At 40.4% G+C, this 131,430-nt stretch overlaps 1 protein-coding gene and 1 pseudogene across 1 annotated transcript; both read left to right on the top strand.

The window, feature by feature from the left end:
• The first annotated feature begins 54,611 nt into the window (after positions 1-54,611).
• On the top strand, positions 54,612-117,969 carry LOC126418968 (aldo-keto reductase family 1 member B1-like). Its single transcript, XM_050086015.1, has 7 exons — positions 54,612-54,695; positions 68,980-69,147; positions 80,100-80,216; positions 83,847-84,038; positions 97,574-97,777; positions 115,051-115,199; positions 117,927-117,969. The coding sequence occupies exons 1-7, from the start codon at positions 54,621-54,623 to the stop codon at positions 117,967-117,969; spliced, it is 948 nt and encodes a 315-aa protein (XP_049941972.1). The 5' UTR covers positions 54,612-54,620.
• On the top strand, positions 59,031-59,148 carry LOC126420008 (5S ribosomal RNA; annotated as a pseudogene).
• Positions 117,970-131,430: the final 13,461 nt, after the last annotated feature.

Raw genomic sequence — 131,430 nt, 5'->3', positions numbered from 1 at the left:
CTCTCCATGGTACCTAATTAATTTTTGCTTCGTTCCACGAACAATATTATTAACTAAGAATGCTGATACAGATCATTACAGCTAATCTTGGATTCATAGTGGTAGGATTCACAACGTTAAAGATGTGGACTGGTACAATTTTTGAAAAGTATATGCATAATGTGACTGCCCAGTCAGTCTGTGCTGTGTTGTTAATTAAATGTCAAACTTCATTTCTGGGACTGGAGATTCATTGGGGCACAGAAAAAAGATTGATAAAATAATATTTTGTATTATGCCAAAGGTGGACATGTTTCACATTGGAAATTTCCCACATCCTTTGAAGTAACAGTTGTAAATGAAAGGCTGATAAGGCTTCTCACTGCTTGCAGAAAAAAGTAAAGGCTGTACCTTCCTTTATTTATAATCGAACTTGTTACAGTAAGTTAAATATCACTAGTGGACTTTTGGGTCCTTCTCCTTGTGACAAACCTTTTAAACTTTACATATAGAAGACAGTCCGCCCATGGTAGCTGAGTGGTCAGCGACGGAATGTCATACATAATGGCCTGGGTTCAATTCACGGCTGGGTCAGATATTTTCTCCGCTCAGGGACTAGGTGTTGTATTGTCCTTATCATCATCATTATTTCATCCTCATCGACTTGCAAGTCGCCGAAGTGGCATCGACTCGGAAGACTTGCACGAAGCGAACGCTCTACCCAACGGGAGGCCCTAGCCACATGGCATTTCCATTTTCATATAGAAGATAGAAAACGAAAACTAGACGTTGGGCTCTTACTAAGTGATTTGTGAGCCAGTTCGTTTGTAGACAGATTGTGTTTCCCCAGTATTCTGCCATTAAACTGAAGTCTGCCGTGTGCTTTTCTCATAACAGCCTATTTAATCACTCCATTTCATACTCCCACAGAGTATTAAACGCAAGTATTTGTATGAGTTAGCAGAGTCCAACGGTGTAGTCTTAGGGTACTACTTGGACAATCTATGCACCACTGTGAAATCTCAAAATCTGACTGAATATTTGTGCAGCTTCTGGTTACCATTAATGTCATAAAGTGCTTCCAGGAGAATTGAGTTAAAAGACAGGCAACACAGATAACTTAACTGGTTTGAATACACTTGAAAATGACACTATTGAACTGTGTAGTGGGTTGTTGTTGGCAGAGCAGATTGCAGCCTTCAAATTTTGGTATGTGTACGAAACATTGCTGCATCTCATACTGGAATGTTGCTGAATTAAATTTTACGGAACTGTACATGTTGAAGTGAGTGGTATCCACATCACGTTGGACTAAAACGGTCACCCTAAAGTTTTGTGAAAACCTTTACGTAATTGCAGGAACTGTGTTTCATAAGAAGCAACAAATCATATTCAGCTGTGTACATATTAATTTTGTGTACATCTAGAAGATAAAATGCCTTTAGCACCTTGCAATGATATGCATAAATTTTGTTTAGCTTCCATCCATGAAAAGCATCCTTTCCCAGCTACCTTGTAGTTCGTTGAATATCAGACTGGAGTGTTGTAACCCTGTATCATTCAGACCAACCGTGCACGTAAGTAGTTGTAGGTTGTATATATACTGATCACATGCTACCTCTCGGCTCCCCTCTGATCAGTGGAAGTCAGCTCCAGAATGTTTTGGTCTCTGCAAACATAAACTATGTAATAGTGTTGTCTGCTGTAACAATAACTGTTTTGAATACAGTATTACTTCATGTGAAGAGGCTTTACCTGGGATCTGATCCTTGAAGTGCCTCGCCATCAACTTTGGTGCCAATTTCTACTATGTGTTAACTTATTGCACATTCGTTTCTTTTGTAAGCCGCAGGCTGGCTCCTCTAGGAGAAGGGGCTGGGGTTCATCTCAGCAGCCAATGTGCTACAAGCTGATTGCAAGCTTCTGCTGTCAGAATTCTCCACCAAGGGGCCAAGTAAAGGTGTGCGATCAGTACCACATGCTTACGTGTCATGCTGTGCCGTCCAGGCAGCTTATGTAGTATTTTGAAGTACTTGAGATACTGAATCAGTGAAAATATTTGTACAATTAATTCATTGTAATTTTTATATGAAGCCTCAGTTTTATAAATTGGTGAAAGTTTCATTCACTTATTACCTTCAGCTGCAAATTATTACAAACTTTAGCCACAATATTTTCAGTGGAAAGTATGCCTTATGTTGTTCACAAAGCTTGCCCAAAAATCTTTTGTTGATACATCTTGAGATTAAATGATGTAACACTTGATAAACACTAAGAACATAAGACAAACACTTCCACAATCTGAATAACAGTCTACCAGTTCCCTGTTCCTTTCAGGAATTTTAAGTTCACACAGTAAGGCTTTACAGTAGGTTGCTTTGCCATGTTTCAACACGTGTGTAAAGTTTTCATTTGTGTTAAAACATTCAGATGCATCAATGTGTTCATTTTCTACTATTGAATATCAGCACTTGTTTTACAGCTTAGCAGAATTTCCTCTCAAATCATACAGATCAATAGTGAATGTAGCATCAGTAAATCACATGATACCTCTCCAAAAATACAAAATTTTGATTTTCTGATGCTCTGTTAAAATTCTACAGATCTCTGTGAAAGAGAGTATTTGTAATAAAGGAACCAAAAGTGATAGAGATCTGAATTTATTTTCAATAAATGCTTTGTTCTCAGTACTAGGAGACATGGTTAATATATACACACTTCTGAGATGTTTTTTTTTTTTAATAACTGAAAATTTCTAACTTATTGCAAATTCTGAAATTATTTTTTGAAAATATGAATAGTCGCGGGAAGTTAACTGTCTTGAGAAATGATGGAAGGACTGCTGTCAACTGTGATATTAACGAATGAAATTCTTAAACTGTCAAAATATTTGTACATAAAGATGAAAGAATCTGAAATTTTTTGGTTATTTAGAAATTTTCTCCAAAACCCCGTCCTAAATGTTCTAAAAATTTCATAGTATGTTATTGGTCATTGTAATTTTGGAATGTACAATCAGAGTGTGCAATACTTGGCTGTACAAAATGTGAGAATTTTTTAGGTAGACCTAGCTCTACTCTCAAGGTCAAAAAATCATGGACACACAAATATTTGAATCGGTTGCTGCTTTTAAGTAAATTTCATGCAAAACTGGTATTTCTGACTCAAAACAGTTACTTTACATCATTGTAAGTGAGTTAGAAAACAATTCACAATTTTGTTCGAAAGCATTTTATAGCAAAAATGAGATAGAGAATATATATATCCATTTTTATTTTTATATTATTCACAAATTATTACTGTCTTCAGTCATGATTTTGCTTCTTCATGAGTTTCTGTGCATTAAAATTGCCTACAGTGTAACAATCAACATTTCACTGTTGAAAAGAGTTCAGTAATTTTTTTCATCTGCTTCTCATTGAACATGTGTAGCTGAGCTGAATTTGCACACAGACAAGGATGATCCAACAATAACAGCACTTGGCAAATGGGAACTGCACACTGATCTTTTGATGATGGCCATTTGAAAGAATTAGCAGGACCATGCGGTGTCATGAAGAAGATGGTTATATCTTGCAGCCCATGAGAGACTTGTTATCTGTCCCAGCCAACACTGATTGTCATACACACATGAAATGAAGTGGCTCACTACAAAGTCTTCTAATGTATACTGTGGTCCCTACATTTCACACACAGTAAAAGGCTGCATTTCGTGGAGAACCATTCTTGCAATGTATGTGCCAATCCGGCATGCAACGCAGTTGTGACTTGATTGAAACCCTTCCACAAGCTTCATAGCAGGCCATTATTCTTTTTTAATTGGAATTGCCTAATGTACTTTCATTTTGAATTAAAACAGTTTCGTGTTTGTTACTAATGTTGATAAGGTGTGTACAAATCCAGTAGCATCTCTTTATAGCATCATCAGCTTCATGCTCGAGATTAAATCTTGTTACAAGATGTTCACGGATATCTTCTATCCCATCACACGCAGTTTTTTCAACTTAGCACAGTGGTTAACTTACTTCTCCTACACTGGCAGTAGCATATACATGCTATCCCAGGAGGAATGTTCAAGATTCCAGGACGATCATTTGAACCAATATTTTGCAGTAGACACTGTCTCCAAAATGCGTATCTTTAGAGCTGTGAACACTTCATCTTTGATACTGTGAAAAAAATATCTTCTGCAGGCTCTTTGGTTTCCATATTTTGGGAGGAAGTAGTAAGGACCAAACTAATTTGTGAATTTAGAGGCAAACAAATGTGATGTGGAGAAACTTGAGCCTTTCAGGAAGTGTAACTCAGACTGTGAGCCAGGAATGTTCAGTTGTTACATTATAATGATCACAACACATATTAAGTATTATCAAACTGCTTCCTTCAGTTTTAATAGCATTTTCAGTCTGGTTTTTGTGTGGTGCTGAGATGAACATAAATAGGAGGTCATGTGCCTTATACATGGAGCTCTAACACCTAATATCTCAGAGGTGCCAAATCAAGTACTGACATATAAAAAGTGGCCATTTTTATGTAGTGTTGAAAGCAACATTAATACCTTGTGGTCATTTCAGTCACTCAGTACGCCATTTAATTCATTAGTAAAATGATTGACCATTTCTAGTATGGCTGCATGATTCTTGTGCATCATGCCCACAATTGAGAAATATCTGTGGAACACATCATGTAGCCATTAAAGTCATTAGATTCACTGATTTTTCCAAAACAATAATAACCTTTAACATAGTGATTACTGTGAGTGTAGTAATTGACATTACATTGAGGGCATTTGGCGTGAGACTGGTGCGGCCACGGGGGGGGCACATGCTGTCAGGCGTGAGGCTTTGCAGTGGTTGCTGGTGGCCTTGTGGCATGCAATGTTGTTAATTGACACCCGGTATGACTGCATGTACTGTTCATAACTAGTTGTGTCCAGATTTATGGTACATGCAGGGTTTGTGAAGAAATGAAAGTGACAAAAAGTGAGAGATACAGATGCCAAATGTTTAGATAAGTGTAGCCATTTTGGCTCTGGTTTGGTGAGCCATGAGCCATTTGTGTTAGCATGGTTTACAGCAGCAGGTGATGCAGTGGAGAGGATAGAGAACGGCAATGCAAGGGTTGAGCTCCTGTGTTGAAACTTTTATTTTCAATTTTAATGTTATACTGGAAATTAACTGAAATCATTTAAAAAAAATTATTTTCAGTGTATTTTTTGTACTAATATTTTCATAAAAGGCTTGAAAAGAATAGGGAAAGGAAAATTTGGGATTGCAAATAGGTTTCCAAGAAAGGAAAAACCATCAACAATTTATTTCATATAACAGCCATGGTCTCCAACCATATCTTTGACAAAACTGCATGTACTTACAGTGTCCACGAGGACCCTGCAGATATCTTTTCAAGAAGAGGTTGGAAAACATACAGAACTTGGTATTCTGTTTGTTTCATTTTCACCTTTGAGTTGCTGTGGCAGTTGCACACAAAAGTTTATGGTGCAGGTAAAATAGGCCAATTGGGAACACCACCATGTGTAAATCATCAACTATGAAACAATAAAAGTATCTTATTGTATATATGAAGTTAGTGATACAATCACTTCCCAAAAATTTATTTGCAATCCCGAATTTTTTCTGTTACCTATCCTTTTCATGACTTTTATAAAAGTGTTAATAAAGGCAATATGTTGGGCATTGTTTCACTTTATTTGCATTGTAAGTAGTATAAAAATTGAAAATATGAAAAAAGAAAAGTTTCTACATAGGAACTAGACTCCATGATCCTTAGATTGCTGTTTTGTACTCGTCCCACTGTACTAGCACTACATAGAAACCACAAACAAAATGGCTCAGGTCTCAATCGACCAGCACCATAAATGCTAATTTTTCTTATCAATTTATTACATGGTGCTCCCACTTCTACGCATTTCATTTGTGGCCAAGCCATGCGTATACCATAACTTTTGACAAAATCAGTGATGAGTTCGTGCAGACATTTTCTGAGATGAGATGGAAATGCTTAGCCAGCCAACTAGTGGTTAAATAAATTTGCATTCCACCAGAAACGACAGTGAGTTCCAGCAGAACTGATTCTGAAAGACAAGAGGTCATATTGTAATGTAATTCTATGAAGTTCTCCGCTCTTTTTATAAAGAGATCAGTCCCACATGTTGCCATGGTTGATACGATTATGTTGCAGAAGGCGCGCTGGGAAGCTCCTACACACCTGCATACTCTCCCGCTTTATCTCCATGTGCTCTCCATATTTTTGAAGCCTTGAAGGAAGACATTTGTGCCCGTTTATTTGCTTCAGACTAAGAGGTTTTTGCAAGTGACACTGTTTGTGTCCATTTTTAAAGTACAGTTACACAGCTTTTGCAATACCACAAGGTGCAATATTTACCAATCCAATCTCAGTGCTTCATAGATCACTGACGACATCACACTTCCAGATTAAAAGACTTCTCAGTCATTGTCAATAGGCTAATGTATTTCACATTAAAGCTCACTTAAAAACTGCAAATAAGTACTCACTTAATATTCTGAAAATAATTTCACTATAACAAATGTGAGTGCACTTTTTTGTGTACTCATGTAACATACCTGGACAGGAATTTGTGGGGGGGGATATAGTCTGTCTGTAAATTGAAAAGTGAGCAGCACTCATGGTGGGAGACATTGCCTTTCGCAGAAGAAGCCTACAGCTGCCCTGCAGGATGACCAGGAATCAATTTCCCCTCCTGCATTGTAGAACAGTTTTCAGAGATTTACATAGAATCTGTCCATACACATTTCTTGAATTAGTATTATTAGTAACGTATATCTGTATTTCATGTATTGTTAACACTTTTTGTGGAAAATAAAACCCCCTCGGCAACTCTGTGCACTGCATCACCAGTAATTTATGCGCAGAGTTGTGTAATGGTCAGCATATCTTTGTGAACCACTCTGTGATTCCTTCTTGTGAAGTAGAGGAGCAGAGGGAGTGGGGATTTGCCCGCTCACTATTCAGTTTGCAGGTGTACCAAGGAGGCATGTGCATGACCACAATCCTGTGAGTCATCTTCCCTGACGTGTCTAACTTAACATACCTAACCCCAACTCCTGTCCAGTCTGTCACACCTGCAGAATGCAGTTTATCCCTTCATACGGTTCTACTGCACTTAGCTGTGGTACACAAATTGAATCTTTATTTCTTAACCCACTTCATTTAACAACTGACGTTAATTTTGTACCATTAAAACCTGTGGTTCTTCCATCCCCTGCAACATGGAAACTATTAGTCCTATAGAAAAAAAGGAATACAACCTTTCTTGTAGGAAATGCAATGTAGTTAAATTTTTTTGCTGGGAAGTATATTTGCTCGAAGCCACAATTTTTGAGTTATTTAAGAACACAAAAAGTGACTTTCGAACAATCCCCTCACCCCTGCCTCCACTCTACTGGTTGGGATAAGTTCTCTGAAGCAAGTATGTGACATCACAAGACTTGTTAAATTGTATTTCCTACTTCTGTGACTAAAGAAGGTCCACTTCTGTTACTTTAGATTCAGTGCAACCCTAAAATAAAAGTTAGCAAGAAATGTATCAAACTCTTGTAATACTAATGACAATTCTCCACATCCCAACACTACACGTCCCTGTTTCAGAGCATATTTGAATATGTTTGAGAACAGGTTTGTCAATAAACAAATGCCAAGCACTCGACGGAACATCACTTTTCGCTTTGGAGAAGGACCAGAATCTCCTGAAGCACAATTTCTGTCTATGCCTTCCAGGAGTTAGTAGGAACTACATCCCACTTGACACCTTCAGGTGCTTCAATCTCTAAACTGATAAGTTACTTAGAAAGTATCTTTTACCCGAACTGTGTTGCCTTGTAGCATGTGCATGGCTAAATTCTGTGTCATTCAGATGAAAATCACAGTCTCCTATAGCGGTAATGTGTTCATCATTGTTATCTTGCAAAATACCGACCTTAGCAGGACTACTGCGAACTATTGCAATGTAACTGTCTCTACTATCTTTTCTAATACCGTAAGGATATCGTTGCTCTTTGGATGAGGCCACATGTAGAGACAAGTAAAGTGAGTGTTTTTCATAGAACAAAGGCTCAGTTGCAATGAAAAATGTGAAGCAAAAATGTATGTTCGCAGAGACATTTTATTTTTTACCTTTTCCACTCCTGTGTGCACAGGAAATTTTTTTAGAATCTTCATTGCTGTCCTCTGATTCATCCGAGCTCCATGTACGGTAACCAGAATCAGCCGAAATGTCATCTACATATCCTCCTTTGGATTCAACTAACTCAGTATTATTTACAAAAGCTAGCATCTGTTCATCCATGTGATTGTGACAATGAGCCATGGTGCACTACTTCACAATACTCGTTCAATCTAGTTTTTTATTCTTTGGAAGATGTCACACTTACAGATTTATATCTGCATTAGAGATGTAGAGACAGTGAAGGCCCACCCTATGTAGCAATTGGCAGCACAGTGGCAATCTCTCTCATGACAATATTCCTGGAGAGATCCTTCCTATTTCTTTTTCTGTTGAGACAGCAGTTCATGGGTCTTTCCAGCACCTGTCTTCATGTCAAATTTTTCTTGTTAAGCTGTCTTCAGATCAGCCCCGAATAAAAGGCTTAGCCAAATCCTAAAGAGAGGAAGACAGAGAGAGAGAGAGAGAGAGAGTACCATGATTCACTTTTCAACTGGATATCCATCACCACTGCTAAATGACTTATGAACACCATCAATGTTATGAGATAACAGAGAAAATTTACATTGATCCTGAAGCCATAAATCTCATTCATTTCTGATCTTTTCTGTCATCTGTAACTGTTTCGAAAATTAACTTACATAAAGATTTAATGCCTTTCTCAATGGTGCAAAATTTGCACCAACGTTAATGTTTATACAACACCAGTATTCTGTATTAGCTTGTTTGACACTTCACAGCCTAAACAAATATACAGTGTGTCAGAAATAATGTGTAGGTAGAATTGTTGTTGTGAGCTCCAGTTTGGTTTTCCATGTTATAATTTGTTTCATCTGATAGTTTTTGTTTTCTTGGATATTTTTCTTATAGCGACTACATTTAAAATCTCTCCCTGCATTGTTATGATACTACTAATCATTATTAAAATGTGAATTCTCATTGTAGATCCAAAATCCACATGATCACGTGTTGCTAAGTCATTGCAGGAAAGTTCATCATGGGTAGACTGCCAAAAGTGCATCGTTCATACACTTTTCATGCCAGTGAATCCCAAAAACCAGTAGGAAAATAACTGTCCCAAGGGTCATGTAAACTAATGTTTTGACAGTTACAAACTCTTACGAAACAAAATAACAGTACAGTGCAAATTGTGCCCATACAAAAACTTATGTGCATACATTTCTTGTCTGGTGCATCACTTGTGGCATCAGTAAGAATAAATTGCACAAAGATTTAGAAAATATATCTGAATGTTGCGAAAATAACGAGAAGTGTGAGGTCATCCACATGAGTGCTAAAAGGAATTCATTAAAATTCGGTTACACGATAAATCAGTCTAATGTAAAGGCCATAAATTCGATTAAATACCTAGGTATTACAATTATGAACAACTTAAATTGGAAGGAACACATAGAAAATGTTGTTGGGAAGGCTCACCAAAGACTGCGTTTTATTGGCAGGACACTTAGAAAATGTAACAGATCTACTAAGGAGACTGCCTACACTACGCTTGTACATCCTCTTTTAGAATAATGCTGCATGGTGTGGAATACTTACCAGATAGGACTGATGGAGTACATCAAAAAAGCTCAAAGGAGGGCAGCACATTTCGTATTATCGTGAAATATGGGAGACAGTGTCACAGAAATGATACATGATTTGAGCTAGATATCATTAAAAGAAAGGCGTTTTTCATTGCGATAGAATCTTCTCACGAAATTCCAATCACCAACTTTCTCCTCTGAATGTGAAAATATTTTGTTGAGACCAACCTACATAGGGAGAAACGATCACCATGCTAAAATAAGGGAAATCAGAGCTCTTACGGAAAGATATAGGTGTTCGTTCTTTCTGCGCGCTATACGAGATTGGAATAATAGAGAATTGTGTAGGTGGTTTGTTGAACCCTCTATCAGGCATTTAAATGTGATATGCAGAGTATCCATATAGATGTAGACGCAGATGTTCAGTGACTCTCACAGATTGTCAGTTCTTGGTCGTTGCAAATCAAGTTTGTAATATACTCATGGAATTGGTTTGACAGAGGAGTAGAAAGATTAAAAGCACACATTTATTTATGGTTTTAGTCCTTCTATCCCTATGTAAACCCATTTCAACCAATACATCATCATGGTTTGTAAGTAAATACAACCAGCATTCTATGAGTATCATTGAATACTATTTTGATCTGCCAAATGATTGACCTTCAGTGTAATTTGAAATTATAGAAATATTCATTTGATTAATTAGGCACTTATTAATAATCATGCAGGGCTGGTTTGACACCATCAGAATGACACCACAAGCTACCATAATAAAAACAGCAACCGCAGCTGAATCTGGGCAGTTGTCGAGAGTTCTGGAGTCTGTTGAGTTGGTTAGGACAGTTATTCTGATGTTATTGAATCGTATGATGACAACACTGAGCATGCTACGTGGAACTGGAGGAAGATATAATTTTTATACCAAACAATGATAAACAAAATGTACTCAGATTTTGCTAGTTATTTTTAAGTTTAAAATCACATCAAGCAGATTGAAGCCATGGACCTGACGCAAATCAGTGACCACAAGATAAGTACCTACAAGGGAGCAGCAGATTTGAGAATGTAATGGGGGCCTGCTTTTTCTTCTCTCTCTCTTTTCTTCTTCCTTTTTTTTTTTTTTTTAACAGAAACTAGGTGGAGCTCAGTGTCAAGACAGCACTTGAATCCATGATGTAATAATCTTTACTTTGCATAACCACCTTAAAAGGTTAATAGTTTCATTATGGGAAGAGATGCAAAACACAGAATGAAAATTTAACTATTTATTTGTGTAAGCTGATGGTTTTGATTGCTGTGTGACTGAAAGTAAATTGGGACAGTTTTAGTGTCTCATTATAGTCATATGTTACGGATGCACATAAAACTCAGGTGCCACCACTATGTGGATACTTTAACCAGAATGTTCAGTGTTTCTTGGCAGTTCGAAATTTCTTTCATTGTATAGACCAGCAGATGGATTATTAGTATACTTTCACTCAGTACTGACCCATGGCATAATGTACTGTCCATTGGCATGGTATTACGAAGCAATGATATTGTGATTGAAGAAGGTATTTATTTTACAGATGCACACTGTTGGAATATTATGTAAAGTTGATAACTGACATAACAATATTTTCACTTACATTCCAATACATTTACTCCATAACACTACTTGTTGTTATTCAGAAGTTAGAAAACACTGTGTAATTCAAAAGCATAAAACATAGTAGAAATAGTTTCCTTAGGCCTACTCAGCCCTGTAACTGCTTGCAGGAAGACAGCAGGCAGGATGTTGAAAGTACCCTGATAATAAAAGAGAGAGAGCAGAAGCATATTACAATACACACTTCTATAATTTTTGTAAGAATGGGACAGAGATGTAAATTGTGGTTAACTCTAATGTTTGTATGGTTTAGGCTTTTCTAGTAAGCAGATAGCTGGTAGTGTTTTATGTAAAATTATGTAGTACTGGTAAATGCTTCATTGAGAATCTGATACAAACAGAAGCTGATTAGTTTAACAGAAGCTGCAGTGGCTTCTTCTGAAGTAGATGCTTCATTCATGTATCAGATTGCTTAAGCCCAGATGGTGTAACATTATTCCTGTTTAATGCTTTTTTATGTGGATTATTATACAAAACTCAACAGTATTTGTTGTATTATTTCTCTGTCACATATGTTATCAAAAAACGAGGGTCACTCCAAAAAAAATGCACACTATTTTTGGAAAAATACAGTTTTCATTTTGCATGTATGAAAGTTTTACCGTGTGTAGATATATCCTTCCCACCTGTTTTCAAACTTAGTTCAACCTGTTCCCGTGAGTGGTGCTGTCACAGCACGTCTTCGAGATGGCTGCTACACTTGACATTCGTCAGAAGCAGCGTGCTGTCATAGAATTCCTGTGCTGTGAAGACGAGACAGTGGGAAACATCCACAAGAGGTTGAAAAAGGTGTATGGAGATGATGCTGTCGATCGCAGTACAGTTGTTCGATGGGCAGCAGGTTACATGATAAAAGTGGGCACGGCAATATTGAGGATGGTCCTCTCAGCAGCAGGCCTCGTACTGCACACACTCCAGACAATGTGCAGAGAGTTAACGAATTGGTGACTGCTGACAGACACATCACAGTGAACGAATTGTCATGCTACATTGGGATAGGGGAAGGAAGTGTTTGCAGAATACTGAAAGTGTTGTCGTTAAAAAAGGTTCGCGCCAGGTGGGTTCCCAGGATGTTGACAGTGGCTCACAAAGAAACAAGAAAAACGTCATGCAGCGAACTTTTGAAACAGTACGAGAATGGTGGAAATGAATTTCTTGGGAGAATTGTGACAGGTGATGAAACATGGCTCTATCATTTTTCACCAGAGACGAAGAGGCAATCAATGGAGTGGCATCATGCAAATTCAGCCAAGGAAAAAAAAATTCAAAGCCACACATTCTGCTGGTAAAGTGATGGATATGATGTCTTTTGATTCCGAAGGACTCTTACTTGTAGACATCTTGCCAAGTGGAACCACCATAAATTCTGATGCATGTGTGACAACACTGAAGACAAGCTCGACTGAGTCGTGTTTGACCAAATTGGCAAAAACAGGATGTTTTGCTGTTGCACGACAATGCACGGCCACATGTCAGTCAAAAAAACCATGGAAGTGATCATGAAACTCAGATGGACAACACTGAAACCCCCGCCTTACAGTCCTGATCTGGCTCCATGTGACTGTCTTCTCTTTGGGAAACTGAGAGACGCTCTTCATGGAACAAAGTTTGAAGATGATGACTCCGTTGTGCATGCTGCCAAACAGTGGCTCCAACAAGTTGGTCCAGAATTTTACAGTGCTGATATACAGGCGCTGGATCCAAGATGGCGTAAGGCAGTTGAGAGGGATGGAAAGTATGTGGAAAAATGAAAGTATTGTTCCTAAAGGATGTATCTACACACTGTAAAACTTTCAAACATGTAGAATAAAAGATGGATTTAAAAAAATAGTGTGCATTTCTTTTGGAGTGACCCTCGTAGTTTTCTCTTCCTCAATCATTTTAATAAATTTTATCCAGTTATATAGACCTGCTATAAGAGTCCAAATAGACTATGGTGCTTGTCACATAAACAGGTCCAGGATTTTATTTAGTATAAAAATATATGAGACAGACACAAACCCTATTTATAGAATTTTACATAATTTTTGTTACTCATCATCAATGCTGTCATTACCATCCATGACCCATATTTTCAGCACTGTGTGTTATTGTCTCAATTGGAATTCTTCTGTGCAGATCGCAGCTTCTAACAAGTTTGTTTTCAATAGTCTGTTGCATGTATGGGTCAATAGCTGCTGTGAATTTCTTGAGGGAAATTATTTTTGTGCTTAGGTTGTTTTATTTTGAAATATTGGTAATCACTTTATTTCATGATTTAGCTGTTAGCTAATGTCACCCTTTTGGGTATTTTCAAGTGATCTGATGTTAAAAGCACTATCAAAAGCTACTGCTTCTTAAAGAAATAAAATAAAAATTATATGTATATCAAAGTTGAAACAGCTCTGCTACTTGCACCACAGTAAAACACTATAAGCATGTAGCATCACAATATTCCACACGCCATTTGTGGAGGAAACAACTGAATGTTTCTTCTCTTTTTTTCATTATTGTTATTTCCTGCTTGTCAGTCAAAATGGGGCATGAGTGGACTGTCACCTGTGCAATCAATTTGCTTTTCAGCCAAGGACGTGTAACAAACATGAAGAGAAAAAAAATTAAAAGATGAAATACTTACAAAATCTGTAAAGAAGAATTTAACGAAGGCTTTTATGAAAATAAATTTAATTTTTGTTGTCATTACTTTTAAAATAAGAATACTAAAAGGCAAAACTGAAACAGTAATTACACATTTAAAACACAATGTAGAAAACTGACTTTGAAAATGAAACATTACACTGACACTAAAAGTTGCAGGAACTGCACTGAGAAAAAAATGTCTGTTATTGGAGAGGAAAAGGATGGGTGTTTAGTAGGGTAAGAGGATGTGGATACAAGTATGGAGGATTGATGGGTAGTATTGATGAAGAATGAGTGGATCTTGGACAACCAGGAATATAGTAGTAGTTGGGGATGTTGGTTAGGCCACAATGGGGAAGGCGGAAAGGCATGAGGAAGAATGATAGAAAAATAAATGAGAGCAGATGAAATAGTGAATAAAGTGTTTAAAATGACTTGACAAAGGAATAGCAATAAAAAATTACATTTATACCAGTTAACTGAACACAAATAATGATCAAAGTCATTTCAGTAAAGACTTGAAAATAAATTTCAGAAATTTGAATACACAGCCTTTTACATGTGAGAACTGTATTTTAACTACCACACGACACTACTAGTCAGTGTTGCATTTCCTTTTTAAAGCAATAGAGCCTCATATGAAATTCCAAAATGGTTTTGTCAGTTACTTGGAAACCAGGGCCCACCAGGGTGAATGGCTGCAGTCAATCTTAACCTACATCACTGTATAGACAGTTTCAAAAAGTCTGTCCCACTGATGAGGACCACTCCTTGTAACTGTAAAGCGGTGGGAAATTCAAGAAGTTCAAGATGGGCTATTGCGCTGTTGGTGGGAAATCCAAGTTGGTAGAAGTAGTTCACTTGTGCTAAGCATAGAGACCAAAATGGCTGACCTCAGGATATTGGTGCAGCTGGCATGGTGCCAGGTCGCTTCTACTGGTATAGAGTGCATGATGGTGGGCATGTGGATATTGATGCAGTCTACATGCTTGTGTGATGTCATGAGCTAAGTTCACTGTCTGCACCTAAGCTTAAAATTGCAGGAAATGTAAAGATAATTGTTCTCTGCTCCTGTGATTTTACATTTCACTTTGTAAGACGTGTATATTTCTATTGTCTATCGTCAAACCACAATTTATGAAAGATGTTCATATTTTATTAATAGGATTAAGTAGGAATAATTAATATTTGTCATGTTGGAAATAATTGTGGTAGCAGGGAATGTCTGCACCAAAGTATTGTTGGCAAGAGAGACCGCACATTGATATAATTGTAAAACGGGCGGGAGAGACAGTGTATTGATACATTTTAAGAAAAGAGTGGGAAAGACCGCGCATTGATACATTTTGTAATTGGTAGCAGGGATTGTCTGCTCCAGAAAGCATTGTTGGCAGGAAAGACCGCGCTTTAGCGTTCGTAGGAAGCCAGTAGTAAGCGAGATGTGAAGCGAGTCGGTAGCAGGTCTGAAGTGAGAGAGCAGGTCTGAAGTGAGAGGCTGAGAGGAGCGGTGTGCCTGCCAGCCACTAGCTATGATTTACAAGAGATTATAGAAATATGTGTAGTAATAAGTAAGTTAATGATAGAATATTTCTTTCAACAAAGCACTTATATATACTGTCATAAGAATTTGTTTTCCTAAGTCTAACAAAGAGAATATTCAAAAGAGTATACATCAAAACATACAAATAATATGAGTTAGTAAGTTGGAAGTGTACATCGGGTTGTAAAAGTTATTTATATTTCTAATAGTAATAGATGGCAAAAAATTAGAACATCGTTTATGTTTCATTATAATTTTTTTTCTCTGCTAAAATTCTCATCTATTAGTACCATATTCAAGAAAGGGAAAAAAAAGGAATTGGATAGCATGGTCAAAGCACTGGCAACTGTCTGTGAATGCACTCAAAAGTCCGTTTCTTCCCCTCACATACCACACCAGGTTTCGCCATGTGATTCCGTCGTCTCTTTGATCCATAGTTTTAGTGTAACCAAACACTAAGTTAACTGTCGAATTGCCTGAGTTGCCGCAGCTACATCAGGTAGAAGTTCCAACTCCAATTGTCCATTAGTAGTGATGGTGTGTATCTTGGTACGCAAGCACCTATTGACATATATCATGACTGTGGTGTGCATCTTGGTATGCCGACACCTCATAGAAAACATAGTAGATTGAAGTAACGTGGTTCACTATTCACTTTGTTTGTGCTCCATAACCATAGGGACGCACAGGAATTGAAGGTACAGGCATAATCATTTTGTCAAAAGGTTCACGAATATGGTTGATACCGTTATTATCAAATTTCCCATCATCCCTTTCCTCTGTGCTCATAAAAATTATTTATATTACGTTTAAAATGACAAAATATGTCACCTTCTGTGGCTGTAGAAAAAGTTTATAGTTTTAAACAATTACATAAAAAACAACACATTTTCCATCTGTAGTGAATTCAGCTTACAGTACATATGACATTACGTGATAGTCAATAACATAAACAAATGTTCCTGTAAGTTGAATTTAGTAGTACTTTTAGGCATCAACATTTTAAATAAAATAGACAAGTACCTTTATATAAACTATGTGACTTTCTGTGACTTTAGCAGATACATTTCCTCTAAATAAATCATAATCTGGTGTTCATAAAAATAATTACATAAATATACTGTTATATTACTTCACAGCTTGTGAATTCACAGTTTTTGAAATATGAAAGTACATTTTGACAAATTATGTCACTTTCTGTGACTTCAGTAGCGCTGTAGTTGAACCATCTGTTGCAATGGAAAAGTTTTGTGTTGGGTCAGGATGTGATAACAAAGGTGCCCTTAGTAACACTTCTTTCAAATTCTCGAATTCAGCTTCAACGTCTTCATTCCATGACCAAATTGCGTTTTTACTTGTGAGCTGGTATAGCAAGGGTGTGTCTAATGCTTCATAATGAATGAATTTTCTAAAATAATTAATAAGGCCTAAAAAGCTCCGTAGTTCCTTCTTATTTGTTGGCAGGTCGATATCTTTCAATGCTTGCAATTTGTCGGAGTCTGGTGCAATACCTGTTTGTGAAATGAGATGACCTAGAAATTTTATTGAGGCTTTTCCAAATTCAGATTTACGGAGGTTTCTAGTTACACCGTTCTGGTCGAATGTATTCAGTAATTGTTGAAGAGTGTGGTGGTGCTGTTCCCTATTTTCTGCTGTAATTAGAATGTCATCTACATATGTAGTAATTTTGTTTGTAAGATCCTGTGGGAGAATTGTATTCATGCCTCGTGTAAAGGCTGCAGACGAAATCGTTAGTCCAAACAGAAGTTTACAAAATTGGTAGCATTCACCAAAGCAAAGGAATGCCGTATACTTTCGGCAATTTGGATGCAATTGGATTTGCCAAAATCCTGATTTGAGATCGAGGGTGGTATATATAGAGGTGCCATGAAACTTTTGCGATAACTGGCTGGCTGGCTGGTTTGGGGGAAGAGACCAAACAGCGAGGTCATCGGTCTCATCGGATTAGGGAAGGACGGAGAAGGAAGTCGGCCGTGCCCTTTCAAAGGAACCATCCCGGCATTTGCCTGGAGTGATTTAGGGAAATCACGGAAAACCTAAATCAGGATGGCCGGACGCGGGATTGAACCGTCGTCCTCCCGAATGCGAGTCCAGTGTGCTAGCCACTTCGCCACCTCGCTCGGTTGCGATAGCTCTTCTAACGTCTGTGGTCGGTCAGTTTCTGTAATGATTATTTTAACCTGACGTGAATCTAAAACTAAACGGAGTGATCCATCCTTCTTTTCAACGATGTGTAATGGATTTATATATTGGCTTGCTGCTGGTTCAATTATACTCTGATCAATCATTGCTCGTAACTCTTTCTTAACTGCTTCTGTGTGTATATGCGGGATTGGATAGTGTTTTGCTTTGTAAGTCTCGTGTGGTTTCACCTGAAATTCGTACATAAATCCTGTCATCGTTCATGGAACATTGTTAAAAACTGTTTTATGTTGCACAAGAATATTTTCTAATTCTGTGCGTTCTGTGTCGTCTTTTGTATACTGTCTCCAACCTTGCGTGTAATTGTCTCTAATACATTATTCCCCTGTTCCTCTGCCATGTCGTTATTATGTGTATTCGTGTATAGTGTGAGATAGCAATCGTTATCTTTAGAATCTGCAATAATATCGATCTTGTGCATATTTTGTTCTTCTGAGGATACTGTGTTTTGAAATCTCACTTCCACTTCACTGCCTTCCTTCTGTAATGTTAGGTATGACGATTTAAAGTCAATCTTTGCATCATATTGTACGAGCAAATTCATTCCTAATATTATACCAGTTGTTAAATGTGGAACTATCCAACAATTGCTGTGGAAAGTTTGCCCTGGAAAAACAAACGTTAATTGTGTCTGTCTTTTGACTTCAATGTTTTTTCCTGGAAATGCTCCCTTAACTTTAGTTTTGTTTAACGGGAATACTGGGTAATCATGATTGCTATTGCCTCTGGTGTCTTCGTTAATCGAGTGTATGTGATTATAATCCATCTCAAAAACCATCAACGTAAAAATTTCGCAAAATTTTATTGTTGTCAAGAAAAAGTTTAACTATGAATTACGTAACTTTAGTCAAATTAATTAAGGAATAACGTCAGCTTTGCTATTAAAGAATAACGTCAGCTTTGCTATTAAATGCAGCCACTTATTATGACAGCCTGCCAGCAGCTAATAGAATATAATAAAACAAAGTAAGTATATTCATGTCGCAGTTTGATGTAGCAGTCAGATGGCGATCCAGTAACAGCAAAAAAGGTAAGGAACAGTTTTGGGTTATTGCAGATAACGACTGAGGGCCACGACGACGACACATTCTATGTTTCGCCGAAATAATCAGAAAATCACTTTTAATAAGCAGCATTTAAATTTTGTATGTGAAGATTGAGAAAGAGAATTAATTTCAAAGGGAAGATTTCATTTGTTATTATTAAGCAAGAGATAGGAATTCTAAGGGAAGGTTTCATAGGTTATTGTAAAAGGGAAGGTTGCGTAACAAAAGAGGAGACGGTTGTTGCGTAACAGAAAAGAGATATAGAGGAGACGGGAAGGTTTCACTTGGCGACATCCAATCGCTAAGAGACCTTAGTGAATCTACTGTGAAAATGAATATACTGACTCTGACAATTGTATGAATAAGCTAGTGTTAAGTGGCGCAACGCTTATACTATAGTGTATACCTTTAATTCACAGCCCATCGGCAATTCTGTTTGCTCTATTGATTCTGTGTTGAAAAGTGTTTGTTGAGGGTTGAATCCGCTTTGAACAGTGATATATTTTGTTGCGTGTGCTAATTATAGACAATGTCCCACAGAATAATTACTCGTTCTCAAAGTGTAGAAAATACTGACGAGAAATTCTTTTCAGGAATAGACAGAAATAATACGTGTGAAAAACCCGATAGTGAAACGTTAGGTGAACAGACATTGCGTAACAAAAGAGTTATAGAGGAGACGGGAAGGTTTCAACTTGGCTAAAAGACTGCTTGACCTAAGTTTAAAAACTCTCAAAACTTGTATGTTTAAACAATTTTCTCCAGACAAATGGCATCCCACTTGTACTTTTTAAATAGTTGCCAATCTAACTTTGAAACTCAATACCTCATTGTTCCTGAGCTTAAAATAGTGGGGTATTAAGAAAAAACTACCCCTGTCTCAAGTTCAAAATTGTGGGGAACTGAAAAAATTCACTTGTCCTCCAGTGTTTAAAATGGCGAGGAATTAAAAAATTCATTCACTCTAGGGTTAAACTGGAGGAAAGCCCTCAGATGCGAACTACACGATTGTCAGAAGTAGGCTGCCTACCAATTTAAAATTGTGTAACTCACTGTTGCAACCTGCATGGTTGTTAAACAATTGCTGCTATTGTGTGTGTTTTGTGGGATAGGATAGGAAATGAATCACGTTGTGTCTGTGTACCTGAGAGGATACTTTCATCAGTGTGTGTGTGTGTGTGTGTGTGTGTGTGTGTGTGTGTGTGGACACAGAAAACGTTGTGCCGTGTCATGTAGCTTGTGATGCTATGTACACACCACAGCCAGCACTCTAGGACTCTAAGATGTAATATTTAACTCTTAAACTGGACACAGTCATATTGTGCTGCACGAACTGACATGATGTGACAACTGTTATGGGCTGCACGCTGATGGTATTTCATAGTCACACCAGAATTACACCACAGTGGTCACTAGGCTGGGCTGTGCCACTGAAAGATGCTATAACCTCCGTAGAGGAATGCCTGAAACTTCTTTTAGGCCTGAACTTTCTGTTAAGGACGACGTGCTATTTTCTAGGAACTTGTCTGTCCAGTCACGAGTATAGACTGATATTCCATGTTTTGTTCATGTGGCAACAGCTACATCCATTGCATTTTTACATTAGTTTTATGTCATGGCAATGTTGACAAACTATGTTTTGCAGTGATAGTTATATGTGGGTTTCATAATGTTTCAAAGTTATTTATGCTACTTTTGATGGTATTGTTTATGACCATACACTTTTCTAATTATTATTTTGTTGCGTCTTCTTATTATATCTGAACACAACCGTTAGTCGGTAATAAAAGAAATTGTGACCCAGACAGTGTTTGTTTATTTATTATAGCAACTGTTGTAACAGTTTGTATGACATGTCGTCAATTATGGCACTCTTTCTCTTTGCGACCATGTTAAATTTATATAGTTTATAAATGGCCTTAATCACGTGGGACTTGAGTGTCAGCGGTGGGAACAAGATGTGAGGATCCACTTTACAACTGAAGACGATGATGATGATGTTTGGTGTGTGCGGCGCTCAACTGCACTATCATCAGCGTCCGAACAAAGTCTCAATTTTTACACAGTCCAGTTTCTTTTCGCAATCCAATCTAGTCACTCTCACAAATGATGATGATGATGAAATGATGAGGATAACCACAAACACCCAGTCCCCGGGCAGAGAAAAATCCCCTACGCGGCCAGGAATGTAACCCGGGATCCTGTGATCTAGAGGCAGCAATGCTAGCTCCTAGTCCACGAGCTGCGAACTGCAACTAAGCAGCATGGGACGTAGCAGACCATATGGCGTGAGAATGCTCATGGCAACAGCAGACGTCAATATTTCCAGATTATTGCGGCGATAGGGGCTTGCTGTCAGTCGCCAGCTCTTCCGCAGCAGTGAGAATAGACCTTTACAACGCTTTGGTTTGTTGTTGTTTGTGTAGTTTGTTTTCATAATATATATAGCGCTATCATGCTTGTACGAGATAACACGAACGTAACCAGTATTCTCTAAGTAAGTCACGGCAAACACACCATGCGGCTTTGTGAATGGAATGAAGCGTGTGAGCGCAAATGGTATAATGTATGTGAGCGAAAGACAGCATTTGTCATATAGATCTGTATGATTCTAAAAATCAAATCTAATAAAATAATTAAAAACGAAAATGAAACTGGAATAGAAAATTAGCTCTCGTTGGAAATCTGTAGAGTATTATATGAAGATACATCAACAACGTCATTTCAGTGACTTTTACGTGACTTACAACACTTTCAGGGGCGTGACAATGCAAGTGGAAAGTAACAGATAACGACAGTGCGTCGCGCGTAAGCAAGAAATCAAGTTTAAAGAATGCGATTTTCACACCAAATTTAATATTGTATTGTCCAGCCAAGTACTTGAAACTTTACGGTGATTAAAGAAGCGAGGTACTGCTGCAGTATTTTAACGCATCCCACGAACACTCCTAAAGAGTGGCCACTTTCGGAATTAGGTACGACTTACAAAGTTTCCGTGGCGTTATTGCGCAATTATTCGAAATAGTGAACTTACAGAGCAGTATAAGGCAAGGACTGACATCTTGTGCAAGGATATCAAGGAAAATGCGAAGTCACAAATAATCTTATCAATCTTTGGGCGTTCCCACTACAAGGTTTCGGCTTCTAGGTACGTACAATTGCTCGATATGATTCGAGAGATTCACGTACTTTCTTTGATTCGACGCCCGCTTGGAAAACCCGTGGAAGGCCCTTGTGTACGCCTGCTTTATTCTGTGGAGGGCTTCCCACGCTTGTTATTTCTTCGCGACTCAGAAAATTATGTCAGTAATAAGGCTTCAGTGGGAACATGTATGTAGGATTTTTGTAGTCTCACTCTGCACAACAGTGATTCCCCCTATACTGGAGTTCAAACTTCCCTGTCATGATAATTACACGGAAGTTAAATAGAATCACAAGCGCCCAGATTTATGGATCCACTCTCTGTTTAGAACGAAAAGACAAAATTACGGTCGGAAAGACCTGATAAATTCAGATTATTCTTTTAGGAAGCTCTTCTCTCAATCCAGAGTCAATGCTGCGAGGGTTTACTGCTGGTAGCAACTGCGCTGCCAATGACTTAGAGCAGGCTGTTCCAGGTCGTCGGCTCCGTTGTGAGCCGCGGAGCGCTCCCTGCTCCAGGGAGCCGTGTTGCTCGCTGTGACCATTCAAATGGGCCGGCACGTGGCACGGCTGGCTGAGGCAGGCGGTAAGGCAAGCGTTCTGATGTGCCAGCTGCGTCTTACAAGATCGACATCATACTTTTGCTGCTAAGACGTGGTGACATGCTACACCAGGAAATACGATGTTCAGGAAATAAATAAAGACTGCAAGCCCAGCATGTGCGGTGCTTTCGTCAAGCGCTAGCGAAAATGCAACAAAGCTCTGCGCCTTTTTCGTGAGCTGTGTCTCTAAATCCACTGCCATGTCCAGGATTCGACGAGACATTGTTTGCTTTGACAAGCAAACCCCTTCAATTGCCTGCACCTCCCGTGGAAACAAACATTCTACAACTGCTACCATTCACGATTTTACGAGTGGTCCCACCGAAAACGGCTTGCCACTTGCCGCAATGATGTGAGCGACCCTGTAGCTTGCTTGAATTGCAGATTCAGTCGTGTTTTCTCCGCTCTCGTTCACCTGAAAATTATAAACGTATTACCGAACACGAATTATGTTGCTTGTTTTGATACCCTCCGTATTACGAAACCGTTTTTAAACTTACGTCTCCTGGTATGTCATTTTTAAGCCTGGCTACCAGTTCTCTGCGTGCAACGCCTTCTAACTGATCGTAGTGCGCTGCGTGAAGACGAGTATAATGTCGTTGTATATTGTACCTCTTCGCAGAATTAAATACTTTATGACATACAAGACACTGCAGACGACCATCCCTCACAGTGAATAGAAAGTTATTCCCCAATAGAGGTACAGGGCTCCCGCGGCTAGTCATAGCTGTCATTGAACACGGATTACTGCGTCAGTTGCGGCTGCATGCAGCCAGGGGGCAGTGAGTACGCTTTCCCCCTCCACGCCGGCTCAAGCTGCGGCAGTGAGCGCTCCGGAGCGCTCCAGCTCCATGGAGCTCGGTTGGAACAGCCTGACTTAGAGGAATAAAATAAACTCCACCCTGAACACATCTCGGAAGATCCAACAAAACCGACAGACCGTCGTGTCAACCTCTGGCGATAGGCGTCACTGTATCCGGATATGGAGAGGCATGTGATCAGCATACCGCTCTCCCGGCCGTTGTCAGCTTTTATGACCAGGACGATCACCCATCCAAGTGTTAGCGAAGCCTGACGGTGCTTTAACTTCGATCTGACAGCAACCGGTGTTATCATTGCGGCAAGGCCGTTGGCCACTTATGGCAGTAAATTACTCTAAATTCACCAGGGCACGTTTGTTACTGTAGCCTTGAGTAATTGTCAAAGCGCATTTGTTGTCATTGTCGAGAATTATGCCCTGGGATGCAGCTGTAGGTTATTGTATGTAGGGCACATTGATGTAAAATTGCCTCGGACTATGTTTCAGTTTGGACTGTGCAGTTTTGAAGTTGTATATAAATGTGAAGGGTCGGAGAGATATATTCATAAGCCACACTTTTGTCTAAATTGACATATTCACGCTATGACATTCTTAACGATGTCCTCCTCATCCTGGATTGAAGAAGTTCCGTCCTTCTCAAACAGTTGGCAGATGATGAGGTAGTGTAGTTCTACTCTCTGCCACCTGGTATCTTTTTCAGAAGATACAGTACATAGTCACAAGCCACATCAAAATGCCTGGATGCTCACCTAAATCTGAAGGTGCTTCGCATATTATAGGCATATATGGCAGTGACAGTAGTGTAAAAGAGGACTCTGATCCTGGTGTCCTTGGTGTCCATCAAACAGCAGTACTAGCTCAGAAGATGTTTCGGTAAGTATACAAAAATATAGCCCTTGGGCGGCCTGAGCGAGGCATGTCATTGGCAGTTCCTGTCTCTCTGTATCTCCTTCATGGCCGAACAACATCGCTTTGGTTCACTCCGAAACGCCCGGACACTTCCCTTGTTGAGAGCCCTTCCTGGCACAAAGTAACAATTCGGACGCGATCGAACCGTGGTATTGACCGTCTAGGCATGGTTGAACTATAGACAACACGAGCCGTGTACCTCCTTCCTGGTGGAATGACTGGAACTGACCGGCTGTCGGACCCCTCCGTTTAATAGGCGCTGCTCATGTATGGTTGTGTAGGACGAGTTCCGTTGACTATTGACATCAATTCTAAACGTGTTTCGTGGAATTCACTGTCGATAAACCAAAAGGAGAGAACATTGCACGACCTGAAAGGTGAACTTAATACTGCAATCCATGGACCACGTGAACCTGCAAGAATTCCCAACTTCCAGCATCAAACAACTAGCGTGTTGGACATCGCAGTGATTTAGAACCTACCCCCAAATCTAAAATTAAAAGCGATAAACGACTTGACTACAGGAAAATTAAAGATACCTTTGGAGAAAAGAGAACCACTTGTATGAATATCAAGAGCTCAGATGGAAACCCAGTTCTAAGCAAAGAAGGGAAAGCAGGAAGGTGGAAGGAGTATATAGAGGGTCTATACAAGGGCGATGTACTAGAGGACAATATTATGGAAATGGAAGAGGATGTACATGAAGATGAATTGGGAGATACGATACTGCGTGAAGAGTTTGACAGAGCACTGAAAGACCTGAATCGAAACAAGGGCCCGGGAGTAGACAACATTCCATTAGAACTACTCACAGCCTTGGGAGAGCCAGTCCTGACAAAATTCTACCATCTGGTGAGCAAGATGTATGAGACAGGCGAAATACCCTCAGACTTCAAGAAGAATATAATAATTCCAATCCCAAAGAAAGCAGGTGTTGACAGATGTGAAAATTACCGAACTATCAGTTTAATAAGTCACGGTTGCAAAATACTAACGCGAATTCTTTACAGACGAATGGAAAAACTATTAGAAGCCGACCTCGGGGAAGATCAGTTTGGATTCCGAAGAAATGTTGGAACACGTGGAGCAATATTGACTATACGACTTATCTTAGAAGAAAGATTAAGGAAAGGCAAACCTACGTTTCTAGCATTTGTAGACTTAGAGAAAGTTTTTGACAATGTTGACTGGAATACTCTCTTTCAAATCCTGAAGGTAGCAGGGGTAAAACACAGGGAGCGAAAAGCTATTTACAATTTGTACAGAAAGCAGATGGCAGTTATAAGAGTCGAGAGGCATGAAAGGGAAGCAGTGGTTGGGAAGGGAGTGAGACAGGGTTGTAGCCTCTCCATCGGGGAGCAGTGAAGGAAACAAAAGAAAAATTCGGATTAGGTATTAAAATCCACGGAGAAGAAATAAAAACTTTGAGGGTCGCCGATGACATTGTAATTCTGTCAGAGACAACGAAGGACTTGGAAGAGCAGTTGAACGGAATGGATAGTCTATTGAATGGAGGATATAAGATGAACATCAACAAAAGCAAAACAACGATAATGGAATGTAGTCGAACTAAGTCGGGTGATGCTGAGGGAATTAGATTAGGAAATGAGACACTTAAAGTAGTAAAGGAGATTTGCTATTTGGGGATCAAAATAACTGATGATGGTCGAAGTAGAGAAGATATAAAATGTAGACTGGCAATGGCAAGGAACGCATTTCTGAAGAAGAGAAATTTGTTAACATCGAGTATAGATTTAAGTGTCAGGAAGTTGTTTCTGAAAGTATTTGTATGGAGTGTAGCCATTTATGAAAGTGAAACATGGACGATAAATAGTTTACACAAGAAGAGAATAGAAGCTTTCGAAAAGTGGTGCTACAGAAGAATGCTGAAGATTAGATGGGTAGATCACATAACTAATGAGGAGTTACTGAATAGAATTGGGGAGAAGAGAAGTTTGTGACACAACTTGACTAGAAGAAGGGATCGTTTGGTAGGACATGTTCTGAGGCATCAAGGGATCACCAATTTAGCATTGGAGGGCAGCGTGGAGGGTAAAAATGGTAGAGGGAGACGAAGAGATGAATACACTAAGCAGATTCAGAAGGACGTAGGTTGCAGTAGTTACTGGGAGATGAAGAAGCTTGCACAGGATAGGGTAGCATGGAGAGCTGCATCAAACCAGGACTGAAGACCACAACAACAACAGCAACAACAAACGACTTGACGTCTACCGGTTATTGAAATCATCGAAAGAGAAGGCATTCAGCTGGGATTAAAATCCGCAAGAACAATAAAGCCGATCCGGGTAGCCGCGTTGCCTAGGGCGTCTTGTGACGGCCCGCGCGGCTCCTCCCGTAGGAGGTTCGAGTCCTCCCTCGGGCATGGGTGTGTGTGTTGTCCTTAGCGTAAGTTAGTTTAAGTTAGATTAAGTAGTGAGTAAGCTTAGTGACCGATGACCTCAGCGGTTTGGTCCCATAAGATCTTACCACAAATTTCCAAAGAACAATAAACCGGAACACATTTGCGACCTTTATTAACAACATAAAGTCGACCCAAACTGTCGATATAATAGATCACGCAAGTGCGGCGATGAGGACTCTAAGAAGACGGAAGCAGCGAGGAAAGGAGCGTATACCATGGTCGTCCTATTAGACCAACATTCCTAGCCATTTCCACCACTCCTTGAAGAGTTAAATATTAAACGCAAGTACAGCAGAAGACTGTAGAAACGAAACTGAAATCTTGCATGTAGAAAGGGGTGAACTGCCTATCATGCGAGCCAGTCTAAGAGCAACGAAGTGGAAACAGGAAAAATGGGAAGAGAGAACGGCACAATTCCTCCAAACAACTGAATAAGAGGCCAAACAGTCAAAGCCTCAAAGGACCTAAGACACCTAAACATGCGTTACAGGGACCACAAAGTCTAATATACGATCCGCTGACACGGGTAAAATTATTTGCAAACGTTTACGAGCAACGAATGTAAACGTCACAGCCACATCCTCAACAGGAACGCCAACTTCAACAGGAAGAAGACCGTATGGCATAGATATTAAACGAATTACGATGAAGACAAGTGCAAGACGAAGCAAGATTAACAACACCACAGGAAGTTAGACAGGTCATAAGGAAAGCGAAGAACAGCTCTCCAGCACAAGATTTTATCGGAAATCAAGGATTAAAACACCTACCACGAAAACAGATATTACTTCTAAGGAGGATTTTCAACAATTATGTGATTCACATCTACTTCCTGAATGCCTGGCAACAGCAAAAATAATCCCCGTTCCTAAATCCGTAAAGAATTTACCAAAACTTGACAACTACAGACAATCAGTCTGTTACCAATAATGGGAAAGAATTTCGAAAGCATCATACCAAACGAATCAGTGGCCAACTGGCATGACACTACGTTATACAACCGGAACAGTTTGGATATCGGTCGAAGCTATCTGCTTAGCTATAGTTTCTGCATAAAACAGAAGAAATACAAGCTGATGGAGACAGAGTAAAACCAGGAACAGAAAGCATATGATGAAGTATGGCACCAGAAACTAATAATGACACTCATAGAGAATACGCCCAATCAGTATCATCGACAACTGCCTTCAAGACAGAACGCGAGGAGTCAGGCTGTTAAGTTTATAACAACCGTCATTTCCCGGGGAACTCGTATCTCACCGTTATTGTTCAATATTTATAGTAATGACCTACTACTGGGACACAATGTTAGAAGAATATTCGCTGAGAGCACAACGTTCTTAACATCAGGAAAGAATGTACCACAAATAATAGATGATACGCAATGGCAACTCGACAGATTGTAAACATGAACTCAACTAAACAAAGTCACTCTCATCGCTATCAAAACAGCGACAATACTTTCTTTTACAAAGTAAAGACCAATATTAGACAGACAACTCATCATCTTCAAATACCGAATTCCTTGTCATTCCTCTGAATCTGGTTCGATATAGGACTGATATTCACCCATCACGTTCAAGAAATAAATAAATAAACGTTCATAACGATTAGAGCCTAAATACCAAAATTACGTAGCAAGGAATTAACACAACACAAAATAACTAAACTTGCACACATCTATTGAACCCATACTAGTGTAGGGAAGTGCAGCATGGGGAACAACCTGTCAAACAAATGTAAGTCAATTACAAGTGCTAAAAATATTTAAGATATAGTCTATAAGTACGACGGTGCACTAGGACAACTAAAATTAACAGGACACTTCAAAACCCATACTTAATAGAGAAAATCAAAGACAGAGCAACCACACTTTTCACTGCTATTCTTGTGGTCTTCAGTCCGAAGGCAGGTTTGATGCAGCTCTCCCCTTTAAGATATCCTGTGTAAGCCTCCTCATCTCTGAATAGCTACTGTATTCTATATTAATATGAAACTGCTTACTATATTTTTATCTCCCACACTGTTCTCCATTACCAAACTGATTATTCATTGATGCCTCAAGATCCGTCCTATCAATGGACACCTTCTCTTAGTCAAGTTGTGCCATAAATTTCTTTTCTTCACTATTAGATTCGGTCTACTCACATAACATTCAGCATTCTTCCCTAGCACTACATTTCAAAAGCTTCTATTCTATTTTTGTCTGAGCCGCTTATTGTCCAAATTCCATTTCCTTACGAGGCTACATCCATACAAATACCTTCAGAAAAGCCTTCCTAACACTTAAATTGTTATTAAACGTTAAGTATATGTCTCTTTTTCAGAAATATTTTTCTTACTGTTGCCGATCTGCATTTTATATCCTCCCTATGTCGGCCATAATCAGTTATTTTACTGCCCAAATAGCACAACCCGTCTACCACTTTTAAAGTGTCTCATTCCACAGTCTAATTCCCTGAACATCGACTGATTTAATTCGATTACATTGCATATCCTTGCTGTAATTTTGTTGACATTCACCACAAAATCTCTTTTCATGACACTATCTACACTCCTGGAAATGGAAAAAAGAACACATTGACACCGGTGTGTCAGACCCACCATACTTGCTCCGGACACTGCGAGAGGGCTGTACAAGCAATGATCACACGCACGGCACAGCGGACACACCAGGAACCGAGGTGTTGGCCGTCGAATGGCGCTAGCTGCGCAGCATTTGTGCACCGCCGCCGTCAGTGTCAGCCAGTTTGCCGTGGCATACGGAGCTCCATCGCAGTCTTTAACACTGGTAGCATGCCGCGACAGCGTGGACGTGAACCGTATGTGCAGTTGACGGACTTTGAGCGAGGGCGTATAGTGGGCATGCGGGAGGCCGGGTGGACGTACCGCCGAATTGCTCAACACGTGGGGCGTGAGGTCTCCACAGTACATCGATGTTGTCGCCAGTGGTCGGCGGAAGGTGCACGTGCCCGTCGACCTGGGACCGGACCGCAGCGACCCACGGATGCACGCCAAGACCGTAGGATCCTACGCAGTGCCGTAGGGGACCGCACCGCCACTTCCCAGCAAATTAGGGACACTGTTGCTCCTGGGGTATCGGCGAGGACCATTCGCAACCGTCTCCATGAAGCTGGGCTACGGTCCCGCACACCGTTAGGCCGTCTTCCGCTCACGCCCCAACATCGTGCAGCCCGCCTCCAGTGGTGTCGCGACAGGCGTGAATGGAGGGACGAATGGAGACGTGTCGTCTTCAGCGATGAGAGTCGCTTCTGCCTTGGTGCCAATGATGGTCGTATGCGTGTTTGGCGCCGTGCAGGTGAGCGCCACAATCAGGACTGCATACGACCGAGGTACATAGGGCCAACACCCGGCATCATGGTGTGGGGAGCGATCTCCTACACTGGCCGTACACCACTGGTGATCGTCGAGGGGACACTGAATAGTGCACGGTACATCCAAACCGTCATCGAACCCATCGTTCTACCATTCCTAGACCGGCAAGGAAACTTGCTGTTCCAACAGGACAATGCACGTCCGCATGTATCCCGTGCCACCCAACGTGCTCTAGAAGGTGTAAGTCAACTACCCTGGCCAGCAAGATCTCCGGATCTGTCCCCCATTGAGCATGTTTGGGACTGGATGAAGCGTCGTCTCACGCGGTCTGCACGTCCAGCACGAACGCTGGTCCAACTGAGGCGCCAGGTGGAAATGGCATGGCAAGCCGTTCCACAGGACTACATCCAGCATCTCTACGATCGTCTCCATGGGAGAATAGCAGCCTGCATTGCTGCGAAAGGTGGATATACACTGTACTAGTGCCGACATTGTGCATGCTCTGTTGCCTGTGTCTATGTGCCTGTGGTTCTGTCAGTGTGATCATGTGATGTATCTGACCCCAGGAATGTGTCAATAAAGTTTCCCCTTCCTGGGACAATGAATTCACGGTGTTCTTATTTCAATTTCCAGGAGTGTATTTCGTTGAACTGCTCTTCCAAGTCCATTGCCGTCTGCGACAGAAGTACAGTGTCATCGGCAAACCTCAACCTTTTCATTCTTTTCCCTGAGCTGTAATTTCCGTTCCAAATTTCACCTTTATCTTCTTTACTGCTTGATCAACGGGCAGATTGAATAACATCGGGGATACGCTACAACCCTGCCTCATTGCTCCTCTTTCATGTCCTTCCCTCTTGTAACTGCAGTCTCATTTCTGTACAAGTTGCAAATAACCATTCACTCCCTTTTTTTTGTCCCTGCTACCATAAAAATTTCAATGTGAGTAGACCAATGAACATTTTCAAAAGCTCTCTCTAAATCTACAAACAGTATAAACGTAGATTTGACTTCCTTTAACCTCTCTGCTAAAGTAAGACGCAGGATCACTTTGACCTCACGTGTTCCTACATTTCTCCAAACTGATCTTCCTTAAGGTACGCTTCAACCAGTTTTTTCACTTTTCCATAAATAATTTTTGTCAATACTTTGCAACCTTGACTTACTGAAATGATGGTTCGGTAGTATTTACACCACTCAGCATTTTCTTTCTTAGGAACTAGAATTTTTACATTATTCTTGAAGTCTGCATTTCCCTGTCTTATACGAGTATGCTTGGCACACCAGATGGAGTAGTTTTGTCAGTGGCTGGTTCTCCAAAAGATCTCAATGGTTCTGAGGGAATATCTATTCCTGGTTTTAGGTTTTTCTGTGCTCTATCAAATTCTTCTCGCAGTATCATATCCTTCCACCTTTTAACTTTCCCTTCTTTCCTAGTTCTGGTTTCCCATCCCAGCGCTCTATGCCCATACAGCTGATCCCAAGTCCTCGCTCACTTTTCTGTATGTGGTATCTATCTTACTACAAGTCATGCATATTTCTACAGACTTAAACATTTGTTCTCTAGCTATTCCTATTTAGCTATTTAACTACTATCAGTTTAATTTTTAAACGTCTGTATTCATCTCCACCTGTATGTATAATTTCCTGCATTTTTATATTTTCATCTTCTCTCCGCAAAATTCAGTATGTCCTGTGTCATCCAAGAATAAAATAGACGAAACGCGAATCATCATCAGACGATTATACACGGTAGCGAGAGCTCTCCCAAGACAGTGGCATCGCTGTAGAGTACCTAGGTACCTGAAAAGTACCTAGGTACCTGATAAGAGATAATGGCATAACAAAATAAGTTAAAGCAAGATTCAAAACCAAAAAATGGGCAAAAACCTGCATGTAAGCAGAGGAGAAAATGTTTCATCAGCAAGTCTATTTGCCCCTGAAAGTGAAAAGTAAAGTAACAGAGTCCCAAAATCCTTTATCCCACAAACACAGACTGACAAAGGCGGTAAGCTTTCAGTCCACACACACACACACACACACACACACACACACACACACACACACACACACACACACACACACAACAGTTTGAATGGGAGGGAAGGCTAATATCCGGCTCATCACTTTTCATTCCGCTGTACGTCGTTATGTGAATTAGCCACATTTGATATGCAAATTACAGTCAGTTTGATATGCAAATTAATTTCTTTTCAAATGAAATCACAAGAACAGTGATTGCGTTAAGTGGTTTCTTCCTTTTATTCCATCTAGATACTTGTAAATATTCCACTGCATGTGTTAGGTACAGGCTAAGACGATTTCTGCATACTGTGCCAGCCGCAGAGCAACAAGGCCAGTTGAACCAAGGAACCATACAACCCCTGCTGGTTTAGCAGGCAGAGAAAACGTCGGTCTCCGGTGCTGAATTCAGCAGACAGAGGGATGGCAGATGCTGGTGATTGCCCTTCAGCGAGCTCTGTCTACATCACGCAAAGACTCTGTAATATTTTTCTGCAAAGGACAAAGTGTTTCTCTGGTGGAATGATTTTTCAGCAAGTTTTAAGAGAAAACTTTGGAGGGGAGATACGAATCTCAAAAGCTTTCTAGAAGATACAGGCAGTGACGGTCATACGCGTCAGACGTGTGTTCGGCTTGTAGCGAACTTTTTTATGTTCCCACCCTAGAAAACAGCGCGAAAAGGGCACCAAAAAGGAGACATCTGGATTGGCTGGAGTATCATAACGTAAAATTTTTAGACGCAAGTTTCTGGAAGAGGGGGTTTGAGTACCCCTGATAGGAAGGGCCACATTTTTCCTACAGTGGTGAGAGTATTGCGACGTCTGCCTTATATTTTCATTGGCGGAACGAAAATGTACCTTCTGATTGGCTACTGCTGCTTGAGACGCGGAAAACGTCCGCCGAACTGACGCAGACTGCGCTTTTCTCTTCGGATTCTTGTCTGAGTAGAGCGACTTCAGGCTAGGTCTGCAGAGCGGACACTTCGGCCTCTGTTTGCACCAAAGTCGTCACACGTTTTGCACTCGGTAGAGAATTCAGGTGCCGCGCGCAACTGGGACAATTGTCGGCCAGGACGCTCCGTTTGCTGTTCGCCCAGCAGACTCCTGGGTCCGGGTCATACCTCGTCCGCATGTTCACTTAGCGAGCCATCGGCACCACCTACATGTAGCGCCTTCACACTCCAGCGATGGTGAGATTTACGAGGGGTGTTTGAAAAGTCCGTGCAAAAATAAAAACTACTTACGTGTTTGGGTAAACCTTTTTCATTTTTCGACATACCCTCCCTTTAGACTTACACACTTCGTCCAACGCTGTTCTAAATTGTTGGTTCCTTCCGAATAATAGGAATTGTCCAAGTCTGCAAAATAGCTATTAGTTGCTACAATCAACTCCTCGTTTGAATAAAACCTTTGTCCCGCCAACCATTTCTTCAAATTGGGGATCAGTGGGGATGTGAAACGAATTGGAATCCTATTTCCATTAATTTTGCGACCACAACTGCTGAGGTGTGTGCTAGTGCATTGTCGTGATGGAAAATGACTTTTTTGCGGTCCAATCGCCGACGTTTTTCTTGCAGCTCGGTTTCCAAACGATCCAATAACGATGAATAATATGCACTAATCCCAAAAGACAGTCGCCATAACCTTTCCGGCCAAAGAATTGGTCTTCGCCATTTTTGGTGCAGATTCTCCCTTGGTAACCCATTGTTTAGATAGTTGTTTGGTCTCAGGAGTAAAGTAATGTATCCATTTTTCATCCACAGTGACGAAACGACGCTTAAAGTCCTGCGGATTCTATCTGTACAGCTGCAAACCATCCTTGCAAGACTTCACACGATTCCGTTTTTGGACAAGTATGAGCAATCGCGGAACCCACCTTGCAGATAGCTTTCTCATGTCCAAATGTTTAAGCAAAATAATATGTACGCGTTCATTCGAGATGCCCACAGCACTAGCAATCTCACGCACCTTAACTCATCTGTCATCCATCACCATATCATGAATTTCATCAATGATTTCTGGAGTAGTATCCTCCACAGGGCGTCCAGAACGTTCAGCATCGCTTGTGCCCATATGGGCACTCCGAAAATTTTGAAACCACTTATAAACTGTTCTAATCGAAGGTGCAGAGTCACTGTAATGTTTATCAAGCTTCTCTTTAGTCACCTGAGGCAATTTTCCTTGCCGGCCGGTGTGGCCGTGCGGTTCTAAGCGGGTCAGTTTGGAACCGCGTGACCGCTACGGTCGCAGGTTAGAATCCTGCCTCGGGCATGGATGTGTGTGATGTCCTTAGGTTAGTTAGGTTTAAGTAGTTCTAAGTTCTAGGGGACTGATGACCTCAGTAGTTAAGTCCCATAGTGCTCAGAGCCAGCCAATTTTCCTTTCATAAAGTAATGTTTAATCACCACACGAAATTCTTCTTGGTCCATTTTTTGACAATCACTCGACTTACTTATTCACACGATTGACGTGGTAGTGGTCTTCAGTCATTTCCAAAGTATCTTACATTAGTTTTATATCCTTGTGTAATTTTCTTATAGTACTGTACAATTCTAGATTGTTGTTGTTGTTGTGGTCTTCAGTCCTGAGAATGGGTTGATGCAGCTCTCCATGCTACTCTATCCTGTGCAAGCTTCTTCATCTCCCAGTACCTACTGCAACCTACATCCTTCTGAATCTGCTTGGTGTATTAGTCTCTCGGTCTCCCTCTACGATTTTTACCCTCCACGCTGCCCTCCAATGCTAAATTGATGATCCCTTGATGCCTCAGAACATGTCCTACCAATCGATCCCTAGTCAAGTTGTGCCACAAACTTCTCTTCTAACCAATCCTATTCAATACCTCCTCATTAGTTATGTCATCTAGCCATCTAATCTTCAGCATTCTTCTGTAGCACCACATTTCGAAAGCTTCTATTCTCTTCTTGTCCAAACTATTTATCGTCCATGTTTCACTTCCATACATGGCTACACTCCATACAAATACTTTCAGAAACGACTTCCTGACACTTAAATCTATACTCGATGTACACGAATGACAAACACAAAGAAATAGATCAATATCGCTGAAACTTGGTGTGCGTTCTTTCGAAAGATGCTACTAACTAAACATGACCTCGATACGCGGCAGTGGTGCCATTTCTCGGAGTTTGCACGGACTTTTCAAACGCCCCTTTTACGAGCAGTATCGGCGGTATAGGTCGCGATGAATTTAATAACCGTCAATAATAGGACATTTAGGTTCTACCTGGCCACTGTGGCTGACACAGTTGCACAACAACTACATTTATATTCCAACCATTAGTGCAGTCACTGTTGTCGAGTCATAGATTTGAATTTGTTAAAATTCAGTGTGTTACAGAGCTGAACTTACCATCACATACTTTCCTTCCTGAACTTTGCCAACTATAAGTCACTTCAACTTTATCTTGTTTTGTGATTATTATTTTCGTAACAACTGGAGTAACTTTTACTAAATTACTTGACAATATTCAACGAAATCAGCTCGTGTTAATATATTCAGAAATTTATCGTACCCCCGAATTTCAGTGCACAGCTTATCATCCCTGTGCATAATTAAGGAAACTATGTAATTATCTCCTACTGGGCCGAAAACTGGCGTTCATTAACTTTTTTGCGCGCAGTTTAATTAGCGTGGATAATTCGGGGAGAGAGCTAGACAGATAAATAACTAGCATTATTTCTCACACTCTGTAATATCCCGGGGAAAAGGGGGAGGGGGGTTTCGCATGCATACAATGGTTTGCAGCGTATGTATGTTGATGTAGATATAGCGTACAGCGCGAGGGAAAATTGATTGTCTATCTACCTGTGTGCCCTCCCTGATTTCTCTTATTTTATTTTCGATGGTGGAAATACACTCCTGGAAATTGAAATAAGAACACCGTGAATTCATTGTCCCAGGAAGGGGAAACTTTATTGAGACATTCCTGGGGTCAGATACATCACATGATCACACTGACAGAACCACAGGCACATAGACACAGGCAACAGAGCATGCACAATGTCGGCACTAGTACAGTGTATATCCACCTTTCGCAGCAATGCAGGCTGCTATTCTCCCATGGAGACGATCGTAGAGATGCTGGATGTAGTCCTGTGGAACGGCTTGCCATGCCATTTCCACCTGGCGCCTCTGTTGGACCAGCGTTCGTGCTGGACGTGCAGACCGCGTGAGACGACGCTTCATCCAGTCCCAAACATGCTCAATGCGGGACAGATCCGGAGATCTTGCTGGCCAGGGTAGTTGACTTACACCTTCTAGAGCACGTTGGGTGGCACGGGATACATGCGGACGTGCATTGTCCTGTTGGAACAGCAAGTTTCCTTGCCGGTCTAGGAATGGTAGAACGATGGGTTCGATGACGGTTTGGATGTACCGTGCACTATTCAGTGTCCCCTCGACGATCACCAGTGGTGTACGGCCAGTGTAGGAGATCGCTCCCCACACCATGATGCCGGGTGTTGGCCCTATGTACCTCGGTCGTATGCAGTCCTGATTGTGGCGCTCACCTGCACGGCGCCAAACACGCATACGACCATCATTGGCACCAAGGCAGAAGCGACTCTCATCGCTGAAGACGACACGTCTCCATTCGTCCCTCCATTCACGCCTGTCGCGACACCACTGGAGGCGGGCTGCACGATGTTGGGGCGTGAGCGGAAGACGGCCTAACGGTGTGCGGGACCGTAGCCCAGCTTCATGGAGACGGTTGCGAATGGTCCTCGCCGATACCCCAGGAGCAACAGCGTCCCTAATTTGCTGGGAAGTGGCGGTGCGGTCCCCTACGGCACTGCGTAGGATCCTACGGTCTTGGCGTGCATCCGTGCGTCGCTGCGATCCGGTCCCAGGTCGACGGACACGTGCACCTTCCGCCGACCACTGGCGACAACATCGATGTACTGTGGAGACCTCACGCCCCACGTGTTGAGCAATTCGGGGGTACGTGCACCCGGCCTCCCGCATGCCCACTATACGCCCTCGCTCAAAGTCCGTCAACTGCACATACGGTTCACGTCCACGCTGTCGCGGCATGCTACCAGTGTTAAAGACTGCGATGGAGCTCCGTATGCCACGGCAAACTGGCTGACACTGACGGCGGCGGTGCACAAATGCTGCGCAGCTAGCGCCATTCGACGGCCAACACCTCGGTTCCTGGTGTGTCCGCTGTGCCGTGCGTGTGATCATTGCTTGTACAGCCCTCTCGCAGTGTCCGGAGCAAGTATGGTGGGTCTGACACACCGGTGTCAATGTGTTCTTTTTTCCATTTCCAGGAGTGTACATTAGTCGCACAGTTCTTTTGGAATAGAGGTTCGTTAAGTTTACCCAATAGGATTTTGCGAGAACTTCATTGCCCTTCTTGCAATGATTCTCATTTAAGTTCCCTAAGCATCTCTGTCAGCTTTTAGATGGCACGATTATCGACCGACATGTGCACACAGCTACAGTCTCTGTGTATTGCGGACACAGACACACAATTGTGGACCTAGATGGGTCGCCAATGTTTTTGTTGTATGTTGGAGTCTGCGCCAGTACGCATCGCTTCTGCCACCTGGGAGATAGCGAAAGATGCACGCTAATAGGTAGGTGTAACAAATTCCCCTGTTCATGTGTTAGAAGCGGTCTGATGTAGCCATCAGAAATCGTGAGAATGGTTACGGCGTGAAAGGTTTACGATGAAGAAAAGTCTGACAGAAATGCGCAACTCAACAACTAGCGGGTTGGGTTGTTTTGGGGCAAGGAGACCAAACTGCAGGGTCATCGGTCTCATCGGGTTAGGGAAGGATGGGTAAGGAACTCGGCCGTGCCCTTTTTCAAACGAACCATCCCGGCATTTGCCTGAAAAGATTTAGGGAAATCACGGGAAACCTAAATCAGGATGGCGGGACGCGGGATTGAACCGTCGTCCTCCCGAATGCGAGTCCAGTGTGCTAACCACTGCGCCACCTCGCTCGGTCAACAACTAGCGGTATTAATGATCTTTCCTTTGTGGGGGACCACAGTTATAAGAGTATTTTTTGAAACAAATTTGCGCTGTTTGACTGTTAATTGTTCATTTATTTTACACAAACATGATTTCGGCCTTTCGACTACTTCTCTGTCAGCTCCTCTTCCCCCCCCCCCCGTCTAGGTCCCCTCCCCCCCCGCCCTCCATCTGCCCTTGGCTGTGGTGTGTCATCTACGTGCCAACGTTTTAGTACAGTGTTTAAGTGAGTGTTAAGTGTTGTGCGTCTTTTCCGAAGTGTTGCATACAGGAATCATATTGTCACTGGGTGTGATTTTTAAATCTCTTGCGAACAGAAACCAGACTGTCGCCGTGTTTTCTTAATTGTCTGTCTACTATTTTACCTGCCTGCTTACTGTGTATTTTATTAGCATCGGCAACCCTTTGTTTTATGTTTTAACGTCCACAATTTTCCACCATTTTACAATTTAAGTCACCGTTTTTGGCGCCTGCTTGTATTATTTATTATCTTCTCGCTGTTTTAAAAATTCTGTAGGCTTAAGAGCGGCGTACTAAGCTGCTGCCAGCCCGCCCCCTTCGGGGGGGGGGGGGGGGGGGGGAGGGGAATCGAAACTCAATAAAGGAAAAAAAAATTTTTTTCGGCGATGACACGTCACAGACAGGTCAGAAATATTTTAATATTTCAACATGCATTTCAGAATGGCTCCAAAGGCCGAAATCATGGTTCTGTAAAATAAATGAACAACTAACACTCAAATGGCGGAAATTTCTTTTAAAAAAACTAGCTGTGTGTCCTAAGGCAGACAACTGTTAGCTGCCTGCGGGAGAAGGCGAGGTACATACTGAATGATAGCAATGAGTGGCCTCGAAATTAATCTCATGAAACGACTTAAGAATGAAGGAGTCGCGACATGAGGTAATCCGTCAAAGCGGTGTCTTGTCTCGATAACAAGAGAATGTACTTAAAGATGATAAGTAGACAACGTTTATCTTCCTGTCAGTGCAACAGGAATGATACGGAAAGTTATGAACGTATCATGCCTCATCACGTGGGAGGTGAATGAAACGATTATCTTAATTTCACCTGTGGATCAATTCTCTAAGTCCAGGACGTGCTTTCCGTCACTTAGGTTCTGGTCCACCGCCTACAAGCAACATTTGGTATCAGATATGAAGTACGGCAACGTTTGCCATTGAAACACAGAACAACAGTAGGTCGTCAGAATATACTCGTAGTATGTACTCTGATGGCCATCGAAACAGCAAGATCTCGTAGGCTGCATGCAACCAACTTCAAATTGGCGTTATGTGTACTCAGAGTGTGTACGCGGAGAAGGAAACAAAATTCCCGGATTTTTCTTGGATTTCCCGGTTAAAAATACACTTTTTTCCGGATGTTTATAATTAAACTTTCCCCATTTAACACGTTGTAACACGGAAACTAATTACCGTACTAGTACCAAACTTGGTAGCAGTAATGCCCAGTGTATGGGGTGCATGATTTCCATGCGTCCAGTTCCAAACTATGGCCACCAGGGACCGTGATCAATCATCGTGATCCATAGTCTCATACGCCTGACCAGTCGCATTGCTCTTGTTGACGTGCCGACATGGGCTTGGACAAAAGTAGCAGGACATTATTGGTGAAGCTCTGTTATCAGGTCAACAGTAATATTGCAGCTGCACTTCGAGAAGATCGCGTCTGAAAGGATTACAGAAGGGTCCTCTTTATCCACCCGCTGTGCGAAGCACGATGAAGAAGTTCGGATCAACTGGAGAACTGGGCGTCGCTCCGGGAAGAGGCCGACTGCCGGTTGCACCACAGGTGTTTGATGAAATCGCTGCTGTCATGGCAGACAACGCTGCGCGCTATTCCCGATCGTCAGGCAGTGCGCATGCTGTGTCATGACAATTGAACATCCCGTGGTCCACTGTACGGAAGGTGCTTCAAACCATTCTCAAATGTAATCCGTACAAGATCCATATCGAACAGCAGCTTGCACTCCAGGACGCACAACGACTTTCTCGCAAGGATTGAAGTTGGCAACAACTGGCCCTGCACTACCCTATGGATAGATGAAGCTCATTTTTCTACGACACACAGAATTTCCGAGTTTCGGGGGATTCATCTCCAGTCACAGTGCATGTAGTTCTTATGTATGGTGAACGTGTCACTGTATGGTGTGGCTTCACGGCTACGTTCATCATTGGCCCATTCTATTTTGAACAGGTTGGCGCTCAAGGACCAAAGACAGGCAGTGCGACTGGCCAGCGTTACTGCGATATGCGTTGCCGGCATGTTATACGCCCCCTGCAGGGGAGAAGCATTGAACTCAACAGTTTTCATGCAAGATGGGGCCTCACCGTACATCGCTCGTGAAGTTCACCTGCTTCTCCGAAACACATTTGGAAACGATCGAATTATTAGCCGATCGTTTCCAAATGCTTGGCTGGCACGATATACAGTGTGGGTGAAAACGACTATACAACTTTGGACCGATATACACTCCTGGAAATGGAAAAAAGAACACATTGACACCGGTGTGTCAGACCCACCATACTTGCTCCGGACACTGCGAGAGGGCTGTACAAGCAATGATCACACGCGCGGCACAGCGGACACACCAGGAACCGCGGTGTTGGCCGTCGAATGGCGTTAGCTGCGCAGCATTTGTGCACCGCCGCCGTCAGTGTCAGCCACTTTGCCGTGGCATACAGAGCTCCATCGCAGTCTTTAACACTGGTAGCATGCCGCGACAGCGTGGACGTGAACCGTATGTGCAGTTGACGGACTTTGAGCGAGGGTGTATAGTGGGCATGCGGGAGGCCGGGTGGACGTACCGCCGAATTGCTCAACACGTGGGGCGTGAGGTCTCCACAGTACATCGATGTTGTCGCCAGTGGTCGGCGGAAGGTGTACGTGCCCGTCGACCTGGGACCGGACCGCAGCGACGCACGGATGCACGCCAAGACCGTAGGATCCTACGCAGTGCCGTAGGGGACCGCACCGCCACTTCCCAGCAAATTAGGGACACTGTTGCTCCTGGGGTATCGGCGAGGACCATTCGCAACCGTCTCCATGAAGCTGGGCTACGGTCCCGCACACCGTTAGGCCGTCTTCCGCTCACGCCCCAACATCGTGCAGCCCGCCTCCAGTGGTGTAGCGACAGGCGTGAATGGAGGGACGAATGGAGACGTGTCGTCTTCAGCGATGAGAGTCGCTTCTGCCTTGGTGCCAATGATGGTCGTATGCGTGTTTGGCGCCGTGCAGGTGAGCGCCACAATCAGGACTGCATACGACCGAGGCAGACAGGGCCAACACCCGGCATCATGGTGTGGGGAGCAATCTCCTACACTGGCCGTACACCACTGGTGATCGTCGAGGGGACACTGAATAGTGCACGGTACATCCAAACCGTCATCGAACCCATCGTTCTACCATTCCTAGACCGGCAAGGGAACTTGCTGTTCCAACAGGACAATGCACGTCCGCATGTATCCCGTGCCACCCAACGTGCTCTAGAAGGTGTAAGTCAACTACCCTGGCCAGCAAGATCTCCGGATCTGTCCCCCATTGAGCATGTTTGGGACTGGATGAAGCGTCGTCTCACGCGGTCTGCACGTCCAGCACGAACACTGGTCCAGCTGAGGCGCCAGGTGGAAATGGCATGGCAAGCCGTTCCACAGGACTACATCCAGCATCTCTACGATCGTCTCCATGGGAGAATAGCAGCCTGCATTGCTGCGAAAGGTGGATATACACTGTACTAGTGCCGACATTGTGCATGCTCTGTTGCCTGTGTCTATGTACTTCTGGTTCTGTCAGTGTGATCATGTGATGTATCTGACCCCAGGAATGTGTCAATAAAGTTTCCCCTTCCTGGGACAATGAATTCACGGTGTTCTTATTTCAATTTCCAGGAGTGTAGAAATTTATTGAGATAATTCACAGAGTTGGCAAGTGTGTCAAGTTTCACATAAATGTGTACAGTGTCACCATTTGTGATCAATTTCTTCCCACACTCGTTGCAGCAAATCGGGCATAAATTGTGCAACAGCAGTGTAGATTCTATTTTTCAGATCGGCTAAATTGCTTGGTATGGGAGAAACATACTCCCAATCTTTAATTAAACCCAAGAGAAAGAAGTCCAGTGCTGTCAAGCCTGGGGAGCGAGGTGGCATGGCAATTGGCCCTTCATGACCAATCCATGGACCTGAGAAGTGATTATCGAGGAAACCTTGAACTTTCGTGAGGAAATGAGGTGGTACACCAACTTGCTGGTAGTAAACCATCCCCTCTCGGGCATCTCCGTCGATCTGTGGAATTAAAAAGTTTTCAAGCATATCCAGGTACACACTACCAATGACAGTTTTCTCAGTGAAGGAGACAGGGCCGTACTATGGTTTCAAGTGTAAACACCTAAGCAGTACTCGTCAAACGGTCTTTCGTGAAATGCGTCTTGCGAGACGCACTCGCGTCGTTTCTTGTGGACTGCGGGTAAAGCTCTCCCTAACCTGTTCGACGTAATTATCAACACGCGGGCGACCTGGTGATGTATCAAGTGGCAATGAACAACCTGTCTCAGCGAAGTTCGTGAGCCAAGAGTAAATTATAGGCCACCTTGGAGGTTCTTTGGCGTATTCGGTACGAAATTTACGCTGGACAGTTGTTGCAAAGTTCATTTCATGGTACCAAAGCACATAGCAGACACACTCCACACAAGTCAATGCAGGCATTTTAACTGTGCACTACGCTGACGCTCCTGGTGGCGGAATAGGGTACTGATGCACTATGTGAATCAAACCTGAGGTTGTTTGCTACAAAATGACACATTTAATACCAATTCTGCAAGTTGTATCAATAAATTTCTATATTATTCCAAAGCTGTAAATTTGACTTACCCTGTATAGGCATGTAGAAGGTATAGCCCACGCAGGATATGGTGGCCGATGCGTAGTGACCAATTTTCGTCCAAAGCGCTAGGCGAGTTCATTCATTTGTTCGGAAAGGATGGCGGCAGATGGTGTCCGAAAGCTTTCGGCCGGCCGGCGACGACAGAATCAAGGCGCACGCCCTACAGACTTTCTCTAACGATTTTACAGAAGCTATTCGGTAAAAAGAAAACGATGTTTGCTTTGCTTATAGCTTTATATGTCAGGTTCATGATGGCGTGCCCATCATTTCGTTATTGGTCGTAGTTATTATGATATTTACGTGGAAGTAAGACACTGCACGAAATTCGAAAAAGTTTGTGATGAAAAATAGAGGTCGCTATGATTTTGCGTTTGGTGCATATTACATAATATGTTGTAGCATAGGAAATTTAGCTAACATATTGAATTTTTCTTTAGACGGGGCCGAAGGTCTGTATCTGTCACCAATCTCGAGAAAATTGATCTGACGTAGCACACACATTTCCAATCGTGCGTGCGATAAATCCAAAGTGAAATATCTACAACATTCGTCATATTTCATAAACAGTTTCAAATATCGAAATGATATTTTGCAAATAATAGGACGTAAACAGAAGAGTATTTTGCAGTATGGTTATTTTGCAAAACTTCATTATCTACCGTGATATTCCACCAACTACAGCCTTTTTCGATGAAAGGATTTAGTTTTTAAGGGCCATCAATAGCTGGTGAAACGAGAAATGCTATGGGTTTTGGAACAACATAAGTGAAGACATTACACGTTTATTTTGTACCGAGAATGTGCATTTTCATAAGTTACTGACCTTACTTTTCCTCAGTTCCTCACTTAATAAACCGCTTTTTCAGAACTCTTTTGCAACTGCGTCTGCGCATGTTAGTGGGATGAGACTGTGTAAACTCCGCTGTTTTGGCAAAAGAAGCAAATTTTAATATTGCAACCAGAGAAATGTGTATGTTTTACTCAAAATTCGACACTCATGATGTTTCTTTGGAAGTAACAAATGGTTAACAAGCCAAGCGAAAATAAATCGCTGCATTCCGACAGACATGGAAATATATATATCTGGGGAAATGTCCGCAACTCGTGGTCTACTGGTGCTGCCTCTGGATCATGGGGTCCGTCCAGATTGGGGATTTTATCTGCCAGGGGACTGGGTGTTTTTTGTTGTCCCCATCAATTCATCATCATCATCATCATTCGTGTACGTGGCTAAAATTGGACTGTGTAAAGGTTGGGACATTGTATGGGCGCTGATGACCGCGCCCCACAAACCAAACATCATCATCATCATCATATGTGTATGTGAAATGTTGTTACCAAAAATCTCGAAAAGTTCTTGAAAAATTTACCTCAAATTTTTACACAATCCTCTAATGAGCATCTGGAAGGACAAAGCAGCAATGTACAGGTTTTTTGTTGGTACCAATGGCGAGAAAGAAAATGCTGTTTTGTACTCAGCTGTGAAGATGTACAGTTTTGTTTTCTTTCTCATAGTCAGTTTTAGCTGTGCTAGAATGGCATTTAAATCATTAGACATTGGATTTTCAGAGAAAAAACGCAAGTTTTATTTATAGCTTATCAGCATATGATGAAAATACTACTACAGTGTCTTTAATTTGCAATATCAGTAAACAAAGCCTAAGATCAGAGAGGGGGGCTCGAGAAGATGGAGAGAGAGAGAGAGAGAGAGGGAGAGAGAGAGATGATGGAGAGAGAGAGAGAGAGAGAGAGAGAGAGAGAGGATGGGCGACAATTTAACTTTGTACCCAAAAAGACGGAACCGTTATGTTACGCTTTATGATCAGTTGGTCTAGCTTCTTGCAATTCGTGTGATGCATGATGAATTGACTTCTGGGGGCTGCACTGAAATGCAGCTTGCACTGCGTCAACCCTTGTTTGAGACACAGGCGGACGTCCACTTTGGGGAAGGTCTTCGACACTGATGTCTGTTTTATATTATTGATCCAACACATTATGCTTGGTTTTGCCGGTGATGGTTTCTCATACTGGTGTCGAAAGTTTCGCAGTACTGTTGTCACAGATTCAGATTCTGCATACAAGATGTCACATTGTGCTTTCTCTTGGCGTGTCGCCATTTTATGCACTCCAAGTCAAATGCGTAACAAAGGACAAAGCGAAAAGATCTCGAGAGCTGCTAAAGGATATATAACAAATCACAATTCCCTATCTCCAATAGTTTCCAACTTGCAGTTTTTTTAAATAGCAGGGCTTCATCTACACCCGGTATTCCTTTTTTGTAGATGTCTACCCCGAAAACGGCTTAGCAATTGTTTTTGGGTTGCAATGAGTATGAATCATTCCCAACAAGTAGAAATGGAAACACGTTCAGCTATTTGGAGGTGCACGTTCCTGGGGCAGTTGTAGTAATCAGTCAACTGTCTTTGTTTAAATAATGTCTCCGCAAGTAATCATCCATGCGGCATTCTACAATTTTTTCGAAAATACATCGTAATTAATTAGCAGTTGGCATTAAACACGATCTGCATTACAATTCTTATAACTGAAGTAATATGAGCCAGCATCTGCGGCTTTCTGATCTTCATTTGTTTCACTTAGGTCGCACTAGAAAAGTTTAAGAAACCAGGTATGTCCAATTTCAGTAGCAATTGCATCGCAATCATTCTCACCTCTCGGAAACAGTATAGAGAAAATGAACACTGCAACAGCAATAACGTTATCGTATGGGTTCATGATATCCCTTTCTTATTCGCTGATGTACGGAATATGGATTACCGTTTTGACAAGCAGGTTTGTCTGGGCAAAGGAGGATGATGGTTGGGGTTGCACGCGGGAAGGGAGTAGGGGGCGGGGGCTGGGGGAGGGGGCAGAGGGGGAGGGGGAGGAGGAGGAGGAGGAGGAGAAGGGAAGAAGCGCAGTTGTGAGGATGCAAGGCGTGCGTAAGGGGCAGCAGTCCCTCTCCTTTCCCGTGTCTGATTGAATAATTTGGTCCCGAAAATTGCGGCCGAAACGGTCTTGTTTCTACAAAGATCATTTAGTATGCTTCGTTCATCCAACGGCCAGCACTGCAGAAGGGCGCTCGGATCTTGCAGCTCGCCAGGCTCCCATGGAACATCTTGTGACGACCCTACTTTCTATTTTTTCCAAAAGGCGTGAAATTTTATCGGATAGTTAATATATGTCTAATCGCGACTGTTAAGTAGCATGCACTAATTACATACCTTTATCTATTATTGCAGTGTAACCTGGTCTTTGACGGAAGTGATTTCTGGCGTTACTCAAGGTAGTGTTGTAGGCCCTCTGCTGTTCCCTATCTATATAAACGATTTAGGAGACGATATGAGCAGCAGTCTTAGATTTTTTGCGGATGATGCTGTCGTTTATCGTCTAGTAAAGTCATTAGAAGGTCAAAACAAACTGCAAAACGATTTAGAAAAGATATCTGCATAGCGTGAAAATTGGCAGTTGACCCTAAATAATGAAAAGTGTGGGTCATTCATATGAGTGCGAAAAGGAACCTGTTAGACTTGGGTCACACAACAGATCAGTGAAATCTAAATACCGTAAATTCAACTAAGTACCTAGGAATTGACTTACGAATAGCTTACATTGGAAAGAACACATAGAAAATGTTGTGGTGAAGGCAAACCGAAGACTGATTTGCATTGGCAGAGCACTTAGAAACTGTAACAGATCTACAAAAGAAAGTGCCTACACTACACCTGTCCGTCCCTCTTATGGAGTACTGCTGCACTGTGTGGGATTCTTACCAGAGAGGATTAACAGAGTACATCGAGAAGGTTCAAAGGAGTGCAGTAGGTTTTGTATTATCTTGAAATGTAGGAGAGAGTGTCACTGACATTATACAGTATGTAGGATGAACACTATTAAAACAAAGGCGTTTACCGTTGTGGCGGAATCGTCTCACGAAATTTCGATCACCAGTTTTCCCCTCAGAATGCAAAACTCATTTAGTTGACGTCGACCTACGTAGGGGAAACAATCATCATAATAAAATAAGAGCAATAAGAACTTGAAAGAAAAGATATTGGTGTTTGTTTCTTCCGCACGCTTTCGAGACTGGAAACATAGAGAATTATTGTGAAGGTGCTTCGACGAAACCTCTGCCAGGCACGAAACTGCGATTTGCAGAGTATCCATGTAGATGTAGAAGCTATACGTCTGACATAGTAGTGGTATCTAAGTTACTAGTATTGTTCCGTACTTTTTCGGCAAACAGTTCAGTTATTTAGTGACAGAAAGCGCGTTGACAAATTTTAATTAACAATGGAAAAGAATTTTGTGAAGGCTGACAGTGCAAACCTTCCGAAACCTGATACGTTCTTCAAAGACAACCCAACTTTTTATGTTCCGGAAATAAGAAACGTGAAAACTGCATTGCATGGCGATGAGACGGAAGTACTCTGACAGCAATAAGTCGCCGCATTTGCATAAAAATGAGGGAATCTGTTGTTGTGTTCTTCTGTCCTGAACCTAGTTTTGTGCAGCTTTCCATGCTACTCTATCTTGTGCAAGCTTCTTCATCTTCCAGTACTTACTGAAACCTACATCCTTCTGAATCCGCTAAGTGTATTCATCTCTTGGTCTCCCTCTACGATTTTTACCCTCCACGCTGCCCTCCAATGCTAAATTTGTGATCCCTGGATGCCTCAGAACATGTCCTACCAACCGATCCCTTCTTCTTGTCAAGTTGTGCCACAAACTCCTCTTCTCCCCAATTCTATTCAGTACCTCCTCATTAGTTATGTGATCTATCCATCTAATCTTCAACATTCCTCTGTAGCACCACATTTCGAAAGCTTTTATTCTCTTTTTGTCCAAATTATTTATCGTCCATGTTTCACTTCCATACATGGCTACACTCCATACAAATACTTTCAGAAACGACTTCCTGACCCTTAAATCTATACTCGATGCTAACAAATTTCTCTTCTTCAGAAACGCTTTCCTTGCCATTGCCAGTCTACATTTTATATCCTCTCTACTTCGACCATCATCAGTTATTTTGCTCCCCAAACAGCAAAACTCATCTACTACTTTAAGTGTCTCTTTTCCTAATCTAATTCCCTCAGCATCATCTGACTTAATTCGACTACATTCCATTATCCTCGTTTTGCTTTTGTTGATGTTCATCTTATATCCTCCTTTCAAGACACTGTCCATTCCGTTGAACTGTTCTTCCAAGTCCTTTGCTGTCTCTGAAAGAATTATAATGTCATCGGCGAACCTCAAAGTTTTTATTTCTTCTCCATGGATTTTAATACCTACTCCGAACTTTTCTTTTGTTTCCTTTACTGCTTGCTCAATATACAGATTGAATAGCATCGGGGAGAGGCTACAACCCTGTCTCACTCCCTTCCCAACCACTGCTTCCCTTTTATACCCCTCGACTCTTATAACTGCCATCTGGTTTCTGTACAAATTGTAAATAGCCTTTCGCTCCCTGTATTTTATCCCTGCCACCTTCAGAATTAGAAAGAGAGTATTCCAATCAACATTGTCAAAAGCTTTCTCTAAGTCTACAAATGCTAGAAACGTAGGTTTGCCTTTTCTTAATCTTTCTTCTAAGATAAGTCGTATAGTCAATATTGCCCCAAGTGTTCCAACATTTCTACGGAATCCAAAGTGATCTTCCCCGAGGTCGGTTTCAACCAGTATTCGCATTCGTCTGTAAAGAATTCGCGTTAGTATTTTGCAGCTGTGACTTATTAAACTGATAGATCGGTAATTTTCACATCTGTCAACACATGCTTTCTTTGGGATTTGAATTATTATATTGTTCTTGAAGTCTGAGGGTATTTCGCCTGTCTCATACATCTTGCTCACCAGATGGTAGAGGTTTGCCAGGACCGGATCTCCCAAGGCCGTCAGTAGTTCTAATGGAATGTTGTCTGCTCCTGGGGCCTTGTTTCGACTCAGGTCTTTCGGTGCTCTATCAAACTCTTCACGCAGTATCATATCTCCCATTTCATCTTCATCTACATCCTCTTCCATTTCCATAATACTGTTCTCAAGTACATAGCCCTTGTATAGACCCTCTATATACTCCTTCCATCTTTCTGCTTTCCCTTCTTGGCTTAGAACTGGGTTTCCATCTGAGCTCTTGATATTCATACAAGTGGTTCTCTTTTCTCCAAAGGTCTCTTTAATTTTCCTGTAGGCAATATCTATCTTACCCCTAGTGAGATAAGCCTCTACAGCCATACGTTTGTCCTCTAGCTATCCCTGCTTAGCCATTTTGCGCTTCCTGTCGATCTCATTTTTGAGACATTTATATTCCTTTTTGCTTGCTTCATTGACTGCATTTTTATATTTTCTCCTTTCATCAATTAGATTCAATATTTATTCTGTTGCCCAAGGATTTCTACTGGCCCTTGTCTTTTTACCTACTTGATCCTCTGCTGCCTTCACTACTTCAGCCCTCAGAGCTGCCCATTCTTCTTCTACTGTACTTCTTTCCCCCATTCGTGACAATGTTTCCCTTATGCTCTCCCTGAAACTTTGTACAACCTCTGGTTTAGTCAGTTTATCCAGGTTCCATCTCCTTAAATTCCCACCTTTTTGCATTTTCTTCAGGTTTAATCTACAGTTTATAACCAATAGATTGTGGTCAGAGTCCACATCTGCCCCTGGAAATATCTTACAATTTAAAAACTGGTTCCTAAATTTCTGTCTTACCATTACATAATCTATCTGATACCTTCTAGTATCTCCAGAATTCTTGCATGTATACAACCTTCTTTTATGATTCTTGAACCAAGTGTTAGCTGTGATTAAGTTGTGCTCTGTGCAAAATTCTACCAGACGGCTCCCTCTTTCATTTCTTACCCCCAATCCATATTCACCTACTATGTTTCCTTCACTCCCTTTTCCTACTCTCGAATTCCAGTCACTCATGACTATTAAATTTTCGTCTCCCTTCACTACCTGAATAATTTCTTTAATCTCGTCACACAATTCATCAACTTCTTCATCATCTGCAGAGCTAGTTGGCATATAAACTCGTACTATTGTAGTAAGCGTGGGATTCGTGTCTATCTTGGCCACAATAATGCGTTCACCATGCTGTTTGCAGTAGCTTACCGCAATCTTATCTAGAACTGGATTATTTTGTTGAACTACGCTGAAAACGTTTTCTAGGACAACTTGTGAAAGCCTGTAAAGTGAAAAATAGTTGAAATTTTTTGATTCAGAAGATAATCCTCATTGTTAATTGCTGTAATTGTTGCCAGAACTGCTACTGTTTTCCAGGAACCTCTTTTCTCAATTTTCAAAATTTCAAACAGCTTAATAGCTATGCCACATGAAGAACCTTAAAGTATCTGTCATCCTACTACATACTTTACTGCTGCTGAGGCGCTATGATTTAAAAGTGCTTAAGCAAAACTAACTTTCACTTTATCGCAATGTCCTGGTCATCTTACAGTTCCTCGTAGGTTCGAAGCAAGTTTCAATTTTTCTCCTTGTCAAAATAATCGAGCCTTACAACAGGTTCAGTGGAGGCAGTTGTAAGTGACAAATTGTTATCTTCAGCGACTTGTTTGAGAAGAAGAATTTGGTTGGCAATTATTAAACGGCTTTTCAGATTCTTCAAAAAAAGTGCTACATCAGGCACGAAACACAGTTTCGTAAAGCACCCTTTTGGTTCATCTCAAATTGATGACGTGTAAAATGAAATTAATAAATGAAAATAGATTTTAAAGCGTAATATGAAATAAATTTTAAAGTTCTTGCGTAACTGTAATACGAATAATATAAACTCAAGAAGACAGTAGTGTTACTAAAAAAATGATGCTGCGAATGAGAATCAACCTAGCAAGAACTCTATCAATAGCCCAGAACGCTACCTATTATGCTACAGGGAACAACTTGTTCGTATTGAGTGTTTATTTACATCAAGATGATCCTCAGACAAGTGAAACATGCCGTAACCACTATCTCATTTGGATCTCTAAGAGAGAGTGGCAACTACTTTTTACGCATCTGCCGATTCTTTGGAACTACCAAAACAATTTTGCAAGAGTTTTTATATAAGTATTTGTGCACTGTGGTAGTACACACCATTATAACACGTTTTCCGAAACGTAAATTCCATAACAAGACATCACTGTGAATAAACTTTGCAGCAATTAGAGCAGTATGCTAGCCGGGGGTGTCACAGGCATCAAGTGACTCAAATGGAGAGTTTTAGCAACCTTCCAAATTATTTGAACTACATTTCAGTTTTTTTAAAATACTGGTATTAATGAAGAAAGAAGGCATGTTATGAGCATAAAACGACATAATTAAATATTTAAGACGATTTTCAGAAAACAGTCAAATATGGTATTCTTTGTTGTTGTCGAACCTCTTACCTCGCAGCATGTACTTCGTATTACCGAATAAAGCATATCAGATGGAGCGACATCCGGTGGATGTGGTGGTTGTGGTTCAACAATGAACACAAGTGATGTCAACTTTGCAGCCTTGGCATTGTTAGAGATGGTCCGCATATTGTCGTGCTGGAAAAGCATTCGTTTCAACCACTTTTCCTATCGCCTTTGCTGAATCCTGCGTCTAAGTCGTGTAAGGGTGTGACGGTACTCCCTACTATTGATACATAGCTGTTCCTTGTTGAAGCTAGTCCATTAGAACTATGCCACACAAGTGTGCCAAAAGACTCTGATCATCGCTTACCCGCCGATGGAGCACCACGAAATTTCTCGGGTCGGGGACTGCCAGGATCCTTCCATTGCACGGATTCGTCTTTCTTCTCGGATCTATCGTAGGAACACCATGGTTCGTCACCCTCACCAGTTCATCCAAAAAAATCTGGCTCTTCATTCTTCATTTCCATTAATCTACAGTAGACTTTAACTCCGTTCTCCTTCTGGACCTGTATCAAGTTCCGTGGAACCCGTTATGCACACGCCTTTTTCACATCCAAATCGTTATGAATAAAGGAGTGCTGGATTGCGCGGTCGAGACCTGTCTGCCATTCCATTTTATCATGGGTTACACGCCTAACAATGAGACACAATTTCAATGTTCCCCGGAGGTCATGATAGTGACGGACGACCGGTTCTCACATTCTTACGTGTAGATTTCCTTCCGCTAGCGAACTCAGCGATCCAGTTCCAGCCCTTTTGTGGAAGAGCTTGTTGATCACACGCTGCAGATAAACGTTTATGAAAATTTGTTGTTTTGATTCCTTCCTTCCGCAGAAGCAAAGCCGTCCATCTTTGTCCATGACACTCGCCTTCCATCTAGACCAGAGGTCGTCAAACGTTTTTGCTCAGGAGCCAATATTGACTTTGTGAGGCGACACCTACCGCCGCATATGTACCGCATATGTTAGTTGGCAACCTACGTAAACGAAAATGTTATGAGCCCCTAACAGATAAGCTACAGTAAGGGCGCAGTAAGTTGGCTCCCAGCACCACAAATACAGACACTCAGCAACCCCAAAGTTCAGACACTGTAAGTGCCTGATGAAGTGTTGTGTTATCTGTGTTGTCATATTATTAATTGATTAACAACATTAATTGTGCTAATATTTAAATGCATTATGCAACATGAACGCCATTTTTCTTTTACCCGTTGCATTGTCTTACAACAACCTTAGTTCAGTTTCCATACTCCTAGCTAAAAATATGTACCGCATTTGAAGATGATCGTCTGTATAATGTGCATTCATGAATCATTATTACTTCTGTGTCAAAATTTATGCCATAGCATCTGACTGGTACGTGTAGCGCACGCCCGCGAGTTGTCAGTACTGGAAGACAAACAACGTAACATTTCCCCTCTTACATCCTCTAACCCAGTGCTTCCAGCCCTTCTGAGAACATTCCCCCTTAGTAGAATCTGATATTAGCTGGTACCACCTACCCCCATTTCCCCCCTCCCCTCCCCCTGCCCCCCATACCACCTCCAACATCAACCATCAAACATCAGCGCCTAACTAATCTTTTTTTGAACAGTTCCTTTTCTAAATGACGAAAGATAAACGATATTTAGTGTTTGTAGATGCTTCATTAAACCATGAATTAAAGAGACAATGGAACAATTGGTACCTCGTATTTCTAACACCGCATTTTTTATAGAACGACGAAGCAAATGTCAGTGCATCGCGATTGCTACCTACAACTCCGTCTCGGTAAAGAAAGCTAATTACGCACATTGAGGGTAGACACTTGTTATAAAAGAATGCTTGCTGTCCATTACTTCTCCCTCATTTAAAATTAATGAAATTGAAATGCAGACACTAAACTTGTTGCCGGAAAATCACTTGATTGGTGTACTCCTTACTTCTGAATTGGCAGAAATTGGACAACTTCAGGCTGTGAATGGTTTGGGTCTGTAGACTGCCGCTAATAATAATAATAATAATAATAATGATAATTATTATTATTATATATTTTGTAGGCCCTACATCAGTGGAGCAGCCATTATGTAGCTACTGTCGTGTTGCGCTGTCAATTAGTTCGTTTATTGTTGCGAAGTGAATAATGAGGCAGTTTCTAGTCTATTATGGGAACTGTCTACAACGCAGAAAAGGCATTTTAATGAGATATTTAAGTATATGTCATGTATAAGTCTCCATTTTACTGTCGTAGATGAATGGTTAGAAGTATATATCTAGTGGACATTGTGTCACGTTGTGACACACGTGAATGATAGTATTTAAAAATGTGTTTTTGGTAACTTGTGTAATCAGTATTCAAGTCTCACGAATTAGAGATAACATAAATGGCTTTTAAAGGTAATTTAGTTTCATGACTGAAACTGAATTGAGCACTTCTGTTGTATCTCTCAGAAATTTTGGTTTTACGTCTCAGGAAGTAACTACCCCCATTTTAGGAATTATTGCTGTAACCCCTCAGTAGCCGCTCTACTTACCCCCATGTCTCTGAGATACGCCAACAACGTTTATTGGCTCATGCCCGAATTAACGTATGTCAATTAAAATTCAATACATCTTGTAATACTACTATCTCCGTAAATATTTTTATTTGTTACTGAGGAGAAAACTTGACTATTAAGTAAGCTCTTAGCGTTAGTTCACTATTTTGGCTTATGCTGTTAGTTGCTAGATGCACATTACTGTATCAAAAAATACTGCTGTGAACAGCGGGCCGCACGAATACATGATTCGGGCCGCACTTTGATGACTACTGATCTATTACATCGCCTTCTCTTCCGTCCTTTCACTGCATACAGTGCTCACATCTGCATTATAGTGTCTGCGTGATGTACCAGAATCAGTTCATCGTCCTACGGGGGGACGTACCCGTAGTTTGAGAGGTACTTGTGAAACAAGAAAATTGAAAATCATTTCTGGACGTCCCTCGTAGTACGAGAGAAAGTCTGGATTTTTGAATTGTCATCGTGAAAGGCGGGGAATATCGATGGAGCGATTAGGCAAAAATAAACTTGTCCTTCCGCTCAGCGCGTGCTCGAAGCCGGTGATGTTATCTGTCTGTTCCTATCTCATAGCTTCCCCGACCCCTTCTCGCGCTCCTAATCTGCTGTGATCGAAGCATCGCTTGTGCAACGCCACGCTATATTAGTCTATATTAGCGCACCGTTTGGCACCTGCCAGCAACAACTGCTCTGTCAGTCACACGTCTTCCGCCTCTCCACAGCCATGCCTTCGTTCGCACCTACTGTGAAGCTCAACAACGGGCGGAACATGCCGGCTTTCGGGCTCGGCACCTGGCAGGTAAACATGTAAAAACGAGTACTCTTTGAAAGATTTAGAAGTATCAAGCAAATTATTTTGGGACAATAGCAGGAACAAACTGCCCACAGCACCAACGTTAGCCTACGGTCGCAGGTTCGAATCCTACCTCGGGCATGGATGTGTGTGATGTCCTTAGGTTAGTTAGGTTTAAGTAGTGCTAAGTTCTAGGGGACTGATGTCCTCAGATGTTAAGTCCCATAGTGCTCAGAGCCATTTGAACCTACAGATCACACGATATGAAATTGAACATAACGTGACTGCAGGCTACGGCTATTCGAGTGTGTAACTGGACAACAGTATTTCTTTCAGTCGTTTCGGCTATGTCGTTCTGTCATTTTTTCTCTTTGTGGGGTCTTTGGTTTTCTGTCTTGTCTGACTCAGGTTTCTGTGCTTTGCCGGTTCTACCAGTGAACTCACGAACCGTGAGGTATTGTTGGCAGCAGGTGTAGGCGTTGTACAACAATACGTATAAACCAAAAACACAACAAAAGACCGTGCCCAGTACTGTGTTGGAAACAGTATGCATTCAAAACAGGGTTCAGTCGTCTCTGATTGTACTGGGTGATAAAAAAGCCAGTATAAATTTGAAAACTGAATAAATCATGGAATAATGTAGATAGAGAGGTACGAATTGACACACATGCTTGGAATGACATGGGGTTTTATTAGAACCAAAAAAATACAAACGTTCAAAAAGTGTCCGAGAGATGGCGCTTCATCTGATGAGAATAGCAATAATTAACATAACGAAGTATGACAAAGCAAAGATGTTGTTATTTACAGGAAATGCTCAATATGTCCACCATCATTCCTCAACAATAGCTGTAGCCGAGGAATAATGTTGTGAACAGCACTGTAAAGCATGTCCGGAGTTATGGTGAGGCATTGGCGTCGGATTTGTCTTTCAGCATCCCTAGAGATGTCTGTCGATCACGATACACTTGCGACTCCAGGTAACCCCAAAGCCAATAATCGCACGGACTGAGGTCTGAGGACCTGGGAGGCCAAGCGTGACGAAAGTGACGGCTGAGCACACGGATCATCACCAAGCGACGTCCGCAAGAGATGTTTCACGCGTCTAGCAATAGGGTGTGGAGCGCCATCCTGCATAAACATTGTACGTTCCAGCAGGTGTTTATCAGCCAGGCTGGGGATGATGCGATTCTGTAACGTATCGGCGTACCTCTCACCCGTCACGGTAGCAGTTACAAAACCAGAATCACGAATTTCCTCGAAGAAAAAAGGCCCGATAACGGTAGATGTGGTAAATCAAACCCATACCGTGACTTTCTCGTCGTGCAATGGAGTTTCCGCGACAGTTCTAGGATTTTCGGTAGCCCAAATTCTGCTGTTGTGGGCGTTGACAGACCCTCGGAGCGAGAAACTTAGCTTCGTCGGTCCACAACACCTTACTCAACCACACCGCAAATGCCCTCCGCTTCACTAAATCGCCAGGTACAGTTCATGATGCCGATGGATTTTGTACGGATAGCATCGGAGGGTACGCCTCAGTGCCAACCAAACAGTAGTGTATGGAATGCCGGTGCGACGTGCGACTGCACGAGCGCTGACTTCCCCGTGCATAGACGAACCCGCTACAGTCTCCATTTCCTCCTGAACTGTCTCAGCAGCATTACGCCTTGTGCTCGGTCGGTCACTACCGGGTCTATCGTCTAAACAACCCGTGGCTTCGAACTTCGAAATCATTCTCGCCACAGCTGCATTTGTCAGCGGACCTTTATCCGTTCGAATGCCCTTCCTATGGCGATAGTATCGTAACGCTGAACTAGCGCATTCCCCATTCTGATAATACAGCTTCACTAAAACCGCCTTTCCAGGTAACGTCAACATGCTGCGACTGCTGGCGCATCTGATTCTCTCTCTCATTACAGCTCCTTTTATACACGATTGTAGACGCAGTCACTGACGTTTTCTGTCCAGCGCCATCTGTCGGACATTTTGTGAAATTTGTGTCTTTTTTTGTTCTAATAAAACCCCATGTCATTCCAAGCATGTGTGTCAATTTTTACATCTCTATCTACATTATTCCGTGGTTTATTAAGTTTTCAAATTTATACTGACTTTTTGATCACCCGGTATAAATACAGCACCTGTATAGTTTTCGAGGGAATTTTATACCATCCTTGCTGCAAAATAGTGGTACATTCAGGTAACGTTTATGGAGGTAGATAGCAAACAAGCACCCATCTCTCCAAGGCAGATCACGAAGGCTCAATAATATTGATAGATGGTGATTAAGGTGGCCAGGGGAGATTCGACAATTCACACTCGTCCTCACAAAATCAGGTGTGGACGATGCGAGTTGTGTAAACAGGTGCCACGTCGTCTTGGAACAAGCATCACCACTGGCGAACTAACATCGTATTACAGGACGAAACTGGTCAGTGAAAATGGTCGCATAATCCTTGGCAGTAATGTGACCTTGCATAGTAAAATGAGCTCCATGGAATACCACGATATGGCTGCCCAAATCAGCAACAAATCGCCGCCATCTTTCACTCTTGGCAGCAAGCAGTCTGAATCGTAGGCTTGGGACGACCTTCTATACTGACTTCTGCAACTGTCGTCCTCTCATTTTACGTCACAGTCCTCTTCAATGATCTTCCGTCACGATCACTCAACACACACTTTCGTCTGAGCGGTTGATTTTTTCCGCTTTCCCTGTATGCGATGTGAACCTTCAATACGGTGTCTGTTGAAAAATGGAACACTCTGGGTCTCTTGGTTACGGAAGCACCACCATACGAACATCAACAATTCACCCACGTTCGAATTCACTTAGCTCCGAAATAGTGAACTCGTAACTACACAGAACACTGTTCTGACCACGGGTGACGGCTGCGACGTATTCAGGTCACTGCAGAGGTGCCGTTCGTGGTCAAATACAGCAGCGCAACCTGCAGGCTTGAATGTGTTGCACAACTTGACTAGAAAAAGGCATCGGTTGGTATGACACGTTCTGAGGCGTCACGGGACCACCAGTTCAGTACTGGACGGGTAAAAATCGTAGAGGGAGACCGAGAGATGAATACGCTAAGCAGATTCAGAAGGATGTAGGTTGCAGTAGATACTGGGAGATGAAGAAGCTTGCACAGGATAGAGTAGCATGGACAGCTGCATCAAACCATTCTCTGGACTGAAGGCCGCAACGGAACAACAACAACCAGGTAAAAAAAAAAAAAAAAAAAAAAAAAAAAAAAAAAAAAAAAAAAAAAAAAACAGGCATATTAATTTGCCATAGCAGCATTGCTAAAATGTTTGGTTTTAAATAATACTTTTTCTAAAACCTAGTAATGTTTATTCGCAAAATTTCCATTTTTCGAATTCCGTGGGGGGACGGGGGGAGGGGGGGGGGGAATCCGCACGAACCGTGACAAGGCGCCCTATACCGCGTCGCTACCCTGCGCGGCTCTCTAACATCGGTATACTGCATAATGGCACCTCCATACTTTGGCTGTATTTTACAAAGTACGGTAGCAATGAAGCACAGTGCTCCATTTGCTTTAAAAGATGAAAAAGGGGAGGGGATAAAACGACCTTGCGACGTAATGGAAGGATAAATCATTAACAATGTTCCTTGACAGAGAATTTAAATTTGATTGTGACACCTTCAGTTTATTGATGCGCTATAAACTTGGGATAATAACTGATCTGTTAATTTTGTGGTTGGTTCAGGGTGAAAAATTGATATAATCCAAAACTGACGACACAGGGAAGTCATCAACGTGTGAACTTTCGCTCACGCCGTCGCCATGCCTGTTCCTTCAATTTCGCCTCTTCGCTGGAGACAATGAGCCAATTTCTGCCACATCCTCAATCTCCTATCGATCAAGATCTCCTACTCCTTCACCGACAGAATTTTTTCAATCTTTGTTCTAAGTCTAAGTTTATTACTGGAAATAATAGCAATAAAAAACCGAGAATCGGTTATTTCAGAAACAGGTTATTTTGAGCGGTTTTGACAGTCAGATTAAACTGGGATAAAGGAAAGATATAACGCCGTCCCTAGCATCGACTATCATGTCACCCGCAAATTTTGCAGGCTTGTCGCTCCTTTTAGCTTATGCAAGAACAAAGGAACACTCAGAAATTCCCATCATAAGCTACTCCACTATTTTGTGTAATTCAAATGCGTTTTGTGTTTGCTACTCAGTGGTTACACTATCACCACAATATACAGGGTGTCTCAGGAGGAGTAGTAACTATTTTAGTATCTGGCAGTATGAACTAATCCGAGTAAAACATTCCATATAACATGTATCCCATTTTATTGGTTACTTAATCTATCCTGGGGCCAACGGCCTTGCCGCAGTGGTAACACCGGTTCCCGTCAGATCACCGAAGGTAAGCGCTGTCGGGCTGGGCTAGCACTTGGAGGGGTGACCATCCGGTCTGCCGAGCGCTGTTGGCAAGCGGGGTGCTCCTGGCCGTTATGAGGCAAACGGAGGAGCTACTTGATTGAGAAGAAGCGGCTCCGGTCTCGGAAACTGACATATGGTCGGGAGAGCGGTGTGCTGACTACATGCCCCTCCACATCCGCATCCAGTGACGCCTGTGGGCTGAGGATGACACGGCGGCCAGTCGGTAGCTTTGGACCTTCAGCCTGTGCGGGAGGAGAGTTTTAATCTATCCTACCAAGACGTTTTTATTATTGTTTACGTCGACTATCAGTTGGGCATATTAAGCTGTTACATTGCCTTACATGGCCCCTTATCTCTACTACACTTATGCTCAGAAAAAAACAGAGCGGCTTGAACAACTCGAGATAGGATGTTCATATTCACAGGTCATGTACATTAGCATGTTCTGCACAAATGATTAACATTTGAACCATGTTGGGCCGCGAGTTCAAGGTCAACATCGATATCGCGGCGCAACACCATGTGCTGGTCAAATGTACCTGCGGCTCTCGGCGTCGCTATAAACCGAAGGTAATGGATCAGTGTGACTTACGCAGTAGTGAGGACGCCTTGCAGACGTATGCACGAACCGTACCGTCAGATCAGTGAGTTTGAAAGAGGGCGCATTATTGATACGGGAGAATGTGATGCATCCATCCGGGAAATTGTTGCTCGTGCGGGACGAAGTGATTCGGCAGTACAATGGATGTGTGCAGAATGGTTTGTGGAAGATTACAGAAACGACGTAATGGGTCAGGCCGCACGATCCAGACCGCCCCCCCCCCCCCCCCGCTCCCTCAGAAGATTGAAACCTCATCCGAATGATATTGCAGGACAGATCTGCGTCCTCCTCGGCTCTGGCGCAACAATAGAACAATGTAACACATCGTACGCTATCAGGCGTGAGAGTCCGTCGCAGTTTATTTCGGCACGGGTTAGTGCGTGTCGTCTTCTTCTTCGCTTACCTTTGACGAATGTGCAGAAACACGCTAGACAGCAAGGGTGTGTGGTGCAACGTTACTGGGGCAGGAATAGCATCAGATAGTGTTTTCGGACGAACTCAGATTCTGTATGTTTGAAAATGGCCGCTTTTTGGTTCGCCGCAGGCTGGGGGAGTGAGATCACAGTGACTGCATTCGCACGAGACATGCGGCGCCAACTCAAGGATTTATGGAGTGGGGTCATTAGACTTGTTGCCAATCGGAAATGTAATGGATATGGTGAAATGACGGATGCAGCGCTGTGGCGCGGTGCCAACCACCAAAGATGAACCATGTGAATGCATCATCGATGGCTATACCACAGGATGCCAATCGCGCATTATACGCGTCGATGCCATCACATATGGAACAAGTTATCAGAGCCCATGGCGGACCCTGTGCCTACGCAACAGGTCACATGCTGAACCGAGGTGACTGAAATACTGATCATTTTTGCAGAACATGCTGATGTACATGTCCTGTGAATATGAACGTCATATCTCTAGTCGCTCAAGGTGTTCTGTTTCTTCTGAACTTGGATGTATCTCGAGAACGAGCTCCTAGGCTTATGAAAAGAGGTTCCTTTGGCTGCAGGGATGGGTATGTTCTTCCAGCATGATGAGGTCCCTGCACAAACTGTATAGTCATCAATAAGCATTATTCACTAAAATCAGTTTATGGTGGTAACAAATTTTTTTCTCAAGTACATTGTCTGACAAAAAATGCAAATGAGCAGAGTGTGAGTGGAGAATCACATTTTGTTCAGTGCAGTCGTTCAACAAACACACGCATAATTTCTACACGTATCAATATTCCACGTACAAGAATGCGGCGGACGTTACGGATACACAGCCTCTGTCCCTATCGTTGACAACCGGTTTATTTATTTATTGCTTATTTACCCTGAACAGATTAAGGCCTTAACGCCTTCTCTTACATTTAAAATCTTATAAAGAGTTGATTGCCGTTGATTAATTGTAAACCGTGAAGTAATCCCATTAATTCTGTTTGCTGATGAAGCCACTTTCACTCGTGAATGTGTAAATAACACTCGTAACTCAGTGGTGGTCTGACGAAAGCCCACATCTTTATGGAAACACATTTTCAAGAAGTGAAAATGTGTGGCGCGATACTACATAAAAATACTTGAAGCCCAACTGCAGCGGCCCCCATGGTACAAAATAATCGAAACTTTTCCAAATCTACACGAGATGACGCACAAGCAAGTCCAGCACTGTGATCGTCTCTGTGCAAACCAGATGTCAATATCAAAGGCGCCGAAAATTCTAAGTTCAAAGCAATTGCTGCTCTCGCACGAAGCGTAATAGCTCCGAATGCTGAAAAATAAGCGAAAAAATTTTGTTTTGTAGATTCACTGCTCTTAACTTATTAATTTTAGAAAAGAAAATTTTTAAAGTGATAAACTTTTTCTAAACCAGCTCGAACATGTATGTATGACCTTTGCTGTTGAGTTACTGCGATTAAATCAAACGGTATTACAAAAGAAATTTAATTATCCCTTTGTCTCAAGTGTTGCTTGTACACAACCATTCCGTTTAGACAAAGTATGCATACGTGCTCTGTTTCCCTCTTGACACATTCCTCAAGAAAACAGCTTCTAAGCTGCATTATTTGTTATCTCCCTTCCTTTTTTTAAGAACAATGTCATGGATCACGTAAACTACTTGTTCTAATACAGGGTGGCCAGTTAAAAGCAGCCCGCCTCCCCTTTGAATGCAAATGCTGATGTAAACAGCTACAACGTTGGACAGTTTTATGCAATATCTATTGGTGACATTCGCCTGTCAGAATTTCAGTTTATTTCACCACTGAAGTTAGACGTTTCTCTTTGCGGCCTGCAAAATGACTTTCCTGATAGAAGAAAGATTTGAAATTGTGGAAGCATATGTGAAAACAGGTTCGATTATGGAAACGAGCGAAATTTTCAGGGTCCAGTATCCGAATAAAGGATTACCAGCAAAGAGAGCAATTCACAGTTTATATAGAGATTGGCGCACTTACGGATCTGTGCAAAATATAAAAAGACAAATAATCCCTTCAGTTCGCACACCATATGTTATTCCAGACATTCGTCAAAGAATTATTCAGAGCCCAGAGAAGTCTAGACGTAAATTGGCCCAAGAGGCGCCTGTAAATAGGAGAAGTTGCTAGCGGATATTGAAGTCTTAATTTGAAGCCATAACGTTTGACGGTTGTGCGGCAGTTGCGGGAGGATGGCAGTCAGAAACGTGTAGATTACTGCCCGTGGATTTTGAATAACATCCGCTTCTAAGCGCTTCAGTCCGGAACCGCCCTGCTGCTACAGTCGCAGGTTCGAATCCTGCCTCGGGCATGGGTGTGTGTGATGTTCTTAGGTTAGTTAGGTTTAAGTAGTTCTAAGTCTAGTGGACTGATGACCTCAGATGTTAAGTCCGATAGTGCTCAGGGCCATTTGAACCATTTGAATAACATCATCAATGGCTTGTTAGACTCTTTCCATTACACCATGAGCGAGAGGCATGGTTTCATGTTTCCCATGTGAATTCACAGAACACGTGGTTCTGGGCAATGGAGTACCCTAACATTGTGTGTCCGCAACCTTTCCATGATGAAAAAATCGGCGTTTGGTGCGGTGTAACAGGAACGTGCATCATCGAACCAATGTTTTTTGACACTATCCCTTCTGCACGGTTGCATACCCGGAAATTTCTGAAGTATTTTGCGCTCAACTCCCACTGAATATGAAAGACAATACTGCTTCTTCCAGCAAGATGGGGCAACATGTCACGCGTCTAACATGTCCTGGAACGACCCCATGACGTCTTCACTGAGGAACGAACTGTCAGCAAAGATTTATGGCCACCACGTTTGCCGGATCTAACAACATATGATTTATTTCTACGAAACAAATCCGCACACAATACAGAACCTGAAAGACAACACAGCCATGAAGTTGACACTATCGATATTCGAACTTTACGCGGGCTGTATCTGAATATGCTTAGACGAGAACAGCTGTTTATTGATGTTGCAGGAAGTCCCTTTCAGCATATTCTGTAAACGAATTTTCCACTGTAAGTGAACGGTAAGTCCATTTCAGCTTTTCGGTTCCGTAATTTCACTGTATTTCCTACATATTTACACGGGCTACTTTTATCTGTGCCACCCTGTATTTCCGGCTTAACTTCAGAAAGGTAAGTACGTGGCACTTCCACTTTTACGTAGCTTGTTAGATTTTTGAAGCATCATTTGTTAGTACAGCCTCACTTTCAGCTAATAATTGTAGGTAACTAACGCATAACCTATAAATTATGACTTCCTTTGAATAACATGTGTAGTAGCAAAATTTAAGATGGTTTAGTAGCAATGTAACATTCTCCACCTTTAGTGTTCCAGGGTTAACACTGTATACTGATGTGGCCACTTTAAACTTGGCCGCTCGTGTTACCACCCCCTTCTGGGATATCGCCAGGCGCTACGGCCCCAGATCATTGTGCCGGCTCATTCTGAGCGTTTGTGAAACGCTACCACTTCGCTACGTCTCACATAACACGTTGTAAATAACTATTTTGCGCTATTTTATTCCTGCTATATTCAGAATTTCGAAGAGTGTAGTTTATCAATACTGGTGAAAACTTTCTCTAAATCGCCGAATGCTATAAACGTAGGTTCGCCTTTCTTCAACTTATCTTCTAAGATAGATTGTAGGATAAATACTGCGTACAGCGTTTCTACCATTCTCCAGAATTCGAACGGATATTTCGTGATGGTGACCTCGACCGGTGTTTCCATTCATCTGTAAACAGTTCTTGAACCGCGACATATTAAACTGATGATTCTGTAATATCCACACCCTCATTTAGTTCTCTTTGAAACTGTTAAATTCCTCTTCAATTCTGAGAGTGCTTGCCTCTCTCATTCAGCTTGCAAGTTAGATGGAATAGTTGTCATAGCTGGCCCTCCCAGGATCTAAATAATCCTGAGGGACTGTCGTGTACTTCTGTACTGCTGTATTGTTCCGTCTTTCGGTGTTCTGTTAAATTATTCTCGTAGTACCATACCTCCAATTTAAACTAAATCTACTTCCATTCAATAAAGTTGCCTTCAAGTTTGTTTCCTTTGTATAGCCCTCCTATATATTTCCTCCACACTTCAATCTTTGCCTTTGTTGTTTAGGACAGGCTTGTCATCTGATCCTTCCAAGAGCCATTCATACTTCTATAGCTTTATATTTCTCCTCGAGGAATTCCTGCTTTGCCATTTTGCAAGTAATTCAGTCACATTTTTCAGGCGTCTGTATTCCCTCATGACAATTTAATTCTCTTCGTTTTTATATTTTCGCCTTTCGAAAATTATATTCGAGATCTCGTGTGTCATGCAAGGATTCCTAACAAGGCTTGCTTTCTGACCTATTTGATCGTCTGCTGCCTTCACTATTTCATTCTCAAATGTACCCATTGGTCCGCTATTGTATATTTCCTCTGCTTCAGTTAAACATTGCCTAATCTTCCAACTGAAATTCTCTGCAAATTCTGGTTCCTTCGCTTCATTCACACCCCGTCTTCTTAATTTCTTACCTTTTTGCAAGTTCTTCGGTTTTTAATCTGCATAATCAGTAAGCTACGGTCTGAACCCACATCTTTCCCTAGAAATATGTTTTGGTTTAATATTTGGTTTCAGAATCTCTGTCTTACCGTTATATAATCTACCTGAAACCTTCCGGTTTCATCAGGTGTTTTCACCGTATAAATGTCTTTTTTGACTATTAAACCAAATCATTAAATTGTGACATCGTAAAAATTTTACTAGGCGGCTTCCCCTTTCATTCTTTTCTGCACGTTCATGCTTTTCTACTATTTTTACTTCTCTCTTCCTCTAACGAATTCTTCTCCCCTTATTAACAATTAAATTTTCATCTTCGTTAACGATCTGAATAATTTCGCCATATTATCGTACATTCTACCAATCTCGTCATCATCTAAGGAACTAGTAGACTTATGAACTTATACTACTGCAGTGGGTGTTAGCTCTCTATTTCGGCCGCTAAAATGCGTTCACTATACTGCTCATAGTATTTCGCCTACATTACTGTTTTCTTATTCATTAGTAACCCTACTCCTGCACTACATTTATTTGATTTTATGTTGATAACCGTGAATTTAGCTGACAAGAAGTCTCTATTCTTTTTAAATTTTCGAGACTGTTTACCAGTGTAAGGAAGCTATCGTTCCACGCTCCGACCGGTAGAACGCCAGATTTTTTTTTCTTTCCCGGTGAGAACATCCTCTTGAGCAGTGAGCAGTCCCTTCCTGGAGAGTCGAGTGGGGAATTATTTTCCCTCCAGAATATTTTATCCAAGAGGGTGGACCTAAGTATAAGAATTTAAAAATGCAGGAAACGTACAGCACAAAAGCGTACAGGCCGAACTCGTCTGTTGACTGACACAGACAGCCAACTGTTGAAGAGGGTCGTAATGTGTAATAGGCACACATCTATCCAGACTATCACACAGGAATCCCAAATGCATCAGGATTCACTGCAAGAACTATGGCAGTTATGCGGGAGTTGAGAAAACTTAGATTTCATGGTCGAGCGGCTGCTCATAAGCCGGACAGCACGCCGGTAAATGCCAAACGGCGCCTCGCTTGGTGTAGGGAACGTAAACACTGGGCGATTGAACAGTGGAAAAACGTTGTGTGAAGTGACAATCACAGTACACCATGTGACCATCCGATGGAAAGGTGTGGATATAGCGAATGCCAGATGAACGTCATCTGCCAGCGTGCCAACAGTAAAATTCGGAGGCGGTGGTGTTATGATGTGGTCTTGTTTTTCATGGAGGGGGCTTGCACTCCTTGTTGTTTTGCGTGGCTTTATCACGGCACAGGCTTACATTGATGTTTAAGCTTCCCACTGTTGTAGAGCAATTTGGAATGGCGACTGAATCTTTCAACAGGATCCAGCACCTGTTCATAATGCACGGCCTGTGGTGGACTGGTTACACGACAATAACATCCCTGTATTGGACTGGCCTGCACAGAGTCCTGACCTGAATCCTACAGAACACCTTTGGGATGTTTTGGAACGCCGACTTCGTGCCAGGCCTCAAGGACCGACATCGATACCTCTCCTCAGTGCAGCACCCAGTGAAGAATGGGCTGCCATTCCCCAAGAAACCTTCCAGCACCTGATTGAACGTATGCCTACGAGAATGAAGCTGTAATAAAGGTTAAGGGTGGGACAACACCATACTGAATTCCAGCATTACCTATGGAGGGCCCCAAGAACTTGTAGGTCATTTTCAGCCAAGTGTCCGGATACTTTTGATCACATAGTGTTATTAATCATTTACCTATAATCTTCTCTCCCGCTAAAAACGTGAACATTACTGCTCACGCAAGCAAAAAGATTTCTGCCATTGTCTTCGTTCTTTTACCTTCACCAGCCCACTATTTTAATAGTAGTTTTGCCCATATTCTGTAAATATAGATCAAAGTTTAATGTACAGTCTGACAACATTGTCATTAGCCCTTAGATTTATATTTTAACTTTTCTAGACACTAGTGGAGTCAATAAACTACAGACCTAACTGTAACAACCTTAACCATGTTGAGCGGACAATTTGGATGGGATTCGGTTAATGAAAAGGGGACGTAGAATTCAAGGTTTATTTCCCCAAAACAATTAATTAATTGTAATAAATTACACTGTGGCTTACAAATTACAGTGACACAAACAAATCAAGCTGCTTGCAATATGAGGTAATAAAAATGTTATATGCCACAGGTGAACAGAGAAACTTATTTGTGTCGTTAGAATCACTGCCAAACAAAACTGTTTACAATTTGATACATTAACAAATAATCATTGTGCATTAAACTACATACTGTCACCTAATACAGTTAAATTTTATAATGTGAAGCACTAATGTATAATTTACAATTAAATTTTCAGTCGAAGTTACTCCTTCCTATGCCTTCTTTAAAAGAGTGATAAAATTTCTATAAGGTATCTCAATTAAAAATGCCTTAAAACCCTTAACAGAACAACACGTACATGACTAGCTCCAATAATAAATATATGTACGGCAAAGCCCAACATGTGCTTCCTTACATAAAGTTTGCTGATTTCAACAGCGCAGACCACATTCAAACTCTAGCCAACATGGGCCGCTTGCCGGTCAAAACATGTTACGACTGTGGCAGCGGGGAAACTTACATAGGTAATAAAAGAACACAGGCCACCTAGCAATCTTACCAAATTCAGTTTACACGAAGGAGGAAGAAGGGGGGAGGGGAAACATAATAAATACCATACGCAAGTGCACTTGCCGAACCTACTACTAAAAATACAGTATAAAAGGATCTCAATTAATGACAAAATCCGGGATAGGCACCTAAGTGCTAGTAGCCAAAATAAGGTTGACAGATACCAAGGTCTGACATCATCTTAGGGCTAACTGGCACAAAAAATAAATAAGCGTAAAAGAACAAGCAAATGGCAATGCCCAAGAATTTAAGTAGGATTAAGTACACAGGAGGCTAAAATCAATTGCTAGCACCTTGGACATCGTCTTAGGCTTAATTGATACTACAAATAAATAAAGGTAAAAGAACAGGCAAACGACAATGCCCAGCAATTTAAATAAAAATAAGTAAGCACAAGGCTAAAAGCAATTGCTAGCAACTTAACTAGCACACATAAAAATATCAGACTGGTGCCACATTACAAAACGGAACAGGCGCGCGCGCAGTCCCCAGCAAGCCAGAAAACCAATAACACACACTCCAACAACCGAGCCAGCCTGACCACAGTAATTTCAACTCTGAATCAGGGCGCGTGAGCACACTGGCTCCACGCAAAACACACACTGCCAAATAATTCCCACCAACAGATACGGCTGCCCCCCGGGCGGGAAAACGGGGGCGACGACCAGGTACACACCAGCAGAAAACTCGACACCTAGACTCCGGCCAAAACGGAATCACGCAGAATATATAAACAACAGCTGAAGTAAGGTGAAACGAACCCCGCCACGCAGACCGGACAGAGCAAACACACAGAAAGGCTGCCCTGCAGTCCTTACAACTCCTGGGTGCGGAAACCCAAGCGATATTGTGGCACCCTTTTCATAGGCGGAGAACCTCGAGCGATCCCGTGCGGGGATCCATCAATTGTCCACTACAGCACGTCACCAACACGCCACACCGCCCAATGGCCAAATCAACGAGGCCCGTCATCAACGAGACCACACCTCCGTGCCGGGGCGGAAGGCAAAATACCACCAGCTCGGTGCGAATCCTACTGCCGAGCCGAGCGCGCGCGGCCCCCCGCGAAAAACGCTCCAGAGGCAGCACACACCTCAGCGCCTGCGCAGGCCGAACCAGACGGAAACAGAAATACAAGTCGCTATCGATAGTGCCGGATACGCAACGCGCCAGAGAAATGGCACACATGTTATCAAACATTGACTCTTTATGTAAAGAGTTGTCTCCTTGTTGGAAAAGTGTTAACAAGGAGAGTTGTATGCAGTGAAAATAGTGTGTGGTATGATATAAATAACAACCCTCGGTCAAATGTTAGGGTTTCGCGATGTCGGGATAGAGAGAACCTGAACTGTGGCGTCTGTCCTGTGGATGGTGCTATTTCTGCGCGAAAACCGAGTTGGAAATTTTTGCTAAGTTCCTATGGAAGCAAAATGAGGTCATCAGTCCCTAGGCTTACACACCACTTAATCTAAGCCCCCGCGGGCGAAAACCGAGTGTGAGAATGGCGCAAGGTCTTAAGTGAGTTAGTGATAAAAAGTGTCTAGCATCAAAGTCGTTGGATAAATGTTAGAATTTATGTTTTGTGATGTTTCAGGCAACTCCAGGAGAAGTCAGGGAGGCAGTTAAACACGCAATCGACGTCGGTTATCGCCATATCGACACCGCTGCTGTGTACCGCAACGAGTCAGAAGTGGGCGAAGCGCTGCAGGAGAAAATAAAGGAAGGGGCAGTCAAGCGGGAAGAGGTGTTTGTCACTAGCAAGGTAAGGACTTCCGCACAAATAAGACTATACATGTGGGTTCCAATGTGTACAGAAAATCAAACGACATGCAGATAATGCAGAAAGGAAACGAAAAGTCATATACATTTTTTTCAAGCAAACCAGCATTAACGGAGATATCGCTACTTCTTTGTAGCTCACTAACGACAAGTTGATAGAGCACAAAAATAAGTAATTCGTAAGTAATGTCAACAAAATTTAATAGAACATCAATAAAAATTGGAACTACAGATTTGTTATGTCAAATAAGGGATAGATACAAAACAACTCTTAGTTTCTGTTCGCAACACACACAGATTACACAGATTTAGTGGAGTTGTTCCACCAAAACGAATCAGGTTGGTTACAAAATGCACAAAAAGTTGCAAACCATGAGCCAAGTGAAAGAGACTGGCAACTGTGGGTACACTATACTTGATCGGCAGCGCTATACACTATTTTATTAAAAGTATCCGGACACCCCTATGTAATGCGGAACTGACGACTAGACGTCACGAGTGCTGATCTGCTGATTTAAAAGGTGCGAGGTGCCGGGGCTAGCAGTGTACTTAACACTAAATTCTTCTAGAATCTTGATATGGAAATGATGCTCTAAGCCCCTCCCCCCTCCCCCCACCTTTCCAACTCCGACTTTTGCTGTTGCACATGGATTAAGAAGAAATGTGAACTGAGTGTAATCGACCCTGAAAGTGGAGTAGAAAAGAGTTTGGCACCTGCAATAATGTAATTGGATAGAAATTAATTAGGTAAAGGAAAGTTTCATTAACGTAGTGAGAAATGAAAGGGTTGCTCTACCGATTAACACAATGAAAGTTCTGTCCAAAATAACAATTTGATTTATTATGACTAAACTCAAAATAATAAACAAAACACATGAAACATTTACAATACATCAAATTGGATACTCAAATAAATGCTGTGAAGGTGAAGTTGTCCATCAACTAGATTGTGACATTTATGACCAACTGGTATGTGGAGCCAATTCCTTACAACTCAAATCTTAAGAGAAACACCCAGCCAACCCAACATTAATTGCTGCTACAGTGGTGATAACTCAGACAATGAACACCCAAGACAGAACAAAGTTAGAAAAGACGAACAGGCGCACTCTGCTGAGATCTGATTATCACCTAGCAAAATTCCCTGATTTGCTGGTGCTGTGGACATACATTACCAAGGTGTCTTCTTAACTGCAAGGACACGATCTGGCATACTGGAGGCGATGGCTGGTTGCTTCGACGTCCCGCTGTGGTGATGATAATGTCGCGAGCGGTGCTGTGGACATACATTACCAAGGTGTCTTCTGAACTGCAAGGACACGATCTGGCATACTGGAGGCGATGGCTGGTTGCTTCGACGTCCCGCTGTGGTGATGATAATGTCGCGAGCATAGCCCGAAACAAATTCTCCTGGTCTGGTTGTTCCAGACTTCCTAGCAACACAAATACGCCTCTGAGGGAGACAAAGAAGGCTCGCTACACAATCACTGACGGTACAGTGAGTGATTTTAACAAGAGAAGTCACACAGTAACTCGAGTACAGTCAACTTTAGCCAAAACTCCTCAAGACGGACAACATAGGCCGCTTGTACGCAGAACGCTCAATTGCCAACTGTACTCGTAAAGTTACGTTGAAGTCGAAACTTCAGCAACTTCGTCAAACACTTAAAATTAAATGAAAGTATATTAGACAGTCAACGGAAGGCAGGCTGTCCAGAGCAGCGAGAGCTCAGTTTTGTAACCTACTCCGACCGAAAGCTGAGAGCCGACTCCTCAAGAGCATCCGTACAAGCCGAACACCAAACATTCCCGCCCCCACGACAGTGGTCGTGGTTAAACGTTCCAATCAGCAACTCGAAAACCGGTGGAAAATTACCCTCTATTGCCGACGCAGTACTATTCCACCACTGGAGATACTTGGCGCCAATTTCTGAGCCGATTTTGCTACGTCACGGAGCTATTCCCTGAGCAAGCCAATCACAGTTACGATTTTGCAGAAAACGCAGGAATTTACCCGCCAAGACTGCCTGGGAACACAAGTCATTCCCATGTCTCGCTGGTAGCCCGCCTGAAAGTGTTTTCACTAAGTTTCTGCGAAGTAACGGAATCACTAGCCCAGGCGCTCCGCCAGGCCCCTGTGGGCGTGTTGCTGCCGCTCTTATGACAATGTCTGCATCTGGAAAGCATCCACTCGACTCCCTCACACCCATCGACTTAACCCTTTCAAGATCAGAAGAACCTGCCTGTCACTGGACCACCCAGGTGACGAGAGACGCTGTGTGGGAAGACCGCGTGGGAAAGAATAGGGACTTTTCACCGCACGCCATTAGAGAGGAAAATCAAATTACTCAGAGTAAGATAGAAATATGAGAGGGTGCTCATGCCGCCTCTCAAAGGAAGGACAGACTATTGTGTTGTCAGTAGAGAAGCAGTAACAGCAGACTAGGTTGGTTAGGAGAGCGCAGTTATCTCGAACATGAACTAGCCATTAGATGCCAGCTGAGTAACAAATCCATCAGGGACTTTTCAATCCTTTTAGAAGTGCCCAAATCGACTATTGGTGATGTGATTGTGAAGTGGAAACTCGAAGGAACAAACGCAGCTGCACCAAGACTAGCCAGGCCTTGTCTTATAACTGACAGGGACGGCCACACACTGCGGAGATTGGTAGGAAAATAACAATAATAACGCCCTGAAATCATCTGGAGGAATCACTCATGACTTCCAACCAGCAGTCCAGCTAGGCCCAAAATTTCCGACTCAGCGAACGTAGAACGAGGAACCAGTGATCATAAGGTCGATGTAGAACGACGGAATACGGCTCTAGACAAGAATGTTAAGAAAGGTAAGAAAATAATCTGTTTGGTAATTGCAACAAGGAGTAGATTTAAAGGGAGACGGAAGGCAATTTTTATCCCTATTGTGCCAATGCTATTTTACCCTTTGAATAGGTACACTTTCCAAAAGAACTATATGTGATAAAACAATGAAATTTTTACTAAGTAAAATGATCATAATACCTCTAATGGTTTTGCAGAAAAAAAATTTATCCTTCACTAGTAAAATTGAACTTTTTTTGTACATTAATTATTATAAAACAGTTTCTTATTGTTTGTTGGTTCTCAATTTACTTGTAATAACTTATTACCATCTGCAGTACAAATTGACCAAATTTCACGTTTTCAACCCCATTAGTTTATCAAATAATCGTACCTGAAAGTAAAAAAATGTAGTTTTGAGAAAAATCCATTTAAAGTTTAATATTGCAATTGTAGTATAGTTATTGATGAGAATTACTTACCGCTAATATTTTCCTGCACAATACTGAGCGTCATCTGAATCATACTGATCTTCTTTTATTCTCTTGTTCCTCTTCTTTTCTTTCTGGCTTCTTTTGTGCATTTTAAATTAGCAATAACTGCTTTGCGGATTCTCTCTTTATCTATCTGCACCAAAGATTTTGCAATATTTCCACTCGATTTTAGGCCCAATAATTCCAAAACGCTCAGTTTGCTAATTACACCGTCATTGAAGCATAAAATAGCATCATAAACACCAAATTTGGGTTTGTAAGCTAAACAAATAGTTTTCAGTAACCGCTTCCAAATGACAGAATTCACACATTCATTTAAATTTTAGGTTTCCCATGAAGATATTTCTTCAACAAGGTATCTTTACAAAGGTCTCTAAATATGGGTTTAATTTCATTCACTACTGATGCAGGTAAAGAATGTTTGTCATCATATCTGACACTTCTCCTGCACTTGCACCAAGTCTCAGGATTATTTGGGCAAAGACCATGTACTGGATTTCCATTTGTGGAAAGTTTGTGGAAAAAGCCCATACAGCTTTTTTTTTATGTTTTCTAAACTCCTTACATTCCTTCTTATGGCCCAGCCATAATAATTCTGTAATCTATCTATTTGAACATTTGTCAGGTGACCTTTACCACCTATCTTCTTACCATCTTCCAATAATATTTTTGACTTTTCTTTCAATAATCTTCTCCATCTGGACCCCATTCTCTTCTGGACATGCCCAGTGCAGTGTAATTTAGAAACTGTGACATTAGGACCATAGGGTTGTTGTGTTCATACCTGGTCTTAAGCCTTGCTGACACCGTCCCCAGATTGCACAGAGCGTCAGGAAAACCCTCATATCTGACGAAAAAATTGTCTTATTTATATAAAACAAAAACGGTTTCACGCAGGAAAGACCAGGCATTTCAAATATGCTGAAATCTAAAAATCGAATTTTTGAAGCCCACTTGCCTTTTGTCTTCCCTTAAGATTAGCTGAGCAGTGAACGTGATGCTTTCATCTCTGAGGCTGTATATTGTATATGTTAAGCATAAATGGACAAAATTAAATAGTATTGCTCAGCTCAGTCGCCTAAGCGAGGTAAGCTATGAGCTAAGTTGTGAGAGTGACGGGATTGTGCATATGAGAGGGGGGGGGGGGGGGGGGGTTGCACCGTGATTCGACAACTGTGTTAGAAAGCCTGCAAAGATAACTTCACTGCAGATGTAAACGTAGCCAAAGCTACATAGACAGATAAAAATTGAACGGAACCAAAATGCGGAGAGCCATGCGTGAAGCGTTCATCCATTTTGAATGTAAAATTCAACCACCGATCTGACACAAAATCCTAAAAAGTTTTGATATTATGTTAATTCAGTAAATCGGCCAAAGCCATCTTCTAGACACTCTGTGACCATAATGGCATCGAAAATCGAAATGGAAGATGACACAGAGAAGTTCAAACTATCAAATTCCTTTTTCCAAAACTGTTTCACTGAGGAAGAATGTACCGAAGTTCCTCCTATAAATTGTAACAAGAACATCAAAGTGGTAGGTGTCTAAATAATACACAATAAACTGAAATCGCTCATCAAAGGAAAGACAACTGGATGATTCTACATAGAGTATGCAAGAGAACCTACTTCTCCAGCAGTGTGCCGCAGGTCGCTGGAGGAACGAAGCATTCCCAGTGGTTGGAAAAATGAACAAATCATTCCCGTTTTCAAGAAGGGTTGTGGAACGGGTGCACAGAATTAAAGGCCTATATCTCTGACATCAGTCTGTTGTAGAGTTTTGGAATAGGTTTTATGATCACATATTATGACATTCCTGGAGACTCAAAATGTACTCTTTAGCAATCAATATGGACTCCGCAATCAACGATTGTGTGAACCCCAGCTCATCCTTTGTTCATCCATGAGGCCAAGGAGGCACTAAACAATGGCACACAGGTTGTGTCGTATTCCTTGTCATCCAGAAGATGTGTGATACTGTTTCTCACCCTTACCTAATGAATAAAATACGAGGGTATGCAGTATCAGACTAACTTTGTGACTGGATGAAGATTTAATGGAGAGAACTCTTCACACATATAAATACCACAAGGGACTGTTATAAGATCATCACAATATATGTAACGAGCTAGTGGACAGCATATGAGGTTCTATGAGACTTTTTGCATATGCTACTGTTGCACACGGAGAAGTTGCAACGCCAGAAAATTTTAAAGCCAACTGCAAGGTATCTGCAGATGATCTAGGCTTCGTGCAGGGATTGGCAGCGGACCTTAGTGTAAACAAGTGCAGCGTATTGCAGATGAATCGAGAGAAAGATCCATTACACAATTACAGGACAATCACTGAAAGCATTCACATCTATGTGTATGGAGTGATTTGAAATGGAACAGCCACGTAAATTATTATTATTACTATTATTATTATTATGAAACTGATCACAGGTAAGGTATATGTCGGGGTGAGTTACATCCGAAGAACCCTCAGGAAGTGTAGTCCATCCGTGAAGGGGATGGCTTACAAAACCCTCATTCCACGAAAGCTTCAATATTTCTTGACAGTTTGAGATCTGTACCAGGCAGATATGACATAACAAATAAAGAAGATTCAAAGAGGAGCAGAACGTTTCATCACAGGTTTATTTAGTAAGTGTAACAACGTCAAAGAGATGCTCTTCCAGCTCCAGTACTAGACGCTACAGGATAGGCATTGTGCATAATGTGTGGTTTAGAGTTAAATTTCCGAGAGTTTAGTTCATAGAAGAATCGAGTGATACAGCTCATGAAAAGACTATGACAGTAGAAGTAAAAAGATTTGAGCTCACATGGGGGCTTACCAAAATTCTTTCTTCCTGGGGACCATTCCTGGCTGGAAGAGGAAAGGCGGCAAGTGTCCTTGATACACAAAGAACCCTCCACCAAGCACTGGAAGGTGGCTTGAGGAGTATAGATATAGATAAACACATCATTACTCTCCGCATAGTACTTGTAAACAAAAATAGAGTTGGAAACGATACCCTGCCAGACACGAAAAGAGAAGCACCCAGGAAAGGAACGAAATGAACCTTCACAGGTTGAGAGCGTATGTGACGTTATTTCAGCGACTACAAAATCCAGTCCAATTTTCAAAGAACTTGAGCTACAAAACATGGTGTAGAATGTTGTTGACGTACTACTGTGCTGTACGGGTGCCGCAGATGACAATCAAAAGGGTCCTGCTATGAAAAGAAATGGCACCCCACACCATTATTCCTGGCTGTCAAGTCATATGGCGGCGACAATTGGGCTGGTATCCCACCACTGTTCAAGGCGTCTCCAGTCATGTCTTTGGCCTGGAATCTCAATGACTGGAGGAGTAGAATTGCCTTCAGTGATGAGTCCCGCTTTGAATTGAGCCCCAGTGACCATGGAAATAATGTCTGGAGATGCCCCGGACAATGGTGGGATACGAATATGACCATCATCCACCATACAGTCTGTCTGCCCCTAGTAGCTGAGTGGTCAACATGACGGAATTTCATACCTAATAGTCCGGGTTCGATTCCCGGCTGGGTCAGAGGTTTTCTCCGCTCAGGGATTGGGTGTTGTGTTGTCCTTATCATCATCATTTCATCCCCGTCGACACGCAAGTTGCCGAAGTGGCGTAAACGCGAAAGACTTGCACCAGGCGAACCAGGAGTGTTGGTCTCGGGTGCAATTTCTTTTCCTTGCAGGACCCTTTTGGTTGTCATCCATGACACCCCTAGAACATAGCAGTATGTCAATATCCTACACCCTGTTATGTTTTCTTTCATGTCAAGCCATCCTGGACTTTCATTTCAGCAAGATAATGTCTGCTCACACATGGCAAGAATTTCTACTACATGACTTCATGCTCGCTAAACCCAGCCTTGACCAGAAAGGTTGCTGGATATCTTCATAACTGAGAATGTCTAGAGCATTCTGAGAAATGCCCTCTGACCATCTTGGGATTTTGGCAACATAGCATGCCAGTTAGAGTGAATTTGGCACACATCCTTCAGAAGGACATTCAACAACTCTATTGATAGCAGCTTGCATAAGGACCAGAAGTGGAACGATGCGTTATTGACTTGCTCAATTTGTGAAGCTCTTTCTCTTGAGTAAATCATCTGATTTTTCTGGAACTATGATCCTTTTTTGTCTGTACATGTACATCACATCTACTGACTTCTGTCCCATTCAGATAATTCTTTTGTGGCATGGTTGTTTCCTTTTTTTTTTTTTTTTTTGAGAGGTGGGATGGAGGTGACATTGAAGCTGGTCCCAGGCACTTTCTATTGGGCACAGATGTGGCAATGTTGCTGGCCAAGGGTGTTCCTGATGTAGATGAGCATTGTCTGTTGAAACATGGCATGATGATGATGTCACATGAAAGATAACACTTGAGGAATTAGGACGTCTGTGGTGTACAAATGTGCTGTCAGAGTACTCTCAGTCAGTACCAACTGTCACTTGAAGGGATAGCCGATGACTTCCCACACTATGACTCCATGAATAAAACCATTGTGCCTTTCCTAAACATAGAAATAACAGGACATCTTCCCAGGTTGCTGACATACTCAGGAACAATGGTCATCTGGGGTGCTGCAGAACCAAGATTCATTGCTGAACTCAATGTGATGCCATTCATCAGCATTCCATACCTCCTGGTCATGGTAACACTCCAAATGCAGCCACTTGTGTTGTGAAATCAGTCCACATATGGAGTGGTAAATCTCTAGTCTGGCTGCTGACAGTGGTGCAGATGACACAAAATAATGCAGGGAATCAATTATTTGTTGTCATATGACACGCACAGATGTGAAGGGATTGCTTGGTATACAGTTTGGTAATCCTCCCTTGTGACAGTCAGATGTAATCGAATGACACATTGATGACAAGTATCCCTGGTCTCATATTCCCATGCTGTCCAACACTGGATCACTGTCACATCTGAATGCTCAGCAAATGTGGAGAGTGGCAAATGTGGAGAGTGCATGATTCGACCAGTTGGCCAAATGGAGACATACAATGAGGCTTTTTTTCATATGATGTCAGATCTTAATATCACTGTCTCACATGAATGCATTGCATCTCCATGTCCTTCTTAGTGAACACACAACGTCTGACACCATTCGTGCCCCTTACATATCCTAACAGACCTGGAACAACACTAAACATGAAAAATGCTAATGCACTCTATTGTCTTTCTATCTGTGACAGAGAATTTACATACCCAGTGATGGTGTGTATGTGAATGGAGTTACATTGAATCCAACTATGTGTTCTGGCTGCTTCACTTTTTTTGTCAGGTGATGTAATTGAACAATTTCAATTTTCTTTTGTCCATCCATGTAAGGCAAAATAACTTAGGATGTAAATCTACCTGAGAAATTGGTAGTTTGAAAATAACACTTAACTTTAATATTAAATCAGATTAAGAGCAGCCGACCAGTTGCAAAGGATAAAGTAATCTTTACCTAGGTTTCAATAGATATAAATCTATCTTCTTCAGAAGACGGCAGTATTACCATAATATGAAGCGGTATGTCCTTATCGTTTTTACAAACATCTGCCGTCTTCTGAAGAAGATAGATTTATATCTATTGAAACCTAGGTAAAGATTACTTTATCCTTTGCAACTGGTCGGTTGCTCTTAATCTGATTACGTGGAACCGTTGCTGTAGCGCAGCTATATTTAAAGTACTTTAATATTAAAAAGATTTATAATCCATTTGTTGTTTGGATGATGCAAAAAACAATGTATTCTATTACTAAAATCAGTTAAAAGAGTATGAACAATAAAAATACATAATAAAAAAAAAAACAATTTTCAACACTAAAGTACTGGATATTTGTTCACCAGTTGCTATGATGCAAACATTGGAACTTTTGCTATCATACTGTTGCCAAAGTATTTAATTGTAGAACAGATGGATGTACAGACTGCATTAATAAATGGTAAAGTTTTCACAGAAATTTATGTGAGGCATTTTCCAAGATACAAAGATGGAACAAGTAGAGTTTGTAAGTAATTTGAGGCATTATATGGTTTGAGAGAAAATCATCAAGCATGATATAATTCTTTGGATTAGTTTATAAAAGCCCTAATATGGTTACTGCCTATATGTACTGGTAACTGCAAATGATGTAAGCTATAAAACTGGGTTGGTTCAAGACTGAGATGTCACATTCAAGTCCATTTTCAAAGGCACTGATGAGGCTAAGGCAAAAATGCCCTCAACAGGTCTCGAAGCTAGGAACTCTAGATCCAAACTAAAGCAGAGGGGTGAGCCAGAATGTCTGTAGTAATATTATTCATACGCTACATTTATTTTGATAGATTGCTTGTTAGATACAGGGTGGCAATTATTGAACTATATGAAAAAAATGGAAATTAGTTGCAAACTATGGCATGCACACACTTTATTCAATATGTAAACATCACTGCAGATATTTGGATTTAGGTTACGACATGTTTGATATGCCTGTCATCATTGGTGATGATGTGGCGCAGATGAATAGCAAAATTCTGCATGACCCACTGAAGTGTCAGAACACCGATGCTGTCAATGACCTCCTGAATGGCCGTTTTCAGCTAATTAATGGTTTTGAGGTTATTACTGTACACCTTATCTTGAATACAGCTGCACAAAAAGGAGTCGCATGTGTTCACATATGGAGAATATGTGGCCAATCAAGGCCCATGCCAGTGGTCTCTGTGTACCCCAGAGCCAGAATGCGGTCCCCAGAGAGCTCCTCCAGGACATCAGACACTCTCCTGCTTCAATGGGGTCAAGTTTGAGAGTTCCATCTTGAATGAGCCATATCTTGTCAAAATCAAGGTCACTTTGGGTAATGGGGATGAAATCATCTTCCAAAACCTTCACGTACTGTTTGGTAGTCACCGTGCCATCAAGGAATATCGCACTGATTATTCCATGACTGGACACTGAACACCACACAGCCAACCATTGAGGGTGAAGAGACTTCTTAATTGTAAAATGCGGATTCTCAGTCCCCCAAATGTGCCAATTTTGCTTATTGACAAACCTGTCCAAAAGCAAATGGCCGACAACAACAAACTGTGTCTGCATGCACATAATTCCCATTGCGACCTGCACCCAAATGTGCGGTTTGAACATCCTAACAAAAACACTTCAGAAGTTATGACAATTTTATCTCATATAGTTCAATATGTGTCACCCTGTGTGTATACCATAGTGTTTTTAAAAAATATTGTACAAGTATGTCTAAATTATTTAATGGGTAAACTATTTTTTTATGCAGTGCAGTAATACAATCTGAGTGAAGAGGTTGAAAAATCAGCCAACTAATTGCAAACCAAAGGTTTATTAGCCATTGACCTAGGTTTCGATATTTCAAAAAATATCTTCTTCAAAAGGAATGGATCATGTTACATTACTCCTCCTGAAGAAGATATTTTTAGAAATGCCAAAACTTAGGCCAAGGGCTAATAAACTTTTGTTTTGCAACTGGTTGGCTGATTTTTCAACCTCTTCAGGTTTACACAGATGTTGTTTTGCAGCCATGTTTAAGATTTTACAATCTGAGTGAATTTCAGCAGACAGAAATTTATATAAAATGAAATTATTGTTTCAGTTGTGGAACACCTGTCATAGACCAGACTTGGTTGTGCCAACCTGTAAGAAGACATTAGCAGATCTTAAGCTAGATTATGTTGATCTTTATCTTGTACACTGGCCATTTTCATACAAGGTGAGTTTATAAATAAAACAACAATACCTAATAAACAAATGGAAGCTATGATTATCTTAGCAGATCATTCTTAATTTAAATTAATTCCTAGGAGATCTCATAAAGCATAGCCATGTGTCATTCTAAATATCAGCAACTATGAAGTAAAAGTTTGCTTTAGAAATAACAGGCACATTTGTAAAAAGATAATACAAAATGAAAGCTATTTTTTAAGGATCTGCTTACTTTAAAATATCAGCAATCTATTCAGTATCAGTGTTCATCTCCTAATGTAAGCTGCTAAATACCTATCTCAAAAAATTAGTTAATCTACAGCAACCAACATGGGATCCAAAACCAAAATGTAACTTAAGAACCATAGACTGAGAATATAAAATTAGTTTATCTATAGCAACCAACATGGGATCTAAAACCAAAATGTAACTTAAGACCCATAGACTGAGAATGCTTTACAGTAGTGATTGTGCATGGCAAGATTTCAAAACGTCCTTAGTATGTTTCTAGGGTTACATTGCACCAGCTGTCTATATGCAGGTCACATAATTACAATAAATTATGGACTGGTGATTTGTGTGCACAAGGCTGAGTCCTGGTAGTGTCACAGATGTGTTCTATTGGCTTCAGGTGATGCATATTTAGTGGCCAAGACATAAAAGTGATTTCTGTAACATGCTCTTCAAACCATTGTAGCACAATTCTGGCCTTGTTAAACAGCTAGTTATCCTTCACCACTGGGGAAGACATAAAGAATGAAGGGATGCAGGTGATCTGTAACAAAGATCATGTAGTCCAGAGCTACCAGGCTGTCTTTGATTAACACCACAGGTCACTTGGAAGCACTAGTGAAGTCCCCCAAACAGTAATACTGTCCCTTCTGACCTGCAACCATGGTGATATACATGTCTCCACTAGCCATTCATCTGGATGACAGCATATCTAGGTACAACCAATGAGCTGATGTAACAGGAAACAAGATTCATCCAAGCAAGCAACAGCATACCATTGATCCACAGTCCAATCTTGATGACTGTGTGCACACTGCAGTCATCACTGGGTCAACATGGGAATACATAGGGCTCGAATGCTGTGGAGCCCCATGTTCGACAATATGCACTGAATGGTGTGCACCACATCACTTGTGTATTCACCAGCATCATATTCTATCACAAATCTTCCACGGATTATTGCCTACTTTAACAACCAGCCTCCACATTTTGTGACGAGATGAAGATGTCCAATACCTTATTGCCTATTCTTAGTTTCACTGTCCTTCAACACCTTTCCATAGGTGATCATGACAGGATCACAGGATTTCTGACCAGTTGAGATGATTCTTCTCAGGTGCTGAGCTATAGTAATCTGCCCTTTGTCAAAATTGCATACATCAGTGAATTTCCCCCATTTACAACTGTGTTATTTCTAGGATTGTCCTACATTTGTCTCTGCTCCACTTACATATGTTCCTTAATGTATTACCAAATGGCATTTAACCTCATAGCAGGCAATATCATAATATTTTGGCTCATCACTGTGTATCTCTCTATGCTGTAAATTTCTCTATCACCACATAATCATTAAGAAGTTTCTAGAATATCTTTTCTCTCACTGTTCCACAGATTCTTTGGCAGACACTTTACAAGTTGTACAACAGATTATGGATGACTTCTTCAACAACTTCTTGTGTCATATGAAAGGGCTTTTAGTGATATATTGCATTTTATTGAGGGAACTATTGCTCTATTTATGTAAATAGATGGAAATGAGAATATTTGCAGGTTTTGTAAGATTTTTTGCACTAGTTTCTTTGTTTTTTATTCAGAATAATCCTAATGCCTTTTTTTGCAATACATAAATTATTTTTGTACTGCTGGAGTACACAGAAAGGTCTCATTGGCATAATGTGAAAACTGTTTTGTAATAAACAGTGCTTAATTTACAGCAGAAATTTCTGTATGTTGTCCCACTTGAAGCTTAATGCCTAATATAATTCCCAAAAATTTTACAAGGATAAATTTTTCCAGTTTTTATCATCCATAGATATATCTATGGGCTTATCCTTTTCTGTATTAGTGATGACAATGGACTTTCATCTGTTTTAGTTTTATTGGTAACTAAGTTTTTATGAACCATTACACTATATTATTAGTTGAAATAAATCTGCTATTTCAGGTTTTTATGAATTTTTTTCTACAGTTACTGGTGTCAGATCAACAGCATAGAGTATTTTTGTTCCTTCTGACTACCTTCAATATTGTTTTGAAAGAGTCTGAACAAAAGTGAGCAAAGTACTGATTCCTGGGATAATGGCACATCATAATTACTGACAGTAATTTCAGATGTGTTTCAAATTCTTTCAGAAAGATCAGGAAGCAGAGGTCTGCTTGTGTCTGTATATGTGTGGATGGATATGTGTGTGTGTGCGAGTGTATACCTGTCCTTTTTTCCCCCTAAGGTAAGTCTTTCCGCTCCAGGGATTGGAATGACTCCTTACCCTCTCCCTTAAAGCCCACTTCCTTTCATCTTTCCCTCTCCTTTCCTCTTTCCTGATGAGGCAACAGTTTGTTGCGAATGCTTGAATTTTGTGTGTATGTATGTGTCTGTTTGTGTTTCTATCAACCTGCCAGCGCTTTCGTATGGTAAGTCACATCATCTTTGTTTTTAAATATATTTGTGACTATTTACTTATACTGCTGTTTATAGTATAAATTCTGGACTATTACCCAGTATTTTTTGTGTATTTAGTAAGAGACAATTACTTTACATGTTCCTTTATAGATAGATAATTCTACTACTTCTTTCACTTAGAAGAAAAGAAAGTAAATGAAATGAAATAGAAAAACCCACCAACAGTTTACAAGTTCAGCACAAACAATAAGTGATAAATGTGGCAGTCTTTGTTAATGACTTGTTTGTTCTGAACAAGAGGAGGAAAGAGTATGGACTGTCCAGGGCCTAAGTGGGGAGGGTCTCAGGATTTGGATAAACAGTGCCACAGCTTCACAGGACAAGAGGGAGATCTGAAATGAAATGGCAGAGAGGCTAGATAATGCGTCAGGGGTAAAGCAAGGCAATACTTTTAACCTTGGAAATTTATCAGCTCAGACTCATGTTATGAAAATGTTGTGAAGGTATCAGAGTCAGAAAAGGGCACAACACTGCTTGCACCACCAGTATAGGAAGTTTCCTCTAATCAGTCCAAACAAAGATTGACATAATAAAGAGCTGTCTTTATGCCCATAGATTTACCCTGACCCATTTGTACATCTTGATCCAATCATTTCTCTCTCTAATTAAATTTTTTCTAAAAACAATAACCCTTTCTTGAATGTTCCATCTTTTGCCTGCTTAATAAAAAGTATTTTTTCAATATTTACCATACTACTAATTCTTTCCATTCTATATGTTCTTTGACTTTATTTATTGCCATGTGATATAATTTGAGTTTGGTAAGCGAAGATGACTATTTTTATAAAATTATGAAACAGATTAGCTGGCCAATACTTATTACAGGATGTGATTTGGCAGTGCCAGCAGTTCTGTATCATAATTTTATCGTAAATCACTTTTGATACAGATGACTCTTTTTGGTAGTATATTAACTTTAGTAACCAAATTCTATTATCTTAACAGGAAGGGGATGATTTTTACCCCTCAGAGAATGGTATTGCAATTACTACTGACATTGACTATCTGGATACATGGAAACAAATGGAAGAGTGTGTTAATTTAGGACTAGCAAAAAGCATTGGTGTATCCAACTTCAACAGTAAGCAGCTCAGCAGATTGCTTGAAGCAGCTACCATCAAGCCAGTTACAAATCAGGTAACAAAATACAAATATTTTAATAAACTTTTGTTTAGTGCAGAAAGTAAGACAGGTCTTCTTATTTCCTTACCTTGTTTTAATTATGGAGTAGTTATTCCAAGGAGAAATTCTTGATGGCTGTAAGATGGTTCATGAAGTCTTAACACAGCTGCTCAGGCAGAACTTGCTTATACAATACAATAAAACACTTATAATGGATATTTTTGAAATACAAGTAATGTTTTAGTTGCAGTCTCTTGCTTATTGTAGATCCATATGGTTTGGAATATATATGGGATGATACAACATGGAGGTAATACTTTATTACACTTGAATGATACACAGTGAGAAGGAATGTCTGCTTGATTTGAAACCATAGAGTGCACTGTCACTGGACAGTCTACACCAAATATAGTTTGTTGTGAAGCCAGATCATTTCTCAGTGGGGTTACACAATATGGTTTTCTGACAGAGGCTCCCCCACCATTGTGTAGAACACTGGTGGAAGGTGATGGCCACGACATGGTGATGGTATATGAAGTTGATATCTGTGTGCTATGCAGTTGGGTCAATGTGCCACGAGTATCAAATGAGATGGTGTCTGAGCTTTGTGTGCTGAGGGTGTGGTGAGGTAGGGTCTCATTGCACAGCATTAAGGTGGCAATCTTCCAGGTATATCGCAGGTTGCTGAGTCCAACCACAGTGGCACTGTTGTGGCGTGTTATTTAGCAGGGGCATTGTGGTAAGGCAAAGGGGGTAATCTTAGTGGTCCTCCATCATGGTATCAGAATGGTGTGATGTTCTGGGAATGGTGACTGTGGGGAAACTATCAGGAGAAGCCATGAAATGATGGCTGCTGTGTCAACGCCATTGGACAGTTAGTAAGAATGCACGAAGTGCTGGCTGATGAAACCATTTCCAGGGTTGCATTCAGGATGTTGACCTTTGATGACCAGGAACTTGTCAAGCAGTTTAATGCTTAGGTTTCCAGGTTGGAAGTCTTTGGTGTCGATCTGTACTACATAATCAGTGACCACCACAGAGTGTCCGGACACACTGCCATCAGTGGATGGATCATCCTGAGGCATCCATGCAGGTTTCAGATGGTATACAGATGCTGTGCTGGGCCTTCCATACAGGAGTATTTAGATCATATGTGTATCATGTTTTAGAACCTTGTATAGACATGTATAAGGAAGCTGTAAAGCAAGCCAAATTGTATCATCACAAAGCATGGCACAAGTGCAGTCAGTGACTCCCTCATGCATGAAAACTTTAGGAGTGTAGTGAGGTTGTTGAGGTGGTATCGTGAGCCTTGCAATGTGTTCTTTCACCCTAGTAAAGAGTGTGGGAAGTTGAGTTGTTTCTACCATCAGTACCTGTAGAATGGATTTTGGTGATAATTGCAATGGCTCACTAAATCTGTGAGGGAGACATAGCGTTTTTTTTTTTTTTTTTTTTTTTTTATATAAAATGTGTGAGGCCATTGCTTTGTGGTGAGTGCTGTAGGGGTTCACTGAACAGAGCAGATTAAAATTATCTACCTTGGTTGGTGATTATGGACGCTGGACACCCATATCTGTAAATCCAGGTGTCAATGAAGGCTCTAGTTGTTGATTCCACTGACATGTATCGGAGAGAGGTGGCTTCTACCTTTGCATTACACAGTTGATGATTGAACAGGTGTTCCAATAACCCTCAGATTTGGAGAGGGATCCCACCAGATCAAGGTGCATGTGTTGGGGCAGTCCTTTTGGTATTGTAAACTGTCCAGTGGGTGCTGCTCCACTTTGCTTTTTTGATATGGTATGAATGTGCATGTCCACTCCTTGCAACCATTCTGGATGTTCGACCATACAAAACAATTTGTAACAAGTTGTGTCATTGAGCAAATGCCAGGGTGTGACAAGTTTTGCAGCTGGTCAAAAATGATCTTATGAAATAACTGAAGTACTAAGGGGTGAGTTTGATTTTGTGACATCACTCAGTATATGTCTTGTGCCTGATGTCAGGTTGTGTTCAGTTCTGAGATCAATAGTGTATCATTGATGAGGTCTTGAAGCTCTTTGTCCTGCTATTGTGCTTCTGCAAAATCATCGTAATCGATTTGTGTGAAAATGGTGTTGATTCATGAAAGATAATCATTGACAATGTTGTCTGCACCTTTCAGATGGCCTACAAGTGTTACAAATTGTGCAGTATAATTGGGGTGGCTGTAGCGTCTGGGGCTCGAGTCTGTTGATGAGTTATGGATTGAGTCTGCTAGTGTTTGGTGCTCTGTATACATGATTAGTCCTCTACCTTCCACATTTTAAAATTGACAGATTGCCTCATACATCTGTCCTTGGTGGATCATTTGCTTTGAGAAAGAGTCAGATCTTTTTTCAAAAAAAGTCTGAGTGGTTGTTGTAGGCCCACCACTTCCTATTGGAGACAGGGCAACCAAGAGTACGGGATGATGGCATCACCATCAAAGCAAATGGAAACTTGATAAACAACAAGCCGGAAGTCGAAAACATTTTGAATAATCATTTTTTAAATGTTGTAGAGAAAATAGGATCTAACTGTTCATTAGAAGAAGCAAGGCAGTTAATGGAAGAGGCCTTACCCACACCATTTGATACAATTGAAATTCCACCCACCTCACCTTCTGAAATTAGGAAGATAATAAACTCTCTCAAGAATAAAAGCTCACATGGAATTGACGGCATTTCCAGTAGGATAATAAAAGTTTGTTCCCAAGAAATAAGTGGGATTCTTTGCCACATATGTAATAGCTCTCTGAAGCAGGGTATTTTCTCAGATAGGCTGAAGTATGCCATTGTTAAACCACTGCATAAAAAAGGGGATATGTCTGATGTCAACAACTACCGCCCACTCTCTCTTCTGACTGTCTTATCCAAAATTCTTGAAAAAGCAATGTACTGTAGAGTGGCTTCACACCTTTGTAAAAATAAAGTTTTAACAAAATGTCAGTTTGGTTTCCAGAAGGGTTTTTCAACAGAAAATGCTATATATACTTTCGCTAATGAAACATTAAATGCTCTGAGTAACTGGAAGTCACCCATTGGGATTTTTTGTTACCTATCAAAGGATTTTGATTGTGTAAATCATGGAATACTTCTAGATAAGCTCAAATACTGTGGTGTGAATGGTACAGTGCTCAAATGGTTTAAATCATACCTAACTGGAAGAGTGCAGAAAGTTGGAATAAACAGTTGACATAATTTGCAAAAAACTGGTGATTTCTCAAACTGGGGAACAATCAAGAATGGGGTGCCACAAGATTCGGTCTTGGGTCCTCTGCTGTTCTTAATATATATTAATGACAGACAAGAATTAACTGGTGAAATTGTAAACGATGTTTTTCAGAAAATCATTAAGTGGTTCTCTGCAAATGGGCCCTCATTAAACTTTGACAAAACACAGTATATACAGTTCCACACAGTAAATGGAATGACACCATTAATAAATATAGACTTCAATCAGAAATCGGTAGCTAAGGTAGAATATTCAAAATTTCTAGGTGTATGCATTGATGAGGGGTTGAACTGGAAAAAAAAAAAAACACTGAGGATCTGCTGAAACGTTTCAGTTCAGCTACTTATGCTATTAGGGTCATTGCAAATTTTGGCAATATACATCTGAGTAAATTAGATTACCACGCCTATTTTCATTCTCTGCTTTTGTATGGCATCTTATTCTGGGGTAACTCATCATTGAGTAAAAGAGTGTTCATTGCACAAAAGTGCATAATCAGAATAATTGCTGGAGCTCATCCAAGATCATCCTGCAGACACTTATTTAAAGAGCTAGAAATCTTCACTGTAGCCTCACAATATATATATTCACTTATGAAATTTGTTATTAACAATCTGAACGAATTCAAAAGTAATAGCAGTGTACATGGCTGCAACGCTAGGAGAAAGGATGATCTTCACTACTCGAGGTTAAATCTAACTTTGGCTCAGAAAGGGGTGAATTATGCTGCCACAAAAGTCTTTCGTCACTTACCTAATAGCATCAAAAGTCTGACAGATAGCCATATAGCATTTAAAAGGAAATTAAAAGAATTTGTAATATCTTGTATAGACACATTTTATTAACCTGACACATTCCACATCATTACGAAGTGTCGTATTCATGATCCTTGGGATGAGTACTAATCTAATCTAATCTGGAGGACCTTGACACTCTCAAACTGACTCTCACACTCTTTTATGGTTAACTGTACTTGCAGAAGTGAATGTGCTGGTGTTGTTGCCTGGGTAAGACAGTCTTTTAACTGATCAAAGGCTTTTTGCATGTCAGCGACTCACATCAGCTTGTGTTTACCTTTAGTGTTTTTTCCTTTTATGGCCTCTGTGAATGGTGACTGAATAGTGGCTGCCTGTGAGAGTTGGTGCTGGTAGAAGTTGATCATCTCTAGTAATCAATGTCATGCTGTGGTGAGTTCTTCAGACATTTTTTTTGAATTGCTAGTCATTATTCTGCTATTGAGGCATAGGGACTCCAGCTGGGTCTCAAAGTAAAGAAACTGGTTTTGTTGCATTTCAGTGAGTGAGTTCACACAGTCAAGTAGATGGTTCCGCAACTTCATGACCAGTGTTGGGTTGAATCAGTGTGCCACTGGACAGACCCAGTAGGAGCAAGAAATGCTGGACAAAATTGGCAACAAGTACCAGTTTGCTGATACCTGTGATCAGAAAGTTCCACATGACCATTGTTCTGAACCCCTGATCCAATATGCAGGGTAGAGCCACAAACAGGTATTGCTGAGTTCTTTGCTGCACAGAGCTGTATAACAGTGTCGTTGTGTCCTGTGATGAGGCAGGTTGGAGGCAACACACTTACATCAGAGCCACAAATAACTAAATATTATTGCTGTCTGAGATGATCCAGGATACAGAGCCTCCATTGGTGAAGTGTGTGGTAGTCTGTTGTTACTTAAGGTGAGCTGATGTGAATGATAATCATGACCTTGTGCACCTACTGTGGGGCACACTACTCCTTTGGGTGGTCACAGGGTGGACAGCAGTTGCATGTGACCTTGCTGAACTGTGTGTGGTACCAACAGCAACACGGGATGGCAATCTTGGGGGAGACCAATTATCATTAATTTGTTTCGTTGACTCAGCTGTGTGGAAACCATGATGTCAGAGTCGGCAGCAGTCATGTGTGCTTGCCACAGGAAGCATAGCACACTGGAGCCAGCCATGGCTGGACAGACTGCGTCACAAATACAATGTTTATCAACTAACATTTATACAACACCATATACAAAATTTATATTACAAATAAAAGAAAATATTTATGCAGTGCACAAAAACACATAGAACATAGCAGGAATGAAATATAACTAAACAGGAAAGTAAAACTTCATAGCAGCAAATGAAAATACCATAAAGCCAAATGTCACACACACAAAGTTTCATTTTGGCAAAATATGTACTTTAAGTAAAACACAAAATTAAATGTGTAGTTAACATAAGAAGAAGATTAAATTTAGGCAAAATTATATATAAAACATAACAATATTTATTATTTTGTCCATTCAGTAGAACCGCTGTTGAAAAACTCTTCCAATGAATATAGTGGATGTTGTTTCAAGTCCTGAGCAATTTTTTTCTGAAATAATTCAGGTGGCAGGGATTTCGCTTCTGGAGGCAGTTGATTGTACATTTTTAGGGCGACTGTTGGAAAGCTGTCTTGTGTACTTGATAGGCGACACCTTGGCACTTCAATGTTCCTCTTACAGCGAGTATCATGATTATCTATTTCTTGTCTTATGCTGAAATTCCCTTGATTTTCTTTTACATACATGAGGCAGAAAAACACATACTGGCTAAAGCCAGTCATTATGCCTAGCCTGGTGAAAATAGGCTTACAGTGATCCAGTCTTTTGCTAGAGGATATGATCCTGATGGCCTTTTTTTGTAATAGCAACACATCTTTGCTGTCTGAGGAGTGTCCCCACAACAACAGTCCATAGCTAATGTGGCTGTGGAAGAGTGCATGGTTGACTATTGTGAGAAACTGGTCAGTTATTACCCTCTTCAGCTTCCTCAGGAGGTATATCACACGAGAAAGTTTGGTGCATACATATGCAGTGTGACCATTCATGGAGAGTTTGCTGTCAATCTTGAAGCCCAGTAGTCTGACAGTCTCCGTGTTTTCTTGGTCTTCAATGTTGGTTAGACTGCATATCAAATGTTGGGTTTTTTCTTCATTGATCTTCATTTTGTTTATTACAAACCATTCTTTTATTTCTTCAAACATCAAATTTGATGCACCAAGAGCTTCTGCGGCTGTATGTCCTTTGGCAATAAGGGTAGTGTCATCTGCAAACTGCAACATTTGACTATTACAGCTCATATCATTGACATATATGAGGAATAGGAGAGGTCCTAAGACTGATCCTTGGGGCACTCCATGTTCCAGTTTTTGTTCAAGAGAAGTTGCTCCATGCACTGATACTATCTGCTTTCGGTTTTCCAAATAAGATTGGAGTGTTGATAGAACAACACCTCCTACACCATAGCATCTTAACTTGGCTGTTAGTGTTGTGTGTGAGATGCAGTCAAAGGCTTTGCTGAGGTCACAGAGTGTCAGTGCCACACTCTCTCTCTCTTCAAAACTCTGTCGAATTGTTTTTAATAAGTCCAGTGTGGCTGTCACTGTTGATCTCCCTTTGCGGAATCCGTGCTGTGTGTTTTGGAATAAGTTGTTTTCCTCAAAGTAATTCAGTACCTGGCGGTGCATCACAGACTCAGTAACTTTGGCTAGTACTGGTACCACTGAGATTGGTCTGAAGCTGGACGCCTCACAAGGATCCCCCATCTTATATATTGGTACTGTGCGCGCCAGTTTAAGGAAGTCTGGGAAGACACCAGAAGATAGACATTTGTTTATTGCTATGGCTAGTGGCTGAGCTAATTCTGCAATAATTTTCTTTAGCAGTGTGCAGGACATGCCATAGATGTCTACACTTTCTGAGTGTTTGTAGGAGTTCACAATTTTTATCACGTCTTCAGGGTGTACTTCCTTCCAGTTTTGAATACTGCAACTGTCTGCATTTCTTATGTTTGCAGTTGGATCTAGGTCAGAGTGTGGAATTTCACTCACTGTCTTTTCCACTATTCTGACAAAATATTCATTGAAGTCATCAGGGATACACGAATTTAAGCAGGAGGTAGTCTTCTTTCTGTTCTCATTTACAAGATTCCAGGCAGCTTTACAAGGATTTTAGGCCTCTTTAATGTATGTATCATTATATTTCTTTTTTGCTTCCTCTACTGCCTTCCTATAAGCTTTTTTGGCTTTTAGGTAGTTGCGGTGATGTAATTCTTTAGCTGGAATGTCTAAAGCTGATTTCATTCGGTCCTTGCACATTGTTACAATACACTTCAATTTATTGAGCTCGGCGGTGTACCATTGTTTCACATTGATAACTTTCTGCCTGCCTCGTGATTTGTCCAGAGGATTCTTCACTGGTCTTACCGGAAACATGTCATCAAATATTGCTTTTAAGGTTTGGAACATACATAAGAAAGAATCACTGCCTACTAACTCTGCAATTTTCTGCTGCCAGTTTACACAAGATAGAGCTGCTTTGAGATAATTTAGTCTCTCTTCTTTCACAAATCTTCTTTTGAATGTGTAATTTAAATACCATGTGCTTATCTGCGGTTTGCTCCTCATACTGGTTTCCATTACTAGTGCACAGTGATCTGCTATCATAGGTTCAACTACACTGAGTTTATAATCCCAGATGTTGAGGTTGGTGATTATGGTGTCCAGGCATGCACCACCCCTTGTTGGGAGCTTATTTGCAATAAAAAACCCATAACTGGTAATTAATCTCATAAAGACCCTCTCTCTGGCATCTCCATCACCTATGTGTATGTTAAAATCTCCACACAGTGCAATTTTTGACTTTAGGCGTGTTAGGTGACACAAACAGTTCTCCATATGTCCAATAAAATTCTCAAAGTCACCATCTGGTGAATGGTACACAGAAACAACAACTAAATCAATATTTGTTAATAACAGTGCAGCTAGTCCAAGATCAAAATCCACACAAAAACTGCTTAAATCAATTTCCTTGATGCTATGATCTCTGTTGGCATACACAGAGACCCCACCGTGGGTTGCAGTTCTTCGAAACCAAGCACTGGCCATGTCTAAGTATTCAACAGATTTATAGAAATCACCTTCTGTTTCAGCTAGCCAGTGTTCACAAATACATAAAACATCTGGTTTAATTTCTTCTATAAAAAATGATAGGAGATCCATTTTGGTTCTTATGCACTGCACTTTTACACTTACAATGATTATAGGCATATTGTTTTCAGTACTAGAAACATTCTTGTGCAGTGATCCTTGATCCTTGTTTTTAACTTCATAATCTATTTTATTGGCATAACGGATGGTCTCCGGAACAAAAAACGCTTAATTACAACATTTTTGGGCCATACAGCAGTGTCCATTAGCTTGTCTTTTAGATGAAAGTCTACACCAATCTTAAAACTACTATTTACACCCTTAGATTCCAATTTTTCTATGTGAAAGTTGCTATGACCTGGTAGGGTTTTCTTCAAAAAGTTAATTACGTTTTCTGCTGTCGTTCCACTTTTCACCTTTCCTAAATGAAACCATGCTCTCTTTTCCCCATACAGCAAGAACTATAGCGTGATCTGCTTGGCGCCTCATGCAGCTGCTAAGTCCCGTTCAAGGTCACCCGCCTTACACAGCTGCAGCGGCTAAGTGAACACAGCCATGCATGAATACCCACCCACCTCCCCAGGGGTCGGAACCCCTGCAACCCATCGATAGATTATAATCAATAAACAATTAATTAATAGATCTAAAAGATAAGACTTTTAAATGAAAGTAGACCTATACTTTTTTAAAAAAAAATCTCACGAGATAGATAAGGATGGTTCGCAACTTGAAACTGAACTATAAAATAAACAATGACACAGAGAGCATCCCAGAGTGCCCCAGAGGGCATCCCAGAGTGCCCCAGAGAGCATCGCAGAGTGCCCCAGAGGGCATCCCAGAGTGCCCGAGAGAGGTAAAACACCAAGAAGAATCGCTTCTCGGCTTTTGGCAAGATCAATGTGTAGTATTGTACATTAAACAATTAAACCAATTCTGGTTTGATTGATTGATTTCTTTATTAATCCATGTAACAATTTACATTGTGTGGGTTTCATCAGCAAAATCATATACAATATACCTACAATTAATACACATAAAATTAATATTTACACACATTTTTAAAGTATCTTACATTAGTTTTATATCCTTGTGTAATTTTGTTATAGTACTGTACAATTCTAGATTTCATATTATAATTATTTCCTCATGTATTACAATGCAGGCTACTTTAATTATGCTACATGTTTTAATTCAGATAGTCCATTACTGCATAATAACTTTTATTTAATAAAAAAAATTTTAGTTTTGTTTTGAACTGTCCAATTGCGTCAATATCTTTTATATTTTGGGGTAATTTATTATATAATTGAACGGCATTGTACAACAACCTCTGCTGAGTTTTAACTTTATTTTTCCTCTCTAGATGCAGATTGTATTGGTTTCTAGTTTCATAGCTGTGTACTAAAGAATTTTTAACATAGCAGTCAATGTTTTTTTTTTTTTACATACATAGTACTTTGAAAAATGTATTCACAGGGAACAGTTAGGATTTCCAGCTTCTGGAAATGTTCAAGGCAGTGAGCCCTACTGCCACTCCTGGTTATTATACGAATTGCTCTTTTCTGTAATTTGAAAACTTTTTGAATATTTTTACTGTTGACTCCCCAAAATATTATTCCATAGGTAATAAGAGAGTGGATATAAGAAAAATATACAGATCTGATGCATGTAGTATCACACACTGCAGTCAGAATTGTAAGAGCATAGCATGCTATAGCGATTCTGTTAGTAAGTATTTTAATATGTTCTTCCCACTTCAACTGACTATCAAAATGCATACCAAGAAATTTTGTGTAGTCTACACATTCTATAGTTTCATCATTTAACTTAAAGTTGTTATAGTGTGGTTTTTTGCAGACATAGAAGTTAACAGCATTTGTTTTTTTAAAAATTTAGTATTAGTTTATTATTGGATGCCCACTCATGTAACTGTTTAGTGTTTGTTCGGCTTTTTCTTTCAGTGCATCTGGTGATTTGTTACTGATTAGAACATTTGAGTCATCTGCAAACAATATTATTTGTCCATGCTTGATGCTCTGTGGGAAGTCTTTTATGTAAATGAGGAATAGTATTGGGCCAAGGACACTACCCTGTGGGACACCTATATTTACATAATTTCGGTCTGAGGTATACTTTACAATATAGTTTGAGCAACTTGAAATATGTGATATTTCAGTTGTCTGTCTTCTATTTTTTAGATATGACTGGAACCAGTTTTTCACAAGTCCCCTTATTCCCAGTTCATCTAACTTATTTAACAATATGTTGTGGTCTGCTGTATCAAATGCTTTAGCTAGATCAAGAAATATGCCTGTTGTGTAGTTCCCTTTATCTAATGCTTCTAGAATGTGTTTTGTGAGGTGTGCTGTTGCTGATTCTGTGCTTTTCCCTGATTGAAATCCTAACTGGTCAACAGACAGTAAGTTGTATTTATTCAAATAATTCATTAGCCTATCTTTCATAATAGTTTCTAATATTTTTTCAGAGCATGAGAGTAGAGAAATTGGCCTATAATTTTCAATTTTTCCTGCATCACCTTTTTTGAAGAGAGGTAGTAATTTAGCTTATTTTAATGAGTCTGGAAAGTAGCACTGCTTGAAAGATTGATTTATAATATCAACTAAAGGTGCAAGTAGGCTCTTGATACAGTCCTTAATTATAAAAATGGGGACTTCATCCAGACCAGCTGAGTTTTTGCTTTTCAGTTTGCTGACTGCTTTGTAGACTTCTTCCTGTGTTGTAGGGAATAAGACCATGAGTGTGATGCACCATTATTTGGCTTTTTGACCTGAGGCGCTGTTAGAAAATTTCCCTGTAATTTTATTCCTATGCTACTAAAATAATCATTTATATAGTTTGCCAAATATATTGGGTCTTTTATTAGAGTCCCTTCCTCTTTGATTTTCAAGTTTGACAGATTCATTTTCCTGGTACCAGTTTCCTGCTTTACAATATTCCATACTGCCTTATTTTTGTTTTCAGCAGAGAGCACCAGTTTGGAGTTATGAGATCTCTTTGCTGCAAGCAATATTTTCCTATATGTTTTCCTGTATCTTTTATAAAACAGTGAGAAAGTAGGATTAGTTTGGCTATGTTTAATGGAGCTCAGGTATTTTAGTGTTTCAGGAGATTTTTTGATGCCTTTTGTGACCCACTTGTTTTTTCCTGCTGTTGATAATGGACATAACACATTAGGAAATGTTTCTTCAAAATTTAATGTAAACAATGTCATGAAATTTTTTGAATTTTTCATTTGCATCCACCTCTGAATATACTGAGTCCCATGTTTGTCCTGCTATCTGTTTGGCAAACTCATATCTATTTTGTTTAGAAAAAATTCGTCTGTAAATATGCATTTTCTTTGTTTCTTCTGGAGCCACTTTTATATTAATGATTTGACCTGAGTAATCAGATAATCCTAGCTCAGCTACCACCACCTCACAGTTTTCTTTGCCTAAATCTGTTAATACCTGATCAACAGCTGTCTTTGAGTATTTTGTTATTCTTGTTGCACTTCTAACCATTGGAACTAGATTGAAACTTTGAGTAAGACTTAGTGATGAGTCCCATGTAGCATCAGGATTCAATTTATCTACATTTAAGTCTCCACATATGAGAATGTGGTTCTTTGGAGTGGATATCTTGTCAAGAACATGATCAAGTTTGGAGAAAAAGATGTTGTGTCCTGTAAAAGTGTTGTAGAGGTGCTGATTTTGCTGTAGTGTATTTATTATCTGCCAGTGGTGCAAAACTGATGTTTCTTATCATGTGTGCTTATACATCCAAGTGGCTGACAAGCATGAAAAATTTTGCAGCATCCCCAGTGAAATCATGGGTGGTGAGGATGCTGTGTGTTATGACAAACCTCATGGAGAGCTGATTGGAACGAAATGGCAGTAGCTTGGGGTGAGCACTAAATTGGTTTTTAGGCAATCTCTGTGGGTGATTATGCCAAAAGCCATGGGAGGATTGGCAGTGGTAATGTAGGTCTGTGCCACCATGATTGAAAGTGTGGTCAGACTGTGCATCTGCATGGGTGGCTGTGTTAGCACAGTAATGAAAATTACTACACATGGGGGTGAAGAATCATCATTCATAGTGCGTGATTACGGGAACAATCGGACTGACACTAGTGGGTCAGAATGGATCACTTGCAAAACGGGGGTGGATGCTAATTCACACAGTAAGTTGGTCATAGGATGCCACTGTTCAATGTTATTGGCAATTGTTGGTGCACTGCATGGATGACTGTCTGTATCACTTTTCAAGATATACTTTTTCAGAGGGTTTGTTCCAAAACATTGTATACCCTGGCACTGCACTTGTTGGTGCAATTTGCAAATTTTGACACACAATGGTTACACAATGGTAGCATTATTGATGCATAGTATCCAATTTGGTGTGTATTTGCTGTAATTCATGATTGGTGTGGCTCACCATTGCAGATCTATAAAGTGAGGGTATGATATGGAATACAAACATGATATGGACAAAAATAACACTTTATTGCACTCAAATGGTGAGAAGCATGTCTGCTCAATTTGAAACCATAGACTGCATTGTCACTGCACAGTCAACACCAAAGGTAGTCAGTCCATTATAAAGCAGGATCAGTTTTCATTGGGGTTATACAATGTGATGTCCTCACGATTCAAATTATTACCACAAAGTATTACAACAAGGAGTCTACACTTTAATTTATTATATTACAGCCTGAAGAAACAAATGTTCTTAAATTCTCTAAGTTGTAGATGTTATGCTGAAGTAACAGATGTAGCATTTAAATTGTGGTACTTTGTGTTAATGACCACTTTATGTTTTGGAAAAACTATTTCTGTTTTGTTTTTGAGAATCATTTTGTTCATACCCAAACAATATAACCAGAAGTCTTATTAAACGTAAGTAAATTTTATATACCTGTAATTCATTATGGGAAGAAAAAATTATCCACCATGATAGAAGACACTACACCACCTGCTGAAATTGTCTGAATAACACAGTCTAAATCACAGTTTTTACCATATTTTTTAAATATATTTTGCAACCCCAGTTGTATTTACTACAATAATCAATAATAAATTATGACATCAACTGGGACTGATGTATGCTGCAGTAGAATGCTACAACTATATCATTAAAGATATAAGACAAAAGAATAGGATGTTCTTTGTTAGCAGAAAAATTGCACATGCACAATTAAATTACATAAATTATATCTAGCATGAATATAATGAGCATTCATGTATTATGGTCCACATGAAGTGGAAAGCTGTAGTCTCACAATAAGAATGTGAAACATGTAATTACTGACTTGAATTTCATTGTTGTAGATTGAATGTCATCCTTATCTTAACCAGAAGAAACTAATTGATTTCTGCAAGCAGAGGGACATAGTGATAACTGCTTACAGTCCACTTGCGAATCCATCTATGACAATGCCAGGAGGGGGAGTGCCATTATTGGAAAACCCAAAGATGAAGTTACTTGCTGCCAAGTATAGGAAGACAGTGGCTCAAGTTGTTCTTAGATATGTGGTAAGATATGTGCATTGTGATCTACAACTGTTACTAAGAACTAAAGAAATTCATGTCATCATCATTTTTTGTTTTGGTTGTGTTTGCTCTGAAAACAAAATAAGTAGAATATCTACTCTACGTTTTAATACACATCTACTCTTTTAGAAAAGAACTCATATCAGTTTTCCCATGTGCTGTCTTTGGCATGCCAGTAAAATGTCATTGGTTTTTTAATTTCAGATAAGTTGTTGGGTCTAGATTTCTACACATTTCAAACAATGGAAAATCCAGGATGGAATGTAACAATACAAGAGAAGGAAAGTTGCTACTCACCATATAGCGGAGATACTGAGCCGCGATAGGCACAATAAAAAGATTCACACAATCGTAGCTTTCGGCCATTAAGGCCTTTGTCAGCAGTAGACACACACACACACACACACACACACACACACACACACACACACACACACACACACACACACACACACTCATGCAAGTGCAACTCGCACACACATCTGCAGTCTCAGAGAGCTGAAACTACACTGACAGTGTAGTTTCAGTGCTCTGAGACTGCAGATCAGTTTGCAAGTTGCGCTTGTGTGTGTGTGTGTGTGTGTGTGTGTGTGTCTACTGCTGACAAAGGCCTCAATGGCTGAAAGCTATGATTGTGTGAATCCTTCTATTGTGTCTATCGTGGCTCAGTATCTCCGCTATAAGGTGAGTAGCAACTTTCCTTCTCTTGTATTGTTTCTACATATTTCCTGTCACTTAAAGCTCAGTTTGCTTTAATGAATAAAAATATAAAATGTGTCATGCCATTCAAAGTAACAACACAGGACTGCTCTCAAATTGTGCATCAGCTGATCACTGAGGAATCCTTAAGTTCCACCATATCGCAGGTATTCTATCACTGTACCAGAGTGGCGGACCAATGCCGAGATCATAAAACAAAGTGACACAGTTCTGTAACCTATAACTGCATGAAACTGACTGACCTAAGTCCACTGGATGCCAGCTCTTTTATACTCTCACTCAGGGCTTCTGCAAAGAAGCCTTTTAACAGTTAAAATCCCAGGTGTGTCTCACAGACCGCTAGCGTTTATTGTTGCTCTGTTGCAAATGCGTAATGGTGGAGTAGGAGATTATAGCATTGTTTAGTTGTTCTTTCTCAGAGCTTCTGAGGTTTCCTTTGTCAGTAACCACTTGAATGGGGCATGGAGCTATACTATTACTGCTTCTTTCATGCTACTGATCTCTGAGACTGCACCTGGGACTTTGCGTTTTAGATTCAGTAGCCAAGTCTTCATCTACTGTTCATGTTTAACAGACTCTGACTTCGCGGATACTGTTTTCAAATTGTTTGAGGACAGTATAGGAAGTGATTTTGGATCATATAGTGACAATGAAATTGAAAGTGAATGTAGTACAGTATAGGAACAGTGCAAAAGTGAAGATGAATTTATTTTGCCACCCGTGAATTCCTTGAATGAATCAAGTGATCAAAGTGATGAAGACAGAAGTATGGAGACTGAATCTTTAGCTAGAGGTTCTGCCAGAAATACATTAGATCGAAACAAATATCGCTGCTCATTGAAATCTCTTCCAACAATGGCCAATGGCATTACTTTCCCTTCTGATGGGCATAAGTGGAGTGAATGCATTTGTCCTTCACAATTTCTACAGAGACAGTACACAAGTGTAACACTTTGATTTTTCAAGAAGCTTGTAGGCTAATTGGTGACACCACAGATAAAAAGCGAGTCAACTAGAATCACACACTCCATGAACTTTGTGTACCCTTCACTGTATTTTGGGTGTAGCAGAACCAAGAGTAGAAGCCATTTTAGAATGATTGGAAAAATGGCAAATATGCTCTGCCTGTGTCCCAAAAAAGAAGTGAAAGACACTGTATATTTGCCATTGTTGCAAGAAGCCAATCTGACTTGAATTCTCAACAAAAATTTCCAGTGAGTGTAAAGAAAACCTCTGAGAAGGAAACTAAACACTTAAAAAGTACCAGTTTAATTTTCATATTTTTTGATATTTTGTGGGAGTTTGTGTTTTTATTATTAAATGTGTAATAAACAATAAAAATATAGCAAAAAGTAAAATTTAGAGTGCAGGATATTTGAGTTTTCATAGCATTAGCATTATCATGTAATTTTCTGTTTAAATGCTTGTTTTACAAAATTAAATTTTAAAATTTATTTGAATGTATGTTTTTTGTGTGCTATTAGTGCAATATATTACATAAAATCTGAACTGTTCCACTGAAATTGGTGAACACAATTTTTGCCTATGTATAGTATAAGAGTAAGGGTACAATGTACATGCTGTTAAAGCTCAGAAATGGGTCCTGGTATGATAAAAGGAATCAGATGGTATGGTAGCCCTCTGTTCCACATCCATAAGAAGGTTCCCATTTTTACCTGAAGGGCATGCTTTTGAAAATATAAGGGCTGGGAAGTTTTTCCCTCCAGAAATTTCTAGAACATTCCCAAACATTGAACAGTATTCAAGAACATTCCAGACCATTTGAGAGTCTTTGAGAGCATTGAAAAACATTGTAGAATGTTCCAAAATGATTTTTTGGCCAAAAAGTGGCTTCTGCAGTTTGCTCCATAGCTATGGTAAGTTTGAATCTCTGGATCTTGGTAAGAACTAATGATATCAAAAAAATTTCCAAAGTTACCTGAGAACATTATCTTAACATTTGTTAAAAATTTGTTCTGTGGGCCACAATTATCTAAATAACTAACTATTGAAAATGGCTCAAAATCTAACTATACACTCTTTAGACATTTATCTAGAAATACTATTTTCCTATTTTCAGCAATCTTTATCCTTTATCAAGAGACAACCAAAAAACCATTTGATTTTTGGACGCTAAAAGTACCAGTTGGGGGGTGGCCACATCAATCATTTCTCTCCATGGTAAATCACCAAAATTTTTACCATAATAATGTTCTTAAATTGATATTCTCAATGAACCTTGAAACTTTTTTTGGTGTCATTATTTATTGTTACTGAGGTCTAGAGATTCAAAGTTATCATACTCATGCATTGTAAGGGTTCTGATGTCACCAAGCAGTTTTAGGTGCTATTTTTTCACCAATAAAACATTATGAAGTGCTCTCTTTGCATAATGCGCACTTCACATCTATACAGACTTTCTTGACCTGGAAATTATTTGATGGTGTCACCTGAACACATAAGCTCATTACAGAAAATTATTTTGCCATTCCCAATTCTTCGTAGTTGCAAATCAAACACCACATTTTTGTGATATACTGTAGGTGTATGTAAATTAATGGGGGATCACTGCAACAGGACATTAAGCGGAATCAGTGGCGATGACGAAAATGTGTACTGGACCAGGATTCAAACCTGGGATCTCCTGCTTATTAGGCAGGTGTGGTAAACCACTGAACCATCTGGAACACAGCATTATTGCAACTGCACAGACTATTTCAGCATGCCTCACAGCCAATCAACGCTCCCACTGAGCGCCACTTATCCACAGTCCCTGTTTACTATACTCCTGTTAGCTACTCAGAGATTCCCACAGAAGGTTGGACGTATTTGTGTATTTGCGCTTGAAGGAAGGGGATCCATTGCCCAGCTAGGCTTATCAATTATATAAATGTGTAATGTTTGTCCGAAAGAGCAGACATCATGCAGACTCTGCAGCTACAAAGTAATATATGAAAATTAATGGGGGATGACTGCTGTCAGCTGCAACAGAACATCAAGCAGAATCAGCAGTGACAATGAAAATGTATACCAGGCCAGGATTTGAACCCAGCATCTCTTACTTACTAGGCAGATGCAGTAACCATTGCACCATTCAGGACACAGCGTTATTGCAACTGCATGGACTATCTTAGCATGCATCATGGCCCATCCACACCTGTGAACAGGAATATAGTGAAGGGGGGCTGCAGACAGGTGGTGCTCGGTGGGAGTGTGAATTGGCCATGAGGTGTGCTGAGATAGTCCATGCAGTTGCGATAACACTTGTCCCAGTGGTTACCAAAGCTGGCTAGTAATCAGGAGATCCCGGGTTCGAATCCCAGTCTGGTACACATTTTTGTTATTGCCACTGATTCCACTTAATGTCCCATTGCAGCTGACAGCAGTGATCCCCCATTAATTTACATATGATGTTTCTCAGCTGCAGATCCTGCATGGTGTTGATTCTTTCAGACAAACACTACACACTCATATAACTGTATGTTTAGCCTAAAAATGTTGAGCATTTGTAGTTGAAGTAGTGTAATGAAATTTTGTGTTGGACGATTTTATGTTAACATTATATTATGCATAGTTATTTGTTATTTATATGTGACAAAGTATGTAAATGTATTCAAATATATAAATATATGGTTATAATAGAGGGAAACATTCCACGTAGGAAAAATATATCTAAAAACAAAGATGATGTGACTTACCAAATGAAAGTGCTGGCAGGTCGACAGCCACACAAACAGAAACATACACACAAAATTCAAACTTCCGCAACAAACTGTTGCCTCATCAGGAAAGAGGAAAGGAGAGGGAAAGATGAAAGGATGTGGGTTTTAAGGGAGAGGGTAAGGAGTCATTCCAATCCCGGGAGCGGAAAGACTTACCTTAGGGGGAAAAAAGGACGGGTATACACTCGCGCACACACACATATCCATCCACACATAAACAGACACAAGCAGACATATTTAAAGACAAAGAGTTTGGGCAGAGATGTCAGTCGAGGCAGAAGTGCAGAAACTGTCAAAACTTTACTGAGCTGCAGAATTCATTTCATATAAGCAGCACACCCTGCTGTAACAGGGGAAAGAAGGGAACCACAAACATGGGGAACAGGCTGTATCAATCCTCATTCTTCCTTTCTCAACAAAAATTTTGGCATGTGAACATATTCACGCTTTTTTGTACTGAAAGCTAGCAGCAGAGAGGCAATGGAAGTGAGAGAGAGAGGAGACACTGCCAGTGGGAGTAAAACTAAAAGGGAGAGGAGACAGTGATGTGTGTGTGTGTGTGGATGGGGGGGTAGGGGGGGGGATGGAAGTGAAAGAGAAAGAGAGGTGGATGAAGACAATAGCAATGTGAGCCAAGGAGAGAGAGATAGCGTTGGCAGTAAAAGAGAAAGAAAGGTGAGTGGAGATAGTAGCAATGAGAACAAAAGAGATAGGAGACAGCAGAAATGAAAAAGAGGGATGAGTGGGGACCATATGTAGGCTTGAGGGATCTGTACTCCTCCTCTGCCCAGATCAATGAACTTTAACATGAAAAAAATTGCCCAGTTTCCCCCATACACTGTACCCACATATTAAAGTTTCTCCATCTAGGGCTTAAAACCATGATCAAACAATCTCCAAGACCATGTGTGGAGAGGAGACAATGGTGGTTGAAGAGAAAGACAGCAGACTGTAAGCGAGTAAAAAACATACCTTGGCAATGGGGAGAAAGACTGTGACAGAGACCATGGCAATGAGAAGGAGACAGTGTTAAGGAAGAGCAAGAGAAAGGGATGAAGACAGTGACAGTGGAGTGACAGACAGAAGAAAGTGCCAATGGGAGAAAAAGGAGACAGTGGGAGATAGATAAATATAGACAGTGACACTGAGAAGGAGAGAAAAGGAGATGCTGAGTATGAAGGCTTCATTACAGAGGGAGATGAAGTTAAAGGAATTAGAATGTTCTGTGTTAAAAGAGAGGGAGTATGTTCACAAGCCTAAAATATTTGGTGAGGAAGGAGAAATGTAGATTGAGGCACCTGATTCCTCATTTTTCTGTCAGAGTCTTTTAAAGAGGAGCTTATTTGTCTTTTTTGTGCTCTCACAGGTGCATTTTTAGCTGTTCTTATATGCATATAGTTTATCTAAGACAATACAAAATTACACATGACACAATCAAATGAACTGTCACAGCAGATAGCTTGTTTAAAGATGATGCTAGAACATACCATGCTTGCAGTGATAGAATATATATAAAGGAAAGTGTTGGTGTGTTGATAGACACACAAACAACCACAAACACACACACAAAATGTCTGCTTGTGTCTGTGTATGTGCGGATGGATATGAGTGTCTGTGCGAGTGTATACCCGTCCTTTTTTCCCCCTAAGGTAAGTCTTTCCGCTCCCGGGATTGGAATGACTCCTTACCCTCTCCCTTAAAACCCACATCCTTTCGTCTTTCCCTCTCCTTCCCTCTTTCCTGACGAAGCAACCGTTGGTTACGAAAGCTAGAATTTTGTGTGTGTGTTTGTGTTTGTTTGTGTGTCTATCGACCTGCCAGCACTTTTGTTTGGTAAGTCTCATCATCTTTGGCCTTTAAATATGTCTGCTTGTGTCTGTATATGTGTGGATGGATATGTGTGTGTGTGCGAGTGTATACCTGTCCTTTGTTCCCCCTGAGGTAAGTATTTCCGCTCCCGGGATTTGAATGACTCCTTACCCTCTCCCTTAAAACCCACATCCTTTCGTCTTTCCCTCTCCTTCCCTCTTTCCTCATGAGGCAACAGTTTGTTGCGAAAGCTTGAAATTTTGTGTGTATGTTTGTGTTTGTTTGTGTGTCTATCGACCTGCCAGCACTTTCATTTGGTAAGTCACATCATCTTTGTTATATATATATATATATATATATAATGGAAGGAAACATTCCACGTGGGAAAAATTATATATAAAAACAAAGATGAGGTGACTTACCGAACAAAAGCGCTGGCAGGTCGATAGACACACAAACAAACACAAACACACACACAAAATTCAAGCTTTCGCAACAAACTGTTGCCTCATCAGGAAAGAGGGAAGGAGAGGGGAAGACGAAAGGAAGTGGGTTTTAAGGGAGAGGGTAAGGAGTCATTCCAATCCCGGGAGCGGAAAGACTTACCTTAGGGGTCCTTTTTTCCCCCTAAGGTAAGTCTTTCCGCTCCCGGGATTGGAATGACTCCTTACCCTCTCCCTTAAAACCCACTTCCTTTCGTCTTCCCCTCTCCTTCCCTCTTTCCTGATGAGGCAACAGTTTGTTGCGAAAGCTTGAATTTTGTGTGTGTGTTTGTGTTTGTTTGTGTGTCTCTCGACCTGCCAGCGCTTTTGTTCGGTAAGTCACCTCATCTTTGTTTATATATATATATATATATATATATATATATATATATATATATATATATATATATATATATAGAGAGAGAGAGAGAGAGAGAGAGAGAGAGAGAGAGAGACATTCCACTTGGGAAAAATATATGTGTGTGTGTGTGTGTATTTGTGAAGACAATAATAGTAATATATCTGAATAACACACAAATGAACATCAGTTTTAGTAACACTGTTCTCGATTTCACAATAAAAACCTGTGTTTAAGTTATCAAACAATGGAAAATCCAGGATGGAATGTAACAATACAAGAGAAGGAAAGTTGCTACTCACCATATAGCAAAGATGCTGAGTCACGATAGGCACAATAAAAAGATTCACACAATCATAGCTTTCGGCCAATATGGCCTTTGTCAGCAGTAGACACACATACACACACTCACTCACACAAGCGCAACTTGCACACACGTCTGTAGTCTCAGAGAGCTGAAACTACAGTGTGGCTGGGAGCTATGATTGTGTGAATCTTTTTATTGTGCCTATCACGACTCAGCATCTCTGCTATATGGTGAGTAGCAGCTTTCCTTCTCACGTATTGTTGTCTTTACGTTATACTATTGATGTGAGTATGGTATGTTCTGGCATCATCTTTACACAATCTATATGCTCATATTGTTCATTTGATTGTATTTTGGGATATTGACTAATTATATGCTTATATAATAAAATGGGCATTTACCTTAACTTAGCTACAATACCTTACAATTTAATGATGCCGTGGGTTGAGGACAGAGACATGGTAGATCATACTAGTTCTCTTATACCTGTGTTATTTCTATTTTGTTCCAATGACATATTTAAGGATTTATGTTATATTATTCTGGCTCTCATGGACAAACTATAGTACCAGAAATGCTTCTTTTCGGCTATGTAGAATTGTGGTTACTGAGGTCATGTTTTTAACACATGACTATTGACTTCTAACTTGCAACCATGAAACAGCCAGAAGCTTGCACTAACTGCCATCTGTTACTGCGAGGCAAAAGCAACCAGTAAATCAGTTCTTGAAACTTCATAACTGTCTGCTCCGTTGGCTTGCTGTGACAGTTTCCTGTCTACTCAGGAAATTTCTGCATTTTAAATGTAGACTTATCAAGCTTGCATTGTGTACCTTCTGAACATGGACCTTACTCCCATTTCTTTAACACTATATGTTACCCCACTTCCATTTTTACTCATCCTGAATAATGCCCTTGGAGCTAGAATGTAAGTAATGTGACTGATGGTCTATGTGTGGATAAAGGTGGTTACATTACCATGTTATTTGTTGACATGAATGCAATTCTTTCCAGATTGTTTCAAAATTTTCTTCCACATTCAGTAATATCATGTCATCAACATACAGTATTTTTTCATCCCTCTTACTGACTTCGATACTGTTTGTAAATAGGTTGAACAGAACTGGATCAAGTACAGATCCTTGAGGTACTCCATACTTAATATCCCATATTTCAGATATGCGTCCACATTGTTTTGGCACAGACTACTTTTTGTTACTGAGATATGATTTTGTTTATTCCACTGCATGTCCACGTGTGCCATAGCTTTCAAGGTTTTCAGCTAATGCTTTATGGGTGATTGTGTGAAAAGCTTTAGACGAATTCAGAAACATAGCAGATACAGACCTTCTATTGTCTAATGTATTTGTAACAGATTCTCTTAGGCTTGAGATGGCACTTTCTGTAGATTTCCCTTCTTGGAAGCCATGTTGTCCTAGAATCAGAATACTATACTTCCATAGGAATGTAGTCATCCTACTGTGCCAGAGTATCTATAGTATTATTGACAAACCAGGGGTTAAAGATTCTAGTCTGTAGATATTTGTGACAGCATTGCCACCTTTCTGACATGTTGGTAGAACTTCGCTTATTTTTAATTTCTCTGGACATACTTCTCTGAATGAGCAGTTTTCTATATCTAAATGAGGCACAGTTATTTCTTCATTCATATGATTGATTAGATAATATGATACTTCATCATCTCCTGGAGACTTATTGGATTTTAATTTCTGAATTATTTTTATGAGTTCTTTTTGTTTTCAGGAACATTGAGTGGGGTGGTACAGCATCTATAAAATTGCTGTTGAGTATACTAGCAATATGCCTATAATAATGTTTATATTCCATATAGGGAGAAAATATGAATACCATCACTTCTTAAGTGTGATTCATTCATTCAGGTGTGGAATGAGTCAAGGTATTCATTAATATAAGACATCATACAAACTTAATATCTATACTACCATAACTATGAATGATCACTGCACTGTGTAACATTACTCACACTTATGGCATCTAAATTGCTATTTAAAAAAGCTGTTGCCTCATCAGTTGTATAACTAATAGCTTAATGCTTACATGATTACAATTTTTTCAAAGACAATATCTGTAATTCCTGAATCCTATTTGCAGTACATTCTTACTTGTCGTACAGCTTCCAAACAAAACACTGACAGTTGCCATGTGTTTAACAGAACTCTTGAGCCCTGAATCCAAACATTCAGATAATTTGTAGAAGGAGTGGCTAATGAAGTATACTTTTAATTTCATTTTGAGTCAACAGGGATTCCCAATTTCTTAATTTGTGCTGGATGGAAGTTTGTTGAAGATCTTATCACCAAAGTACATAACTCCATTCTGAATCTTGGACAAGGAGGCAAAATGTGCATATGAACTATTTTTGTGTCTTGTGTTGTGAATGTGTGTCTTGCAGTTTAATTGGAACTGGTTCTTATTACCAGTAACAAAAACCATAAAGGATTAAACACAATGTGAAGTGACTGCGAGAATTTCAAGTACTTAAAAAATGCATGTGCAAGATGTAAGGTTATCCACTTTAGAAAATATCTTAGCTATATTGTATATGGAAGTAAATGCACACATCATGTTAAACTGTCCATTTTCACAATGTCAAACATGAATTCTATTGCAGTATCTTTTAACAGTTATATCTATTCTATATGATAAGCATGTAAATATGTATGACAATGAAGTCTGAATTATGCAAGAGACCTGTGCAGATAAGTTAGTATAGAGGAAAGAAACAGATAAAGAGCTTGAGAAGCACTGGAGAAGGCACTGTAAAACTAACTTCAGCACTTGTACACAGGTTCAATTTGGCCTTTATCAGAACAGAATAAGCAAATTAGTTACTAATTTGATAAATAATAGATATTAGAGATAAAATACAGTAATTTCCAACAGATGAACAGTAATTTTTATTGGTATTTATAGTGCGTACATTTACCAATGGTTTTGCTTTATTTTATATTTCATTTGGTGTGTCCACGTAAATCTCTTTATCCGTACATATATTGTACACAGAATATTGGACAGAAAACCTTTTTAGCTATTGGTTTTACAAACATCAGACATACATAATTTAAATTTTTATAACAAATACAGTTAGTAATTACAAATTTTATTGAAAACTGTATACTCATAACTTATTTCAACAATTAAAAACACAAACAAACACAAACACACACACAAAATTCAAGCTTTCGCAACAAACTGTTGCCTCATCAGGAAAGAGGGAAGGAGAGGGGAAGACGAAAGGAAGTGGGTTTTAAGGGAGAGGGTAAGGAGTCATTCCAATCCCGGGAGCGGAAAGACTTACCTTAGGGGTCCTTTTTTCCCCCTAAGGTAAGTCTTTCCGCTCCCGGGATTGGAATGACTCCTTACCCTCTCCCTTAAAACCCACTTCCTTTCGTCTTCCCCTCTCCTTCCCTCTTTCCTGATGAGGCAACAGTTTGTTGCGAAAGCTTGAATTTTGTGTGTGTGTTTGTGTTTGTTTGTGTGTCTCTCGACCTGCCAGCGCTTTTGTTCGGTAAGTCACCTCATCTTTGTTTTTATATATATATATATATATATATATATATATATATATATATATATATATAGAGAGAGAGAGAGAGAGAGAGAGAGAGACATTCCACTTGGGAAAAATATATGTGTGTGTGTGTGTGTATTTGTGAAGACAATAATAGTAATATATCTGAATAACACACAAATGAACATCAGTTTTAGTAACACTGTTCTCAATTTCACAATAAAAACCTGTGTTTAAGTTATCAAACAATGGAAAATCCAGGATGGAATGTAACAATACAAGAGAAGGAAAGTTGCTACTCACCATATAGCAAAGATGCTGAGTCACGATAGGCACAATAAAAAGATTCACACAATCATAGCTTTCGGCCAATATGGCCTTTGTCAGCAGTAGACACACATACACACACTCACTCACACAAGCGCAACTTGCACACACGTCTGTAGTCTCAGAGAGCTGAAACTACAGTGTGGCTGGGAGCTATGATTGTGTGAATCTTTTTATTGTGCCTATCACGACTCAGCATCTCTGCTATATGGTGAGTAGCAGCTTTCCTTCTCACGTATTGTTGTCTTTACGTTATACTATTGATGTGAGTATGGTATGTTCTGGCATCATCTTTACACAATCTATATGCTCATATTGTTCATTTGATTGTATTTTGGGATATTGACTAATTATATGCTTATATAATAAAATGGGCATTTACCTTAACTTAGCTACAATACCTTACAATTTAATGATGCCGTGGGTTGAGGACAGAGACATGGTAGATCATACTAGTTCTCTTATACCTGTGTTATTTCTATTTTGTTCCAATGACATATTTAAGGATTTATGTTATATTATTCTGGCTCTCATGGACAAACTATAGTACCAGAAATGCTTCTTTTCGGCTATGTAGAATTGTGGTTACTGAGGTCATGTTTTTAACACATGACTATTGACTTCTAACTTGCAACCATGAAACAGCCAGAAGCTTGCACTAACTGCCATCTGTTACTGCGAGGCAAAAGCAACCAGTAAATCAGTTCTTGAAACTTCATAACTGTCTGCTCCGTTGGCTTGCTGTGACAGTTTCCTGTCTACTCAGGAAATTTCTGCATTTTAAATGTAGACTTATCAAGCTTGCATTGTGTACCTTCTGAACATGGACCTTACTCCCATTTCTTTAACACTATATGTTACCCCACTTCCATTTTTACTCATCCTGAATAATGCCCTTGGAGCTAGAATGTAAGTAATGTGACTGATGGTCTATGTGTGGATAAAGGTGGTTACATTACCATGTTATTTGTTGACATGAATGCAATTCTTTCCAGATTGTTTCAAAATTTTCTTCCACATTCAGTAATATCATGTCATCAACATACAGTATTTTTTCATCCCTCTTACTGACTTCGATACTGTTTGTAAATAGGTTGAACAGAACTGGATCAAGTACAGATCCTTGAGGTACTCCATACTTAATATCCCATATTTCAGATATGCGTCCACATTGTTTTGGCACAGACTACTTTTTGTTACTGAGATATGATTTTGTTTATTCCACTGCATGTCCACGTGTGCCATAGCTTTCAAGGTTTTCAGCTAATGCTTTATGGGTGATTGTGTGAAAAGCTTTAGACGAATTCAGAAACATAGCAGATACAGACCTTCTATTGTCTAATGTATTTGTAACAGATTCTCTTAGGCTTGAGATGGCACTTTCTGTAGATTTCCCTTCTTGGAAGCCATGTTGTCCTAGAATCAGAATACTATACTTCCATAGGAATGTAGTCATCCTACTGTGCCAGAGTATCTATAGTATTATTGACAAACCAGGGGTTAAAGATTCTAGTCTGTAGATATTTGTGACAGCATTGCCACCTTTCTGACATGTTGGTAGAACTTCGCTTATTTTTAATTTCTCTGGACATACTTCTCTGAATGAGCAGTTTTCTATATCTAAATGAGGCACAGTTATTTCTTCATTCATATGATTGATTAGATAATATGATACTTCATCATCTCCTGGAGACTTATTGGATTTTAATTTCTGAATTATTTTTATAAGTTCTTTTTGTTTTCAGGAACATTGAGTGGGGTGGTACAGCATCTATAAAATTGCTGTTGAGTATACTAGCAATATGCCTATAATAATGTTTATATTCCATATAGGGAGAAAATATGAATACCATCACTTCTTAAGTGTGATTCATTCATTCAGGTGTGGAATGAGTCAAGGTATTCATTAATATAAGACATCATACAAACTTAATATCTATACTACCATAACTATGAATGATCACTGCACTGTGTAACATTACTCACACTTATGGCATCTAAATTGCTATTTAAAAAAGCTGTTGCCTCATCAGTTGTATAACTAATAGCTTAATGCTTACATGATTACAATTTTTTCAAAGACAATATCTGTAATTCCTGAATCCTATTTGCAGTACATTCTTACTTGTCGTACAGCTTCCAAACAAAACACTGACAGTTGCCATGTATTTAACAGAACTCTTGAGCCCTGAATCCAAACATTCAGATAATTTGTAGAAGGAGTGGCTAATGAAGTATACTTTTAATTTCATTTTGAGTCAACAGGGATTCCCAATTTCTTAATTTGTGCTGGATGGAAGTTTGTTGAAGATCTTATCACCAAAGTACATAACTCCATTCTGAATCTTGGACAAGGAGGCAAAATGTGCATATGAACTATTTTTGTGTCTTGTGTTGTGAATGTGTGTCTTGCAGTTTAATTGGAACTGGTTCTTATTACCAGTAACAAAAACCATAAAGGATTAAACACAATGTGAAGTGACTGCGAGAATTTCAAGTACTTAAAAAATGCATGTGCAAGATGTAAGGTTATCCACTTTAGAAAATATCTTAGCTATATTGTATATGGAAGTAAATGCACACATCATGTTAAACTGTCCATTTTCACAATGTCAAACATGAATTCTATTGCAGTATCTTTTAACAGTTATATCTATTCTATATGATAAGCATGTAAATATGTATGACAATGAAGTCTGAATTATGCAAGAGACCTGTGCAGATAAGTTAGTATAGAGGAAAGAAACAGATAAAGAGCTTGAGAAGCACTGGAGAAGGCACTGTAAAACTAACTTCAGCACTTGTACACAGGTTCAATTTGGCCTTTATCAGAACAGAATAAGCAAATTAGTTACTAATTTGATAAATAATAGATATTAGAGATAAAATACAGTAATTTCCAACAGATGAACAGTAATTTTTATTGGTATTTATAGTGCGTACATTTACCAATGGTTTTGCTTTATTTTATATTTCATTTGGTGTGTCCACGTAAATCTCTTTATCCGTACATATATTGTACACAGAATATTGGACAGAAAACCTTTTTAGCTATTGGTTTTACAAACATCAGACATACATAATTTAAATTTTTATAACAAATACAGTTAGTAATTACAAATTTTATTGAAAACTGTATACTCATAACTTATTTCAACAATTAAAAATACAAATTACATTTTTTTGTGCATAAGGTACTGTCAGATTGAATAGTAGCAGTTTTTCAGAAGGTAGGCTGTTGTACAGTATTGTTTCTGCAAGATATACACCTTTTTGGCATAATGTGGTGTTACAATGACTAACATGTACGTCGTTGTCTGACCTGGCACTGTAATCATGGGCACAATGTTTTGAGGAAAAAGGTTTTCTTTTCTCAGTATACTTTTTTTGACATGTTCGACTACTTACAGTATATAAATGCAGGGAACAGGTAATATCTTTAGATCTTTAAAGAGAGGTCTGCATTTTTTTCTACAGCTCACTTGTATCATTTTTGTATAATTCCCTTTTGCTTCCTGAAAATTGTTTTGGCCTGGTGTATGTTTCCCCAGAAAACGATACTGTACTTCAGTATGGAATGTACACGAGCAAACTGTACAACTATAACTGTTTTCTGCACTCGTATTGTTGCAAGGAATTTTTACTGAATAGCTCATTTTTGCTAGTTTTGAATTTAGGGCTGAGATATGAGAGCTGCAGTTAAGATTTTCCTGGATGTGAATCCCAAGAAATTTAGTTTTGCTGGCAGCACAAACGTTTTGGTTATCTATACATATTACTGGTTGTGCTGCATTTTTATTTTCATCTGCGTAGAAATTCATGAGTGCTGTCTTTTAGGGATTAACTGTTAGTCTGTTTCTGGTAAACCATTGAGACACTTCTTTCATAATAACTTTTGCAGATGCCATAAGATGAGACACTTCTTTCATAATATCTTTTGCAGATGCAGTAAGATTTTCATCTTTATTTCCTTTAATCAATACACTGGTGTCATCTGCAAAAGTATTAGTTCAGAATCCCTAATGTGTAACGGGAAATCATTAATGTATACCAAAAAAAGAAAGGGACTTAAAATAGAGCCCTGTAGAACACCATGATTTAGTCCACATGGCTCTGAAAGATATACCTGGAGTTCATTTCCTTCCATGTACTTAGTTTCTGTCACCTGAGAGCAATATTCCAAATATGATTTAATGCACTGATTTGGCACACTTCTTACACAATACCATTCAAGCTTTCTCAGGAGTACAGAATGATCAATCACATCAAAAGTTTTTATTAGGTCCAAGAATAAACCTGAGTTTTTCTGTGGTTGCCCACTGCATTTAAGACATGGTTTATTAGGATAAAACTGGCTGTTTCAGTTGATCGCTGTAGTCTGAAGTCATGTCGACATCCAGAAATAGTATTATTCTTGTGAAAAAAGGTAGTTAGTTATGAAAGGAACACTTTTTCAATAATTTTTGAAAACCCTGACAGTAGTGACACAGGTCTATACATTGCTGATCACCTTTTTTATATAGTGGTATTATGTTTGCCATTTTCAGTTGCTGTGGGAAGACATCACATGACAAGGATGAATTGCATGTGTCTAATAATAATATAATCTAGAATATAATCAATACCTGTTGAATAATTACTCTCCACTGAATTATTTGTATTTAGGAATTCTGTTGGGCGTATTGGACTGAGGAACATAGATATATTATTTATTTCAATAGGTGAAAGCTCTTTCAGTGTTGTGTTAGGTGTATCAACAAATTTTTTCTTCACTAATTTTCCATCAACAGTTGCATAATAAGAATTGAAGACATTACAACTGCCATTGATATTGTTGCCATCATGCGATATCACAATATTTTTGGTCTTCTTCCCTGTACGATCCTGCACAACTTTCCACATGGACTTAGTTTTATTTGATGACTTCACAATATATTTGTCATTTTCCCTGATTTTTGCCTCTATTATGACACATTTCAAAACTAATTTGTATTTTTTGAAATGTCAGTTTTTGAGTGCAGTAAAAGTTCCCACCTCCTTTTACAAGATGCTTTAATGTCTGATGTAACCCAGTTTTTGAATCTGTTCGGGCTTCTGGAAATCATTTTTCATTGTGGAAAAGCTATGTCAAAGTTATACTTGCAAATATTCAAAAAATTTTCCATCTTTTCATTGGTATACTTCTCTCCAAGATTGTTTGCTGATTAAATAATGGAAGCGTTCAATATTTTTCTGACTATAACTCCTTTTATGGATAATATTTTGTACACTGGTCGAAATGTGATTTACAGGTATGATTAGTAATTGCAAAAGATGGTCACTACAGCCGATATCAAAGTTTTCTGTTGTACACTTGTCCATGTTTACACATACCTGATCAAGGAAAGTAACACTTTTTTTTTTTTGTTACATGTCCTGAAGAGCTAACAGTCAGACACAGATTGTAGGCTTTTACAATATTTAAGAACTTTTCCCTGTGAGGGCTATGGCTCAGACGGTCAATATTAAAATCTCACACAGTACAACTGTTTCCCCAGTTGTCCTGAGTTTGCTTAAAGTGAGGTCCAGTTGTTTGGGGGAAAGAAAAAAAGAAAAAAAAAGAAAAAAGAAAAAAAAACACTTACACACACTAACAGGAGATCTGTACACACACACAAAATAATATTTTTTTCAGACATTAACTCAACAGCTGAGATTTCAAAGTTTATTTCACAGCCTAGTTTGCATGCGGAGACTATACTCTACATTTTCTTTTACATACTGGTATATAAAATGTAGCATTTTGCAAGGTTAAAATGCAATATCTTTAAGTGTTGAAAATACTCATTTTGTAACCCATGTTCACAAAAACATACTGAGTTGCCATGTATGTTCATATATTTCTAATGTAGAAGCAACTATGTATTCATTATTTTATATGAGTTCACATTACCCTCATTCTAGTGTAGTCAATATTTACTTCTCAATTTTGTTGCAGTACCAGCTAGGCACAGTTCCAATCCCAAAGTCCTTTAACAAAAAGAGGATTGAGGAAAACATACAGATATTTGATTTTGAGCTCAGTAATGATGATATGACCTACATAAATACATTTAACAAAAACTACAGGGTCTTTCCATTTACTGAGTAAGTATATAAGACAAATATAGATTAATTAAACACAAAATACTTGCCTCTTATTACTGACACTTGTGTTTATAGAAAAAAGATATTTAGTATGATACACACAAACAGAATGATGGAGAGGTGAAGTGAGATAGACTTTATACAGAGATGGCATTCATACAAATGAAATTGTTTTAGTTATGGCACCTTGCCAACCCCCTAATTCCATAGTGCTCTAACTTCTTCAATAGGGTTTTGTAGTTTAACCTTGTCAAAGGCTTCGGTTAGGTCCAAAAATATACCTGTTGTTTGTTGTTTTTCATCTATTGTTTTTAATACAGAAGATATGCATTCATAGATTGCTGTCTCCATTGATTTCTTGCTTCTAAAGCCATGTTGAGTATTAGATAGCATACTATTTTGGTTTATAAACTTTAACAACTTACTACACATAATTTTTTCTATTACTTTTGAGAAACAGGGTGTTAATGTAATGGGACGATAGTTTATTACTTCATCTTTGTCACCAGCTTTGAAAATAGGGATGAATTTTGATGTTTTTAGTTGATCTGGAAAGATGCCTGACTCTAGGGAACAGTTGCATAAGTGAGTAAGGGGGTCAATTATATTTTGGATACAGAGTTTTAGGATTCTGTTCAGTATACCATCAATTCCTGCTGAGTATGTTATCTTTAGTTCTCTGACAGCCTTCAATATCTCCTCCCTGCTTACTTGGTCCACAAACATTGAAAATTTATTACTGTTGCACTTGTTTACCACTTGATGCTGAGTTGAACTAAAATTAGTTTTTATTAAATTTTCAGCTATCCCAGTGAAGTATTTGTTGAATATGTTTGCTGTTTCTGTAGGCTGTAAAATCTTTTTATTGTTGTGTATCAAGACAATCACTGGATGCCTAAAACCCACCCTTGCTGAGATGATAAACTGTCTTGCTCAACCTAGGCTGAAATCAAGGAAAATTTCCTTCAGACATCAAGGCCTTTGGAAGTACTTCCAAATAATGCAAGGCTTTCACTGTTGAAATCAAAGCACCAAGAGTGGATGGAGCTGCATGATTATCTTCCAGCTGGTTACAGTGAGGACTCGAATGTTTGGAGGTTAGAATGAGATTTTCGCTCTGCAGTGGAGTGTGCGCTGATATGAAACTTCCTGGCAGATTAAAACTGTGTGCCCGACCGATCGAGATTCAAACTCGGGACCTTTGCCTTTCGCGGGCAAGTGCTCTACCAACAGCACTTGCCCGCGAAAGGCAAAGGTCCCGAGTTTGAATCTAGGTCGGGCACACAGTTTTAATCTGCCAGGAAGTTTCGTTTGGAGGTCACTTAACTGAATAAGAACTGATGTTGTCAAGGATGTCGTCACTTAAATCATGATACTTTACACCAGAGGACAGCAAGTGCATGTGTGGTCAAGAACCAAAAGTCACCCATATGTGCTCTTTCTGTCCATTTTCATACTCAGAACAAAATTTATTGCTTTCCAATGGCAACACCCCTGGTATGGCTCAGTTTTGGAGAAATGTTGTCTGAATATAGATCTGATCAGTCCATTTTTCTTGTTAATTTACTTTTTGTAATCTATGCACATGAACTATGTTATGTAATGCTTTGTATATTTAATTGTATTTAATTAGAATGCTACTGGCATATGTAAAAAGAATATCAGTCTGTTGTCTCTGACCCCAAAGACAATCTCCTACTTTAATGAGTTACTGCCATCTCCACCAATTTAGAGCTACTTTTTTCCAGTCTCCTGAAATACCCAACTTTTGAAGATCTTTTGTGTTTGGCCCACCAACATATTTTGTTCTACCAAGTTGGAATGATTTTGTAGAAAATTTTCCATTAGAGCCCAGATAGTAGTGCTCTTGATTATTCTTGAAATATACGTTTGTTCCTCAATGTATTTTTAATCTGCTTACCTCTCATCACACCACATCCCTCTTCATTTGTTTGTTGTCCCCATTCTTTACCATATTTTACTCAGGCTAGGATTTGACTCATCATCCTTTTGAAAATATTGAGCTGCCCTATATCGGCCACCCAGCTTGTAAACATTTCTGCACAACTGACTGAAAGATGGGGTTATGTGTATTGCTCATAGTCCAGTGTGAGAAGAAACTAAACCCTAGCAGACTTCACAGGCCAAAGTATCACTTGTGTTGTTCTATTTTCTCTTTTACATCAATTCCACAGCATTTTGTACAGTAAACCATTGTCCTAAGTACTTAAATCTGTTCATTTATTTAAATGTCAGTCCACCTGCAGGTAGTGAGAGATGGTTTTGCTTTGACCTTGATATTAACAAGAATTTGGTCTTGATTTCATTGATATCTAAACACAATTTTACCACCTGCTTCATGATGATGTCTGCCATGTTTCTCTGCTCATACTTGCTCTGTGTCAGCAGTATAATATCTTTTCTCTAGACTCAACACTCTTTGTTCAGTCTACCTGAATAATGACCAATGCTAGAACTCTTTGTTAAATATGGAATACATTTTAAGACTGTCAGTTTTATTTCTTTGTCTATTAGCTGTCATCATATCTGCTCATCATTCATATGTGAAAAATATCTCATATTTTCAAAATATCATGGAAATGTTTCCACAAAAAATTTAGAGGAACACTTCTGCATTGAAGAACCTAGACTAGTGCAATAGGCTGGAGATCATATGTAGCATACAGCAAATAGATGTTAACTGGTGGCAATTTCTTTCTCTTACAGGGCAAAAGCTTCTAAATATTATCCATTTCATGATGAATTTTGAGGCACCACACAAGATGTACATGAATGTTGAAAAAATTGTCAGAAGAGACCATAAGAGCACTACAGATTTATTTTTGTGCTATTTTATATTTAACCATCCTGTAGTAGGCACTATGTACCACACAACTGTGATATTTCTGTAAATATACAGTTTCAATCAAAGCTAATGATGTGTTACTTTTTTATAAAATGATTATGTAGTATATTTCATTCATTACTGATATTACAAAAAATTTTAAGTTGAATGGAATGAGCGATGACAACCACTAACATTACACAGACAAGGTATGGATAGACTCATGAACAAAAAAATATCTAGAAGGAGTGAGTGACACTGACTAAAATTATTACTATAATAATACATGGAAAGTTCTGGTTGAGAATAATGTATTATTTAGGAATAAAGAGACGGCTCACCAAAAGGCGGAAGTGCTGGGCTGTCGATAGATACATGAACAAAAGGTACAGAGCTTTGCTTTACTAACTTTCAGAATGAAATTCCTTTCTCAGGCTGTAGGAGAAACATGCACACAAACACTTACACACACACACACACACACACACACACACACACACACACACACACACACACACACACACGCACACGCACATGCTTGTCTCCCTATACTGTGCTCATTAGACTGCCAGCTCTTTCCTGGCCCATGATGAGTGAGGTGGGGTGCAGAGTGGGGGAGGGTGAAGGGTGGAGACAGGCAGGTGGGAGGGAGGGGGCTGGGGGCAAATGTCTAGTGGCTCATGGGAGAGTGGAGAGCCACCTATGGTCTAGCTAGGGGTGTAGGTAGAGGGGGCTGGTGGCAGACAGTTGAGCATGCAGTTTCACAGATTAGGGCATGAGATGGCAGCACATAACTAGCTGACACATATTGCGGGTGGTAATGGGAAAGGGATGATGTGTACATACTGGATGGGGTGCTGGGGGACAGCGAATTACCTGATGTTTAGGCCATGGAGGTCTACAGGAGCGGAGGATGTGCTGTAAGGATCGATCCCATCTGCACAGCTTGGAAAAGCTGGTGTTGGCGGGGAGGATCCATATGGCATGGGTCATGAAGCAGCCACTGAAATCTCACATGTTGTACTCTGCTGAATGTCGTGCCGCTTGGTGGTCCACTTTGCTTTTGGCAACAATTTGACGGTGGCCATTCATTCTGGTTGACAGCTGGTTGGTTGGCATACCAATACAAAATGCTGTGCAGTAGTTGCAGCAGAGCTGGTGTATAACAAGACTGCTTTTACAGGTGGTCCAGCCTCTGATGGGGTAGGTTAAGCCTGTGACACGACTGGAGTAGCAGGTGCTGGGAGAGTGGATGGGGCAGGTCTTGCATCTGGGTCTTCCACAAGGGTATGATCCCTGTGGCAGGGGGCTGTAGGTTGGAGTGGCATAAGGATGAGCTAGGATGTTGTGAAGGTTTGGTGGATGGTTGAACACCACTTTGGGAGGGGATGAAAGTATCTACAGTGGGATGTCCCTCATTTCAGGGCACGGTGGTAAATAACCAAAGCCCTGATGAAGGATGTGGTTCAGTTGTTCCAGTCCTTGGTGTAATTGGTTGACAAGGGGGTGCTTCTTTGTGATTGGTTCTTGGGATGGATGTGAGGATGAGGTATGTGTGGTGATATGGCACGGGAGATCTGTTTGTCTATTAGGTCTGGGGGGTATTGCCTGTCTGCAAAGGCCTTTGGAGGCCTTCAGCAGCCTGGGTGAGGGAGTTCTCATCACTTCAGATATGCCTGCAACATGTGGTCAGGCCTATGGGTCACTAATTCCCTTCTTCAACCTGAAATGGAAAATTGCTGTGTGGAATGATTTCCTCAAAAAAATCATCAGCTTCATTTTTGCTTTCATAGTCCATTTCTACAGCTTGTGATGAAGCAAGCTGGGAAAATTTTACTTCCCCTCTTGTTTTGCTATCTGCTTCCTTAAAATTCATTTTTTCATGTCTGACTAATTACCATTACCATACGTGAGTATAATCTGTATTTTCATTAAAGAGTACAACATCAGCTCTAATTTGTGCTTAGTCTTCTGTACGTAATTAATTTCCTGATTTATTCTGACTATTCCTAGTTAATACCTCTGTTATAGGATGAAAGCAATAATTGTTTCGTAACTTAGATTCTCTTGTTGACTTATAAAAAAAATGGTTCAAATGGGCCTGAGCACTATGGGACTTAACTTCTGAGGTCATCAGTCCCATAGAACTTAGAACTACTGAAACCTAACTAACCTAAGGACATCATACACATCCATGCCCAAGGCAGGACTCGAACCCGTGACTATAGTGGTTGCTCAGTTCCAGACTGTAGTGCCTAGAACCGTTCAGCCACTCCGGCCAGCTGTTGACTTATAAACAAATATAAATACTATAATAATTATAAACATTTGGAGGAACAACTAATAGTATTATTTGGCTCTATTTGATAATATGTTAGCAAATCCAGCTCTTAATTATTCCAAAGTAATTACCAGTTTCATCAAAAGCACTGTTTGTGTAATTATATCTGTTAATTTCATCATTTAAACATATAATTCTGCTTAACCCTTGTAGTCGAAGAAACTGTTAAAAAGAAAGAATTTTTCATATATTCAGTTAATTTAATGAGCGATGTTTTAGTTGTAATTTCTGTAAATTAAACATCAAACAATGTATAGTTTCAGTACTTATTATTGTGATGACATATAAAGACTCGATTTTTGGTCCTGAGACAGTCAGTCCATGGCCAAGTTTCAGACAAGAAACCTGTGTTGGTTAGAACAACAACAATACACCATCTTAACCATGAATTAAGTGTAACACAATTAGGCCATATGTTAAAACAATAACAGGGCCTGTTCAATACATACCATAATATTCTGCAAGACTTGTGAACTGTGTGGTTAGGTTTTTACTGCTCATAGATATTCAACAGTAAATTATTGTAGAGTATGCTGATGTACACCTGAATACTATTAATGGGACTTACAGAAAGTTAAACAGTAGTGCACTGGCCATATAACTGTGTTTTATTGGGGGGTTGTGAACAGTGAAAGTAAAGAACTGTGAACGCAACAGTGCACCTGCTACATTATTTGCAGTAGTAGTCAATGTTGAAATTCCACCCCCCCTTTTTCAGCCAGTATGTCAACACTGAGGACCATCAATGAAGAAATATACGAGGGCTATCCACAAAATATATTACGTTTTGGAATTAAAAATAAATGAAGTATTGGAATTTTTTTAATTATATACAGATGAAAGCCACACTTAAATACTGCTTTTCTACATAGTTGCCATTTAAATTGAGGCACTTATCGTAGCGATGGACGAGCTTGGAAATTCCTTCGTCACAAAATTCGCCCACCTGCGCCTTCAACCACATGGTTACCTCTTCTTGAAGCTGTGCGTTGTCATCAAAATGCTGCATAGCAACCACTTCTTCATTGCTGGGAATAAGTGGAAGTCACTCGGTGCCAGGTCGGGACTGTATGGCAGATGAGGAAACAACTCCCACTTAAAAGATTCGAGAACTTCACAAGTGGCATTTGCCGTGTGGGCCCGGGCGTTGTCGTGAATCAGCAAGATCTTTGAGCCCAACTTTCCCCTGCGCTTGTTTTGTATTGCTCTTCTGAGGTTGTGCAGAGTTTGGCAATACCTTTGAGAGTTTATTGTAGTGCCTCTTTTTCGACAAGTTCGGCAGTCACTATGCTGGGTCTTCCACTTCGCTCTTCGTCGTGAATGTTAGTTCGGCCATTTTTAAATTTTATGACCCATTGACGCACTCCACCTTCAGTGATTATGTTGTCCCCATACACTTCACAAAGCTGCCGATAGATTTCTATTGGTGTACAGTTTTTTGCAGTCAGAAACCTTATTACAGCACGCACTTCACACTTCGCGGTATTTTCAATTAGCGCTGACATTTCAAACTGTCACAGTAACTCAAAGGAGTACAGCACGAACCTCTCACTAGCACGGCAGGATGCCGACTGAGTGGCGGAATGCCATGACACCAAGATGACCGCGCTAGCCCCGCCCCTAACGGACACAAATGAAAACGTAATGTACTTTGTGGACAGCCCTCATAGCAGGTGAATGTCACAAGCTACATCTGCATTATAAAAATCATATTAAATGTTTGAGTCAGTGTACTTTTATCTTGTCCTAAATATTAGTAATTCACCAAATTCCATCGACAGAAGGAACATGGCAAGAATAAAGAGCTGATATGCCTCTGTGTTTTATTAACTGTGGGAGTGATATGAAGTAGTTAGAATGATACAGGGTGTAGATAAAGTCCAGAAACATTTTCAATTATTTATTGTACAAGAACTAAACATTGTGGAGATGTCATACATATTGCAGTTTGAAGAGAAACTCTTAAAGTTTTTTCTACAAACATTCAATAGGTGAACCATGACTGACCCAGAATATGTCAATACGGTAATCGAATTTTTGCCATACCCATCCCAGCGTGCCATTGTCAACTGTAGCAGTTGCTTCCCGTATTCTCTCCTGGAGCTCTGCTACATCATGTGGTAGAGGCGGTACATACACCAGATATTTAATGTGTCCCCACAGAAAAAAGTTACATGGAGTGAGATCTGGTGATCGAGGAGGCCATTTCATGAACTCCAACACACAGAAAGCTTGTTCTGCACCTGAACTCGCCATGTTTGTGACTAGCACTGACTATCAGCAAATTACCAAACTATGCTGTGGCAGCATACATGAAGAAAAAACTTTCAGGGTTTCTCTTTAAAATGACATATGTATATCTGTACAATGTTTGGTTGTTGTGCAATAAATAATTGAAAGTGTTTCCAGATTTTATGTACACCCTGTATTTATATATTTTATTCTCTAAACTAGTGCTGGAAATTTCTAAGTCACTATTTATGAAATATTTGATTTTTGAGGGAGTTGAAGTTGATCAGAATATCTGTCAGATTCTCCCACAATGCAAAAGGCCATATGGCTATTCTCAATGGTCTTAATTGAATAAAAGGTTTCCCAGGAGGAATGGTCGATATTCAGGGATATGACAGGAAAAACCATTCAAAGCAAAATAGTGCAGTAAACATGGGCTCTAGAATGCATAGCTTAAGAGCCATAAACTTAGGTGTCTGGATGGGATGGTGGGTGTGAGGGCAAGAGGGGGCACTCGCCCTCTCCTGGAATCTGGATACTGGTGCAGGATTTTTCATTACAAATTTCAAAAATGGTTCAAATGGCTCTGAGCACTATGGGACTCAACTGCTGTGGTCATAAGTCCCCTAGAACTTAGAACTACTTAAACCTAACTAACCTAAGGACAGCACACAACACCCAGCCATCACGAGGCAGAGAAAATCCCTGACCCCGCCGGGAATCGAACCCGGGAACCCGGGCGTGGGAAGCGAGAACGCTACCGCACGACCACGAGATGCGGGCATTACAAATTTCATACTAGTGTCCACCGACAAAATTTCAGAGGTGGTAGTCTGGACCAAAACAAGAAAAAAAAGTGTAGTCAAAATGGGCTCTAAAATGCATGCCTCAAGAGCTTTGAGGATTTGCCCATCTTTGCTACTGTGAAGCACAGCTCTTATACTGAACAAGTGTTCATAGCTCTTAAGGTACGCATTTTACAGTTCATGTTTACTAGACTGTTTTGCTTCAAATGATCATTCCTGTCTAATTCCTGAATATTGACCAGGCCTTCTTGGGCACCCTGTGTGCTTGACATTCTTGTTTCTGGAGAACATGAATCTCACTCACTTGAATGATATTTGAGTATAAGCTGCACGAGATTATTGAAAACAATCTCTTGAGCAATTTGCCTGGTGAAACGTTGTTGTGATGCCTCGTGTAAGGAGGAGAAATGCGTACCATCACGTTTCCAACTTTGATAAAAGTCGGATTGTAGCCTATCGCGATTGCGGTTTATCGTATCGTGACATTGCTGCTCGCATTGGTCGAGATCCAATGACTGTTAGCAGAATATGGAATTGGTGGGTTCGGGAGGGTAATACGGAACGCCGTGCTGGATCCCAACGGACTCTATCACTAGCAGTCGAGATGAAAGGTATTTTATCCATATGACTGTAACGGATCGTGCAGCCACATCTCGATCCCTGAGTCAACAGATGGGGACGTTTGCAAGACAACAACCATCTGCAGAAACAGTTCGACGACGTTTGCAGCAGCATGTACTATCGGCTCGGAGACTGTGGCTACGGTTACCCCTGACGCTGCATCACAGACAGGAGCACCTGTGATGGTGTACTCAACGACGAACCTCAGTGCACGAATGGCAAAACGTCATTTTTTCGGATGAATCCAGGTTCTGTTTACAGCATCATGATGGTCGCATCCGTGTTGACGACATCGGGGTGAACGCACAATGGATGCATGTATACGTCATCGCCATCCTGGCGTATCACCCGGTGTGATGGTAAGGGATGCCATTGGTTACACGTCTCGGTCACCTCTTGTTCACATTGACGGCACTTTGAACAGTGGACGTTACATGTCAGATGTGTTATGACCCGTGGCTCTACCCGTCATTCGATCCCTGAGAAAACCTACAGTTCAGCATGATAATGCACAACTGCATGTTGCAGGTCCTGTACGGGCCTTTCTGGATTCAGAAAATGTTCGACTTCTGCTCTGGCCAGCACATTCGCCAGATCTCCCACCAATTGAAAACGTCTGGCCAATGGTGGCCGAGCAACTGGCTCGGCACAATATGATGGTGTACTCAACGACGAACCTGGGTGCACGAATGTCAAAACGTCATTTTTTCGGATGAATCCAGGTTCTGTTTACGGAATCATGATGGTTGCATCCGTGTTTGGCGACATTGCGCTGAACGCACATTGGAAGCATGTATTCGCCATCGCCATACTAGCGTATCAGCCAGCGTGATGGTATGGAGTGGCACTGGTTGCATGTCTCGGTCACCTCTTGTTCGCATTGACGGCACTTTGAACAGTGGACGTTACATTTCAGATGTGTTACGACCCGTGGTTCTACCCTTCATTCGTTCCCTGTGAAACCCTACATTTCAACAGGATAATGCACGACCGCATGTTGCAAGACCTGTACTGGCCTTTCTGGATACAGAAAATGTTCGACGACATTTGGAGCAGCATGGACTATCAGCTCGGAGGCGATGGCTGCGGTTACCCCTGACGCTGCATCACAGACAGGAGCGTCTGCGATGGTGTACTCAACGACGAACCTGGGTGCACGAACGGCAAAACGTCATTTTTTCGGATGAATCCAGGTTCTGGCATACAGCATCATGATTGACGGCACTTTGAACAGTGGACGTTACATTTCAGATGTGTTACAACCCGTGGTTCTACCCTTCATTTGTTCCCTGCAAAACCATACATTTTACAGAATAATGCACGACCGCATGTTGCAGGTCCTGCACGGGCCTTTCTGGATACAGAAAATGTTCGACTTCTGCTCTGGCCAGCACATTCTCCAGATCTCTCACCAATTGAAAACGTCTGGCCAATGGTGGCCGAGCAACTGGCTCGGCACAATACGCCAGTCACTACTCTTGGTGAGCTGTGGTATCTTGTCGAAAGTGCATGGGCCGCTAGCTGTACCTGTACAAGCTATCCAAGCTCTGTTTGACTCAATGCCCAGGCGTATCAAGGCCGTTATTACGGCCAGAAGTGGTTGTTCTGGGTACTGATTTCTCAGGATCTATGCACCTAAATTGCGTGAAAATGTAATCACACGTTAGTTCTAGTATAATATATTTGTCCAATGAATACCCGTTAATCATCTGCATTTCTTCTTGGTGTAGCAATTTTAATGGCCAGTAGTGTACTACTACCTTATTTTGGCTCTTAGGTCATTTAGTGTTACAGAATTTAATCTAATACTCGTTTCTGTATAACCACTCTCTAAAGAGCGATTACACACTGCATGTACTTGATGGCCAATTTTAATGGCCAGTAGTGTAATTGTAACAAATCTAGCAGCATGCCTCTGAATTGTTTCCGTATCTTCCTTTAACCCGTGCTGGCAGGGTAACCCAAACAATGCAACGGTGCTCAAGAAAAGGTCGCACCAGTGTTCTGTTTGCTGTCTCCTTTAAAGATGAACTACACCTTCGTGGAATTACCCCGATAAACCGAAGTCGTCCATTCGCCTTCCCTACAACCGGCCTTTGGAGCTCATTCAATTTCCCGAGGCTTTTTAACGTTAGCAGTAGATATTTAATCAACATGTCTGTGTCAAGCGCATATCACTAACTTTGTGTTCGAACATTACATGATTGTTTGTCCTACTCATGAGCATTAACTTATATTTTTACACATTTGAAGCAAGCTGCCGATCTTCGCACTAAATAGAACTTCTATTCACGTTATCTAGTATCCTCCTACACTCAGTCAACTACGACACTCTACCCTACACTACAGCATTAGCGAGCAGTCGCAGATTGCTGCTACGCTTTTGACAAATGGTTTATGTACACACAGAACAAGGGCAATCCTATCACGCTTCCCTGCGACACTACATCTACATTTATACTCCGCAAGCCACCTAAGGGTGTGTGGCGGAGGGCACTTTACGTGTCACTGTCATTACCTCCCTTTCCTGTTCCAGTCGCGTATGGTTCGCGGGGAGAACAACTGCCGGAATGCCTCCATGCGCGCCCGAATCTCTCTAATTTACATTCGTGATCTCCTTGGGAGGTATAAGTAGGGGGAAGCAATATATTCGTTACCTCAGCCAGAAACGCACCCTCTCGAAACCTGGACAGCAAGCTACACCGCGATGCAGAGCGCCTCTCTTGCAGAGTCTGCCACTTGAGTTTGCTAAACATCTTCGTAACGCTTACCAAATAACCCTGTGACGAAACGCGCCGCTCTTCTTTGGATCTTCTCTATCTCCTCCGTCAACCCGATCTGGTACGGATCCCACACTGATGAGCAATACTCAAGTATAGGTCGAACGAGTGTTTTGTAAGCCACCTCCTTTGTTGATGGACTACATTTTCTAAGGGCTCTCCCAATGAATCTCAACCTGGTACCCGCCTTACCAACAATTAATTTTATATGATCATTCCACTTCAAATCGTTCCGCACGCATACTCTCAGATATTTTACAGAAGTAACTGCTATCAGTGTTTGTTCTGCTATCATATAATCATACAATAAAGGATCCTTCTTTCTATGTATTCGCAATACATTACATTTGTCTCTGTTACAGGGTCAGTTGCCACTCCCTGCACCAAGTGTCTATCCGCTGCAGATGTTCCTGCATTTTGCTGCAATTTTCTAATGCTGCAACTTCTCTGTATACTACAGCATCATCCGCGAAAAGCCGCATGGAACTTCCGACACTATCTACTAGGTCATTTATATATATTGTGAAAGGCAATGGTCCCATAACACTCCCCTGTGGCATTGCGTAGGTTACTTTAACGTCTGTAGACGTTTCTCTATTTAGAACAACATGCTGTGTTCTGTTTGCTAAAAACTCTTCAATCCAGCCACACAGCTGGTCTGATATTTCGTAGGCACTTAACTTTGTTTATCAGGCGACAGTGCGGAACTGTATCGAACGCCTTCCGGAAGTCAAGGAAAATGGCATCTACCTGGGAGTTTGTATCTAATATTTTCTGGGTCTCATGAACAAATAAAGCGACTTGGGTCTCACACGATCGCTGTTTCCGGAATCCATGTTGATTCCTACAGAGTAGATTATGGGTTTCCAGAAATGACATGATACGCGAGCAAAAAACATGTTCTAAAATTCTACAACATATCGATGTGAGATATATCATGACGATACTGTTCTCTCCGATGAACACTTGCTGTTCAGGACAACGCACTGAGTTCTGTACTTACAACATCTTCGAACCAGTCACATATCTGGGAACCTGTTCCGTATGCTCATACCTTCGTTAACAGTCTGTAGTGTCCCACCCTTTCAAATGCTTTGTGGAAATCTAGGAACATGGAATTTGTCTTTTATCCTACATCCATGGTTCGCCGGATATCATGCCAGAAATGAGCTCTTTTCATTTATTCCGTTTACTCACGTTGGGTTTATTTATGTTCCTTATTCCTGCTGGTTTTTAGATTGTAGAAAGCCGCTGAAACTGACAGCGTTTCCAGGATACACTTAACTCTAGATCACAATATTTTTCTGGCATTCCTTCAGGGGCAATATGGACCGTGTTCTACCCATGCTGCATTTCCAGAACACCCTCTATCGAAAGGTTGCTCACTGCTTTGTGGTCGCTATTTGTAGGTGTCCAAGAGTGTGATTGGATAAAAACATTAGTGGAAGATGGAAGTGGAACATATTCAATAAATAATTGAGGACGTTTACTGTAAGAACCACTTCGTTATCAGCTGGTGAGCAAAGGAGAGAAAATCGTGGTGGATCACGCAAAACCAGTCAGTAGATTGACGACACATAACAGTTTTAAAAAGTTTGACACACATATCCAAGCAACTATTGTTGCTCGAGTACGTTCGCAAGTAAAGACGCATTATGCGAGCATTGCTGGCAGAAACAGAATGCTTGATAACAGTCGGTGTCAAGAAGCGTCACAACACTGTGAAACACACCAAGAATTCTATGATGAAAGCTATGATGAAAGCATGGGAAAATGAATGTGTAGTCGAAAGGCGTCACCAAGAAATTAATTTGCTTTAGAGTCTGATCATATTTCTAGTGTGTACAAAGAGAAGGCTGAATGTCTGTAACTCAGTCCTGTAGCTAAAACTTGGAGTTTAACACTTGGTTGTGATGAAAACTTATTACTATTCTGAACTAAGTTGACAGAACAAAATATTATAGTAATTGAAAAACTTCGCAAACCAGGATCACTAAAAAAGCGTTTTATGCCGCGACGAATTTCAGCAGAGCTTTTAAGGTACCGCCGGGCGATGTGGCTGAGCGGTTCTCGGCGCTTCAGTCTGGAACCGTGCGACCGCTACGGTCGCAGGTTCGAATCCTGCTTCGGGCATGGATGTGTGTTAGGTTAGTTAGGTTTAACTAGTTCTAAGTTGTAGGGGACTGATGGCTTCAGATGTTAAGTCCCATAGTGCTCAGAGCCATTTGAACCGTTTTTTTAAGGTACCCCTTGTCTGCAGGTAAGAATGCATTTTACTGTATTTCCAGTGTTGCTGTTTAACATACACGAAGTGAATGTATCAACGTTGCGTGCATATGGAGAGAGGAGCGTGCGGTAGGTTACCACGTTGGCTAGCAGAGGCGGGTAACCATCTGGCGCTTTCAGAGCCAGTGGGATGAGATGATTATGCAGAAATCGCTCTTGCCGTCCGCAAAGAGATACGTAGGGAAAGCACATTTATTCTGACGCGAATCAGGTAATTGTTATTAATAAATATTTGCCAACAAATGTTGCCATTTGAAATTCAGACATTAGGAGGAGTCTACAGGTCATAAATGCTATCTTCAGGAATTTTACAATCCCAGGAAGTGTTGATAGTAATAAATAAATGAATGACTTTGACTTAACCGAAAATGTACGAACTTATACAATCTATACCGATGGTACACTATAGTTACAGACTATTTGCCTTAGTCGGCAGTCATCGATGGGATGCCTTCTGATCTTGTCACTCTCTCGTACCATTAATAGAGAGCTTCTAATCAGTGTGGACAAATTCACTTTATAGTGTTCCTTAAATAAACTCACCAAATGACATCCCGTGTAAAATTTATTGCACAAAAAACTTCTTCCCGCTTCATTACGTAAAAGATAGACAGTAGTAATGCACTTTCAGAATCCGACGGTGCTGCCACGGCTCTGCAAGGGGACATAAAACTACGAGGGCATCTCTACGCAACAGGTGAGAGGAATTCTTACACTGCGGCTCACTAAGCCAGTTCAAGGACGGACTGGCTTAATTGCCGCAAAACTCGGGTGGAAAAGTGTGGCCATTTACACTGTGCGCCCCTTGTACCACCATCTACGGACTCTCCGGCTAAACTGAGATATTTCTGCAGGTTTAAAAGGGGCTCACGCTATTCGTTCGTTTCTTTCGTCAGTCGCAGTCGGGTCGACTGAATCGAGTTATCGAGTAATTATAGTTTTCTACGTAGCACGCGCGTCCGCGTCATCGTATTTGATACGTTTCTGTCTGGCACATAGATAGCTAACACATACCTACGAGAAAACTCGCGGCAATTCTAGTGATCTCGATACGCTATTCTGTCTGGCATTTGTTCGAGAAAAGTCGCGAATATTCTACCGTTTTCTTGTACAGCGAACCTTCGAGGTCGACAATGGAGGAGGATGGACTTAATGGCTTATTGCTCTTGAACACTCACCCCGACATTGATTGTCCTAGTGACGATGTGACTAACCAATTTTCCAGGAAGAATAGGCGCATAGAATTTATCATTTAAGGAAGAGAACCAGAATTGTAACTTTTTTATAGCATAAGATGGCGTTGTCTTGTATATGTGTATAATCAGTTTAAATAAAACTTTCTTAAACTTTGCATGTGACTTGATTATTTTTTATTACGTTTAAAGTAAAGGTAGCTCAAGATATCTTTATCTTGAGGTTTTTATGTATCCACCACTGGTCGGACCTCATGCTTTTAAATTTTTGCAACGTACTATCTTAGCGCCCGGTGCTTCACTCGTGTTGACTATACAGTCTGTACACATTCTTTTTGTTTGTCTTTGATCGAATTTTTATGTTGTCCGCAAATTGCAGCACCTTGCAAACTTTTCACGCTAATTTAGCCCACAGAAGCATGGGTCTGTTCCGAATGTTAGTTCTGATCGAAAAGTGATTCTGGTGGCTGAAGTACAATGTTTTTGTTAATCGTGCCTTTTTGCGCTCTTGTGATGATCTCACCACAGAAACTTTCGACTCCTGTCACATATTTCCTTACATCTAATCAAGACGTGAAGCATCATTTTTAATAGTTTTAAAACTTTTATAATATAACGAAATATTTTCATGAAATTTTTCATCCTGTATTTCACAGTCTTAGGGGTTGAATGTCCAAAAACAGTGAAACGCAATTTTTTTTTGTTTCTAACGGAGAAACCAAATACAAATTTTCATAGATTTAACTTTGAAAATGCTTTGATAATGAAATAATTTCAGAAAACTTTTAATCCCCTATTTCAATCCTTAGGTGCTTGAATTTTCAACAACACTGAAACACCCATTTTATTATTTCTAACTGATAAGTCAGATACCAATTTTCTTTAATAACGATTTATTTTCAAAGAACTTTGCACCCACTATTTTAATCACTTAGTGATTGAATTCCAAAAACTCTGAAGCAAGTATTTTTTATTTCTGCCTGAGAAATCCAATACCAGTATCCATACTTTTAGCTTCAAAATTGCCTAAATAGTGACATATTTTCCAAAAGCCAGTCATTCCATATTTGACTCCCTTAGGAGTGGAATTTCGAACAATCCCTTATTAAATGATGCCTACAATACAA

This window comes from Schistocerca serialis, chromosome 9 (genome assembly GCF_023864345.2).
Source record: "Schistocerca serialis cubense isolate TAMUIC-IGC-003099 chromosome 9, iqSchSeri2.2, whole genome shotgun sequence".
NCBI classification, from domain to species: Eukaryota; Metazoa; Arthropoda; class Insecta; order Orthoptera; family Acrididae; genus Schistocerca; species Schistocerca serialis.
This window is presented reverse-complemented; position numbering and strand designations above follow the sequence as displayed.

Bases quoted from the DNA above. Each gene is read 5' to 3' on its own strand.
- LOC126418968 (XM_050086015.1), top strand. From the start codon at position 54,621: ATGCCTTCGTTCGCACCTACTGTGAAGCTCAACAACGGGCGGAACATG. The intron at 69,148-80,099 runs GTAAGGACTTCC...TTATTGTTTCAG, and splicing joins AGGTGTTTGTCACTAGCAAG to TTGTGGAACACCTGTCATAG. The intron at 80,217-83,846 runs GTGAGTTTATAA...TTATCTTAACAG, and splicing joins ACTGGCCATTTTCATACAAG to GAAGGGGATGATTTTTACCC.